Source organism: Homo sapiens, chromosome 1, assembly GCF_000001405.40.
Source record: "Homo sapiens chromosome 1, GRCh38.p14 Primary Assembly".
In the NCBI taxonomy this organism is placed as follows: Eukaryota; Metazoa; Chordata; class Mammalia; order Primates; family Hominidae; genus Homo; species Homo sapiens.
In genome coordinates, this window is record NC_000001.11 from 163,562,270 (window position 1) to 163,706,448 (window position 144,179).

At 37.8% G+C, this 144,179-nt stretch overlaps 2 annotated features.

Annotated features, from left to right (window-relative positions):
- Positions 82,907–83,486: an enhancer, noted in NCBI's record as "NANOG-H3K27ac-H3K4me1 hESC enhancer chr1:163614907-163615486 (GRCh37/hg19 assembly coordinates)". NCBI's record gives its function as "activates a minimal SCP1, AML or CMV promoter by ChIP-STARR-seq in naive H9 embryonic stem cells {active_cell/tissue: H9 hESC(naive)}" and the evidence as "EXISTENCE:reporter gene assay evidence [ECO:0000049][PMID:30033119]".
- Positions 83,487–84,066: an enhancer, noted in NCBI's record as "NANOG-H3K27ac-H3K4me1 hESC enhancer chr1:163615487-163616066 (GRCh37/hg19 assembly coordinates)". NCBI's record gives its function as "activates a minimal SCP1, AML or CMV promoter by ChIP-STARR-seq in naive H9 embryonic stem cells {active_cell/tissue: H9 hESC(naive)}" and the evidence as "EXISTENCE:reporter gene assay evidence [ECO:0000049][PMID:30033119]".

Genomic DNA, 144,179 nt, shown 5'->3' on the forward strand with positions numbered 1-144,179 from the left:
TCATTCATGAGAAGTAGCTTCAGTCAGGAATCTGCCCTCCCTCCATCCACCGTACGTATGCACACATTTAGAAAGTCTTAGTATAAATATCAGTAAGTCTTAAACTCATAGAACATTGGAGCAGAAAGGGTCACGGGATCACTTAATTTGTTCATTTTCCAGATGGGGGCACTAAGCCAGGCAGAGACCACAGACTTTGCCCCAACCTTAGTTTTAGGTGAAATGGGCTTTCAAGACCATGAGCACTTTGAACCCGGTGATAGCAGCTCTCCTCCCACAATGCTTTTCTTTCTTAGCCCAAAGAGTTTCAAACCAACCATCACATGCATGGGATGCATCCCATGCCTGTGTTGGATCTATTTCTTTTGACTGCTGCTTAGTCTACAAGTGAGATAGGAGACAATGCTCATGACCAGGTGGCTAGTTACTGGGATGTGCTTTGTTGACCCTTCTTAATCTGTCTACATAGTATGCATTCTAAAGGGGCAGATTCAGCACATGTTCCCAGGAAGTAATAGTTCTTTTTTTTTTTTTTTTTTTAACTTTTAAGTTCAGGGGTACAAATGAAGGCTTGCTACATAGGTAAACTTGTGTCATGGGGATTTGTTGTACAGATTATTTCATCACCCAGGTATTAAGCCAAGTACCCATTAGTTATTTTTTCTGATCCTCTCCGTCCTCCCACCCTCACCCTCTGATAGGCCCCAGTGTGTGGTCTCATCATTTAGTTTCTACTTATAAATGAGAACATGTGGTATTTGGTTTTCTGTTTCTGTGTTAGTTTGCAAAGGATAATGGTCTCCAGCTCCATCTATGCCCCTGGAAAGGACATGATCTCATTCTTTTTTATGGCTGCGTAGTATTCCATGGTGTATATATACCACATTTTCTATATCCAGTCTATCATCGTTGGGCATTTAGGTTGATTTCATGTCTTTGCATATTTCAACCACCACAGCCTCAGAGTCTTTGTTCCACTAACCTCCTATGGCCAAAATACGGATATCAGTGGTTTGTAAATACCAGGCTCTGCATCTACTGTAATAGAATCACTTGGAAGGAAACTTTTTCAAATCAATATTAATGAGTCCGACTCTCAGATATTCTGACACTGTAGAACTGAGTTGGAGTAGAGCTCAGGGCTTTGTATTTTTTCAAAATTTCCATAGGTAATACTTCTTTTTTTCTACAATTAATTAAAATAAAAATTAAGGTTTATTGTCTGTTTACTTAGTGTCAAATACGCTATGTATATTATCTCATTTAATCACTCCTAATAGTCTCAAGAGGAAGATGCCATCATCTTTTGACACAAACATTTCCCAAGGTCACACAGTTATTGAGTGGCAGGACTAGGCTGGGATCCTTTTGCTATTAATATCACCGTGTGACCTTCAGCAAATTAGCTAATCTCTTTAAGTTCATTTGTTTCCTCTGGAAAGTAAAGATAGAAACAATTTCCATTTTATGGGTCTTTTGTACACAGTGAGTAAGTGTTTAGGACCTTAACATACAGAAAGCATTCATTCATTCTTGTGTAGTGGTATTGTTTTGGGTGGGATGGGAAAAATCATCATTGCATGGAATTTTTTTTTTAAAAGGAAGCTTATGGTGTAATTGAACTATTATACAATGTATGTTGTCTAGATTCAAAAGAAGCTCTCTATCACGAACATTTTACTGTTTACAGTTAATAAAGCATTTTCACTTTAAATTTCTCATTGGCTTTCAGGATATTAGGAAGTGTTACTTTTTTTCTCCATTTGGAAAAATAAATAAAAACAAAAATTGTAGAACTTAACTGCCCTGAGTTTTTTATTAGGTCCATTCTGATTTATCAGAGGTTCTAACCTTATAAGTCTGTGAATTTTTTGTTTTTATCAAAAATCCAAGATGTTATTTATTTTTGTTTAAAGCAAAAAATCTATCCCCTGTCTTGCCCCTCTGTCCTGTCACCCCTTCCCCAGCCTCCTCGAGAAAATACGTAGGAATTAGTCAAGGTGCATTAGTCAAGAAGCCTCCCTTGGGAGAGGAGTTCTTGTTGGACTGTGTGAGTAAGTTTGGAATTTTCATTTTATCCTAAGGTCAATTTGCCCACCCCAGGAATGACATTACTTTGATGAAATGTCCTGGTATAAGATAGATAGGTGGTGTGGTTTGACAGGAATGAGACATTAAAGATGGAAGATACGGTACAAAACAGATCATTTCATTCACCCAGCCCTAACAGTGGACACCCAGAATGATCTGTCTCCTCCGGGCCACTTCTTTCCTTTCCTTGGGAAAGCCCCTGTATCATTGTAGATTTCTCTCTATCTGTCGTTTCACTGATGTTCAGTCTAAGAGGTTCCTTTCTGTATTTCATCCCAGTTTTCTCAATACTTTGCTCCATTTCTCTTTTCCCAGACTAATTTAAGGACATTACATTTCATATTTTGCAGTCTCTCATTAATCTTCCATAAATGCTGATATATTTCTCCTTTAATTCCTCCTAAACTTTATATATCTTTCAGAAATGTGGCCCATTTAGCTTTTAGTGCCTCAGTGGTAAAACATTCTCTTTAGCAAAATGTATTTTAGAATTTTGCATTTGACAGTAAGAAATGTTTTCTTGATGGCAAAGCCTAAAAGCCAGATCAGTGTAGGTCGAACTGCATTGCTAAAGCCACTGACTCAGGTCTTTGTTCTTTAGGCTGCTTGGTTCCAGGGGCTTCATGCAGAGAAACACAGGTAGACTTCTTTGAGAATGGGAGAATGAGGGGAAGGAAGGAGAGTATGGGAAGCCTCACGTGCTCTTTGTCCAAAGCACAGGGAACATTCTGTTTCCCTGTACCTTGAGCTCTTCTCAGCTATAAGAACCTATCTAACCAATAAATTAGTATTAAAAGAATCAGAACCATGACACCGTTTTAATAAAGCTTAATTTATATGGATGTCTGGTTTAATTTAGTCAATGCCTTTCCACTCATGGTCTGTGTCTCTGCACCTCCCCCATGCCTTCCTTTGTCTTCTTAGTCATTTGGTTGATTTCCACCAGCTGTGGGTTAACCCACTCCCCTGGACTTCTAATTGCCAGCTGCTACTTTCTCCCAGACCAGGCCTCCCAGGGTTCTCGTTCTAGGGCAAGTGCTGAATGCCCTGCCTGAGTCCTGTGGAGGAGTTCACAGTTGTGTTCACAGAGTCCACAGACAGATCCATGAACGTTTTCACCCTTGTGGTTTCATTGTGCAAAAGAATCTCATTCAAATGTAAATTTGTGTTTCCACTCTGAAACCAATATATATTTTTGTGTCTTTTTTTAATGTGAAGATTTAAGCTACTCTAAAATTGCATTTCATTTCTGTGCCTGGTTGCCCAGCCTGTGTAACAGGGTTCTTCGGTATAAGTTGTATTTTCTGCACATTGCCTCTGAGTTCATTTCTTACACTGAATTACTGTGCCTTGATAGGCAATCACCAGGGTTTTTCTTTTGAGACTCATAAGATATTTCGACATGGGATTTTCATGATATTAAAAATTTTTTATGATGAAATATATCATCCACAAAGAAGAAAGTATATAACATATATTTAGAATTTAAAGAAAAATATCGAAATGAACTTATGTACCAGTAAGACTGCATACAAAATAGAATACCAGGAACTCTTAGCATTCTACATGCCCTTTGCAAATCACACTCCCTCTCACCCTGCTTGGGTTAACCACAGTCTGAATTTTGTGTTAATAACTCTTCTTGTCATTGCTTTTACACATGTATGTCTCCCTAAACAATAAATTATTTACTTTTTTCTGTTTTTGATTCTTATGTAAATAAAATCATGCTTATATATTTTGCAGTTTCAATATTTTGCTTGATATTATGTTTTTGAGATTCATTAAAACTATTACAAGTAGCTATATTCACTCATTTTTACTGTATACTATTGCCTGGTTTTTATATACCAGAATTAATTAATTAATTTTTTATTACAAACATTGCTTTTCTGAACATTCTTGTAGGTGTCTCCTGGAGTAGAATTGCTAGGTTCTAGGGTCTACACATCCTCAACTTTTCTAGATTATTTTCCTAAGTAATTGTGCCAATTTATCCTCCAATCAACAGAGTATAAAACTTCTCATTACACATTCTTTCCAGGTTTTGTATTGTCATTTTAATTTGTGCTAATCTATTGGTTATATAGTTGTATCTCACTGGGATTTTAATTTACATTTTCCTGATAACTAATGAGATTAGTATCTTCTCATATGTTTATTGACCATTGACAGTCTCTCCTCTTGAAAATGCTCGGTCATGACGGTTTGCCAATTTTCCTATTAGTATTTTATTTCTTTTCGTATTTTAGTTTTTTGTTTTTGTTTTTTTCTCCTGAACGTAAATCCATTATTATGATATGTGTTGCAAACATTATTTTCCTACTTTGTGGCTTGCCTCTTTCACTTTCTTTATGGTATCATTTGTTGAAGGCAAACTTTAATTTTAATATAGTTGAATCTATTCATTTTTTAAAATAAATTTTGCTTTTTGAGTCTAGTTTAACAAATCTTTTCCATTCTAAAGCCACAAAGTCTTCTATATTTAAAAAGTTTTAAATTTTGCCTTTTTCATTAAGGTCATAATCTTAGCACAACTGATATTTGCAAATAGGAAATATGTATCCAATTTCATATTTTTACATATGGGCCACTAATTTTTTCCATATTACTTATTGAACAGAGTCTATTTTATTCACTGATTTTCAAAGCTAGATCTGTCATTTATCAAGTTTCTAAATACATGAGATCTTCATTTGATTGCATTAGTGTATTTACCTGTTTCTATCCCAAAACTACACTGTCTTATCAGACTTTACAATAATAATTATTGATTACAGCCAGATCCACAACTTTGTCATTCTTCTGCATTAATGTACTGGCTATTTTTAAAGTTTTATTCTTAGATACAAATAGTAGAATCCGCTTGAAAAATACCTGTAGATAACAGCTTGCTAGGAGAAAACAAACAAAAAACCTGTAGAATTGTATTTGAAATTGAATTGAATGTGAAGAAAGATGAATAATTTGGAGAGAATTAGCATCCATAAGTCAGTAAGATGTACCTTTCCATTTATTTATGGTTTCTTTAATGCATTTCAACATTTTATAATTTTATCCATAAGGTTTTGTCTTGTACAACTTTTAATGTATTTATTCTTTGTATTTGTTATCATAATAAAAGTATATATATATATATGTAATGTGTTATAATGTTTTCTTACTCTCTATAGCCATGCAATAGAGTTCTGTAAATTTATCTTATTACTGGAAGCATCGTTAAATTATCTTAATAATTCTAGTAATTAATCTCAATTTTTGGGGGGTTTCTATGTAGACAATCATATTATCTAAAAATAATAACAATGTAGTTTCCTTTTTCACTATCTTTGTATCTGTTATGTTTTTTGTAGTCAAATTTAGCTGTCTGTGTTCCAGTACTATGTTGACTAGACATGTTGACAGTAGACTTTTTAAAATCTTGTTTTTAATTTGAAAAAAATTGCTTCTAATATTTTACCATGAAATATGGAGTTTGCTATAGTTTTTGGCATATATTTTTTACCAGATGAAGGAAATCACATCTTTTCCAAATTTTCTATGATTCTATTTTTAAAAATCATGGATATCAGCTAAATTTTACCAAGCTAGTTTTCTGCATCTATTGAGAATATCTTTGCTTTTATTCTCTTAAAATGGTAAATCATATCAATGAGTTTTCTAATACTGAAGCTATATCGCATTCCTGGAATAAATCTAATTTGTTAATAATGTAATCATCTCTAACATGTATTTCTGAATTTGGTTTGCTAATATTATGTTCACAAATTTTTTATCTAAATTTGTGAATAAAGTTGTCATGTAATTTTCATGTCTTCATAATTTGTGTGTCTCATTGTGAGTTTGTGGCTAGATTAGTCCTGTAGAATGAAATAGGCAATGTTGTCTCTTTTTATAGTCTAAAGAAATATGAAAAATTGCATGAATTTACCAATTTCTTCGATGTTTGGTAGAACGCATTTGTAAAATCTTCTGGAGCTGCTGTGTTTTTGATGGGTAGATTGTTAATTAAAAATTCATTTTAATTAATGGCTATACGCAAGAGTGACAGAAGTTATTGCTGGTGAACTGGATCTGATACTGGACCAGTCAGGAGGGATACCAACCAGTAGCCCTAAAAGAGGATCTGAAAGTCCCCCTCTGTGCCCAGAATTAACCTTAAGTTGATGGATTATAGAGAGGTTTAAGGAGTGGTCCTGGAGGAGGGGCAAACGTGGCCCGGGAGACACTTAGGGACCAAGGTAGAGGCTCTTAAAAGTCATGTGTAGGCCAGGCACAGTGGCTCAAGCCTGTAATCCTAGCACTTTGGGAGGCTGAGGTGGGCGGATCACCTGTGGTTGGGAGTTTGAGACCAGCCTGGCCAACATGGTGAAACTCTGTCTCTACTAAAAATACAAAAAATTAGCTGGGCGTGGTGGCAGGTGCCTGTAATCCCAGCTACTAGGGAGGCTGAGGCAGGAGAATTGCTTGAACCCGGGAGATGGAGGTTGCAGTGAGCTGAGATTGCACCATTGCACTCCGGCATGGGTGAAAAAGTGACTCAAAAAACAAACAAACAAAAGTCATGCGTAGATGTTTCACTATTTTACAACCTGTATGATCTGCATTATATTGTAGGAGTGTGTGTGTGCTGAGTCAGTATAAGACTTTTCTAAAGTGACTTTTTTAGGGGGGATATTTTCTATTTTTCCAATATAATTTCTAATAATTTTATCAATTTATTGGTATAAAATTGTCATAATATCTATTTATTATTTATTTAGACTTTGATACATCTGTAGTCATGTTCCCCATTTATTTCTAATACTGTGATACTGTGTTTTGGGACCTTCTTTTTCTGTCCCTGGCTTTCTCATGTTTTTTTTTCTGTAACTAGTTTTGCAAATGGTTTGTCAATTTTATTAGACTTTACAAGAAACCAGATTTTTGGTTTTTGATCCTTCCTGTTGTATGTTTGCTTTCTATTTCATTAGTTCAGCTATTACTTTTTTTCTTATCTTTCTTCTTTTGAGTGTTTATATTATTTATTTTTCTAACTTTATTTTTTTGAGATGAGGTCTCTCTCTGTCACTCAGGCTGGAATACAATGGCATAATCATAGCTCACCGCAGCCTTGAACTTCTGAGCTCAGGTGATCCTCCTGCCTCAGCCTCCCAAATAGCTGGGACTACAGGTGTGTGCCACCACACCCCCCCAGCTAACTTATTTATTTTTTATAGCAATGGGGTCTTGCTATGTTGCCCAAGCTAGACACGTAGCTTGTGAATTTTCAGCCTGTCTTCTTTTTTTTTTTAATTATAAACATTATTTTAAATTTCCCCCAAAGTCCTGCTTTCCCAGAATCTCAAAAATTTGACATGTAGTGTTGACACTGGGTTTCAGTCCAAAAGTGTGCTGAACTGAGAGGACATATCTAGCTGTTTAGTCTGCCACATTCCTGGAATTCAAGCCATCATTGGTCCTTTTAAACATCCCTGTAAAGACCAAGAGAAAAGTGATTATTTAATCTCCTAATTAGAAATTATTTTAAAATAATATTTAAATCAGAAAATCTTTTCTCATTATATTTACCAAAATTCTAAAAATAAAATAATTGAATAAGGGCACGGCTTCTTTTGACTCTGTTTAAAAGGAAAAGGAAGATACCACTTGAAGAAGTCAGGTTTCATCTTATCTCTTCCTTCTAACTCTTCCCTCTGCTGAAGTACACTACAAAGAGAAATAAGTACAAGAGATGCAAAGAACTTCTTTGACATCACACAATGACGGTTTTTAAATATGGTGCTAAATGTTTAAAGAACCCACTTCTTAAGTTTTTTTTCTAGATGTTGGCATTGGACACCCACGATTCAAATCAGCGCAACATCTGGAAGTGAAAGTTATGTAGACACCCTGGAGACCTGGATTAATCGCCTTCCCTGCTGCCCCTACAATGAATCAGCAGCAACTTCAGGCAATAAAACAGCCCTGCACTGGTGATTTCTCAAGGGTTTAATAATAGTGTGGTACTCAAAAAAAAAAAAAAAAAAAAAAAAGAAAAAGAAAAGAAAAGTAAAGGAAAGAAAGAAAAATAGTTTAAAAACTACATGTTGAAAAGCACATTCTGTCATCACTTCACTGTGCTATAAGAAAATTAAAATAAAATAAAAGGAATTATATACTTCCAGCCTATAAGGAACTTGTAATTTAATAATGAAGATTAAATAAATAGGTTAATTAATATATGGAAGAACAACAATCTACTAAATTGTAGATTTATTCCAACCAACCAAACACACACACATATTTAAGGAGAAAGAATTTATCTAAAAATAAGAGATAAAGAGATTTGTATTCTCTCTCTCACACACACACACATACACAAGAGCCAAGCCTAAATGTTCCTCTTGGTGTACCATCGGTATAACACCTTCCCTAACTTTTTAAAGAAACGTTTCATCTGAGGACATCTGCATTTGCCTGAAACATATTTTCTGAGCATTTATTTTGCTTATGAAAGTATATAATACAGACTACAAAATAAGTTCTATGAGTACAGGAATTTTCCTTTGTTTCGTTCACTGTAAGATCCTCAGAGTCTAGAATAGAACCTATATGTACTATATAGTACATACATATAGTACCTATATGTATGTAATAGGCCTCAATTCCTTGTTGAATAAATCTAAATGGGATTTTTGAGTCAGACAAAGTTATCTTTTACTATTTACCAGTTGCGTGGTTTGGGCAAGTTACTTATCTAGCCTCAGTCTTATCGCCTGTAAAATGGGAATGAGAACAGCACCATTCTTACAAGTAAGAGGACTAAATAGGGTAACGTGTACCAAACAATTAGTACAGCACATGAACAGCAGCAAACAGTTAATAAATGGCATATATCATTCTTATTTACTATTGTTTATTAACACATCTTCTACTTTAAAACATTTAGTAGCTTGGTAGATGTCATTATAGGACTTCAAGATTTAAAATACTATATTTCAGAAGTATTTTATAATTCCAATTATTATTTGTTAATGGGGCCCTTTCCTCAAACAAGAAAATTTGTGAATTTGAGTAGTATTGTAAGAGATAAGATACATTGATTGCATAAAACCTATAGTTCTCATTTCACTTATAAAACTGAACTAAATGACATTATTGTTTATAATCATATCAGCAATTATATCTTTATACTAACAAAATAAGTGTAATTGTCCCCCAAATTTCTCAGGTGTGATTCTGCATGGCTCTAAGAAGTCAGATTCTGAAAGTGTGGGCGCAAGAACTAACTTAAACCTTCCAGGGAACAGAAGTGACCAATATTGCCAGTCATGTCCAATTGCACTGTTGGCATAGAAACACAGAGAGTGATGATGCTGAAAAAAAAGTCAGCACATTTTCAATTCAGATTGACACAATTCAAGAGATAGACATAACTGGCATTTGTTCGATAATGTTCAAGTATGTCAAAGAATCTGTGAAAAAAAGTTTGATATCTCCAGTCAGCTTAAAGTCAAGCACTACCCTGGGAAAATATGTTTCAGGCAAATGCAGATGTCCTCAGACGAAACGTTTCTTTAAAAAGTTAGGGAAGGTGTTATACTGATGGTACACCAAGAGGATCATTTAGGCTTGGCTCTTGTGTGTGTGTATGAGAGAGAGAGAGAATACAAATCTCTTTATCTCTTATTTTTAGATAAATTCTTTCTCCTTAAATATGTGTGTGTGTTTGGTTGGTTGGAATTTGGTCATAGGCAGTGTAGGCAATGTAATTACGGAAGTGAGAGCTCTAGTGATATAGTTGAGATGCTAAAAATAGTGAGTCTAACCTTTTCTGGCTGTATTGGTCATTTACTACCATGCATATACTTTATCTATAGTCATCTAGGATCTCTGATTGCTTTCTGGGCGCCTCCTTGCTTTTTCTTCTGTGTGCCATCTCTCAAGACGGTCCTACCACGTAGAACATTCTCTAACTGTCTTTTTGGTTGTTAACATCCTACTTATTCATTGAAATTCATCTCAAATAACATCTTTTTTAGAGCCTTTTCTCATTCTACAGCCAAATATAGTTTTTTTCTTATATGAAATACTCTCATATTCACTACTAGATTGTAAGATCCTACATGAGAAATCTCTTCCCATTTACATTTGTATTTTCTATAGAAACTGACTCAAGACTTTTCATATAAGGTACTCACATTTATGGCTACAATTATTCTTCTCCTCAATTATCCATATCTTTTGCTATGTAACTTGGCAGTGACCTCTTGCTATGGGCAGGAAATAATTCTCCACCTCTTGGCTTGGCCATGTGGTGTGCTATGGCCAAAGGCATATTAGTAGATGTGACAGGAGAAGAGACTTGGAAAGTGCTTGTGTGACTGGCATCCTTGCTTTTGCACTTCTGACATTACTATGAGAGAGTTATTCTCAGGAAGAGGATGAAGAGGAGAGACATATTGAACAGAGCTGCTCCAGCTAAGATGTTCCAGCCAAGATTTACAGAGTCCCTAGGCCATCCACAGAGATATAAGGAAGCTCGGCAAAGATCTGTTGAGCTGCAAAGACAGACATATGAGAAATACATTTTTATTTTTTCAGGCTGGTAAGTTTTTGTAGTTCTTTGTTGCACAGCAATTTTGTAACAATAGCCAATGGATGCAGTACTTAATAAATGTATTTAAGTAAATTGAATTAAAACTATTTTCTAGATTCTAGAATTAAGTATTAAAGGACTAATTTATATACACTAAAAATGGGAAGCAGTGAGCCGTAGGAGACACATGGATTTATTAAATGCATATTATAATGAGACTAACCACATAGAATAAGAGGGTGTTATAGTTCTAGAAAATGTGAATTTCAGAGAAGATGACCTCGTAGACAATGTGGAGAGATAGGAATGAAATAGTACTTGCTTAGCTGGATTTAGAACTGGTAAATGGACATATTCTCAAAGCAGTGGAATGGCAAATGTACGTATGGAAGGAGATTTTTACGTGGCATGTCAGAGTCTCCATCATCTGATTGATTTGCAGTTGTTCAATATTCTTCCTGAAGTATGAAGCCCAGAGATAAACCCTGTTTGTGAAGGACTCTTTACAGTTTGTGAACTGTAAGCACTAGAGAAATACAAGGTGATGTTGGTGATGATGACAGTGATGATGATGGTGATGACTAAGGTTCTTTCCAACTCTGGCTTTCTCAGATTTTATTTCACTACATTGAATTTGAACTTTAAAATTCCTGTTCTGCCTTTTTATGAGAGTCATATTAAGGTTGGAATTTTTGACATGAATACCATAAGAATAAAATAAAATGACTATAAATGTCAGACAAGAGAACAGACCATTTCTCTTTACTCTGAAAGCTAAAACTCTGTTCTCCCTGAAGCTCTACCAATGACCTTATATTTATGAAAAGTATGTTCACCATTGACATCTCATTTAATCCCCAACCCAGGCTTGTTAGGTAAATAAGGGTACATATTAGCATTCTCCCTCCCTCTCCCCCAATTCAACAGATGGTACAGTTGTAACACAGACCAGACAGATTAAGTGATTTTCACCAAGGTCATGCAAGTAGTGAGTAGTAGAGCCAGGATAAGAATTCAGGTCAGCTGCCCTGTGGCATATACTACTAGACCATATTGCCTCCTCAGAAATACAGCCATCAGTCTTGTTCCAAAAATGTAATACAGACTGCAAAAAACCCTTCTAGTCACCATGCTTACCATAACTTTCCTGCAAGCCGTCATAGGTAGCAGGGTGCCAAGAATCAGGATGCCCGGACTTGGCCCACGGGTAAGATTCAAGTGGTGAAAGGCTTTGACTGCTGAGCTCAGGTGTCTCTGGGTTGTGAGGCTGCATCTCCTGGACAGAAATGGAGGCAGAACGAAGTGTGCATCTGAATTACTGTCACTTGTTATTGATTTACTGATGGCTTCTAAAAATGTCGCATTTGAACTGTCAGTGAATTTGCCGACTGTTGGCACGAGTGATGAAAGCAAGTGTGAACCATAATTGATTAGGCCTCATTTGCTTATCCATATTATGCTAATTAGATCTGCAATCTTTCCCTTTGTACCATCACCCAGTGACAGAGTAAATCAGGGTGATTGGGATGCAGATAGGATTAGAGGAAAGAATATAAGATTGAACAGGCCCCATCTTTTCAGAGAGAAAGTTTATTACTTTAGTATACTTCTTTTTAGAAATAAATCTTTATATGATTCCTTTTTTGGCATTTTCTCTGGGATGGTTTTATTGCAATGAATTTTAGCTTTCTCAGCCCAGAAGTTGAATTCTCTTTATGTAGCCCCATCCTCTGGCTAGTGACGGTGGTATGGAATAGGATCAGACTGAGGAATTATTTGACAAGAAACTAGAACTGCAATATGGATGTTCTGGGAAGATTACGGATAGAACAGGGGAGCCTAAGTTTATTCTCTCTGACCTCCCACCTGCCCCTAGAAAGTGAAGAGTTTCTCTCATTTCTGAAGATGTTAACTGCATTCCAAAGGCTGAATTATACTGGAGCATGGAACTTTAAATAAATTTTTCAGTGCCAACACATGTAGCTTCACCAAAGCACACAGACTCAAGGAGAACTTGATGCCAGGTTAGGAGAATCCATTAATCACCAAACATTTGTTGAGCACCAGCTAAGTGCCAAATACTGGAATATCTCAAAGTATGGTCATTGTTTGTCAGAAATACGTTACCCTATCACCTTCTGAATCAATCTCTGGCACTGGCATTTGAGTATCCACATTTTTAACAAGTTCTCCATGTGATTCTAATTTACATAAAAGTGCAAAAACTACTGTATTAATATCATCCTTTGAGGCAAAGGGAGTGTAGGATGAAGACTCTAGCTAAAATTAACTTAAAATCTAGCTGGCATAATGATAGTAACAACAAACTGGGCGAGGTGGCTCACCCCTGTAATCTCAGCACTTTGGGAGGCCGAGGCGGGTGGATCACGAGGTCAGGAGATCGAGACCATCCTGGCTAAAACGGTGAAACCCCGTCTCTACTAAAAATACAAAAAAAATTAGCCGGGCGTGGTGGTGGGCGCCTGTAGTCCCAGCTACTTGGGAGGCTGAGGCAGGAGAATGGCGTGAACCCGGGAAGCCGAGCTTGCAGTGAGCCAAGATGGCGCCACTGCACCCCAGCCTGGGCAACTCAGCAAGACTCTGTCTCAAAAAAAAAAAAAAATAATAATAATAATAGTAACAACAAAATTAACAAACAAGATTATTTAGCATCAGAAAATCTCAGGGAAGGAATACTGAAAAGCATTTAGTCTAACAGTTCTCAAGCAATTTTTACAAATCAAATTTTACAAAGAACTAAATAGATAAATGGTTCTGGTTAAAATGGGTAGAGGTACCCACAGCCCTGCCATCTTCGGCATTCTGTTTCTTCGTGGTAGCCTCCAGGAACCTGAGAGACCTTATGTTTACCCTGGAGGACATCTGGAAAAACAATAAATATGAAGAACAAGTCTAAGCATCAGTAAGCACTGGAAAAAATGCTCAAGTTCACTAGCAATCATGGAAATGCAAATTAAAATAACAACTTTATACCCTTCACATTGGAGAAAATGTAAATGAGTTGGCTAGATTGTAATGTACAGAGTACTCTTAAATATTGCTTGTGGACATATAAATTATTACAGCATTTTTGGAAAGTTCTGACAATATATATTAAAAGTAAAAATATGCTTATTTTTTGATCTAGCAATCCTACTTCTGGGAATTTATCTCACAGAAATAAAAGCACTACAACATACAAGGATGTTTATTGCAGAGTGCTGTCAATTGCTAAAACTGAAATAAACACTCATAAACAGAGAAATGAAATTGTAGTCTATCCATACAATGATGTGTAGGCAGTAATCAAACAGGTTAAGGTAGATCATATTTCAAATAGCTTCAATGTATCAGAAAGTATTTTTAAGTGAGAACAAGTCAATTTTAGTATAAAATTGTATAATTTATACAAATCTTCAATATAGGTATATTTTATTGTGTATGTATATTGTTACATGAGCATAATAAAAGTTGAAGTGTTGATAATGTTGTTTATTTTGGGAGATGAAACAGGAAGAAAAAGGAGAGCTAAAAAAAAGCTATTTTAAAAATAAAGTCTACAACAGAAACATGTGACACGACCCCATCAATGTAAACCATGTGTCTCTCCAGAGTACGAGCAAAGAGTTACACAGAAAGATCCAAAATGATTACTAGTGGTGGGGTTTCAGTGAGCTTTACTCCTTTAATTATGCTTTAATGTTTATTTTTTTAAAAACCATAGTAAAGAACAAAACCAAGGTAATTTTTATCAAGGTTATCATTTTACAAATAAATAATCTAAAGATCTGAAAAATCTGGTTTGCCTCTGGTTAAATAGAAAGTGAATGACAAAGCCTGGAGCAGAACTTTGTTTTCCACAAGTACTACCGATCAGCATTATTTGCTGCTGCACTAATTTGTTGAATCATTTCCTGGATTAAGATCCTAGGGGCAAGCACCATGTCTTGTATTCCAGTCCGTATTGCCTTTCATATAGTAGGCAGACCCTTTTAAGTGTTTGGTTGAAAATGAGTGAAGCTAATACAGAAAATGATAGCCCATAAGCATGATTTCAGAAGGTATATTTAAAGAAAAGGTAAAATGAATTTATATCCATTTTGAGTATATTTGTATGGATACTCATTCATAAACCTTCTCATTGGTTTAAAACTGAAATAACAAACTTTACTATATCTGTTCAGTTAGCCAAACGTTGTTTCCATGAGATTCAAGAAACTGAGATCTGAGATTATCGTGGAGTCCATTAACCAAACCACTCAAATACTAAGATGAGTAGAGGTTTTGAGTGTCAGTCTAACTTAATATCTTATTTTTCCATAAAGTTCTAAATTTGATAGTTGTTTACCATATTATATTGTTTCATAAGATTAGAGTTACAAAAGCCACAAAATCTATTTTGTATACTGAGAATATTTGAGAATGGAGCCAATCTTTCTTATTTTAGGAGTCAATTTTACAGAACGAAGCAACTATTTGAAGTTCTCAAAACAATATTGTCAATTATATTCAAGCTATTGCTTTATCATTGTTTGTTGTTTTTTATCACTGTTATTATTAACAAATTAATTAATCAGATAATTAAAATATGTACCTTTCAATTATTTGATTATGATTAGTATAATAAGAGTATACAGCATAGTCAGAATTTAAACCCTGGGCAGGTAGACTCCAAAACTCCTACTCCTGACTATTCTACTATGTGATAACCTTCTACTATTAATGTCTACGAGTTCAAACCTTAATAAATATAAAAGTGAATCAACTATGTGGTGATCCAATTGACTTGCCTTGTTATTCTAATCCATGTGGCATTTATATAGGTTCTTGAGTCAGATATTTTGTCATGATTAATTTTATGTATCAACTTGATAGGGTTATGGGGTGCCCAGATATTATTATTTATTACTTATTATTTCTGGGTGTGTTTGTCAGGATGTTTCCAGGTGAGGTTAGTATTATTGTATTGTATTGTATTGTATTGTATTGTATTGTATTGTATTGTATTATATTTTACTTGTGACAGGGCCTCATTCTGTCACCCAGGCTCACTACAGCCTTGACCACCTGGGTTTAAGCTATCCTCCCACCTCAGCCTCCTGAGAAGCTAGGACCACAGGAATGTACCATCATGCCTGGCCAGTTTTTGTTTAAAAATTATTTGTAGAGACAAGGTCTCATGTTGCCCAGACTGGCTCAAACTCCTGGGCTCAAGTAATCCTCCAGACTTGGCCACCAAAATTGCTGGGATTACAGGCATGAACTCTGGGCTAAGATTAGCATTTTAATAGGTGGGCTCAGTAAAGCAGATTGGCCTCCCCAATATGGATGAACATCATTCAACTTTTTGAGGGCCTGAATAGAACAAAAGGTGGAGGAAGGAAGAATTCACTACTTCTTGTGCCTGATAAGTGAGCTGGAACATTGGTCTCCTTCTGCTCTTGGACTGGGATTTATACCATTGGCTTTTCTGGTTCTTAGGCCTTTTGACACAGACTTAATTGCACCACTGGATTTCTACAGCTTCTGCTTGCAAATAGCAGATCATTGGATTTGTCAAGTTCCATAATTGCATGAGCCAAATCCTCATTTAAAAAGCCCTTTCTGTATGCGTATTATTGGTCTGCTTTTCGGAATATGCTAATACACAACCATTGATGGAACACTTCCTAGTTCTATGAACCTTCAATCAGTTAATTACCCAAGTCTCAACTTCCTCATTTTTAAAATGGGGATAATAATATGACCTCATGGAGTTATTGTGAAGATAAAATCAGATAATAATTGTGAAGTGTTTTGAATGGTATTTGGCACATATTAAGTGCTTAATAAATGTTAACTCTTCTTATTAAACACAAAACTTAGATGCTACCCATAATTGTGGCTAATGGGTTTTCTTATGGACAAAGTCCATGCTGTCAGTTAACAATAAGAATAACAAATACCACCACCCATGACAGCATCAAGAAATGTCAGCTAGGCCGGGCACAGTGGCTCATGCCTGTAATCCCAGCACTTTGGGAGGTTGAGGCGGGAAGATCACATGTGGTCGGCGCATTCGAGACCAGCTGACCAACATGGAGAAACCCCATCTCTACTAAAAATACAAAATTAGCCGGGCATGGTGGCGCATGCCTGTAATCCCAGCTACTTGGGAGGCTGAGGCAGGAGAATCGCTTGAACCCGGGAGGCGGAGGTTGCAGTGAGCAGAGATTGTGCCATTGCACTCCAGCCTGAGCAACAAGAGCGAAACTCTGTCTAAAGAAAAAACAAAAAGAAAGAAAGAAATGTCAACTGTCACAGGCAAAATAGAGCTAAGCTTTATTGCCCTCAGTTGAAGGTACTAGGGGGCCTTAGTTTTGCTGTGATTCACTGTAGCCTATGCAGCAGGCCCACTAACCCATATGGCCTTTAGATGAATTAGAAATGGGCACTCCTTCTTTTGCCATGGCGTACTGATTTTGTTGGAATAGGAAGCATCACTGACATCTTCCAGAAAGCTGTCATAGTAAATATGCTGCTCTGTGATGTCTAGGATGTGGATCATTCCTCCTGAGATGTGGTGTTGTATGTGGAGGCTCTGCCTATCAGCATGGCTTATACAAGCATCAGTTTTTATAGATTGTGAAACAATCTTTAGAAACCAGTGCATAACATATCCATGAAGTCTTGTTAGAGTATCATGTCAACCTATTTTGCCCAGCAAGACTTTATAACAGGACACATGTTGGGAGAACAACAAGAGCACCTATGCTGTAGTCTTTTTACTTAATCATGAAGAAAAATGCTTTAACTAAATTATATTATTTAGTGCCTAATTTACCAAGTATAACCAAATCTATAATAAAGTGATAGTCTCATTGAAAAGGATACTGTTATGTTTATTGTTTATTTAACATTTTCCCTTTAGTAAGTATTAAAGGTAACACTGGCTATTTACAATTTTTAAGCTTTGTAAAAAGTTTGTCCATACAAAGAGTTAATGAATACAACCTGCTAAAACTGCCCAGCCCATAAATATATTTTAAAGTCACTTTTCCTGTCCCTGCTTCTGATCCAGGCAGTTATGCACCAGGCCTATGCTGGTGCGTAGGCCTAACCTGGTTTAGCTGTAGATTCTTGCAGTTCACAGAATCAGTACTGTGTGGAGCACTTCTATCTGCCCCAATACCTTACCAGTTCTGCTTTCAAACCTCAAAGACACTGATCTCATTCAATGCTGTTTACTTCAGTTCCTTATTTGCCTTGTTCTTTGAATTTGGCATGTGCTGCTTTCTACAACAAGGATATTAACTCCTCTAGACAACCAGCCTGATTTTTATTTTCAGAATCACTATCAGGGATCATTTAAGTAATCAGTTCCTTATTTGAATTGAGCCTCCAAGGATCTTTCTAACTCAGCTCTCTTCTATTAGATTTTAAGTTATTTGAGGACATGGGTTGTGTCACATTCACATCCAGAGCTTATCATGTTCAACAATAAAGATGTCTTGAATGTTGTTGGATTAAATTAGTGTGACTTAGAAGGCTCTCACAATATTCCAATAGGGCAAAAGTATAAAATATGAAGTAGCTCAGTATCTATAGAGTATACAAAGGTGACATGCAAACAACAATAGAGGATTGGGTGACAAAATGGAGGTTCCAGTCTAAGTGACTGAGAATAGTGGTAGAATGAAAACGACTTTGAGAAATGTTGAAAAAGATGACACGTTTTCAGCTCACTCAGTTATACATATGAGGCAGTCATGTTGGGGTGTAGACCTCACAAACTCACTACCTAAGAGCAACAAACTATGAGGAAGTTTAGAAATGGAAGTCATGTACTCCTAAGTATTAATATATACTGCACAAAAGAAAGTAAAATCTTGGCATTCTTTCTTGACCTGAGGGTTGTAAACACATAAATCAAGAAATTCAGAGAGAGAAGTCAGCAGAAAAATCTACTGGGGTTTGGGGCACAGAGTTTAGTGCTTTGCCTCATGTCAACTCCTCTGAGTCCCTGGTAAGTCTTTCATAGGTACTCAAGGCAAGTTTCTGTCCTCAGAGCGGGGTGGAATCAATGGAGATGATCCTATCACATTATGGAAATGAATGGCTTCACTTAATGTATGGGGTGTCCTCACAATTTACTCATCTGAACTAGAGCAACATCAAGCATTATTTTTCAATCCCTTTTATTAAATGTGCTAGGTCTGACTCAGCAAACTGCAGGACTTGCTGGCCTCTGGACCTGACTGATGAGGATAACGTCATTTATTAAGTTGATAGGCACAATGGACCGTGTCTCCATCCCAACCCCCATTTGTTTTTAATCTTATCTAGTCACTGCAAGTACATGATTTAAAATCTGGTTACTTAAGAAACAAATTGGAGGAGGTGGTGATTTTAAAGCAGTTCTGAAAATAAAAGCCTTATCAATTTTCTAGTTTTTTTTCCCACTCTTGTCATTTCCTTCCTTATAAAAGACAGGGTAAATTATTTGGTATGGGAGAAGTTCAATAATGTAGAACAAACTCAAGGTCTGAAGTCAAATGATCTGTGTTTAAGTCTCAGTACCAACATAAGGCATTACGTAAAAATCATCTATTTAACCAACCTTAACCAACTTATTGAGCTGTCTTAACCCAGTGCTGGTTACTACTATCAAGCTCCCACTATTATAGTTTTTTATACTTTATAAAAACTGTAAACTGCTTATGGTTTTTAAGTTTTACACCATTATCTTGGGAGGATCTTATTGGTTTTTTAAAAAAAATCTTTTTAGAATTTTTAAAGCTTTTGTCTACTCAATTTAAAAACTTGTATTTCATTAGGCATGCTGGTGGAAACCTATAATCCCAGTGTTTTGGGAGGCCAAAAAAGGAGGATCACTTGAGGCCAGGAGTTTAAGACCAGCCTGGGCAACATACCAAGACCATGCTTCAGTTAAAAAAAAAAAAATAGCTGAGAGTGGTGGCGTGCACCTGTAATCCCAGATACTCTGGAAGCTTAGGTGGGAGGATTGATTGAGCCCAGGAATTTAAGGCTGCAGTTGAGTTATGATCAGGCCACTGCCCTCCAGCCTGGGCAACAGAGCAAGACCCTGACTCTAAAAAAATAAAAATAAAAACTTAGATTTCATAGTAATTTAAATCCCATCTCCTTCCTTCTGCAGCCTCTTAGAATCAGCCAGGTTTGAGCTTGAGGGGCTGAAGTAGGAAGGGAATGCGGTCTTCTCTAACTTTTTTATGTTCTTCCAGGCTTTGGAGCATGTCTTGTCTGGAAACCTTGCTCTTCCTTTGCAGGGCTTCACTTCTCTGGTATAAGGACCCAGAAGAAGAACAGTGTGGAAAGGGCAAACGTTGTGTTTTTGAACCCCTTTGTTGGTTGTCAGTGATCCCCGGGCTGATATTGTCAGATATGGAGTCCTACTGGGGGGAGTACAAGCACATGTGTGAGTTATTGGTTGGGGCTCATGGAAGAGGAGGCTCCCGCTGCAGAGTTCCCTGAGGTGAGAAAACTGTCTTTGGCCTGATAATCCCAATACTTCAGTTCTTATGCACAATGACACACTTCACAGCTTCTGGGTTCCCCTCAACTGATGGTGATCAGCCTGCTTGAGCAGGGTGCTGGCAACATTCAGGCAGGCTTCTTTCCCTGGGATCCATTTGGTCCAAGGGAGAGCCAAAGGGGGCTGCTTTCTGATGTTTTCTTCCCTTTCCCTCTTTTAAGTAGGAGCAAGTCACACCTAACAAGCCAGCCTTTGAGACATTGAAATGTCTGATCATCTTTCATATAGACATGGCTAATATTTGGAACTTGCTTCATTTGGCTTTTGATAGGGTAAAGAACCCCTTTTTTTTTCCTTTCTTGGAGAGCAGACAGGGCAAAAGAAAGCCATGTATCTTTTCACCAAGCTGACAGCTTTTGACTCTGCGTTGATCGTTGGTTCTTAAGAAGCCTTGAGAGTGGTGTTTGTCCCAGTTGTTGGCAGGCTTCTTTGAATATGGGTTATTTGGCATCTCTTAGCTCAATAGTTTGGATCTTATTTGCAAATTCCAGAGGAATAGAAAATATCCTCCTTAATGTTCTTTTACATTTAACCTCCATAAGCTAAAGGGAAAAAATGTAAATCTCTGGAAAAATGTGTTTTCTTTGAGCGCTGAGAATTATAATTAAATGCATTTAAACATAATTCCTGCTCATGGGACCACCTCCCTGGACATCCCTTTGGGGCAGATGCAAGGTGTCTTGTAGATAGCCTCTGCCCTTTGGCATGACTTCTTCATCCTCTTGGCACTCGAGCTGGACTCTGATCTTTAAAGATCGCCACGTAGGTCCAGAATCCTAAATCTATCATTGGCTTTTTTTGTGCCTCAGTTTCTCGTTATGTATAATTATATCTTTCTACCCAGGGGTGTCACTGATACTTACTGTTAGTAAAGTAATTGGTGCTTATTGGCAGGTACAAGATCAAGAAAAGTTACTAGTCTATTTTCTTTGTTTATTGTTTTTTTCACACTATGGTACTAGTACTAAGACTAGCTTTACTGTAACATTTGAAACATTAGAGATTTAAGACCATATATAGAAAGAAGATCATCTATAGATATAAAGCATTCTTTTTGGTGATTATTAGTAATTAGGGCACATGGTCAATCATAAACAGTCAATGTGAAATAATAGACTTTATTTTTACCATGGTCATTTTAAGCATCTGCATTCTTACTGAATCTTAAAGGCATATGGCCTAGTCTAGGCTATTTATTATCTTCACGGGAGAATTCCTTTCCATGGGATGAGAATGCAATAGTGACTGCCACCAATGCTAATTTTAGCTCAACTCTGAATAACTTGAGTTCATACACCATAGTTGGAAAGGGTAATTAATGAACCATCAAGAAACAAAGGTTATATAGCTTCCTTTTCCTTTTTCACACGTCAGAACAATTTTTCTTGAAGTCAGATTCCAGAGCTGGGTACAGACATAGGATTAACCGAGTTTGTAAGAGGTGGATGTTTTTATCTTTACTGTTGTTTGCTGTACTGAACTTCCTGGGTTTTGTATATTGACTCAGCAACTCTGATTTCCTCGTTAGTGCTACTCCACATCTGCTCTAAAATTGTATTCTCTGTTTTCAGGGCTGAATTAAACTCTAAGAAGGCCTTTTCCCATTGGAGAATAAAGAGGGATTGATTAATTCTTAGACATCTTTATTGTCACCTTAGGGCTTCAGAGCCTCCTCCCACTTCAGTAATTGCTCTAGGGTTTGCCCACAGAAAAAGTAAATTAAAACAAGCGTCACTTCTTGTTTTCTACCTGTGAGGTTTTGTTTGTGATGACGGGAAAAGGCAGAATGAGCAAATGGAAAATATATGCATATAAATAAAGGTGCAATAGCTGGACTTAATCCTGGTTTGTCAAAGGGGTCCTGCTCTGGAGGTATTTCAAAATCTGGTAGAAGTTGCCATGCAGAGATCTGAGAGTAAACATGGATAACATTTCAGGAAGAGGACTACTATAAAATTTGGTGGAAACAAAACACAGAAACACAATGTATGAACTTCAGATAATATTGCTTCTTCCTGGGTTGAAGATTTCCCTCTCTTTTTCGAAGTGGAAGTAATTCTGCTTCTTTAAGATTATGAAAGTAATGCATAGCCATTGTGAAAATATTAGAAAATACAGAAAAAATAAAAAGAAGAAAAATAGAAAACATACTTTCTTCATTTGTTTTATGCTGCTATAACAGAATACCACTGACTAGGTAAATTATAATCACCCAAAATTTATTGGCTTACTGGGAAGCCAGTTCTGGACTGTGAAGTTTAAGGTTTGAGGGGCCTGCATCTGGCAAGGTCTCTACTGCTGTGTCACACATGGCAGAAGGCATCATATGGCCTAAAGTCAAAAGAGAAAGAGAGAGAGAGACAGAGACAGAGATACAAAGAGAGAGAGAAAGAGAGAGAATGCGTGCATAAGAGAAGGCTGAATGAATTCAGTCTTGTATAAGAAATCCACTCCAGTGATAACAGCATTAATCTATTCATGAGAGCAGAGCTCTCATAACCTAATCACCTCTCATTAGGTCCCACTTCCCAACACTGTTGCACTGGGGATTAAGTTTCCAAATACATGCTTACTGGGGACACATTCAAATCATATCCCCTACTAGCCATGTTTGAATGAATATCTGCTTTAAAGAGAAATTATTATTATTACTGAGACAAGATCTCGCCCAGGCTGGAATGTAGTGGTGCAATCATAGCTCACTGAAGCATCATTGAACTCCTGGGCTCAAGGGGTTCTACTATGTTGCCCAGGCTGGTCTCCAACTCCTGGCTTCAAGTGATCCTCTCACCTCAGCCTCCCAAGCCTCTGGGATTAGAGGCACCCAGCTATAGCTACTTTTTTTCAACTTTCTTCTTTTGAATTATCTTCTTAGATGTGCCACTGCTCTCCTCAACTAAATAGAAAGTCCCAGACCTGGAGGGCCAGGGCCATGATGCATTTCTTTATGGATTTGTTAGTAATCATAGCTGACTTTATTGAGCATTTGCTATTTGACAGGCCTTATTCTGGGCATTTAACAAGCATGAGCTCATTTAATTCTGCCAACAACACTAAGGGGTGAACATTAATATTATATCTGTATATAGATGAGGAAACTGAGGCTCAAAGAAATCAAGTAAGTTATTCTGTGACTGACAGTTCTTAAGTGACAGGGTAACAATTCACACAGCCTGACTTAAGAGCCTGTGAGCTTAACCGTTACACTACTGCCCTCTGTGTTAAGGCTACAATAAAAAGCATTAATTACGATCTGATTTTATAAATACATGAAGGCAGATGAACAAGGATCAAAACTTAAGTCTTATTTTCCCATAGGACTATGTAGAGCACAGGAGTCTTAATTTTTATTTATTTGGTCTAAGCTCTACTAAGATTCCTTTCCTTCTCCAGGTTAAAAGGCCACTGCATCAACAGTAAAGGTATGATTTAAGTCACAGCTTCCCTGGTTATGCGGAGGACACAGGATTTAGCCTTGTACGTTGGTAATGTTTGCAAACAGTACAATATTGATTTTGGCTACAGCAATGAGAACACGAACAGTTACACATTATGTGCCCTTTCTGCTCAAATGAGAGCAAAGCCTTAATCAGGTCCAGACATTTAGAATCTTATATTAAAGAGAGATATATAGATATGAATCCAATAGATGCTTGCTTCTGTCATTTTACTTTAATTGTAATTTTGCAACCTCAACAACAGAAGATCCATTAGGCTTTCCCCCTCAATCAATACACAATATATTATCAGTCTAGACGACCAAAAATGACTTGTATAAAATATCAGCACGTTGCATTTTCATTATGTAAATGGAACTCTGCAGGAGAATTAATTGATTATTCAGTTACTATGGATCTGTCTCAGATGTCTTAGTGAGATAAGAGAGAAACTTATCAAGCCTCTCCAGTGGCTATAACTTAAAAAAGAACAAGGGGAAAAAAAAGAGAGAGAGAGAGAGAGTGAGAGAAGCAAACACAGAGTACATTTCACTTTCATTGGCAGCCTGAGCAAAACCTAGGAAATGCTGAGAGAGAGAAGAAATCCATTACCAAGTTTATTAGTGATGGAATGTCGAGAGTTATTAGGCTGGTTACTGTTTGGGGATCAACATTTTAAAAAACCACACAAACAAAACTGGGATATAGGCAGTGAGAGTCCTCTAGTTTTCTCCCCAGACTCTCAGTGCCCGAAGTAATTCATACCTAGGCCATATATAATTACAGCAGATTGTTTAAGTAATATACAGATCTATTTCTTTTTTCTTGCATGGGTGGAGGCTGGGGAATGAGGGAGAGATTTTATTTTTATCTTCATGACAGAATGAAGAAGAGGTATGCGAGGAGAAGACAAGTGGTTTCTACTGTCTCCCTCCCTTTTTAAGCATTAAAAAAAAAAAGCAAATGTTTCCATTGCTACTGCAAAAGTGTATTTCAGTTTGATGTAAATTGATGCCTTTGTTGTTTCATTTTTAAGAAACATTCAACAACCATATACATTAGGATCTCCCTTTGGTAGCATCGAGTCTGTACTGTCCTTATTCAGTGACACTGCTCTTGCCCAGAAGAGTTTTGGGATCTCTTTGGGGAAATTCCCTACAGAACATTTTGAGCACATTGTTTAGAGTTGTTTCCGTGGTCTTAAACATCAATCTGTTGAGGGGTATATTTAATTTTTTCAAATAGTCAAAATTCTTAACACACTGAGGTGAAAAGAGGATTGTTAAGATAGGGTAATATTTCTCTGGCTCAAAATGAGGTTTTGAAAAGCAACAAAAATGCCTGGTAATAAAATAATACCATTTTTTTGTGTGTGTTCAAAACTGAAGGCAAGTTTCAAAATATTGGAAACAATGACAGCATTGAGGAAGAATATATAATGATTCCTAAAGGTATCATTCTGGAAAACAGTCATCCTGGTTGTATTAAATATGACATTTAATACCAACCAAGCCAAATCAAGCCAAACAGCCTTAATACTTTATACTTTGTGTGTAAGCCAGGTTTTGCTGGTAAGAGCCTGGATGCTTAGCCTGGGAACAAAACATGGTGTATAACTGACTTTTGCAAGGGATTTCAATGTTGTGCTAGTTTTTCATTGCTGTTGTGACAGATTACCACAAACTTAGTGGCATAAAACAACACAAATGCTTTATCTTACTGATCTGTAAGTCTGATCAGAAGTCTGACAAGGTTGTGCTGAAATCACAGTGTTGGTGGAAGTATTCCTTCTGGAGGCTCTAGGGGACAATCCATTTTTTTCTTATTTCCAGCCTCTGAAGGCTGCCTACATCCCTTGACTGTGGCCCCTTCCAACTTTAAAGCCAAAGTCAGTGGTGGCCCGTTGAGTTTTTTTCACACTGGATGCAGTGGACTCTAACATTGACTCTTATGACACGTTCCCATTTTAAGGATCATTGTGTTGACCTTGTGTTCACACAAATAACCTAGGAGAATCTCCCTGTCTTAAAATCAGTGGCTTAGCAACCTTAATCCTCATTTGCGATACAATATATTCACAGGTTCTGGGTATTAGGATGTGGACATCTTGGAGGGCCATTATTTAGCCTGTCACAGATGTGGAACGAGCATTATTCTTATTCCTTTGAGATAACGTCTATTAAGTGCTTAGCTGCTTTTGGACCTATGGTGAGTATTAAACAAGGAGTACTTGACATGTTGATGTTCTGACTATTAGTATTAGTATTAGTATTAGTATTAGTATTAGTCATTCTTCCCCTTATTTCTTATTAAAATCAGAGTAAAATTCCAATGAGTAAGGAGTTTTTCAGCTACATATGAAGAAACATTAGTCATGAGAACTGTCCAAAGCTATCAATAGCTACCACATAAGATGTCCCTGTCACTGAGATGAGATTATGTCCTCCCAGGCTGGATAATGGCTTGGGGAGACACTGTAGAGAGAATGCTCACATCTGAGCTGATGGTCCTTCTACTCCTGAGGTTCCATCCTTTGTTGCCTCTGCAGAACTCCACAAAAACCGTAAGGTCCAACAACCTTTCTATTTTCTCCTAAGTTTTCCTTCTACTTTTCTCAGGAGTAGTCCTCACCCCTGACCAACACTGATATGCACCTTCATATGACATGTTGAAGGCAAAAATGACAAGCAGGTTTACCTTTGCTTTGGAAATGAATTTGCCTATTGTGCATGTTGGGCGTCAGCAACAAGAATTGCTGGGAATGGTAAGGAGAAAGTGCCAGGATCCGATGTTATGGATGTCAAATGCACTTCCCTGTGCTCCCCTCCCACCAGGATTCAATCTTACATTGGAACAAAAACCCAGAAAAATCCAGATGGTAGGTGGCATTTAAATCAGTTAGATGGATTGAGCTTTGTCTTTCTAATGAATGAGAATCATGAGACAGAATTTGCCATTTCTCACTGCTATCCACTTACCCAACCCCTTCCCAAGCTTCGGGGGCAGGGGACTTTCAAGTGCTATGGATACTCTTACAGACCAGATTAGGAGTCTAAGGCTTATTACTGGACTTAACTTCTGATGAAACATCATAAGTCAAACTGTAATAGAAGCTGTCCTGCATTGATGCAACAGGGGCCGGGGATTGTTTATAGTGGAGACCCCCACAGATATCCAGAATGATTCCCATCACAGTGGATAATAGGATTACTGACAGCATTATCTAAGTCCAATTACTCCTGAAAGGTGGATATGTGGAAATATCCTATCTCCGAGAAATTTTCCTTCAGCCTTTAAAGGTGATCAAATCCTTCCCATCTAATAATATAAAAACTGAGCAATATCTCTTTTGATTTGGCTACTCTATCCAAGCATAGTCTATTTTCTTCTTTTTTTCCCAAACAAAATGAAACTTAAGAAAAAAGTTTCCAAAACATTGTCTACATTCTCTGTGTTCATATTCTCTCCTCCTACTCACTTCTCTACCCAATCCAAATGAGTTTCTTTCCTATCTCTTTACTAAAATGACTCTTGATTTACTTCTGATCTTTGTTTCAAGATCTCTCTTAGAGAAGCCATGTAATCTCCAGATTTAGTCATCTGTGTATACGGAAAACTTTGCATATATACACTATCGTGATTAATTACTCTTAACATATTGGGTTAATTTTGCCCATAGAAAGTACTCAATAAGTACCAGATTAATAAATGTATGTATATTTGTTGCCAGCTAAAATCCTTCCCACTGTTCATCCACTGCTATGGCTATACATAAAGCTGTTGCCTGAAGAGTTTAATTTTTGTTGAGTTTCAGAAGGCAAAAAATAATGATGATGAAGTAATCTAGGGGAGTAGAGCTGGCTATATATTGAAATCTTAACTGAAGGTATGGACTTATATAATTGACTGTATATCATCCTGACTGACATCTTCTTGGACCAATTGAGACAATTCTATGCCTTGTGAAATTGGCTGAGGCAGTCAGCTTGATTGATCCAGTATAGTCAGGAGCTTTACTGGAAGCAACAACCCACTGTAGTGCTGGTGCAGCGTAATTGTATAGCTACAGTTTTTCTGTTGGTATAGAGCAGTGTTTCCTTCCTTCCTTCCTTCCTTCCTTCCTTCCTTCCTTCCTTCCTTCCTTCCTTCCTTCCTTCATTCCGTCCTTCCTGTCACACTAAGAAATACAATTTCTATTACAATGCACACATTTATACACATATAACTGAAGATAGAGTGCCATAAAACAAAATTTATCCTTATTACATTAGACACATTCTGATATTTGCTATTGCATTCTATGTCACTTTTTTAAATACTCATTGTGATCAACTGATTTGATTTTATGAACTATTGATGAGTTTTGACCTGTACTTTGCAAAAGACTGACTTAGACAAAGTCCACTTATTCCAGCCCCTGGGTTTATTGAGGTATAATTGGTAGAAAAAATTGTAAAAATTTAAGGTGTATAGTATGATAATTTGATATACATACATTGTGAAGTGACTGGCACTCAAGTTAATTAACACATCCACCACCTCATATAGTTAGTATTTGTGTGTGTGTATGTATGTATGTATGACAGCATTTAATATCTATTTTCTTATTAAATTTCAAGTATACGAAAGTATTAACCATAGTCACTATACTGTATATTACAATCCCATAACTTATTCATTTTAACTAAATGTTTGTACATTTTGACCAACATCTCTCGATTCCCCCACCCAGCTGCTCAGTCACCATTCCACCTTCTGCTTCTGTAAATTTGACTTTTTTAGATCCATATAAAAATGAGATCAGATAGTATTTGTCTTTTTTGTCTGATTTATTTTGCTTAGTATAATGCTGTCAAGGTTCAAACATGTTGTTGCAAGTGGCAGGATTTCCATCTTTTTAAGGATAAATAATATTTCATTGTATATACATACTACATTTTTAAATGAATTCATCTGTCAGTGGACACTTCGTTGTTTCCATGGCTTGGCTATGTAAAGCTGTAACAAACATGGGAGAAAAGATATCTAAGATCTTGATTTTGTTTCCTTTAGGTATATAACCAGACATGGGATTGTTTGGTCATTAGGTAGCTCACTTTTTTTGTTTGTTTTTGAGGGAGCTCCATACTGTTTTCCATGATTATTGTACCAACTTACATCCCCACCAACAGTTCACAAAAGGTCCCTTTTCTCTACATCCTCACAAACACTTAATCTCTTCTCTTTTTGATAATAGCCATCCTAATAGGTGTCATGTAGTATCCCATTGTGGCTTTAATTTGTGTTTCTCTGATGATTACTGATGTTAAGCACCTTTTAATGTACCTATTGTCCATTTGTATGCCTTCCCTGGAAAAATGTCTACTCAGGTCCTTTGTGTCAGGCCCCCGAGCCCATGCTAAGCCATCATATCCCCTGCGACCTGCAGGTATACATCCAGGTGGCCTGAAGTAATTGAAGAATCACAAAAGAAGTGAAAATGGCCTGTTCCTGCCTTAACTGATGACATTACCTTGTGAAATTCCTTCTCCTGGCTCATCCTGGCTCAAAAGCTCCCCCACTGAGCACCTTGTGTCCCCTGCCCCTGCCAGCCAGAGAACAACCCCCTTTGACTATAATTTTCCACTACCTACCCAAATCCTATAAAACGGCCCCACCCCTATATCCCTTCACTGACTCTCTTTTCGGACTCAGCCCACCTGCACCCAGGTGATTAAAAAGCTTTATTGCTCACACAAAGCCTGTTGGTGGTCTCTTCACACAGACATGTGTGAAATTTGGTGCCGTGACTCAGATCGGGGGACCTCCCTTGAGAGATCAATCCCCTGTCCTCCTGCTCTTTGCTCTGTGAGAAAGATCCACCTACAACCTCTGGTCCTCAGACCAATCAGCCCAAGAAACATCTCACCAATTTTAAATTGGGTAAGCGGCCGCTTTTTACTGTCTTCTCCAAGCTCTCACTATCCCTCAACCTCTTTCTCCTTTCAACCTTGGCGCCACACTTCAATCTCTCCCTTCTCTTAATTTCAGTTCCTTTCCTTTTCTGGTAGAGACAAAGGAGACACATTTTATCCGTGGACTCAAAACTCTGGTGCTGGTCACGGACTCATGAAGACAGTCTTCCCTTGGTGTTTAATTATTGCGGGGACGCCTGCTTTGGCTGCTCACCCATATTGCAGCGCAGGGCTGCTCACCCAACCCCTTCTCTCTGTGTCTCTACCCCTTTTCCACTTTCCCGGGGGGCAAGCACCTCCCACCCCTTCTCCACTTTCCTGGGGGGCAAGCACCCCTCACCCCTTCTCTCCATATCTCTACCCTCTCTTTTCTCTGGACTGGCCTCCTTCTCTACAGGCAACCTTCCACCTTCTTCTCCCTTAGCCTGTGTTCTCAAGAACTGAAAACCTCTTCAACTCACACTTGACCTAAAACCTAAATGCCTTATTTTCTTCTGCAATGCTGCTTAACCCCAATACAAACTCGACAATGGTTCCAAATAGCCAGAAAACAGCACTTTCGATTTTTCCATCCTACAAGATCTAGATAATTCTTGTCATAAAATGGGCAAATGGTCTGAGGTGCCTGATGTCCAGGCATTCTTTTACACATCAGTCCCTCCCTAGTCTCTGTTCCCAATGCAACTCATCCCAAATCTTCCTTCTTTCCCTCCCACCTGTCCCCTCAGTCCCAACCCCAAGTGTTGCTGAGTCTTTCCAATCTTCCTTTTTCACAGACCCATCTGACCTCTCCCCTCCTCCCCAGGCTGCTCCTCACCAGGCCAAGCCAGGTCCCAATTCTTCCTCAGCCTCCGCTCCCCCACCCTATAATCCTTTTATCACCTCCCCTCCTCACACCCAGTCTGGCTTACAGTTTTTTCTGTGACTACCCTCCCCCACCTGCCCAGCAATTTCCTCTTAAAAACGTGGCTGGAGCTAAAGGCATAGTCAAGGTTAATGCTCCTTTTTCTTTATCCGACCTCTCTCAAATCAGTTAGTGTTTAGGCTCTTTTTCATCAAATATAAAAACTCAACCCAGCTCATGGCTCATTTGGCAGCAACCCTGAGATGCTTTACAGCCCTAGACCCTAAAAGATCAAAAGGCCCTCTTATTCTCAATATACGTTTTATTACCCAATCCACTCCTGACATTAAATAAAACTCCAAAAATTAAATTCTGGCCCTCAAACCCTGCAACAGGACTTAATTAACCTCGCCTTCAAGGTGTACAGTAATAGAGAAGAGTTGCAATTACTTGCCTCCACTGTGAGAGAAACCCCAGCCACATCTCCAGCACACAAGAATTTCAAAACGCCTACGCCACAGTGATCAGGTGTTCCTTCAGGACTTCCTCCCCCAGGATCTTGCTTCAAGTGCTGGAAATCTGGCCACTGGGCCAAGGCATGCCTGCAGCCTGGGATTCCTTCTAAGCCTTGTCCCATCTGTGCGGGACCCCACTGGAAATCGGACTGTTCAAGTCACCTGGCAGCCTCTCCCAGAGCCCCTGGAACTCTCGCCCAAGGCTCTCTGACTGACTCCTTCCCAGATCTTCTTGGCTTAGAGGCCGAAGACTGACACTGCCCAATCACCTCGGAGGCTTCCTAGACCATCACAGATGCTTTGGGTAACTCTTACAGTGGAGGGTAAGTTCAACCTCTTCTTAATACAGAGGCTACCCACTCCACATTACCTTCTTTTCAAGGGCCTGTTTCCCTTGCCTCCATAACTGTTGTGGGTATTGACGGCCAGGCTTCTAAACCTCTTAAAACTCCCCAACTCTGGTGCCAACTTGGACAACATTCTTTTATGCACTCCTTTTTAGTTATCCCCACCTGCCCAGTTCCCTTATTAAGCCAAGACATTTTAACTAAATTATCTGCTTACCTGACTATTCCTAGGCTGCAGCCACACCTCATTGCCACCCTTTTCCCCAGTTCAAAGCCTTCTTCACATCCTCCCCTTGTATCTCTCCACCTTAATCCACAAGTATAGGACACCTCTACTCCCTCCTTGGCAATGGATGATGCACCCCTTACCATCCCATTAAAACCTAATCACCCTTACCCCACTCAACGCCAATATCCCATCCCACAGCACACTTTAAAAGGATTAAAGCCTGTTATACCTTGCCTGTTACAGCATGGCCTTTTAAAGCATATAAACTCTCCTTACAATTCCCCTATTTTACCTGTCCAAAAACCAGACAAGCCTTACAGGTTAGTTCAGGACCTGCACCTTATCAATCAAATTGTCTTGCCTATCTACCCCATGGTGCCAAACCCATATACTCTCCTATCCTCAATACCTCCCTCCGCAACCCATTATTCTGTTCTAGGAAACCTAGCTGACCCCATAGATCCTAAATCCTTTCCCCACTCCTCTTTCTGTTCCTTGAAGACAGCTTTAGAGACTGCTCCCACACTAGCTCTCCCTGACTCATCCCAACCCTTTTTTCATTACACACAACCAAAGTGCAGGGTTGTGTGGTTGAAATTCTTACACAAGAGCTGAGACCACGCCCAGCAGCCTTTTTATCCAAACAAGTTGACCTTACTGTTTTAGCCTAGCCCTCATGTCTGTGTGTGGCAGCTGCTGCTGCCTTAATACTTTTAGAAGCCCTCAGAATCACAAACTATGCTCATCTCACTCTCTACAGTTCTCATAACTTCCAAAATCTATTTTCTTCATCACACCTGATGCATATACTTTCTGCCCCCCTCCACTACCTCTCAGCAAGCCGAACTCATTGCCTTAACTCGAGCCGTCAGTCCTGCAAAAGGACTACATGTCAATATTTATACTGACTCTAAATATGCCTTCCATATCCTGCACCACCATGCTGTTACATGGGCAAAAACAGGTTTCCTCACTATGCAATTGTCCTCCATCATTAATTCCTCTTTAATAAAAACTCTTCTCAAAGCCGCTTTACTTCCAAAGGAAGCTGGAGTCATTCACTGCAAGGGCCATCAAAAGTGTCAGATCCCATTGCTCAGGGCAACACTTATGCTGATAAGGTAGCTGAAAAAGCAGCTAGGGTTCCAACTTCCGTCCCTCACTACGAGTTTTTCTCCTTCTCCTTGGTCACTCCCACCTACTCCCCCACTGAAACTGCCGCCTATCAATCTCTTCCCACACAAGGCAAATGGTTCTTAGACCAAGGAAAATATCTCCTTCCAGCCTCACAGGCCCATTCTATTCTGTCATCATTTCATATCCTCTTCCATGTAGGTTACAAGCCACTAGCCCGCCTCTTAGAATCTCTCATTTCCTTTCCATTGTGGAAATCTATCCTTAGGGAAATCACTTCTCAGTGTTCCATCTGCTATTCTACTACTCCTCAGGGATTGTTCAGGTCCCCTCACCTTCCCTACACATCAAGCTTGGGGATTTGCCCCTGCCCAGGACAGGTAAATTGACTTTACTCACATGCCTCGAGTCAGGACACTAAAATACCTCTTGGTCTGGGTAGACACTTTCACTGGATGGGTAGAGGCCTTTCCTACAGGGTCTGAGAAGGCCATCACAGTCATTTCTTCCCTTTTGTCAGACATAATTCCTCGGTTTGGCCTTCCTACCTTTATACAGTCTGATAACGGACCGGCCTTTATTAGTCAAATCACCCAAGCAGTTTCTCAGGCTCTTGGTATTCAGTGGAACCTTTGTACCCCTCACCATCCTCAATCTTCAGGAAAGGTAAAATGGACTAATGGTCTTTTAAAGACATACCTCACCAAGCTCAGCCTCCAACTTAAAAAAAAAAAAGGAGTCTGTCAAGAATAGAGCCCAAAAACTCACCAACCAAACAAGTAATTATGCTGAACCCCCTTGGATACTCTCTAATTGGATGTCCTGGGTCCTCCCAATTCTTAGTCCTTTAATACCAGTTTTTCTCCTTCTCTTATTCAGACCTTGTGTCTTCCGTTTAGTTTCTCAATTCATACAAAACCGCGTCCAGGCCATCACCAATCATTCTATATGACAAATGCTCCTTTTAACAACCCCACAATATCGCCCCTTACCACAAAATCTTCCTTCAGCTTAATCTCTCCCACTCTAGGTTCCCATACCACCCCTAATCCTGCTCAAAGCAGCCCTGAGAAACATCGCCCATTATCTCTTCATACCACCCCACCAAAATTTTCACTGCCTCAACACTTCAACACTATTTTATGTTATTTTTCTTATTAATATAAGAAGACAGGAATGTCAGGCCTCTGAGCCCAAGCTAAGCCATCATATCCCTTGTGACCTACAGGTATACATCCAGATGGCCTGAAGTAACTGATGAATCACAAAAGAAGTGAAAATGGCCTGTTCCTGCCTTAACTGATAATATTACCTTGTGAAATTCCTTCTCCTGGCTCATCCTGGCTCAAAAGCTCCCCCACTGAGCACTTTGTGTCCCCCGCCCCTGCCAGCCAGAGAACAACCCCCTTTGACTGTAATTTTCCGCTACCTACCCAAATCCTATAAAATGGCCCCACCCCTATCTCCCTTCACTGACTCTCTTTTCGAACTCAGCCCACCTGCACCCAGGTGATTAAAAAGCTTTATTGCTCACACAAAGCCTGTTTGGTGGTCTCTTCACATGGATGCGAGTGAAACTTTGCTTATTTTAAAATCTAGTTCTGAGTCCTCTCTGAGGCCCCACATGTTTGGGCACCAAATTATTGCCAATGAAAAGAGTTAAACTCTGTAAAATATTTAAAGAGATTCATTCTGAGCAAAATATGAGTGACCATGACCTATGACACAGACCTCAGGAGGTCCTGAGAACATGTTCCTAAGGTGGTTGGGGTGCAGCTTGGTTTTATACATTTTAGGGAGACATGAGACTTTGATCAAATACATTTAAGAAATACATTGGGTCGGTGCAGAAAGACGGGACAACTCAAAGTTGGGGCTTCCAGGTTATAGGTAGATTTAAAATTTTCTAGTTGACAATTGGTTGAGTTTATCTAAAGACCTGGGATCCATAGAAATGAAATGACTGGGTTGTGATAAAGGTTGTGGAAACCAAAGTTTTATCATGCAGATGAAGCCTCCAGGTAGCAGGCTTCAGAGAGAATAGGTTGTAAATGTAAGGTCTGTGCTGATGTTAAAATACCAGAGAAGTGTAATGAGGCATGTCCAACCCTTACTTCCTGTCATGGCCTAAACTGGTCTTTCAAGTTAAATTTTTAAGAGTGCCCTGGCTGGGGAGGAAGTCCATTTGGATGGTTGAAAGGGCTTATAATTTTATTTTTGGCTTGCAGCGTCATACCCCAAAATAACGTTGCTAAAACCAATGTTAATGAGCGTTATTTTTTTTCCTGGGAGTGTTAGGGTTTTAGTCTTACATTCATGGTCTTTAATACATTTCAAATTATTTTTTGTGAGTGGTATAAGATAAAGATCCACTTTAATTCTTTTAGTTGTGGTTATCTAGTTTCCTCAACACCATTTAGCAAAGAGACTATCTTTTCCCCATCGTGTGTTCTTGTCACCCTTGTCAGATATTAGTGAATTTTATATGTGTGGATTTATTTCTGGGCTCTCTATTCTGTTCTATTGGCAAATGTATCAGTTTTTATGCTAGTATTCTGCTGTTTTGATTACTACTATAGCTGTGTAATATAATTTAAAATTAGGTAATGTGATGCCTCTAGTTTTGTTCTTCTTTCTCAAGATTGCTTTGGCTATTTGGGGTCTTTGTGGTTTTATATGAATTTTATAATTTTGTTTTCTATCTATGAAAAATGCCATTAAAATTTTGATAGTGTTTGCATTGAATCTGTAGACTGCTTTGTTTAGCATGAATATTTTAACAATATTAATTCTGATTCATGATCACAGATATGTTTTTATTTTTTTGTGTCTTCTTAATTTCTTTCATCAGTGTCTTATAGTTTTAAATGTACAGATCTTTTACCTCATTGGTTAAATTTATTCCTAAGTATTTAATTGTTCTTGATGCTATTGCAAATGGGATTGTTTTCTTCATTTATTTTACAGGTTGTATTAAGTCCATTTAAAATATTTGCTTATAGTCATTCATGAAGCTTTGAAAAATAAACAAGGATGATATGATGGTTAATTTTATATGTCAACTCTACTGAGCCATGGGATCCCCAGAGAGTTAGTTAAATATCAATAGAAATTTTGGTACTATAAGGGGTTCTAGAGGAAAAGAGTTTTTATTTTATTTTATTTTATTTTTTAATTGACATGTAATAGTTGTACATATTTATGAGATACATAGTGATGTTTCAATAATGCATAACAATCAGATCAGGGAAATTAGTATATTTGTCATCTCAAATATTTATCATTTACTTGTGTTGGTAACATTCAATATCAGAGAAATAGAATTTTAAGGATGAGTTTTCTGAACTGGTTTTAGGATTTTTGGAATTGGCTTTATAATCTGAATGATTCAGTTTCCAGTAGTAAAGAGAGCATTGATAGTCCATGGTGTGATTTAGAAAGAGAGATATGAAAAGTACCTCCATTCGATACTGTTAATGACTGATAAAAAGCAAGTAGCTGTGTGGTTGTGTTTATGATCCAATAGTTCCCCTTGATTCATGGGGGATATGTTCCAAGACGCCCTAGTAGATGCCTGAAATTAAGTATAGTGCTGAACCCAATTGCCATCAGTCAGAACATGTTTCTAATTTTGTCTCCCATCCACAAATTTAATGTTATTTCCATCTTAACCAAGCCCTTATCATGCACTATGGCTGTAACTTTGCAATTTGAGGTTCAAAAGCAAAACTATCACAAATTTCTTTTTTCTATTTCCCAATTTCATGGATAGAAGATTCATTCTTAGTGTATATCTTAGCAACCTCAGCATATATTTATTTTCTTTCTTTATCAATTCAATAAATTTTACATTGTCACTTAATGGAAGCACTTTACAGCTTCTATTTGGCATCTCCAAATTGCCAACATCACTACTGTTCTACTTTGGAGCCATTATTAAGTAAAATAAGAGTTACTTGGTGATACCATGACAGCCAATCTAATACCATGGATGGCTACTCAGTGACTAATGGGCATGTAGTATATACAGTATAGATACTCTGGACAAACAGATCATTTCTGTCCTCTGTGAGACAGAGCAGAATGGCATGATATTTCATCATGGTATTAAGAATGGTATGCAATTGAAGACCTATAAATGATTTATTTCTGAATTTTTAATATTTTTGGGTGACAGCTGACCCTGGGTAACTGAAACTGTGGAAAATGAAGCCACAGAAAAGTGGGGACTACTGTACTTTCAAACAATTTTTAAAAAACTAATGAATGTAATGAGGTTAGTTGGTTGCTCCTAATGCCACTGGACAAACTGGATGAACAACAGCAACAAAAAATGGATGAGCTCAGGGATTTGAATTCCCAGCTGAAGCACCACATGAATGACCAGAACACTTCTATGTTTGTCCTGAAAGAGATTTTCATCTCTTATAGCTTCAAAGTTGAAATTGCTGAAAATCAAACACACAATATCATCTTGTGACTGGATGAATTATGACAACTTGACCTCCCAGCCTTTCAAGGTGCCTACTGTTATAGTGAGAAGATTGATGAGGAAAGAGTGGAATCCTGTAAGTTAGAAAAAGGATATATGGGAAGACTCTCATGAAGCTGGAAATATTGAGCCCTTAAATTCTGATGAGCCTTCTTTGCCAATAGAAGAGGTATCCCCTCCTGCAGTGGAGTCAGCCTCCCCATTTCCAGTGGTATCAGCCCTTACAACACAGTGGTAGTGGCCTGTCTATCCATGTCTGAGGAGATTAACTCCACATTGCCTGAAGGAACTGTAGTGGCCTCCCCTGAGGCAGTTGTCATGCAAGACAATGTTGATTCTCTGTAGAACGCACTCTCACAACATGGCTTTTGTCCTATATCTGTAATTGGACTCACATTTAAGCAGACCCCTAAAGGTGAGGTACAAAGTGTTACTAATGAGGAAATGTGCTATCCTTCAAAAGAACTATAGAGTTTTTAAATTTATACAGACAGAAATCAAGGAAACTTGTGTGGGAATGGAGTCTAAGGGTATTGGATAATAGAATGAATGTAAAGTTGGATCAGGTCGAAGTTACTGACATAGGCCCACTAAGCAGAGATTCTGAATTTAATATTGCAGCTTGGAGAGATAAAAAGGGCTATAGCAGTTTGGGTGGTTGGCTGAAATGTGGACCAAAAGATGGCCCATAGAAAGCAAATTGGAATTATCCAACCTGCCTTGGTTTAATGCAGTGGAAGGGATTTAAAAGCTTAGGGAGATTAGAATGTTGGTGTGGATTTTTAAATTTAATACCTACTCGCCCACTAATAGTTTAATGTTAAACTATTAACATCACAGTTTAATACCAACACTGTGAGAAATAAATTTGTCTGGGGAGCCCCAGTATTCTTGAAGAGCTCTGTAATTGGTCTTCTCTGGAGGCCACACCCTACAGGGAGAACTGCAGTCACTGAATTGGGAAACCTAAATGTAGTGGGAGCATTTGGATCCCACTGTGACAGGGGCCAAGTAGCAGTTGAGTACCAAAGACAAGGCAGGCATCGTTACTATAATGGCCCAGTAGAGTCAACACAATAGTCAGATAGTCTTATGCAGAGCTATGGCATTAGCTGGTTGATTTTGGTATTGCTAGAAGTGAAATGGATAGGAAACCTACTACATTCTTACCTGAAATGTATAAGCAGAAATGTTCTAGGTCAAGTGAAGAAAAGTCTAACCTGAATCATAAAAACAGAGAGTCATGGTCCTTTAGTCAATTCTCAGACTTGAGAACTCTTTGCATCAAGGGATTATTGAGATTTTGGTCATATGCAAGATAGTTACATCATGTTAGGTGGAATTATGACCTTTTCAGTGTCTTTATTTGGAGATTAACTATGGTTCAAGGATATGTGTATGAGTACCAAGTGAACAAGAAGTGAAATTGGGATGGTTAATTTTATATGTCAACTTCATTGGGCTGTGGAATGGCCAGATAGCTGGTTTCATTGGAATTATTTTCAATAATTCTGGATGTGTCTGTAAGGGTATTTCTGGAAGAGCCTAGCATTTGTATTGGTGGATTAAGTAAAGCAGATGGCCTTCTCTAGTGTGGGTGGGTATTGTCAAATCTGTTAAGGGCCTGAATAAGACAAAAAGGCAGAGAAAGTCTGAATTAACTCTGTCTGACTTCTTGAGCTGGAACTTTGGTCTCCTGTCTGCTGTGCTTCTGGTTCTCAATGCTTCAAATCCATACTGGAATCTACACCATCAGCCCTCTGGTTCTCAGGCCCTTGGACTATGCCATCAGCTTTCCTAACTATCTAGCTTGCAGATAGCAAGCAAATTGTGGGACTTCTCAGGCTCCATAATTGCATGAGCCCAATAATTTATAGTAAGCCTCTTCATAAATATCTCCTACTAGATCCTATCTATTCTATTATTCTAGTGAACCTTGACTAATCCTAGAACGATTGATGTTTTTACCCCTAGGATCTACTATACCAGCAAGAAAGTCTTCCTAACTCTGTTAGTAAGCTTCTGACTTAAATTATGGCCTTCCTGATATTTCCATTTTTATTATTTTTCACATATTCTTGTCCATTCACTAATTCTTGATATAAGAATTAGTCCATTCACTAATTCTTGATCTAAGAAAAAAACGAAGGAATTCTGGATTCTAGTCCTGACTCTGTCACCTATGAGCTTCTTAATTCATAAAGTGGAGGTAGATAAAATAAGATTATAAATGTAAAAGAAAAACTTTATATGCTATAAAAATATATTAGTTGTCAGAAGTGAGCATATAATAGACTCAGATATGGGCATCTGATGGGCTCAAGGCAGACAAGCATCAGAATATGAATGTCGGGGACTGAGGCAGCATAGTGAAATGAAAAGAATAAGGGCTGTGGATGCGCCCATTTTCAGACCCAGCTCTGTCACTTATTACTACTTTGGATATAATAAGTTACACTTATTAAGTGTAACTCTGTGGTTTGGGAAAAATTATGCAAATATTTTGAGCCTCTTTCTGACTGGTGGAAGAAGGATAATAACATCTACTTTACACACAGTCGAAAAGTTTACACAAAATAGTGTATTCAGAGTGTTCAGCATGTTGAATAATGTAAACTAAAAAGAAGATTCAGAAATCCAGAGAAACTTTGCCTACAGCAGTGCTGTCCATTGGAAATATAAGGTGAGCCATATATGTTATTCTAAATTTTCTAGAGTAACCATGTAAATAAATTAAAAGAAACAAGTATAATTTCTTTTATACAATTAATTTCAATCATATTTTATTTAATCCAACATATTAAAAATATTATCATTTAACATGTAATACAAGTAATTATTGAGATAGTCTACTTTTTTATAAAAAGTTTTTAAAATTCTGTATGTTACAGCTACAGAACATCCAAGATTAGATGCTAAATTTTTATTAGAAATCCTTCATGTCTATTTAGATTTCATAAAATTTGCGGGTAAAAAAGTATTCACATACCCTAATTCTTACAAACATACTTGAATATTTTGCAATAACTAAATGAGCCATTGGTTTTTACTGTAAATTAATTTAAATTTAGATTTCATTTACCCAGTCCCACTAACCACGTTTTCAGTGCTCTGTAGCCACCTGTGGATACTGGCCACCATATTGGACAACAGAAGTCCAAAGGACACTCCTCCTCTGAACTCCACAGAGACAGGTTCTGGGAGACTCCCCTCATAGTTCTGTGAGGCATGAAAACAGAGAATTTGTGCTTTAGAGAACAGCAAGATTGAGAAAGGCAGAGTTTATAAAAGAAGATTCAGAAACATTACAACTCTCCTTGGAGACCCTGGGAACAGAAGGCAGGGATCGACAGCAGTTCACGTTTCCTCTCTTCCACTGGCCAACAAGCTGTCTTCTCCTAGTCAAAAAAGAAATAAGGGAGATGGGAGTAGGGAGGGTATTACATTCTAGTCCAAACTTCAGTGACTCCTCTCTTGAATAGGGATGCAAAGGACAGCCATGAAAAATGCATAAGGACCTGGCTGATTCGGGGAGCTGACAGGAAATGAGTAGTCTAGAGAACATGGCTGGAGAAAGCTGAAGAGGGAGCAACATTTTAATTGCCTACAGGGATCATCAAGGAAGGGAAGGAAATGTGCAGAGGGGTCCAAGAGATCATGAGGAAGAGTTAAATGTAGGAAAAGAAAACATAAATTAAACACAGTGTAGGACAAATGCCATCAATTTGAGAAACAGACTCTCCAGGGAAGAGGTGGGAAAGTCTACACTTAAAACATTAAAAGTCAGTCAGTTATAACAATAGCGGTAAGAAATTGTTCTATTCTTGCTCTGAAAGATAAGGTAGACTAATCATTTAAAAAAATGGAATATATAATTTTACATTTGGGAAGGAGCTAGCAAGTTCTCTCTAGACCAGGGACCTCATTTTATAAATGAGAAAACTGAATTATATTATACTTCTAAATAATGCTGGGGCCAGGAGTAGAACTTATGACCCCTAGTTGTCAGGCTAATGCTCAAATAGAGCATAGATTTGTTGTTCTTATTTTCAAAATATTTTACTGACATTTTTTAGTAAATCTGTAAACCATCAATAGAGTCTTTTATCCTTCCCTGAGAAAAGAGAAAATTGAACTCTTAGGTCAGACTAGGAGTCCTACATGTGGCTATCTAGAGCTGCACTGTTCAACAAAATGAGGAGTAGCCAACACTTGAAACTTGGCTAGTCTGAATTGAACTTTGATGTAAGTATGAAATATTCACCAGATTAATTAGACTTAGTACAAAAAAGTAAACTAATTTCATTATATCGATGTACATTAAAATATATATTTGTATTGACTACATGTTAAAATAAATATAGCTCTGATATATTGAGTTAAAGCATATTATTAAATTAACTTCATCTTTAAAAATATTTTAATGTGGCTGCTAGAAAACATAAAATTACATACATGCCTCTATTATTTCTGTTATATTTTTGTCGGCTTGAGCTAATACAGAAGATACCATGAATAAAAAAAGAAACTGAGGTTTTGTTTCCAGCCTGCTTCCTAAAGCACAAATTAAATTTTTTGCCCTTCATAGGGTTTGAGCATGCCTTTAAGGTTTCCAATTCAGGTTAATAAATACCTCATGAAAATTAGCATCTATTCAAAAACCATTAAAGAGGAGAAAATTAAACCTGTCCATTGCATTGTTCTTTCTTGTCATGACTGCTTAGTGAATTAAAATGCCTGAAAACCCCAGTGTGCTTAGCTGCAGCCATCCTCTGTTTCTTCTCTACAACAGCACTGTGCTGTAATGAAGACCATGAAAAAGCATTTCAGAAAATAGCCTCCAATATAGAGTAGCAATCAATATGCATAGTATATACGATCAAGTTAGAGCAATGTGTAGGAGAGGCCCAAATATGTTTGGCCTGCTTAAACACATGCTTTCTGCTTGCCAGCCAACAAATCGCTTCTGTATATTACATAAGACTAAATTAATACCTACACGAAGACAGTTTATTGCGGATGATGGATCATGGGTTTGTTACTCATACATCCAGAGCAGGGCCCTGGAAATCACATCATCATTGCATTCCCAGGGAAAGAAATGATTGTCACATCCAGACATGTTTATCATGGAGAGAGAGGTTGATCCGGGCCCATCCACTTGCTGAGGGAATACTGCCACCTCACATGATGAGTGCTCAGAGGAAAGACCCAGTGTTGACTGGCAGATGCCAGCAAGAATAGTATTTTTCACGATAGTCCTTCTGAGGCAATAAGGAATGAACTGGCTATATCTTATGGTCTATATTGTTAGATTCTTGGGGGGCCCAAATGTGAATGTCATTTAACTTCAACAAAGGCAACCTAAATAGCATTTACTCTACCTTGGAGAGAGCAACAACAACCCAAGAAATGAAGCTCTTGCACATAATGCAGTCAACAGTATAATGCAGATGGACCCAAAACCCAAAGGTACAAGTCCTAGTATAAACGTAGGAGGTGAATGAAGGACAGATTAAACTAAAGGGATGGGCCTCTTTGGCCTATCTCCTGACAAACTGTCTGGCTGCATCAGCAAAAGTCGAGAGTAATCGATACTTATGAAACAACAGCACAGCCACAATCAGAGGCAGAGCAGGTTTGGAGTGCTATTACCATAAGTGGCTGAGTCATTGATGTGAATGTGTGTGTCATTTTGCATATCATTTGCATGTTATTTGGTGCAGGCTTGCCAATAAATAAAAACAATTTATCAACTTGCACAACCTACCCTGACCTTTGTAAGAACATATGGAGGAAAATAAACTAGACCTGCAATGAATTACTGTTTGTTTAGCATGAAAATATGAATAGTTCAGGTCCAAAGTGTAAGTTACTAACTTTAATGCTGTCACCTAGGTAGAAGGCTCCCTGTGGGCAAGTCTGTGTTTTAGACATTTTTGTTTCTAGTCCTGCTTAATAGCTTCACATGACAGTCACTTTCAGTGTGTTTGTTAATGCTGACCTCACTAAGAAATATGTGTATATGTATTTGTATACATTTATCTTTTTGACTTTCAGTCATATTTATTAAGTGCATCTCATATACCTGGGTAGACTAGTAAGTGCTTTACATATACTCTAATTTAATCCTTAAGAAAAAATGGTGTAATTATACAGTTGATGGAACAAGGCTGTGAATATTTGGGCAAACTCAAGTTTATCTGACTTCAGAGCATGAGTTCCCAGTTGCTTAACAATTGTAGTAACCCTAAGAATACCCAATCACTTGATGAAAGTTGCACTGCATAGTTTTTATACCAGAAGATCTGTGTGAGCCCATTTCCCTTTCCCCATGGGTGGATACGAGTTTTATGGAGCCTGAGACTTACAAAATTTAGGGGGCCCAGTAGAAGAAAAAAGATGCAAAATTATCAACACAAACTTCGATGTCAGAGTATTCATTTAGAATGAGAAAAGAAATTATAACAAATTAAAATACCACAAACAAAACAAAATGAAGATATAAAATATTTTTATTCAAGAATGGATGGATACATCTCTATGGTATATTTTTCTTAAATATTTTGGTTGCAAACTCACTGATCATCTTTTCATATGAAAGCAATTTTAATAATATTTTTTATCTAGAAAATAAAAAGACTATTTATAACTTCCTCCAACATGGTTGATTAAAATTTCATTTTTATTATTGCTGGTAAAACATAGGACCTTACCCATGGACATATACACTGTAGTTTTGCTACAGGTCTGTGTCTCACAAAAACATAAGTTCTATGGTGGTTCTATAATGGTACGCTTTATGTAAAAAATCAAGTCTGTTTCTGACAAGAGTGTATTTCCATCTTAACCACGTGTTGTTGGTGATGACTGAATCTTCTGCTTACAATTTTAGATATGTAATTTTTGGAAGACTTTTACATTGACTAACTTCTGACACTGTACATTTCAAACCTTGTCTCTCTTCTATTGCCCACCAACTCCTGGTTACAGAGGACCACAAAAACCATTTATTTCATCTTCATTTCATTAACAAGTAGGTCAGCACAGAAAACTGTAAGGACATTTCTGGAAGCCATTTTTACACTGTGATGGTTAACAATACACTAACTAGATGTGGAAGTGGCTGCAAACCACATAAATCTACCCTCACTAAATCTAAGTTAAATACATTCCCAGCTTAATTTCCTGAAACCCCCAAATGACCACAGCCACTTTAATATCCCATGATAGGAAGAAAAGTGTGTCTGAGAAGAAGGTAGATTGGACTTAATATTAAAATATTTTACTTTTGCAAATTTTACAAAATCTTATTAACAGGTGACTGTATTATTCGAGCCCCTCCCAGGTCTTTGACCACAGGCATGAGCCATATGAGCCACAAGCAACCCCCAGTGCTACTCCCCATCGCCCATTCTGTAATGGCACATAACATCATCTTTTTTGTGGTTCATTTCCTTTTGCTAGCTCCACTCCATTCAAGCCCAATCTCATGTCTGTAGATCAACTCTACATCAATGGTTCTAAACTTTTCGAGTATGATGACTTATTTACAGACCCAACGGATGTGCTCATCCTTACTAGTAAGTGTGCATTTGGGCCTATTGCCAGAGTAGATACAAAGGAGAAAAAAATTGCTTTGTGTCCAATGCTTTTGTGTTTTTATATGCTTAGTGTAACTAATAAATGATTACATTGTTATATGTATTTACGTTAAATTCATTATATGTTATATTCATTGTATTGTTATATTACAATTATTCATTGTTATATTTATATTTCAATGTTTTATGTTGTTTTATTATATTATATATTTACTCTTAATATATTTGTTATTTAATGTATTATTTGTATATTATATTCATTTATTGTTATAATAGCACCTAAATACATTTGAATGTGAAATATATGTGTGAGGAACCTTTTTATTTTCTACAAACAATATTTGGGCATATATCTAGACTCTTTGAAATGATTCCCTAGCTGTTAGGAATTCTATAACCTGCATTTTGGAAAATACTGCTCTAAGCCTTATACTAGCTAAAAACACTGCTGGTTGAATTTTTCCAAGCACCTTCAGTTTTAAGTACAGCAAAGCAACCAATTCATTGCAGTGGTTACTTATGTGTAAGGAAGATTTTTCAGTATACGGAGTCCTCTAAACTGAATGATTTGTAATAGCTCCATGAAAAAAGTGGACTTTCCTCTGAGTTGGGACAGTTGGTTGAGAGGAAGGCACTAACCAATACGAATTTAAGTTTGTGCTCAGGCTTTGAAAAAAATGGGTTTGCACTCTCATGGGGAGAAAATGTGTGGTCATCTTTCTTCTCCTGGCTGGCACTCCAAGCAGGCTTCATTTTAAAAATAGTGCTAGGGAGGGAGGAAAAAATATAATGTATTCTTAAAATGTTTATATGTCAGCAAAATCCTGAAAACCATTCAATAGATTAATCCTCCTGCTGACTTAAAAAGGATGGATTTCCAGCTATAACTGAGATTGGGAAAAATTGATTTCCGTGTACCTTATGACTGAATAAGATAAAAGCCACTGCCCTGACAAGCTTCTCCCAGCCTGGATCCAGACACTGGGAGGGTTGGCTAATTGAAAAGTCACTCCAAATACTAGCCCAGACCCTTTGAGGAGATCTGGAAAAAGAATCAAAGACAGATTGTTCATTTTTCAAGAACAATTTCCAGAATGTTGTTTATTTCCGCCATCACTGAGCAACTATAGTCAAAGGTGAAATTGCTTTCTCTCCCTTTTCTTCAAACTCATCTTCATTTCTCCTTTACCTTCTCCTCTTTCTCGCTCCATTTCTCAACTTTCTCCTTTTTTCATGATGTCTTCTTTTATGTGAAAATATTTGCAAAGTGAAAACACCACCTGGATTAAGCTTTCTTGTTAAAGCTCCAAGCAATGGTGAGCTAATTCTTTTCTATGGTCTTAGTTTACCCAATTAAAAGTAAGACATTGCACCTGTCCATAAATTTATGCTTAACAAAGTGTTTCAGCTACCTTTTTCCATGTAATTCTCACATGAATCCTGTGAGGGGCTAATTATTATTATCAAGGCTACAAAAACAGTCTCAGATGCCTTGTAAATGTTTCAGAGCCAGTGTTTGCCCAAGCTGGGACAAGGTCCCATATCTGATTCTACATCCCCTGGCTTCAACTGAGTCACAACTGATTCCCACATGATTAATACTACGTTTCTCCACAAGCATGTTACATGAGAGGGTTCATTCACTCGCTTACTCATTTATTCTTTCATTTCATAACTATGTATTGAGCACCTGCTAGGTGTTAGGCACTAAGCAAAATGAGAAAACAGCTGTAAACTAGGCAAGATCTCTGCTCACAAGTACCTGATCTTCTAGGAATACAGCTGGTTTGAATATAAAGTCGAAGTACTATGGTGAATTTTAAATTCTTCAGGATATAAAATAATTCAAACTACCTGACATTCACACAACATTCCAATGGCAAATCAGTTTTAATGGAAAATATGGTAAACTAAGTTTTAAAGAAAAGAGCCTAATGTTGCTAAAACAGTATTATAGATTATATGAACCTATTTAGAGATATTAGTGTTTTCCTGACTTTGTTTTTACTTTTTTCTTTTGCTGCCATCTCTTTCATGTCTTCTCCTTGTAATTTTAAATATTTTCTCCTTATTGTTCCCTACTCTATCATCTCTTCTGTATTTCAGGCCATTTCTACATAGAAGCAATCGGTTACGTCATTTTGAATCAATCATATGATATCACTTTCTTGAGCAAACAGGACAGTTGCTGAGCCATTTATTTGTTTTTCCTAAGGAATTCCATGAAGTTCTTAAATAAATTTCCATCCAGTTCTCTGGATATTCATGTACCTATCTACATAGTATAAGAAATTCTCAATCAGTAGGCTTAATCCCCTGAACCTTGGTATACAAACAACAGCAATAGCAAATATTATTAAATAGGTCTTTATTTGTGCTAGACAGTCTTGTGGGTGTTTTACGTATATTTGTAAATTGTACCCTCATGACAACACTTTGAGGTAGTTACTATTTAAATTCCCACTTTACAAATGAGAGAACTGAGACACAGAGAGAAGTGACTTGCTCAGAGATATAAACAAGTGAATGGAAGGGCCTGAATTAAAACCCAAATTGCCTATCTGCAAAGTTTACTCTCCTTGCCATGTACTGCATGGCTCTCATAAAATCAGACACTACTCACTCAATTGACAATATTGCAAATGGCACTTAAATTCTCAAGCCAGCTTTTCTAATCACCTAGAACTGAGGTCAGCAGGTATTTGATTCTATCACCTGATCAGTGATTACATCTTCCCTGACTTTATTAGGCTCTTTTCACTTTAACTTACAAATTGCAGGGAAAGGGGGTAGGAACGTGCATCCCTAGCAATTTTCGTTGTGGGTGAATCCGTCAGTGGAAGACTGTTATCTACATGTGCATTTTATATGTGTGTGGTGGGAAAAAAAAGTGCTGAAGAGTATTGCATATGGAGAGGTGGAAATGGGATGGAGTGGAACTTAGGGCAGTGGTTATTTGTGAGTGGGTAGTTCTGATGACAAGGTTTACTTTTATGGCTTCTTGGTGGGTGTAATCAGTGGGGAGATGTTCCCATAATGATAGGGGTGTGGTGTGTGCTGAGGTGTCTGTGGGTGGGCAAGGCGAGGATAAGCATGTGACAGAAAGAAAAACCCTAACAGCTCATTTTATTCCTCCTCCCTTCTTTACCACCCCCCCTTCCGTCTTCCATCCCTAAATATCTATGATGTTGCAATACAAATTGAAATGGCTAAAGTTGTGAGGAGGAATTTTTTTTCTTTTGAAACACAGTACAAAACCACACTCATAACAACCAGGTTCCCTATATAAATCTATTTTTAAGATGATTACAGGGTTTCCATAGCCATTCTAGCATCAACTGCTGGTTTTGTTTCCTCGTCGTCAGTAAACTGTTGGCAGGATACTGCACCAGAGGTATACTTTTTAAAGGGTATAATTGCATGGCACAGAAATTATCACTTTCTCGACGATGATTTTCATTGGTCTTTCCCTTTGAGAATCCGGTTTGGAAGCTGGGCTTGTCAGTCCCTCCAAGCACACACTGCATTGTGTGCGTTGGTCTCATGGCCTATCATGCTGGCAACCACTAGGCAGAGGGTAGCAATTAAACCACACAATAGGCATCAAGGGATGAGAAGAAGACACTGTGTTTGAAATAAATGAACACAAGCAGCACAGCCAGCTTCCCTAGGAAGGCTATCTGAGCAGTGTGGCTAGCCAAGATTGGACAGACTTTGCAAAGCAAGCTGGAAAACTCCCCATGGTGCCAAGCCATTAGACAGCAGCTGAGGCTACATCCCCTAGGATCTATCATAGGCCCCTTCTCCCAGGCTAACCTTCTCTAGGGTATAGAAATATAGGAAGGAGGCTTCATAGAACTACGCTTTTTTCACTGCCTGAGCCCAGAGGCTATGCAAATTTTGATTGATCTGGCAGCTATTTTTAAAATGCATTGTCTAATAGGGGCAGGCATAGGAGCTTTAGTTCACCCTCAGAAATAAGGGCCAGATAAGGCAGAAGTCAGCCTCTGAAATGGAAGCTAATAAACATCAACATGTAATAGGTAAAATTATCTACTAACAGAAGTCACTAACTCTCAAGAGGTAATGATGATGTGGTAATTATGAAACTAAGATACTCTCCAATCTTTATCTAAGGGAACCAGAAAACTCTATCCAGATAAAAGACCAGTGTTTCTCATTCTAATGAAGATGATCAGCATGGTGCCTCAGTGCTGAAATGCAACTGGTGTCAAAAAATGAAAGCTCATAAAATAATAACCATGAAAATGACCTAACTAAGATACTTATGTATAGAGACTAGAACAAAGAAACTGTAGAGCAAGAATGGATGGTAGTTTAAGTAGCATTATCTGGGAAAAAGGCATTGAGATGCTAACAGAAATATTCATAGAGGAGAGAAGAGCATTTCAACTGGTTACTCTAACTTGATAAAAATGGAAACTACAAACATCAAGCAACTCTCAGCCCAAATCTGTTCTCACCAAGCAATGTCCTAATCTGTAACTTGAGTCCTGAGTAGTCTGATCTACCAGAAGAGAGAGTCCTGAGAACGTTTGTTCATTCACCAATTCAATAAACATATTTAAGTGCCTCAATTCGTAAGTGTTGCAGGCACTCTAGCACTAAGGGATAAAATGGGTGGTTCACATTCTCAAGGGGCTTGCAGGCTAGTTAGGCGAACAGGTAAGTAAACATAATTTTAATGTGAAGAGATAGGATCCATTATAGAGACATGCATGGCATGGACTGGGAGTACAGAGAGAAACTACTTTACCCAGTCTATGGTAGGAAAGCGTCAATAAGACCACATTGAATGAAAAGAGACCAAAATTTGTTCTTGAAATATAAAGATTAGAAGCAGCAATAGAGGATTAGGATGGTAAATCAGGGTTGGCATTGTGTTTAAAAGAGGCAGAGAAGTCTATTCAAAGCAGATGTTGAAAGCACAGACAGTATAAAGGCTCTGGAGAATGTGATGTGCTTGGGAGAAATTGGAGCATTAATATAATTGAGTGTGAGGAGAGGTATGGAAGGAAATAAGGTAGAAAGAGGTTATGTCAGGAACTGCCTTATTAGCAACCTGGGTTTTATCCTGTAGGCAGAAATGAGCAATTGAAAATGTTAAGCAGGGGAGTAATATGGTTGAATTTGCAATTTAGATGATATTTCCATACATATCTCCCACTCCAGATGAACTGATATTCTGACGTGTGGATTTGGTAAATGCAGATTTTTTACTTTGATTGAGTCCAAGAGCTTGATGACCTTATGGTGGGCTGGTAAAACTGAGTTTTCAGACTTGAAACTTGAGGGCTGAACCCTGGACCTGTGAAAACATCCCATCAAGTTTTCACTTGTGAGAGAGGCCCAACTGGAAGTTGTCATCTGATCTCTATTTGACATCTCTCCATCTGCAGAATCCTGGGTGCAAAATGGAAAATATTCAGTTAATCTGTGAAAATCATCCAGGGGAAAGGAAGAGTCTTACCAAGTCATTTTTTTCTATGTGAAATCCTTTCTATCTTCTGAGGTTTAAAATGGTTTCTCCTGGAATACCATATTAGGCTACAATTAATAAAATGTCATTCCCTTAAAAAGAATGCTGCTGATGGTCAAGGCTATTTCACTATAAACCTTTGTCAAGGTCTTTTAGCAAATGAATTTATTCCCAGTTTTGAAATGGTCTGCCATATTTTTAAAAATAAATTTACAAATTGTCCTTCTATTCAAGGTGAAAAACATGTGATACAAAATCAAAGTGAACTTTCTGGAGAGATGATAAAGGTGACAAACAAGATTAAACACACAAATTGGGGATAATTTCAAGTAGATACTAAAATTCATCAATTCAATTAAAATGGAATTTGTGGATACTAAATGCTCAGAAAATAAAAAAAAAAAACTGTAAGACATCACATGGGAACTAAAAACTTCTAGATAAAACAAATCCAGATAACAGTAGAACATATCCTAAAGTGTGATAGATACTCTAGAAGTACAGGGAAGAGTTACAGCAGGGGAGATGAAGTGCAGACTATGGGAAATAAATGGAAATTAGATTAAAAAGATGTAAGTTTCCAAATGTGGTGAGCAATATGAGCCAAGAGCCAACAGAAATAACATTTTCTGAGAATTTGGACATTGTCATGAGGACACCAGCATAGGGAGAGTGGGCTTCATGATGCAGAGCCCACCACAGCCATTGGTACGCCGCTTTATAGAGCAGACATGGCAGCAGGTAGTTGTCACTGAATAACGCAGTCAATACTGTGGAGTGTGTTTTTCAGTCCTTAAACACCATCTCCTCAAGTCTGTCTACAAATTGTCACCTTGGCAGGGCTCTGAGCCCTGCTTCTGAGCTGTGCGTGTGTGTGTGTGTGTGTGTGTGTGTGTGTGTGTATACATATATAAATACAGAAGCAATGAAGCTCACGCAATGGGAGGGATTCTAAGCAGAGGTCACTATGCCTAGTCTCTGACCAGCACTTTGGGAGATAAAGCTGATAATTAGTAAAGAGCTTCAAACCCACTAAGTGCTCAACTCAACTAACCTATGTCAGAGTCAGTGTCCTGCATGATGGAGTGACAGGGTGGAAATATAGAACTACATAGAACTTTAGAGCCAGCAGGGACCTTAGAGGCCATTAAGTCCAATCCTCTCATTTTACCAATGAGGAAACAAAGGCCCCAAAGAAGGTCAGTAATGTGCTTGAAGCCAACCAGATAGTGAATGACAGAACTGGAACGAATCACTTCTCTTAACTCTCAGTTCAGTGCTCGTTTCATTATATCACACTGTCATCTTTTTTTTTTTTTTTTCAAGAAAAGCTTTGTAAATATTCAAGACATGATCTTTTTTTCCCATCTTTGAAACCACTATTGGGTGTCTTTGTCTACCTTAAATTTAGGTACTTTTCCTATGATATTCACTTAATTATCACAGTTTTAGGCCTGTGTAGAGCACATATGGCCCTCATTAGATTTTTTATTTGGGACAAGTGATATAATCCTTTTACATGTGTATGGTGTTGCCCCTTTCAGACATTTCTGTGTACCTTTCTCCACTAGATTTCATAAGAATTCTATCCAGTAAGCTGGACAGCCATTGCTGTCTTCATTTGGTTGTTGAAGGAAACGAGGCACAGAGAGATATAGTAACTTCCTTTTAGACACACATTGAGGCAAAGGTGAAGTTGAAACTAAAAACCTATAATTCCTTAAACTAACAGAAGAACCAATGAGGTGTGAGCTGAGAGATTCTGGTCGCATGGAAATTTTCCCATTTTGTCAAGCTTTGTTTTTGTATGTAAAAACTTTTCCCAAGTTTCAAGGACAGGGAGATATCTGAAAGCCACAGAATTCATAGCTGAATTCCCAGATCATGCTGCTCAACCTTATACTATGCCCAAGAAGGAAAGTTCCAAGGCTGATGGAAAAGGACAGGATCCGTCAGTGAGTTGATGTGACTGGGCTGAAAAAGATTCAAAGAGACACAATCTGTCTCTGGAGACAATTAGAAAACAGAGTAGGGGGCCATTTGCTACATCTCTCTCTTTGTTTCAAATGTGGCTGTTTAAATTTGAATTGAATGTGTTTGGGGATTTTCTACAAAGGGAGTCACTTGGAAGGCTGCCGTTTCTTGTTATCAGTCATGTTTTATTATTGAGAGGAGGAACACCCAGAGGAGCTTCAGAGCCAGGCACAGGCAAAAAAAAAAAAAAAAAAAAAAAAAGTGAGGGATTGGTGCACAACAATACCTCAGTCCTATGGTATCCAAACTCATAGATATTGTCCTCAGGGATAGTTAAAGATTCAGTACAAAAGAAGATGATTCCAAAGTATTTTAAGTGGTATTATCTTAAAGGTGAAATGAGAGTATCAATAAAGGTCATTAATCTACTCAATCATTAGGCACTCACCATTGACACTGCATGAGTTAGACATTAGAAGAATCAGAGCTTATGGTACCCCCTATAAGTATGCAAGTAAGTTGTACTGAGACATAATTATATCGACTAGCAAGCAAATGTATTACTTAGGTCTATAAATTGATAAACAAGTGGTACAGATCAGTGTTGTGAAATGTGGAGGAGAAGATACTTAAGCCCTTCATTAAGTTAGAAAGAAACAGTCAGTTTCAGCTTGTAAAGGAATGGAGAACCATAGTGCTAGGGGGAAGTAGCAGCCAACAAGAAGGGAAGTAGAGGATTATAGAAGAGGGAAAGACAATTTAAGTTGGTTAGGGGCATCGCTGTTTCCTTATTGTCCTACTTATTGTCTTTCCAAAGCAAAATCTCTACCTGGTCTCCTTTTGCCTTTCCAGTACCTAAGTCAGCTCTGACTAGAATAGTCATTCACTTAAGCTCTCCATGCCTGACATTTCTCATCTGTTATAAAGGGCATAAAGTATACTTCTTGTATATATGCTAAGGTTTCTGGAAGCTTAGAAGCAATGATATGTAGTGAAAGTTCTTTGAAATGTACTAAGTGCTATAAAACTGTGAGGCACTAATACTTACTTTCTCTGTGTAACTCTGTAAGAGGTATCCAAGCTATCTGGTTAGGATTGGGATTTGTAGTTTTAATTCGACTTGACCACTGCAGTGAGAGACAGACTTTATCATTTCTTTATCAGAGTAAGTGTTTTTTTGCCAAGAGGAACACAGATTGGGCAAGGTTTAGCCAAATCTAACGATAGGTGTTAACCCTTGGAATGTGATTTTAATAGCAAATAGGTATTTATAATTAATGTGCAATAACTCAATTATGCACATCTCTTTAAATTTAATAGGCCCTGTTAAGGTAAGATCATTAAGCACCCAATTGAATGTTAAACACATATATTTGGGGTTTAACGACTGTGCAGCAGATGCAGGATGGATTATGGGATTGTTAAAGGGTATTAAGAAAGTTGTTACTGTTGTGGGGGTATTTAATTAATGTTTTAAGCAATCTCAACTTTGAAATCTGCCCAAAATTCTAGATGAAATCTGCTTGGGGAGCAGGAGCATAATTGGCAGCGTTACTGGTTAAACCGAACCACGCTGAAGGAGAACACAACGAAACAGCCCTCTAATTAGTGTGAGAAATGACAACAACACAACAAAAACCACCAAGTGTCTCCAATGACAGGTGCAGCAAATAACAAGGCTGATGAAAGATTTTGCAATTAAAGATGCTGCTATGAAGATTAATGGAGTATTATCTTAAATTAATGTAAGGCGGTTGATCAGAGATGAGTTTCTGCCTTACAAGCAGCCCACCTTTTCTACTTTTCTTCCCTTAATTTGTTTCTAGGAGTCAAGTCCTCTTTACCATCCCCCAATATTCAAATGACTTTTGATTTTATAGTTTCTCTATTCTTCTTTTTCTGAATGTACGTGGTCTACTTTTTGTTCTTTTGGTCTCTTTCTGTCTCTCTCTCTTTTTCTTGATAAAAATAAAATGGTTTCAACTTAGTGTCAGTGTTCTGTCTCCTATACCCAACATCTCACTAGGTATTTTTTTACTTTCCATCAAAGGAGTTGTTTAAATTACAAATTGCTGTTCTATTGCACAGTAGGGTGATGCTGGTTAACAGTAAGGTATAGAATATTACAAAATAGCTAGAAGAGAGGCTTTTGAACATTTTCACCACAAAGAAATGATAAATGCATGAGGTGTTGGATATACTAAACACCTGGACTTGATCATCATTATAAGACATATATATATATATGTATTGAAACATTAAATTGTATCCCATAATATGACCAATTACAATGTGGCAATAAAAATATATAAAATCACATTATAGAAAGATAAAATAAACACACACAAATTACAGATTAGTCTACTCAAAGCTCAAGGATTACACAAATATTCTAATAATAAAGAGGGAGATTAAACAAGGAAGGCACCTTGTTTAAATCTTTAAAATTATTAGAATATTTATTTTTGTCATCATGACCTCACCATTCATTCTTTCAATAAATATTGATTGAGTGTCGACTATGTACCAAGCATATTCTAGGCCTCGGAGGTACAAGCAGTAAATAAACAGGTACATTCTCTGTATTTAAAAGTTTACTTTCTAGTTGAAGGAACAGAAAATAAATACAAAGCAAGAACATGGCATATGGTGATTGATTCAATAGGAGAAAATGCAGCAGACAAGCAACAAAGGGAATGCCAGGGGTAGGAGTTGTTATTTTGGGTGATCTCACTAATAGTGGCATGTAAACAGATACGTGAAAGACGTGAAGTGAGGAACAGTAAGGAAGTCTGTTTATCTGGAACTGAGTGAGAGAGGTAGGAGATAAAATCAGAGGGGTGGGCAAGGGGTAAATTTATATAGGTGCTTATTGGGAATCTTAGGACTTTGGCTTTTACTGTAGGTGATATGGAAAGCCACTAGAGAGTTTGACCACAGGAAAGACATAAGCAAATTAAGTTTTAAAATAATCATACTAGCTCCTATGAAGTTGGCCACTGTGGCCTGGAGAGGAAGATGGAATAGATAATAAAAGAGAGAATTAATAGTGGTTTGACTTGGATGGTTGTAGTCTAAGGGATGAGAAGTAGTCAGATTCTAGATGTACTCTAGAGATATCTAGAGCCAATAGCATTTGATGACAAACTGGATTACTTTAAGCTTTTGGGACTGAACAATTAGAAGACTGAAATTACCATTTACTGAGGATGAAAGTTTAGTGGGGAAAATCAAGAGTTTCTTTGAGGGCATATTAAGTGGAACTGTAAAGTGGGTATTGGATATAGAACTGTGGATTTCAGAGGGAATTTCCAGGATGAATATATAAATTTGGCAGTTATTTATATAGGATAATATTGGAAGCCATAAAACTCAATGAAATCATGTTGGGAGCAAATATAGATAGAAAAGAAGGGGAGGTCTGAGAACTGAGACCTGTGGTATTCCAACATCTATGGGTTGAAGAGTGAGGAGAACACAGCCAAGAAGATAGAGAAAAAGCAGCCAGGCAGAGAGGAAAGACCAAGAAGAGCATGAAGAAGTGTTTCAAGTTGGAGAAAATGATCAGTTGTGTCAAATGCTGCTGGTAGGATGAGAACTGAGAAATGTGTATTGGTTCAGCAACATCATTGGTGACCTTGTCAGGAGCTATTTCAGTGAAGTCCTGGGTTAAAAGACTAATTGCCATGCATTAAATCAAGACCAGAAAAGAAGAACTGGAGCTAGTGAGAATATAAATCTCTTTGGAGGGATGTTGCTGTAAAAATAAAGTGAATAAATGGAGTTGTAGCTGGAGAGGGATGTGAGATCAAGAGAAAAATATCTTTTTATTTATTTATTTTTAATCTGCCCACAACCTCCTAGAAAAATATCTTTTCAAATGCAAAAGACATTATAACATATTCCTGTGCTGTTAGGAATGATCCAGATTAGAGGAAAACTTTATGATGCAGACCAAGCACGGGCATTGCTAGAGTATAGTCCTTAAGTAGGCAAGGGAGGAAGGGACCTGCTGCACAGATCATGGGATTGAGTTCAAATGTGACCATAATCAATTCATTCATGTAACAGGAGGAAAGACAGCATATATGGGTATAGGAATGTAGGCTGGTAGATGTAATGGTGGAAGACTGTGCATGCTCTCTTCTAGTTGCTTTTCCTTTATATGTAGATACTTAAATAGGAAGAAAGGCTATCAGCTAATAATAAGAATAAAGAATAAGGTGTTGGAGGTTTGAAAGCAAAGTAGAAGGCAAAAAACAGTTATGAGCAGAGGGAAACACTAGGATTGCAGAGTGACCATAATAGACCATTTAAAGTCACTGGCCACAAATTTTATTTTATTTTATTTTTATTTCCATAGGTTTTTGGGGAACAGATGGTGTTTGGTTACATGAATAAGTTCTTTAGTGGTGATTTCTGAGATTCTGGTGCAACCATCACCCTAACAGTGTTCACTGTACTCAATGTGTACTCCTTTATCCTGCACCCCCCTCCCACCCTTCCCCCCACAAGTCCCCAAAGTTCATTGTATCATTCTTATGCCTTTGAGTCCTCATAGCTTAGCTCCCACTTATGAGTGAGAACATACAATGTTTAGTTTTCCATCCCTGAGTTACTTCACTTAAAATAATGGTCTCTGGTTCTATCCAGGTTGCTGCAAATGCCATTATTTCATTCCTTTTTATACCTGAGTAGTATTCCATTTTATCTATCTACTCATTGATTGATGGGCGTTTGGGTTGGTTCCATCCTTTTGCAATTGCAAATTGTGCTGCTATTAACATGTGTGTTCAAGTATCTTTTGTATAATGACTTCTTTTCCTCTGGGTAGATACCCAAGAGTGGGATTGCTGGATCAAATGGTAGACCTACTTTTAGTTCTTTAAGGCACCTCCACACTATTTTCCATAGTGGTTGTACTGGTTTACATTCCCAGCAACAGTGTAAAAGTATTCCCTTTTCACCACATCCATGCCAATATCTTTTTATTTTTTTAAATTTTTTGATTGTGGCCATTTTTGCAGGAGTTAGGTGGTATTGCATTGTGGTTTTGATTTGCATTTCCCTGAAAATTAGTGATGTTGAGCATTTTTTTATATCTTTGTTGGCCATCTGTATATCTTCTTTTGAGAATTGCCTATTCATGTCCTTAGCCCACTTTTTGATGGGGTTGTTTGTTTTTTTATTGCTGATTTGTTTGAGTTCCTTGTAGATTCTGAATATTAGTCCTTTGTTGAATGTATAGCTTGCAAAGATTTTCTCCCACTCTGTGCATTGTCTGTTTACTCTGCTGATTATTTCTTTTTCTATAAAGAAGCTTTTTAGTTTAATCAAGTCCCATCTATTTGTCTTTGTTTTTGTTGTGTTTTCTTTTGGGTTCTTGGTCATGAAGTTTTTGCCCAAGCTGATGTTTAGAAGGGTTTTCTCAATGTTATCTTCTAAAATTTTTATAGTTTCAGGTCTTTGATTTAAGTCTTTGCTCCATCTTGAGTTGATTTTTGCATGGGGTGAGAGACGAGAATCCAGTTTCATGCTTCTAAATGTGGCTTGTCAATTAGCCCAGCACCATTTGTTTAATGGGGTGTCCTTATGCCACTTTATGTTATTGTTTGCTTTGCTGAAGATCAGTTGGCTGTAAGTATTTGGCTTTATTTCTAAGTTCTCTATTCTCGTCCTTGATCTATATGCCTGTTTTTTATACGAGTACCATGCTGTTCTGGTGACCATGACCTAATAGTATAGTTTGAAGTTGTGTAATGTAATGCCTCTAGATTTGTTCTTTTTGCTTAGTTATTGCTTTGGCTATGTGGGCTCTTTTTTGGTTCCATATAAATTTTAGGATTGCTTTTTCTAAAGTTCTGTGAAGAATGATGGTGGTATTTTGAAGGGAATTGTATTGAATTTATAGATTGCTTTTGGCAGTATGGTCATTTTCACAGTATTGATTGTACCCATCCATGAGCATGAGATATGTTTCCATTTGTTTTTGTCATCTATTATGTCTTTCAGCAATGGTTTGTAATTTTCCTTGTAGAGGTCTTTCATCTCCTTGGTTAAGTATATTCCTACATATTTTATTTTGTTTGCCACTATTGTAAAAGGGGTTGAGTTCTTGATTTGATTCTCAGCTTGATCACTGTTGGTATATAGCAGGGCTACTGATTTGTGTACAGTAATTTTGTATCCTGAAACTTTGCTGAATTCATTGATCAGTTCTAGGAGATTTTTAGAGGAGTTTCTAGGGTTTTCTAGGTATACAGTCATGTCATCAGCAAATAGCAACAGTTTAACTTCCTCTTTACTGATTTGGAGGCCCCTTATTTCTTTCTCTTGTCTGATTGCTCTGGCTAGGACTGCCAGTACTATGTTGAATAGAAGTGGTGAAAGTGGGCATCCTTGTCTTGTTCCAGTTCTCAGGGGGAATGCTTTCAACTTTGCCCTGTTCAGTACAATGTTGGCTGAGGGTTTGTCATAGTTGGCTTTTATTACCTTAAGGTATGTCTCTTCTATGGCAATTTTGCTGAGGATTTTAATCATAAAGGGATGATGGATTTTTTCAAATGATATTTCTGTATCTATTGAGATGATCATGTGACTTTTGTTTTAAATTTTGTTTATGGCCAGGTGCAGTGGCTCACGCCTGTAATCCCAACACTCTGGGAGGCTGAGGTGGGCAGATCACAAGGTCAGGGAGTTCAAGACCAGCTTGGCAAATATGGTGAAACATCATCTCTACTAAAAATACAAAAATTATCCAGCCATGGTGGCAGGCACCTGTAGTCCCAGCTACTTGGGAGGCTGAGGCAGGAGAATTGCTTGAATCCAGAAGGTGGAGGTTGCAGTGAGCTGAGATCATGCCATTGCACTCCAGCCTGGGTGACAGAGTGAGACTCTGTCTCAAAAAAAAAATTGTTTATGTTATGCATGACATTTATTGACTTGCATATGTTAAACCATCCTTGCATCCCTGGTATGAAAACTACTTGATCATGGTGGATTATCTTTTTGATATGCTGTTGGAGTTGGTTAGCTAGTAGTTTGTTGAGAATTTTTGCATCTATGTTCATCAGGAATATTGGTCTGCAGTTTTCTTTTTTTGTTACGTCCTTTCCTGGTTTTGGTATTAGGGTGATACTGGCTTCATAGAAAGATTTAGGGAGGATTCCCTCTTTTTCTATCTTTTGGAATAGTGTCAATAGAATTGGTACCAATTGTTCTTTGAATGTCTGAATTCAGCTGTGACTCTGTCTGGTCCTGGACTTTTTTTTATTGGTAACTTTTAAATTATCATTTCAACCTCACTGCTTGTTATTGGTTTGTTCAGAGTTTCTATTTCTTCCTGGTTTAATCTAGGAGGCTGCATATTTCCAGGAATGTATTCATCTCCTCTAGGTTTTCTAGTTTATGCACATAAACGTGTTCATAGTAGTTTTGAATGATCTTTTTTATTTCTGTGGTATTGGTTGAAATATCTCCTGTTTCATTTCTAATTGAGCTTATTTGAATCTTCTCTCTTCTTGGTTAATCTTGCTAATGGTCTATCAATTTTATTTATCTTTCCAAAGAACCAGGTTCATGTTTCATTTAACTTTTGTATTTTTGTTTGTTTCAATTTCATTTAGTTCTGCTCTGATCTTGGTTATATCTTTTCCTCCTCTGGGTTTGGGTTTGGTTTGTTCTTGTTTCTCTAGATCCTTGAAGTGTGACCTTAGATTGTCTATTTGTGCTCTTTCAGACTTTTTGATATGGGCTTCTAAGGCTATGAACTTTCCTTTTAGCACCACCTTTGCTGTATACAAGAGATTTTGATATGTTGTGTCACTATTATTCAGTTTAAAGAATTTTTAAATGTCCATATTGATTTTATTGTTGACTCAATCATTCAGCAGCAGGTTATTTAATTTCCATGTATTTGCATTGTTTTGAAGGTTCCCTTTGGAGTTGATTTCCAATTTTATTTCACTGTGGTTTGAGAGAGTACTTGATATAATTTCAATTTTCTTAAATTTTTGAGACTTGTTTTGCAGCCTATTATATGGTCTATCTTGGAGAAATTTCCATGTGCTGATGAATAGAATGTATATTCTGCAGTTGTTGTGTAGAATGTTATGTAAATATCTGTTAAGTCCATTTGTTCTAGGGTATTGTTTAAGTCAATTGTTTCTTAGTTGACTTTCTGTCTTGATGACCTGTCTAGTGCTGTCAGTGGAGTACTGAAATCCCCCACTATTATTGTGCTACTGTCTGTCTCATTTCTTAGGTCCTGTAGTAATGGTTTTATAAATTTGGGAGCTCCAGTGTTAAGTGCATATATATTTAGAATTGTGATATTTTCCTGTTGGACTAGTGCTTTTATCATTGTATAATGTCCCTCTTTGTCTTTTTTAACTGCTGTTGTTTTAAGGTTTGTTTGTCTGATACAAGAATAGCTACTCCTGCTCGCTTTTGATGTCCATTTTCATGGAATATCCTTTTCAACCCCTTTACCTTAGGTTTATATGAGTCTTTACGTGTCAGGTGAGTCTCTTGAGGACAGCAGATACCTGGTTGGTACATTCTTATCCATTCTGCCATTCTGTATCCTTTAAGTGGAGCATTTAGGCCATTTACATTCAATGTTAGTATTGAGATGTGAGGTACTATTATATTCATCCTGCTATTTGTTGCCTGAATACCTTGTTATTTTCTTTTCAATGGGCTATTGTTTTATAGGTCCTGTGAGATTTATGCTTTAAGGAGATTCTATTTTTTTTTGTTTGAGGATTTGTTTCAAGACTTAGAGCTCTTTTTAGCAGTTCTTGTAGTGCTGGCTTGGTAGTGGCGAATTCTCTCAGCATTTGTTTGTCTGAAAAAGTCAGTATCTTTCCTTCATTTATGAAGCTTAGTTTCACCGGATACAAAATTTTTGGCTGATAATTGTTTTGTTTAAGGAGGCTAAAGATAGGACCCCAATTTCTTCTAGCTTGTAGAGTTTCTGCTGAGAAATCTGCTGTTAATTTGATTTGTTTTCCTTTATAGGCTACCCAATGCCTTTTTCTCACTGATCTTAAGATTCTTTCCTTTGTCTTGATTTTAGATAATCTGATAAATATATGCCTAGGCAATGATCTTTTTGTGATGAATTTCCCAGATGTTCTTTGAGCTTCTTGTATTTGGATGGTGAGATCTCTAGTAAGGCTGCAGAAGTTTTCCTCAATTATTCCCTCAAATGTATTTTCTAAACTTTATGATTTCTCTTCTTCCTCAGGAACAACAATTATTTTTAGGCTTGGTCATTTAACACAATCCTAAACTTCTTGGTGGCTGTGTTCGTGTTTTTTATTCTTTTTTTCTGTCTTTGTTAGATTGGGTTAATTCTAAAGCCTCGTCTTCAAGCTCTGAAGTTCTTTCTTTACCTGTGCAATTCTATTGCTGAGATTTCCAGTGCCTTTTGCAATTCTCTGTGTCCTTCATTTCCAGAAGTTGTGATTGCTTTTTATTTCTGCTATCTATTTCACTGGAGTTTTTTCCACTCATATCCTGTATTTTTTTTTTTTTTTTAATTTCATTAAGTTGAACTTCACCTTTCTCTTCTGCCTCCTCGATTGGCTTAATAGTCAACCTTCTGAATTCTTTTTCTGGCAATTCAGAGATTTCATCTTGGTTTGGATCCATTGCTGGTGAGCTACTGTGATCTTTTGGGAGTGTTAAAAAACCTTTTTTTTGTCATATTGCCAGAAATTTTTTTTTCCTCTCATTTGGGTAGACTATGTTAGAGGGAAGATCTTGGACTCAAGGGCTGCTGTTCAGATTCTTTTGTCCCACAGGTGCTCCCTTGAAGTCGTGCTCTCCCCTTTCCCCTAGGGATGGGGCTTCCTGAGAGCTGAACAGCAGTGATTGCGATTTCTCTTCTGAATCTAGCCACCCAGTGGAGCTACCAGGCTCTGAGCTGGTACTAGGGAGTGTCTGCAAAGACTTCCATGATATGTTCTCTCTTCAATTCTCTCAACCATGGATATCAGCATCTGCTCTGGTGGAAGTAGCAGGGGAATGAAGTGGACTCTGTGAGGGTCCTTGGTTGTATTTTTATTAAGTGCACTGGTTTTATGTTGGTTAGCCTCCAGCCAGGAGGTGGCACTTCCAAGAGCATATCAGCTGTGGTAGTATAGGGAGCACTGGGTGATGGGCAGGGCCATAGAGCTCCTAAGAGATTACATCCTTTGTCTTCAGCTACCAGGGCTGGTAGAGAAAGACCATCAGGTAGGGGCAGGGTTAGGCGTGTCTGAGCTTAGACTCTACTTGGGTAGGCCTTGCTGCAGCTGTTGTGAGGGATGGGGTATGGTTCCCAGGCCAATGGAGTTATGTTCCCAGGGAGATTATGGCTGCCTCTGCTGCATTATACAGGTCACCAGGGACATGGGGGAAAACTGGCAGCCATAGGCTTCACCCAGCTCCCATGCAGCTCACAGCTTGAAAGCCTGGTCTCACTTCCACCATGCCCCAACAACAGCACCGAATTTGTTTCCAGGCAGCCAGTGGGCAGGGCTGAGAACTTGCCTCAGGTTACAAGCCTCCCAGCTGAGAAAGCAAGCTGACTCAGAGTTCCTCACCTGCCCCATGGAGCCTACCAAAGCAATCCATCTCCTTCAAAGGGTCTGTGGATTCGCTCAGATTTCCTGGTATATGCCTGTGGTAGTTCTTGGAGCAAAAGTTCCAATGTGGGTCTCCACATGCTGCTCTGTCTGTCTGAGTGGGAGCTGCAAGTTAGTCCTGCCTCCTATCTGCCATTTTTCCTCTACCTCCCATCGCAAGTTTTAAATTGAGACCAAAGTGCATTTCTCTGAGCATTTTTTTCTGGGTAAATGTGGGTGCAGAGTAGATAGAGAGTTGCATTTAACTAGGTTCAGAATTTTTGCAGAGTGAGCATAATAAAAAAGAGAGATAATGGAGATGAGGGTATATGCAATGAAATGATTAAAAAATAATGGGTGATATAATTTAAGCTGGGTATGGTAGGGTGACAAGAGAATATAAAGGGAGTAAAGGAAGAGGGGAATACAGTCTGTTTTATGAACTGCTCTGGTCATTAAGTCTATTTTTCCCTCTTTAGTTGCTGTTGTAGCCCTTTTATTGCCCAGATACCACAATGGCAACATTGGCTCCTACTGAACAATTGTGATCAGGGCCATTAGAATATCTTCAAAAAGAAATGTGAGCCACCCAGGACCCAGCAGTCATGGTAATGAAATAGCATAGTGCCTTGAAGTCAAATGCCATTGCAATATGGTTGGCATCCAACCCTACTTGTGTCCAGGGTTGCACCTAACCCTACTTGTTTCCAATTTGGTGTGATTTGGAGAGAGAGAGAGCGAGAAAGGAAAATATCTACCTATCTATATATACACACACATGTGTATGTATATATTCATTCCTCATGAGAGAACAATCACTACAAACTATGTATTGAGAGTAATTCTGTGAATAGGCATATGTAACTTATGTTTCACCTCTGTGAGTGTAAGAGTGTATATCACTGTGAACTGGCATGTATCAAATGTCTAGCTCTTCTCATAGGGCAGGACAGTTCTGTGATTTGTGCTTTCTTTCTGCCTTTTCCAAGATACCCACAGCTGGCCACCAGAAGAGAGGTCAAAGTCCCTGTTTGCCCTTTAGCCTGAGTCAAACTGTCTCCACCAACCTGTCATATTCATTCATCTTCAGACTTCCCATACTGTACTGCATTCACCCCCATCCAGATTGCTAAAATGGCAGTATAGCATGGCCATAGAGTCCCATTACTTTACCAGCAACACAGGGAACATTGTTTTTCCTGATCAAATGAGATTCAGTTACATGTCAGGGAAAATCAGCATCAGCAGCTTGTGTCATTTAATAAAACCTAAAGTTACAAGTGTCCCGAATAGTTCCCTTAGAAGCTATTTTAAGTGGACAGCCCTTCCCCAGAAAGCCCCGTGAGTAAAGAATAACAGAAGTTAATTTTAGCAAGCACTTTTTAACCTACATTTGGGGACAAAAATGCCAGGAAACCTATTATATAATTGAAGTAAAAAGAAACCCTCTGGGTGTGACAAAAAGTTGTCTGTCTCAAGTTACTGCAAATGGAAAAATGATATACCGAGGAGCTTGGTATTTGAGAAGTCCAATAGCGAGAAACTTTATTTGCTGAGATGGCAAATGAGGGCACCTGGATGTTAAAGAACACTTGACACTTTGGGCTGCAAGGCTGCTGGAATGTTCCCATGGGGCATTCATGTTCCCAAGTGGAATGGAGCCTCCCATTGGAAATAATAATTCCACACCAAAATATGAAGATCAGAAACCGTATTTGTTCATCTGGCAGAACTCCTAAGAATCCCGGATGTGCTTTAAACCTAAGCTCTTTACAAACTAGAGTTTCCAGAATAAGGTAGTCAAAGTATTACTGTACCTTCCTTACCTCATTCAGTATTCAGGACTATTCAAGCTGATTATCTTCCTAGATATCTGATCTGCCACTCTCCTGCATTTCTACCCTATGTGACCTGTCCATTGTTCCTGGCCCCTGCCTCTTCTCAGCTTCAAGTGGCTTCTTCAGCATGGCTGCAGAGTGCCAGTTTGTCCACTCACTAGTTGGATAGCCTTAGCCAGGTCACAGGATCTCTCTAAAACTGTTTCTCACCTGCAAAGTGAGTGATTTGAAAATATCTACTTCCCTTTGTTGTTGAGTAAAGTAAAGGAGAAAAAGGTAAAGACTTTTAACAAATTATAATCGTTTAAAAATATAAATTAATTCTTTGTGAATATGATCTTCTGACTTCCTTGAAAATAAAACTGGCAACCAGGTTTTGACCTTGGTCTACTTTCTGCTTGAATTTAGTAACCAGTTTCTTTCCTGATGGAAGGAAATTTCCCTAGCAGATGTTGGTTCTCTTACCCCACTCTCTAGAGTTTTATTAGGCACAGCTTCCATTCCTCTGCTGTCTTAGCTTCCATGATTAGTTCACCTACAGTTCCCTGAAATGCTCTGTAAAGGGCACTAACCTTGTGTGTCCTTCTAAAGATTGCACAGTACCAGCAACCACTGTTATGTAGAAAAGGCATGATTAAAAAGTCATACAAAGATGTTCAGCAGTTTATCTTATGATCTTTTTTTTCATGTTATTTCATTGGTGATCCACTACAACTTTTGACAGAGGAAAAATGATTCCAGGTCTTCGGATTGAAAACCCCCAAGACTTGTAGAAATTAAAGGTATTGTTTATGGGCTTTCTTCTCATTACATTGTTGCTTATGTCCGAAAATCCAGGGTTTAGCCACCAGGTTTTAGTAGATCTCAGATGGCACACACAAGCTGGGTCATTGAAGACAGCTTAATAGATTATTTACAAAGCAGTGGGCAGGGCTCAGGAAGTCAACATGGGATGGTATAGTACCTCTGGGCTACTAACAAAGAGGATTTGCTACCACTTCAGACGTGAAGGGCAAAAGAGAAAGTTATTACAGGAATCTAGAAAAAGGGTTATATGGAAAGATGTCAACTCAATATAATCCAGCAGGAAAATTTACTCCAGGGAGTTAATTCTCCAGTTTCATTCTGTTATGCTGCCTCTGTCCTTGATTTCTTCCTATCATCTTCATTGCCAGAATGCAACTGGAAGCCAGAAGCCAAATATGCAGAAGAGTAGAGATAAATACAGAGTGGATCTATAGGGACAAATAAGATGTAAATAGGAAAAAAATGATTTTATTTGCTATGGAACCCAGATTCATTCTCTCTCTCCCTCCCCCTCCCCCCTCCTCCTCCCCTCCTCCCCCTCCCCCTCCTCCTCCCCCTCCCTCCTCCTCCTCCCCCTCCATCCTCTTCCCCATCCCCCCTCCTCCCCCTTCCCCTCCTTCTCCTCCCACCCCTCCTCTTTTCTACCCACCTCCTCCTCCTCTTCTACTTCTCCTCCTCCTTTCCCCCCTCCTGTTCTTCTCCTCTTCCTCCTCCTCTTCTCCTTTTCCCTCCTTCTCCTTCCTCTTCCTCTCCTTCTCCTTCTCCTTGTTCTTCTTCTTCTTCTCCTCCTCCTCTTCCTTCTTCTTCCTCTTCCTCTTCCTCCTCCTCCTCTTCCTCCTCTTCTCCTTCTCCTCCTCCTCCTTCTTCTTCCTCTTCTCATTTTTCATCTCTTTCTTCTTCTTCTTCTTCCCCTCCTCCTCCTTCTTCTCCTTATTTTCATCTTGTTATTCTGCATCTTACTCTCTTTCTCTGTCCCAATTTTTTATTCTAGAATAGTTTTACATTTACAAAAAAATACAGAGAGTACAGAGAGTTTCCATATACCATACATCCAGGTTCCCCACTATTATTAGCATTTTACTTTAGTATGGTGCATTTGTAACAACTAATGAGCCAGTATTGGAACATTATTATTAACTAAAGTTCATAGTTTATCTAAAGTGTCTTAGTTGTTATCTAATGTCCTTTTTCTGGTTCACTGTCCCATCCAGGCTATAGAATTACATTTAGTAAAGTCTCCTTAGGCTCCTCTTGGCCATAATCATTTCTCAAACTTTGCTTATTTTTGATAGCCTTGACAGTTTAGAGGAGTGCTGATCAGGTATATTGTAGAATATTCTTTCATTGACATTTTTCTGATAGTTCTCTCATGATTAGATTCTCTCATGATTATGGGTTTTTGAGAAGAGAATCACAGCAATAAAATGCCATTCATCACATCATATCGAGGGTACATAATATCAATAGGACTTATCACTGTTTGTCTGTCTTTGTTATTTATGGTTATCACTGATGATGTTGATCACCGAAATGGAATAGTTTGTGAGGTTTCTCCACTATGACGTGACTCTCATTTTTCTCTTTCCATACTGTACCCTTTGTAAGGAAATCACTATGTGCAGCACAAACCTAGGAAACAGAGAGTTATGCTTCACCTCTTTAAAGGTGGAGTAGCTATATAAATTATTTGGAATTCTTTCTCATGGGAAATTTGTCTATTTTGCCTTATTTATTTATTTGTCCAATAATTTCTTTATATTCAATAAAAGCCCTCATTTCTTTCATCAGAGGATAGTATTAGAAACCAAGATCTGGGCTCCAGGTGTACTTGTTGATACTGTGGTGTTGTTTCTAGGCTATTTTAGCAAACAGTCAAGGAAATATCAATGTGCACACTAACCAATGTATATACACATACTGTAAATGTTTCTCTAAGTAACTATCTGTACCTACATTAAGATAAGCCTGAATTCATACTGATTCCTCCAACTCTAATTTGTTACTACATGGATCATTCTAGCCTTCTCCTATTGCTTATCTGTAACCCCCCAGTCTAGCAATGAGAAATCTGTCAGTCACCATCCACCATCTATTTACTTAATTGTTTAATTCTAGTACACACGTATACTGGTTTCAGAATTTTATTCTTTACCTCCATGGGGAGCTTATAAACTACAGTACAGTGCTTTTGTAAAATTCCTTTCCTTTAGTCTTATAAAAGCCTCATTTTCAAAATCATCTAGGTCAGCACCTTTTTCTTCCATTGTATTTTGTGAGGTTGTTTCATACATTTGCAATACAGTCAAATTGCCACATTCAGCATCCCATTTTGGGATCCCCTAACTTTGTAAGAAAATTATTGCATACCTTAAAGTTCACTGTTCATGGTATGAAATTGTATGAGTTTTGACAAATGCTTAGTGTCATGTATCTATTACTGCAGCATCATACAGAGAAGTTTCACTGTTCTAAGTATCCCCTGTGCTTCACATATTCAACCTCTCTATCTTCAACTCTTTGAAAATACTGATCTGTTTATCATGTCCCTAGTTTTATGTTTTTCAGAATATCATGTATGTAATCAGAAATTTATTCATTTATTCTAGGTTTTCTAGTTTTTGAGTGTATAGTTGTTGATAATAGTCTCCAATGATCTTTTGTATTTCTGTGACATCAGTTGTAATCTCTTCGTTTCCATTTATAATTTTGGATATTCTCTCTTCTTTTCCTGGTTAGTTTAGCTAGTGGTTCATAAATTTTGTTAATCTTTTTGTTTGTTTGTTTGTTTTTGAGACAGAGTCTCGCTCTGTTGCCCAGGCTGGAGTGCAGTGTCATGATCTCGGCTCACTGCAACCTCCACCTCTCAGGTTCAAGCAATTCTGCCTCAGCCTCCCGAGTAGCTGGGACTACAGGTGCATGCTGCCATGCCCGGCTAACTTTTCGTATTTGGTAGAGATGGGGTTTCACCATGTTGCCCAGGCTGGTCTCTAACTCCTGAGCTCAGGCAATTCGCCTGTCTGGCCTCCCGAAGTGCTAGGATTACAGGCTTGAGCCACCGCACCCAGTGCAATTTTGTTTATCTTTTCAAATAACAAGCGTTTCATTTCATTTTTTTTTTTTTTTTGTCTCTCATATTTTTCTGTGATTGTTGATACTTCTTTTCTTCTGCTAACTTTGTGTGAGGTTTATTCTTGTTTTCCTAGTTCCTGGAGGTGCAGCATTAGGTCGTTTATTTCTGATCTTTCTACTTTTTTGATGTAGACATTTAATGCTACAAAATTCCTTCTTAGCACTGCTTTTGCTGTACCCTAGAGGTTTCTTTCCACATTACATTTCCTTTTTCACTCATTTCAAAAAAAATTTTTTTTTGAGATGGAGTTTCACTCTTGTTGCCCAGGCTGGAGTGCAATGGCATGATCTAGGCTCACCGCAACCTCCGCCTCCCAGGTTCAAGTGATTCTCCTGCCTCAGCCTCCCTAGTAGCTGGGATTACAGGCATGTACCACCATGCCCAGCTAATTTTGTATTTTTAGTAGAGACAAGGTTTCTCCATGTTGATCAGGCTGGTCTCAAACTCCCGACCTCAGGTGATCCGCCCACCTCTGCCTCCCAAAGTGCTGGGATTACAGGCATGAGCCACCATGCCTGACTCAAAAAATTTTTAAATTTGCGTCTTAATTTCTTCATTGACCCAAAGATGATTCAGAAGCATGTTGTTTAATTCCCATGCATGAATATAGTTTCTGAAGTTCCTCTTGATATTAATTTATTGTTTTATTCTGTAGTTATCTGGGCAGATATTTGATATGATTTCAACTTTTTAAAATTTATTGACTTGTTTTGTGCCTTAACATATGATCTATCTTGGAGAATGTCCCATATGCTGATGAGAAGAATGTATTATACAGTTTTGGGGTAGAAAGTTCTAAAAATGTCTGTTGGGCCCATTGGGTCTAAAGTTCAACTTATGTTAAGTGTTCCTTTATTGATTTTCTGTCTTGCTGATCTGTGTAGTGCTTTTAGTGGGGTGTTAAAAGTCTTGAATATTATTATATTGTTGTCTGTCTCTTTCTTTAGGTTTATTAATATTTGTTTTATTAATTTAGTTGCTCCATTATTGGGTGTATATACCTTTACCATTATATACTTTTCTACTTTGTCTTTTTTTGTTGTTTTGCTTTGTTTTGTTATTGATTTATCTGATACAAGTATAACTACTCCTGCTTGACTTTGGTTTCTGTTTGTGTTGAATATCTTTTTCCAGCCCTTTATTTCCAGTTAAATGTATCTTTACTGGTAAGGTGAATCTCTTGTTAGCATATAGTTGAATCATGGTTTTTAAATTCATCCCACAAATCTAAGTCTTTCATATGGAGCATTTAATTTATTTATATTCCAGATTAATATTGATAGGTGAGATTTCTGTCATATCGTTAATTGTTACCTAGTTGTTTTTCAATTCTTTGTTTCTTTCTTTTTCTCAAACTGTCTTTGTGGTTTGGTGGAATTCTGTCATGTTGTCACTCGATTCCCTTATTTTCTTCCATTGTGTGATTGTTTTATAAGACCTGTGAGTTTTATACTTTCATGTATTTTTACAATGGTAAATATTGACTTTTCATTTCCATACTTAGGACTCTTTGGAACATTTTTGTACAGCCTGTCTAGTGGTGACAACTCCCTTAGTGTTTGCTTATCTGGGAAATACTTTCTTTCCTCTTCATCTGTTAATCTTAATGTAGCTGGATATAAAATTTTGACTGGAGGTTGTTTTACTTTTAGCACTTTGAAAATGCTATCTCATTTAATTTTAACTCGTAAGTTTTCTGCTGAGAAGTCTGCTGTTAGTCTGATGGAGTTTCCTTTATAGATGACGAGATGCCTTTGTCATGCCAATTTTAAAATTCTCTTCATGTTGACTTTAGGTAGTCTGATTACACTATGTTGTGGTGAATTTCTTTTTGCAATGAATTTTTCTGGAGATCCTTGGGCCATACCTGGATGTCTAAGTCTCTTGTTAGACTTGGGAAATTTTTACCATTAAAAAAATAGACCCTCAATATAATAATATAAATAAATATATAAATATATATATATAAATAAATATATATAAAATTCAGGGCTTTTCAATTTTTCTTCCCTCTTGGGAATATTGGTAATTTGTAAGTCTCATGGATATATGTATTCCCATATGTCTCAAAGGCTTTGCTTATTTTTAATTCTTTTATTTTTTAATTTTTGTCTGACTGCATTATTTCAAAAGACCTATCTTCAAGTTGTGAGAGTCTTTCTTCTGCCTGGTCTAGTCTGTTTTTAAATGTTTCTAATGCATTTTATAATTCCTTCAATAAATTTTTCAATTCCAGAATTTCTGTTTGGTTTTTCTTAAGATATTTATATCTTTGATAAATTTCCCATTTATATCCTGAATTGATTTTCTAATTTCTCTGTATTAATTTTCATATGTCTTTTGCATCTCATTGAGCTTTAAAATCATTATTTTAAATTCTTTATCTGGCATTCCAAGAATTTTTTTTTCTTTTTGGTTAGAATCTATGGCTGAGAATTATTGTGATCCTGCGAGGGTGTCATAATACCTTGCTTTTTCATGCTTCCTGTATATTTATTCATTTCAGCACATCTGCAGTAGCAATAACTTCTTATTTTTGAATTTACTTTTGTTGGGGGAGACAGGCTTATGGCTGTCTGAGCAGCTGCTGTAGTGTAAGCAGTGAGGTTAGCAGTGGTTGTGAGATTTTCTCATTCCTGAGCACCATGCTGTTGTGTCAGCAGTTGTAATGGACTGTGTGGGCATACTTCCAGTAGGTGATGCTTGCAAGTAAGAACCAGCTGCAGTGGTAGCAGTAGGGTTTGTACCCAACCCCTATTAGCCAAAAAAAAAAAAAAAAAAAAAAACTACTTGGTTGTCTCAGGTGGTGAGTCGGGCCATGGATCATCCAGGACCCTGGGTCCCATCCTCTGTTTGGAGGTGGTACAAAGCTAGACAGAACTGGACCAGAGAAGCCTGCACTCAGGTCTCTCAATGGCAGGTACAAGCACTAGCCCTGACAGGTGCAGTGAGGCACTCCTCAGGTCTGTGGCAAAATGCCTAGGTGAGAGGCAACTGCTGCTGCACCAGGGTCTCGGCAAGGAGTGGTCCTAGTACCACAGCCTTTGCCAGTGGGAGTGAAATCTACTTTCCTCTCATGCCCCAGACCTAATGGGGCTCCCTTCTCTATTTCAGCTGTGGCAGGTAGTAAGGATATTCAGTTAGTTACATCAGTTTCTAGTCTGCAATGCAGTCCCAGATCTTAGGTGTCACCACCAGTGTCAATAGCATGACTCCCTGGCCACTCTTTCTGCTCCAGGCCCAGGGATATTGGAGAGCCTAGTTCCAGCACCAGCAGCTGGAGCCCACACTGCCCTCAAATTTCAGTTCTGGCTGTGAAAGCCCCTCCCCTGCTAGACCCTCAGTTCTCCATGCCCAAGCCCAAGTGTCTCTAGTGCCAAAAATTGTCACTGCTACTAGTTCCCAGGACCCTGCACAGCTTGCTAAAAGCTAGGATAAAATATAGTATTCTCCTGTAGGTGCTCAGGTCTGGGGGAATGCATGAAACACTTCCCAGAGTAGTTTCTTCTCACAGTCTCCTGGCTACTTCCCAAGTTATATCCAGGGCTAGGGAGGGTCAAGGTGCGCTCCTATGGCCTGGATTGCACAACTCCCCTGTAGGAAAGTGAACCATAGAGACACACTCACCTGCTCCCATTTTGAGGATTCACACCCTGTTTTCAGCTGGTCCTGGCCACATGGGCTGCCTGTTCTTTTATTCCTCCCTAAATTCTAGTGTTTCCTTTTGCTTTTCTGTTTAACTCTTGTGTTCCTTCTTGGATAAACTTTCAAAAAGTGAAATTATTTCGTTTTTTTTAAGCCGATGAGGCATGCTGGAAAGGCCTCTAGTCAGCCATCTTAAAAAAGAAACAAACATCTCTCTTCTTTCCCAATACAGATATTTAAAGCTATGAATTTTCCTCTAACCACTGTTTTTGCCTCATTCTACAAATTTTGATAAGTTGTGTATTTATTTTAATTTCATTCAAAATGTTTTAACTTTCTCTTGAGACTTCTTTGACATATGGGTTATTTATAATTGTGTCATTTTATTTCCAAATACTTTCCAGTTAACTTTTTGTTACTGATTTCTGATTTAATTCCTGTTCTAGGAACATGTTTCATGTAAGTTCTATTCTTTAAAAGTTGTTAAAGTTTGTTTTATGATCCAAAATGAGGTATATCTTACTAAATACTCCATGTGAGCTTGAGAATATGTATTCTGCTGTTGTTGAAAAAAAATTCTATAAATGTCAATTAAATCAAATTAATTGACAGTAATTCAGGTCATCTATATCCTTACTGCTTTTCTGCTTTCTTGATTTATTAACAAAAGTGTTGAAATCTCAAACTATTATGGTGGATTTTTCTATTTTTCCTTTCAGTTCTGTCAAATTTTGCCTCATGTATTTTGACACTTTGTAGTAAGTACATGTTTAGAATTATATGTTTTCTTGGATAATCAGCCTCTTTATCATTATGTAATGCACCTCTCGATTGCTGATAATCTTCCTTGTCTGAAGTCAGCTTTGTCTGAAATTAATATAGCTACTTCAGCTTTTTACTTTTTATGTGGATGAATATATATATATATATATTACTAATTTAAGTGTACAGTTCTGTGGCAGTAAGTACATTTACATTGTTGTGCAACCATCACTACCATCTGTTTCCGAAACTTTTTATTATTTCCCAACTGAAACCTTGTAGCCATTAAATATAAACTTTTCATTCTTCACTTTCCCACGCCTGGTATACCACTATTCTACTTTCTGTCTATGAATTAGACTATTCTAGGTACTTTGTGTAAATAAGTTTGTACAATATTTATCCTTTTGTGACTGAATTGTTTTACTTGGCATAATGTCAAGGTTAATCCATGTTGTAGCATGTGTCTAAATTTTCTTCTTCCTTAAGGCTTAATGATATTCCACAGTATGTGTGTGTGTGTGCGTGTGTATATATATATATATATATATATATATATATATATATATATATATATATATACATTTTGTTTATCCATCCATTCATCAATTGATGGGCACTTGGGTTGCTCCATCTCATTTTTAACCTACCTGAATCTTTATATTTAAAGTCAGTTTCTTACTAACAGCATATAGCAGGTCTTCTTTTTAAATCCACTTTGGCAATCTCTGTCTTCTTATTGGTGTTTTTAAACCATTAACATTTAAAATGATTATTAATATACTTGGATTAATACATATCATGTTTGTAACTGTTTCCTATGCATTGCATTTGTTGTTTCTTTTTTTCTGCCTATTGTGGTTTTAACTGAATATTTGATATAATTCTATTTTATCTCCTCTCTAGCATACAAATTATACATCTTTAAAACATTTGTGGTTGCCCTAGAGTTTATAAAATGTATTTGTGATAATCTAAGTTCACCTTAAAATAACATTAAGCTACTGTATATGTTGTGTGATACCTTGTAACACAGTATTTCCAATTCTGCCTCCCATTCCTTGTGACATTGCTATAATCACCCAGTACGTCACTACTATCATTGTTTCAAATACATAGTACTTGATATAAATTTTATTTCAGTTTTAAAAAGTGCCTTTACTTCAACTCCTATATCCTATCAGCTTTGTGATATAACACCTCACAAATTTTACATCTTGGTCACCATAGGTTAGTGGACCATATCCCATTCTAAACTGAAACCATGCAATTCTCCACTAAAAACAAAAATGACTGATAAAATAATTTGTTTGCCAATATTATTTTTTGAGGCAACTGAATTGGTTGAGTTTCCACAACTGTCCAGAGTGACCATTTGGAGGTCAATGTGTAAGATCTATTGATTCAATTTCTTCAATACTAATCAGACATTACGTTGACTGAAATAAATTGACCATGTCTGGATAGTTTAGTAGTTATGACAAGCATTTCAAATTGACCATTCAGCAACAAATCCTTTGCCATGTAGGCAGCTCTCCACTTAGAAATGGGTATGGTTCTGAAAGTTCATTCTAAATTAGTTGTTTAAAACTCAGAATATATAACTTCTAAGCTAATACTTTACTGAGGACTCAAAAACATAAACCAAGTTCCCAATCAGGCTGTCACACACACATAAACTTGACAATGTTTTGTGCCTCTAGTATTGGAAAAAAAATACATTTTGAGTTATAAACTGATAATTGAGAATACATACATTCTTCCATTGATTAAAGTATTGCTAGCTGCCATAAAAGACAAACACTAAAATATATAATTACTCATATATGTTACAAATTTATTAATTCTTGACAAAGTCTAAAACAGATATTTCTGACTGGCCTTAATCTAAGCAGTAATAGAATCCCAGGTTCCTTCCTTTATGTAATTCTTTAATTTTAACAGTTGAATTTCAAGATCACTAAGTTAGTGATATGGTTTGGCTCTGTGTCCCCACCCAAATCGCATCTCGAATTGTAATCCCCATAATCCCTACATGTCGAGGGAGGGACCTGGTGAAAGGTGATTGGATCATGGAGGCGTTTCCCCCGTGCTGTTTTCATGATGGTGAGTGAGTTCTCACAAGATCTGATGGTTTTATGAGTGTTTGACAGTTCCTTCTTCGAGTACCCTCTCTTGCCATCTCTTTCTGCTGCCGCCTCGTGGAGAAAGTGCCTGCTTTCCCTTCTGCCTTGATTGTAAGTTTTCTGAAGCCCCCCAAGCCATGCAGAACTGTGAGTCAATTAAACTCTTTCCTTTACAAATTACCCAGTCTAGGGGAAGTTATAGCAGTGTGAAAATGGACTAACACAATTAATCCATCTGAGGCTGTGGGAGTGGGGGAAGTACATGCTAATGGGGTCCAGTCTTGGGAAAGAGGACAAAGGGATGCTGAGTGAAAAGGGTGGCACTTAACTCTAGTCCCAGTAAGCAGCTGAGATGAAAGCAAATAATCAAAATAACTTGATTTTAATCCTATTTAATCTGCCAGCAACATTCAATTCTTGATCTCTCTGTCATTATTGAAATATCTTCTTGGTGTCCACAACACAAGGCTTCTAGTTTTCTTTTGCTTTCCCACCCCTTTTTTTTTTTCTTCATGTGTAGTTTCTCCTTATGGCTGGCTTAGGCTCTCTTCACTGCCTACTCTGTATTTTTCATTTGTTATTGCATACACATCTAAATCTTTAGTTTCACCTGTATGCAGTTGATTCACAAGTTTGTATCTCCAGCCCAGAACTTTTTCTGTATAAACTCTGTTTATCCAGCTCTATATCCCCTAGTTGGCATCTCCTATTAGAAATATCGGAGACCCAGCCAGGCTTGGTGGCTTATGTCTGTAATTCCAGCACTTTGGGAGGCTGAGGAGGGTGGATCACGAGGTGAGGAGTTTGAGACCAGCCTGGCCAACAGAGTGAAACCTCGACTCTACTAAAAATACAAAAATTAGCTAGGCATGGTGGCATGTGCCTATAGTCCCAGCTACTCGGGAGGCTGAGGCAGGAGAAACACTTGAACCTGGGAGGTGGAGGCTGTGGTGAGTTGAGATTGTGCCACTGCACTCCAGCCTGGGCAACAGAGTGAGACTCCATCAAAAAAAAAAAAAAAAAAAAAAGAAATATTGGCAACCCTTTAAAGTCAAAATTCCCACAGAAACCTTACTGTTCCCCACTTATGCTGTATCACCAAGATTCCACTAAAAATTTTAAATTTTAATTAAGTGTAGCTTCTCAATTCTTTCTTTCATGGACCGTGAATCTGGTGTTGTATCTCAAATGTTATTGCCAAACCCTAGATCATCTAGATTTTATCCAATGTTATCTTCTTGCAGTTTTATAGTTTTGAAAACCTTGCTATCTGAAGTGTGGTTTGAGGAACAGTAGTTGCCCTTGCTCATTAGAGGCTCATTAGAATAATAGGGTCTGAGAGCCCACTGCAGACTTAGTAAATCAGAATCTACATTTTGACAAAATTTTTAGGTCACTCATTTGCACATTAAAGTATGAGAAGCACTGCACTAAAAGGCCAAGTTATCCATTTGTCTTCTTTCTTACTTCCAGCCCCTTAGTTACCACTGCCTCTCACATGAACTACTGCAAACTTCCTACGTTGATCACTTTCATATTTTTTAAATAGAGTTTATTTTTCAGAGCAATTTTACGTTGATAGCAAAATTGAATAAGAAGTACAAAGATTCCCTTATACCTTCATCTCCACACATCCATAGCTTGCCTTATTATCAACATCCCCCACCAGAGTGGTGCATTTGTTACAAATGATGAACTGACACTGACACATTATTATCACCTGGAGTCCATAGTTTGCATTAGGGTTGACTCTTGGTATTGTATATTTTATGTGTTTAGACAAACTAATAATGAAATGTATCCATCATTATAGTATCATACAGAGTAGTTTCACTGCCCTACAAATCCTCCATGGTCTGGCTACTCATCTCTCCCTCACTTCCTGCTAATCCCGGGCAACCACTGACACTTTTACTCATTCTGTGGTTTTACCTTTTCCAGAATGTCACATAGTTGAAGTCATACAGAAGTAGTCTTTACAGATTGGCTTCTTTCACTTAATAATATGTATTTAAGTTTCCTCTATACCTCTTCATGGCTTCATAGCGCATTTCTTTTTATGACTGAATAATATTCCATTGTCTGGATATGTGCAGTTTATTAATCCATTCACTTACTGAAGCTTGCCTTAGTTGCTTTAAAGTTTTGGCAATTATGAATAAAGCTGATAAAAACATCCATGTGCAGGTTTTTGTGTGGACATAAGTTCTCAACTCCTTTGGGTAAATACCAAGAAATGTGATTGCTGGATTGTAGGTAAGAGTATATTTAGTTTTGTAAGGAGCTGCCAAACTTTTCCAAATTGATTGTACCATTTTGCCTTCCAGCCAGCAATACACAAGAGTTCCTGGTGCTCCACATCTTTGTTAGCATTTGATGTTGTGAGTGTTTTGGATTTTGACAACTCCAATAGGTATAGAGTAGTACCCCATGGTTGTTTTAATTTGCATTTTTATGATGACATATGCTGTGGAATATCTTTTTATATGCTTATTTACCATTCAAATATCTTCTCTGGTGAGGTGTCTATTAAGATATTTGGCCGATTTTTATTTTATTTATTTATTTATTTATTTATTTATTTTATTATACTTTAAGTTTTAGGGTACATGTGCACATTGTGCAGGTTAGTTACATATGTATACATGTGCCGTGCTGGTGCGCTGCACCCACTAACTCGTCATCTAGCATTAGGTATATCTCCCAATGCTATCCCTCCCCCCTCCCCCCACCCCACCACAGTCCCCAGAGTGTGATATTCCCCTTCCTGTGTCCATGTGATCTCATTGTTCAATTCCCACCTATGAGTGAGAATATGCGGTGTTTGGTTTTTTGTTCTTGCGATAGATTACTGAGAATGATGGTTTCCAATTTCATCCATGTCCCTACAAAGGACATGAACTCATCATTTTTTATGGCTGCATACTATTCCATGGTGTATATGTGCCACATTTTCTTAATCCAGTCTATCATTGTTGGACATTTGGGTTGGTTCCAAGTCTTTGCTATTGTGAATAATGCCACAATAAACATACGTGTGCATGTCTCTTTATAGCAGCATGATTTATAGTCCTTTGGGCATATACCCAGTAATGGGATGTCTGGGTCAAATGGTATTTCTAGTTCTAGATCCCTGAGGAATCGCCACACTGACTTCCACAATGGTTGAACTAGTTTACAGTCCCACCAACAGTGTAAAAGTGTTCCTATTTCTCCACATCCTCTCCAGCACCTGTTGTTTCCTGACTTTTTAATGATTGCCATTCTAACTGGTGTGAGATGATATCTCATGGTGGTTTTGATTTGCATTTCTCTGATGGCCAGTGATGATGAGCATTTTTTAATGTGTTTTTTGGCTGCATAAATGTCTTCTTTTGAGAAGTGTCTGTTCATGTCCTTCGCCCACTTTTTGATGGGGTTGTTTGTTTTTTTCTTGTAAATTTGTTTGAGTTCATTGTAGATTCTGGATATTAGCCCTTTGTCAGATGAGTAGGTTGCGAAAATTTTCTCCCATGTTGTAGGTTGCCTGTTCACTCTGATGGTAGTTTCTTTTGCTGTGCAGAAGCTCTTTAGTTTAATTAGATCCCATTTGTCAATTTTGTCTTTTGTTGCCATTGCTTTTGGTGTTTTGGACATGAAGTCCTTGCCCACGCCTATGTCCTGAATGGTAATGCCTAGGTTTTCTTCTAGGGTTTTTATGGTTTTAGGTCTAACGTTTAAATCTTTAATCCATCTTGAATTGATTTTTGTATAAGGTGTAAGGAAGGGATCCAGTTTCAGCTTTCTACATATGGCTAGCCAGTTTTCCCAGCACCATTTATTAAATAGGGAATCCTTTCCCCATTGCTTGTTTTTCTCAGGTTTGTCAAAGATCAGATAGTTGTAGGTATGCGGCATTATTTCTGAGGGCTCTATTCTGTTCCATTGATCTATATCTCTGTTTTGGTAACAGTACCATGCTGTTTTGGTTACTGTAGCCTTGTAGTATAGTTTGAAGTCAGGTAGTGTGATGCCTCCAGCTTTGTTCTTTTGGCTTAGGATTGACTTGGCGATGCGGGCTCTTTTTTGGTTCCATATGAACTTTAGTTTTTTCCAATTCTGTGAAGAAAGTCATTGGTAGCTTGATGGGGATGGCATTGAATCTGTAAATTACCTTGGGCAGTATGGCCATTTTCACGATATTGATTCTTCCTACCCATGAGCATGGAATGTTCTTCCATTTGTTTGTATCCTCTTTTATTTCCTTGAGCAGTGGTTTGTAGTTCTCCTTGAAGAGGTCCTTCACATCCCTTGTAAGTTGGATTCCTAGGTATTTTATTCTCTTTGAAGCAATTGTGAATGGGAGTTCACTCATGATTTGGCTCTCTGTTTGTCTGTTGTTGGTGTATAAGAATGCTTGTGATTTTTGTACATTGATTTTGTATCCTGAGACTTTGCTGAAGTTGCTTATCAGCTTAAGAAGATTTTGGGCTGAGACGATGGGGTTTTCTAGATAAACAATCATGTCGTCTGCAAACAGGGACAATTTGACTTCCTCTTTTCCTAATTGAATACCCTTGATTTCCTTCTCCTGCCTGATTGCCCTGGCCAGAACTTCCAACACTATGTTGAATGGGAGTGGTGAGAGAGGGCATCCCTGTCTTGTGCCAGTTTTCAAAGGGAATGCTTCCAGTTTTTGCCCATTCAGTATGATATTGGCTGCGGGTTTGTCATAGATAGCTCTTATTACTTTGAAATACATCCCATCAATACCTAATTTATTGAGAGTTTTTAGCATGAAGGGTTGTTGAATTTTGCAAAGGCTTTTTCTGCATCTATTGAGATAATCATGTGGTTTTTGTCTTTGGCTCTGTTTATATGCTGGATTACATTTATTGATTTGCGTATATTGAACCAGCCTTGCATCCCAGGGATGAAGCCCACTTGATCATGGTGGATAAGCTTTTTGATGTGCTGCTGGATTCGGTTTGCCAGTATTTTATTGAGGATTTTGCATCAATGTTCATCAAGGATATTGGTCTAAAATTCTCTTTTTTGGTTGTGTCTCTGCCCGGCTTTGGTATCAGGATGATGCTGGCCTCATAAAATGAGTTAGGGAGGATTCCCTCTTTTTCTATTGATTGGAATAGTTTCAGAAGGAATGGTACCAGTTCCTCCTTGTACCTCTGGTAGAATTCAGCTGTGAATCCATCTGGTCCTGGACTCTTTTTGGTTGGTAAACTATTGATTATTGCCACAATTTCAGAGCCTGTTATTGGTCTATTCAGAGATTCAACTTCTTCCTGGTTTAGTCTTGGGAGAGTGTATGTGTCGAGGAATGTATCCATTTCTTCTAGATTTTCTAGTTTATTTGCGTAGAGGTGTTTGTAGTATTCTCTGATGGTAGTTTGTATTTCTGTGGGATCGGTTGTGATATCCCCTTTATCATTTTTTATTGTGTCTATTTGATTCTTCTCTCTTTTTTTCTTTATTAGTCTTGCTAGCGGTCTATTAATTTTGTTGATCCTTTCAAAAAACCAGCTCCTGGATTCATTGATTTTTTGAAGGGTTTTTTGTGTCTCTATTTCCTTCAGTTCTGCTCTGATTTTAGTTATTTCTTGCCTTCTGCTAGCTTTTGAATGTGTTTGCTCTTGCTTTTCTAGTTCTTTTAATTGTGATGTTAGGGTGTCAATTTTGGATCTTTCCTGCTTTCTCTTGTGGGCATTTAGTGCTATAAATTTCCCTCTACACACTGCTTTGAATGCATCCCAGAGATTCTGGTATGTTGTGTCTTTGTTCTCGTTGGTTTCAAAGAACATCTTTATTTCTGCCTTCATTTTGTTATGTACCCAGTAGTCATTCAGGAGCAGGTTGTTCAGTTTCCATGTAGTTGACCGGCTTTGAGTGAGATTCTTAATCCTGAGTTCTAGTTTGATTGCAATGTGGTCTGAGAGATAGTTTGTTATAATTTCTGTTCTTTTACATTTGCTGAGGAGAGCTTTACTTCCCAGTATGTGGTCAATTTTGGAATAGGTGTGGTGTGGTGCTGAAAAAAATGTATATTCTGTTGATTTGGGGTGGAGAGTTCTGTAGATGTCTATTAGGTCCGCTTGGTGCAGAGCTGAGTTCAATTCCTGGGTATCCTTGTTGACTTTCTGTCTTGTTGATCTGTCTAATGTTGACAGTGGGGTGTTAAAGTCTCCCATTATTAATGTGTGGGAGTCTAAGTCTCTTTGTAGGTCACTCAGGACTTGCTTTATGAATCTGGGTGCTCCTGTACTGGGTGCATATATATTTAGGATAGTTAGCTCCTCTTGTTGAATTGATCCCTTTACCATTATGTAATGGCCTTCTTTGTCTCTTTTGATCTTTGTTGGTTTAAAGTCTGTTTTATCAGAGACTAGGATTGCAACCCCTGCCTTTTTTTGTTTTCCATTTGCTTGGTAGATCTTCCTCCATCCTTTTATTTTGAGCCTATGTGTGTCTCTGCACGTGAGATGGGTTTCCTGAATACAGCACACTGATGGGTCTTGACTCTTTATCCAATTTGCCAGTCTGTGTCTTTTAATTGGAGAATTTAGTCCATTTACATTTAAAGTTAATATTGTTATGTGTGAATTTGATCCTGTCATTATGATGTTAGCTGGTGATTTTGCTCGTTAGTTGATGCAGTTTCTTCCTAGTCTCGATGGTCTTTACATTTTGGCATGATTTTGCAGCGGCTGGTACTGGTTGTTCCTTTCCATGTTTAGCGCTTCCTTCAGGAGCTCTTTTAGGGCAGGCCTGGTGGTGACAAAATCTCTCAGCATTTGCTTGTCTATAAAGTATTTTATTTCTCCTTCACTTATGAAGCTTAGTTTGGCTGGATATGAAATTCTGGGTTGAAAATTCGTTTCTTTAAGAATGTTGAATATTGGCCCCCACTCTCTTCTGGCTTGTAGGGTTTCTGCCGAGAGATCAGCTGTTAGTCTGATGGGCTTCCCTTTGTGGGTAACCCGACCTTTCTCTCTGGCTGCCCTTAACATTTTTTCCTTCATTTCAACTTTGGTGAATCCGACAATTATGTGTCTTGGAGTTGCTCTTCTTGAGGAGTATCTTTGTGGCGTTCTCTGTATTTCCTGAATCTGAACGTTGGCCTGCCTTGCTAGATTGGGGAAGTTCTCCTGGATAATATCCTGCAGAGTGTTTTCCAACTTGGTTCCATTCTCCACATCACTTTCAGGTACACCAGTCAGACGTAGATTTGGTCTTTTCACGTAGTCCCATATTTCTTGGAGGCTTTGCTCATTTCTTTTTTTTCTTTTTTCTCTAAACTTCCCTTCTAGCTTCATTTCATTCATTTCATCTTCCATTGCTGATACCCTTTCTTCCAGTTGATCGCATCGGCTCCTGAGGCTTCTGCATTCTTCACGTAGTTCTCGAGCATTGGTTTTCAGCTCCATCAGCTCCTTTAAGCACTTCTCTGTATTGGTTATTCTAGTTATACATTCTTCTAAAATTTTTTCAAAGTTTTCAACTTCTTTGCCTTTGGTTTGAATGTCCTCCCATAGCTCAGAGTAATTTGATCGTCTGAAGCCTTCTTCTCTCAGCTCGTCGAAATCATTCTCCATCCAGCTTTGTTCCGTTGCTGGTGAGGAACTGCGTTCCTTTGGAGGAGGAGAGGCGCTCTGCGTTTTAGAGTTTCCAGTTTTTCTGTTCTGTTTTTTCCCCATCTTTGTGGTTTTATCTACTTTTGGTCTTTGATGATGGTGATGTACAGATGGGTTTTCGGTGTGTATGTCCTTTCTGTTTGTTAGTTTCCCTTCTAACAGACAGGACCCTCAGCTGCAGGTCTGTTGGAATACCCTGCCGTGTGAGGTGTCAGTGTGCCCCTGCTGGGGGGTGCCTCCCAGTTAGGCTGCTCGGGGGTCAGGGATCAGGGACCCACTTGAGGAGGCAGTCTGCCCATTCTCAGATCTCCAGCTGCGTGCTGGGAGAACCACTGCTCTCTTCAAAGCTGTCAGACAGGGACATTTAAGTCTGCAGAGGTTACTGCTGTCTTTTTGTTTGTCTGTGCCCTGCCCCCAGAGGTGGAGCCTACAGAGGCAGGCAGGCCTCCTTGAGCTGTGGTGGGCTCCACCCAGTTCGAGCTTCCCGGCTGCTTTGTTTACCTAAGCAAGCCTGGGCAATGGCGGGCGCCCCTCCCCCAGCCTCGCTGCCGCCTTGCTGTTTGATCTCAGACTGCTGTGCTAGCAATCAGCGAGACTCCGTGGGCGTAGGACCCTCCGAGCCAGGTGTGGGATATAGTCTCGTTGTGCGCCGTTTTTTAAGCCGGTCTGAAAAGCGCAATATTCGGGTGGGAGTGACCCGATTTTCCAGGTGTGTCCGTCACCCCTTTCTTTGACTGGGAAAGGGAACTCCCTGACCCCTTGCGCTTCCCAGGTGAGGCAATGCCTCGCCCTGCTTTGGCTCGCGCACAGTGCGCGCACCCACTGGCCTGCGCCCACTGTCTGGCACTCCCTAGTGAGATGATCCCGGTACCTCAGATGGAAATGCAGAAATCACCCGTCTTCTGCGTCGCTCACGCTGGGAGCTGTAGACCGGAGCTGTTCCTATTCGGCCATCTTGGCTCCTCCCGATTTTTTAAGCAGAATTTTTCTTTTCTTATTGTTGAGTTTTAAGTATTCTTTGTATATTTTGGAGAACAGTCTTTTAACAGGTTTGTATTTTGAAAATATTCTTTCTCAGTTTGAGGCTTCTCTTTTTATCTTAAGTTTCACAGAGAAGAAATTCTTAATTTTAATAAAATCCTCCTTCTCAATTTTTTCTTTTATGTATCATGCCTTTGGTGTTGTATCTAAAATGTTATTGCCAAACCCTAGATCATCTAGATTTTATCCAATGTTTTCTTCTTGGAGTTTATATGGTTTTTAATTTTACACTTAGGTTTATTTTCCATTTTGAGTTAATTTATGTAAAGTGTAAGGCCTGTGTCTAGATTTATTGTTTTGCATGTAGATGTTCAATTGTTCCAGAACCATTTGTTGAAAAGACTATCTCTGTTACATTGCATTGTCTTTAATTCCTTGTCAAAGATCAGTTGATTATCTTTATGTAGGTCCTTCAACTTTGTTCTTCTCCTTCAATATTGTGTTGGCTATTCTGGGTCTTTTGCCTCTCCATATTAACTTTAGAATAAGTAGGTTTGCTGTTGCCCACAAAATAACTTTCTGGGATTTTGATTGGGGTTGCATTGAATCTATAAATCATATTTGGAAGTACTGGCATGATGACAATATTGAATCTTCTTAACCATGAAATAAAATGAAATAAGTGAAATACCTGTTCATTTACTTAGTACTTCTCTGATTTCTTTCATTAGAGTTTTGTAGCTTTTCTTGTACAGATAATGTGCGTCCTTCATATATTTTTGATCTTTTATATTAGTTTTCTATTCAAAAACCAAAATGTTCATTTACAAAACATAAGTATGGTCATATTACACCTTATGTAAAATGTTACATCTTATGATAAAGAGGATAATCCCCAGTTGACTTACCAGGAACTCCAAAACCTGAACCCTAGCAACTAATCCATCTTCATTTCATAACACTCAGATGCCCCATGTTTCTTTCCTTCATAGGCTATTTACACATGATGCTATCTCTAGTTTCCTTCCTCCCTTTCACATAATTAGCTCAAACTTATTCTTCAGGTCTCAGTTTAGCATTCCCTGACAGCCCAGGTTAGGTCAGGTTCCTTTATTACATGTACTGATATACTTTTTCTTCTTAGTAATTTCTCCTTCAACCATGTTTCTTATTTTACCTTTATATTTTTGCTTGTAATAATTATGCTTATATAACATTTTACAGTTTCATATTGTATATTTATTTGTGAATTATTTGGTCCATAAACATCTTACCACATCTTGTCTCCACACCTACTGTTAGCACCCTTCAATATAATGTGAACTCTTTGAAAACAGAAAAAATAACTATGTCCAGAGCCAGAAACATTGTTTGTGCTTAATAGCTACTTACTTAAGGAATGAAATAAATATGAATATAGTGGGCTTAGATAGAAAGCTTACAGCTCCATGCTGTAACCATAGAGATGCAAATTCTTTGGGTATTTCAGAATCCAAGCTGACTTCTTATTACTGCTAAAGCCAGACAAAAATAGATGGCTCTTCAGTGCTTCCACCTGGACAGGTAGGGAGTCTACACTGAGAGAGGGACATAGCTTCTAAAAAGGAGGCGATATTGATATAACAATGACGCTGCTGAGGCAAGTGGATTGGAGACAAAGAATTCTAAAGTACAAACATGAGAAAATTGAAGGGGAAAAGTGCCCATCAAAACTGAGTGTCCCACTGAGATTTTGAAGTAGATTATTGCTATGATCTGAGTATTCATGTCCCCCTGAAGTTAATATGTTGGAACTTATTCTCCAATCAGACAGTATTAAGAGGTAGGGCCATTAAGAGATTACTAAGTCATGAGGGTCTTGGACTTCCCAGCCACCTCTAGAATTGTAAGAAATACATTTTTATCAATCTAAGGTATTTTGTTATAGCAGCCAGAAAAAATTGCAACAGTTACCCTGCGTTGAAGGGACGACTGGACTCTGAATGACCCTTCCAGCTCTAAGACTTTTTTCTTAATTCAGTTAATCAATACATAATTATGGGTCCTCATGTAATAAATATTAGTGAGAAAATCAAGAATGTGATAGATTGTTTTTATTTTCCCTTAAAAAAGCCTAGTCTGTTGCCTAATTATGAATATATATACAGGCTCAAAGAGTGTTTTCCCTGGTATAACAGCTGATGATTTAAAAACAATTGACCAATACCAATGGTTGAAATACAATATTTGGGTTAACACAGATCAAATGCATGACAACAATTTATCTGAAAAAAGTTCAGACTATAAACCCATACTAATGAAAAACAGATGGTTTTTTTTTTACGCCAGTCAACCAAATTAGCTGTTTACATGGATTAAATGAGTTAACTAATTGCCTTCTCAGTTATCAAATGTTTATTGAACATTTACTACAGAACAGGAGCTATGCCAAGTGCTGGGAATACAGAGTGCCTAAGAAAGGTACAATTCCTTCCTTCATAGACCTTATGGTATAATGGGAGAGACAGACATTGAACAAGTAACATGAAGTTAGTAGCTATTATTCTGGTACTTGCTTGGTGCTAGTTGCTAGGGCTGCCATAACCGTGTATCCCAGATTGGGTGGCTTAAATTAGGTATCCCTAAGCCCCAGACCAGGGACTGGTACCGGTCCATGGCCCGTTAGGAACCAGGCCACACAGCAGGAGGTGAGAGGTGGGTAAATAAAGCTTCATCTATATTTACAGACACTCCCTATTGCTCAAATTACTGCCTGAGTTCCACCTCCTGTCGACTCAGTGGTGGTGTTAGATTCTCACAGGAACGTGATCCCTCTTGTGAACTGCGCATGTGTGGGATCCAGGTTGTGTGCTCCTTATGAGAGCCTAATGCCTGATGATCTATCACTGTTTTCCTTCACCCCTAGATGGGACTGTCCAGTTGCAGGAAAACAAGCTCAGGGCTCCTACTGATTCTACATTATGGTGAGTTGTAAAATTATTTCATTATATATTACTCTGTAATAATAATAGAAATAAAGTGCACCATAAATGTAATGTGCTTGAATCATCCCCAAATCATCCCCGTCCCCCTTTCTGGTCTGTGGAAAAATTGTCTTCCACAAAACCAGTCCCTGGTGCTGAAAAGGTTGGGGACCCCTGGCTTAAACATCAGAAATTTATTTTCTTACAGCTCTGAAGGCTAGAGGTCCAAGATCAAGGTGTTGGTAGGGTTCTTTCTTTTGAGTCTTCTTTCCTTGGATTATACATGGTTGTCTTCCCAATGTGTCTTCATATGGCCTTCCCTCCATGTGTGCCTGTGACCTAATTTCTTCTTTTTTAAGGAGGGACACCAGTCGTGGTGGATTTGGAGCCCACTTATACAACCTCATTTTAACATAGTTTTTTTAAAGACTCTATATTTAACCTAAAGAAGTAATTAGGTTACTTCTTTAAGGTCTATCTCCAAATACAGTCACCTTGTGAGGTATTAGTGGGTAGGACTTCAACATATGAATGCAGGGAGCATAAGTCAGCCCATAATAGTACCTCATAGTTATCTAGAAAAAATTATCCTGTGAAAATATGTGAGCCACATTTATAATTTCAAAATTTGCAGAAGCCACATTTAAAAATACCAGATGAAGTTATTTTGAATAATATATTTTGTTTAACCCAATATATCCAGAATAGTATTTCAATGTTTAATCAATATAGACAATCATTTGTGATATGTTTAACTTTTTTTGTACTATCTTTCAAATACTGTGTATATTTTACACTTATAGCACATTTGATCCAGACACTAACTTTTTATCAGAAATACTTGGCTTATATTTAGAATTAGTGAAATTTACAGTTGAAAAAATAATTTTCATACCCAGGTTGTTCCAATTATGCTATAAACTTTTCCAACAACTGAATTGAGTATCCGTTTTAAATATAAATTACTTTTTATTAAATAAGATTAAAAAGTTAGTTCCTCAGTCACATAAGCCACATTTCAAATGCTCAAATAGTCACATGTGATTAGAAGCTGTCTTAGACTGTTCAGGCTGCTATAACAAAATACCTCAGATTAGGTAATTTAATGAACAACATAAATTTATTGCTTATAATTCTAGAGGGTGTGAAGTCCCAGATCAAGGCACCAGCAGATTTGGTGTCTGGTGAAGTCATCTCTGCTTCATAGATGGCACCTTCTTTCTGCGTTTTTACATGGTGGAGGTACAAACAGCCTCCCTCAAGCTTGAGGGCACACTAATCGTCAGCTTCCCTGGTGGTCTAGTGGCTAGGATATAAGAACACTAATCCCATTCATGAGATTGGTGCTTTCATGACCTAATTACCTCCAAGGGTCCCCAAGTCTTAATACAGGTCCCTTGGGGGGTAGTTTTCCACATATGGATTTGAGGTGGGGACACGATCACTCAGATCACAGCAGTGGCTATTGAATGGGACAGCACAGTCTAGAAGATACATGTCCCTGTCCTGTGAAACAGCAATGCTGTGAATGTCTCAATTACTCTCAATGATTTCATGCTATAATACTAACCACACTTCTTGTAGTAAAGCCCCATGAACAGAAAATTCTCCTCTTGATAAAACAATTGAATTTTGAAAAAATAATGTTTAACACTCTCTAACCGCTTCTGATTTGAAGTAGTCACACTACATTTTACATCGCAATTAACTTTCCCAACCCATCCCAGGAGTTTTATTAAAGACCATCTCAAGGGACTTCTTAGGCTGGGCTCTAAGCCAAGTCTTCCATGTGCCTGTCGCCACACCCACCCCACTGGGTGCTAATGAGAATTGGCACAGCTGGAGATCTCACATCATCACAGCAGGAGGCAAAGGCTTCTTCTCCTCTTCTCAATCCCTCAATCCCACTGTAGGAAGAATCTTGAGAAGGATATTTTTGTCACAGATCAGACTATGGTCCAGGGTCGAAAGCTTTTTGGTGTGACACTGAATTTCTTGGACCCACTAGACTGCAAATTTGCTTTCTGAAGCTGGGTCTAAATCCACAGGGAGCCATTTCTGGAATGTGAAGACAGTTATTCTGATATTTTCTAAGTTTAGTGGTCCATCTAAGGCAGGAGGTCATCTGAAGTCACACCAAGGGGAAAGGGACAATATTGTGGCTCTCTGTATAAATGTCGTTTCTTCCCCACATTGTACTAGCATGCTTGGGGAAAAAACAAACTCTCAAGAAAGAAGTTTTTGTCTTAATGAATGAGGTCACTTCTCTCTTTAGACACTCAGAGGAGTGAGGCTTCCAAAGTCAGATTATGGCTTTCAAAGCCAAGGAAATAAGAAATGCTAAATTCAATCTTTGGCTCTACTGGCCAACCAAGCCAGCTTTCAAATGATATCATTTTGCTTTGGGCCATCTAGTGAAAAAAAGCCAGGCACTGTTTTCCTTGCTTGACATATATCATGGATGAAACTGACAAAAATCCCATCCTCATGATGCCTACATTCCAGTGGAGGGCACAGAGAATAAACAAATAATAAAAGATATATTAAGAGTAAAAAATTACTGTAAAAATAAACAAAAGGACATAGCAAATGCAAGGAGATAGGGCATGGCTCTTCATTTCTTTCTGAAACATATTTATGTAGTACCGACTATCTGCTAGGCCCTGTGTTACGTTAGGAACTGTGAAAGGATAAAATGATGAATTAGACATAGCTCCTACCCTCAAGGATTTTTTGCCTAACATCGCCATTTATATTTTTTGTATATTTTCCATATTTTAAAGAATTTTTTGAAAGCTGAGAATCCCATCTTGCATTTTCTTATTCTCTAAGAATATTTAGGATGTATTATATGGTGTTGTTTAGTCAAATTTTATGTTGAAAAAATAAATGAATAAATGAATGATGTGGATGTAGGCGTAAGGAGGGTGTTGCTATGAGCCTAATCATACCATTTCTTGGCATAATAGAAAAAAAGCAACAAATTAAAAACTATGGAATCTGGGTTCTCTATCCCCTGTAGCTTACTATGCGACCTCAGACATATCGTTAATGTCTTTGAACTTAAGTTTCTCCATCTGTAAAATGGGACTTATATTCGTTGCTAAATACAGAGGTTATGAAGAGCAAATGTGAAAGTGCTTTGTAAATGCTAATGCTCTACGCAAAGTTAAGAGATTATTATGTGTGCTAATGCATCCCTTCATTGGTGTGGCTAATTGAATATCAACTCTGCTAAAGGAAATTAAAATTAAACAGGATGTATTGGACAATCCAATGCAGAAACTCAGCATGGCAGGAGTTTGCATTAAGCCAAACATAGCAAGAGAGAGACCCCGTCGGAGAAAAGCAGTTAGATTTTGCTGCTAATTAGTACTTTTCCTTCAGGAGGTGGAATCTTCTCTTTCTTTTACAGATCAAATTACTCATGTACCCCTATAAAAAGCATGTCAAAGTCAAAAGTGCAAGCAGTCCCAGTGCAATTTGCAGTGGGAATAGCTGCAGTGAACAGTTAGCACACCATTAATTCTCAATTAAGTGTCAATTTGCACATTGCTGGGAAACAATTGCAAATTCTTTGTTTCTCCCCTTAAAGATGTCATTTGAATCTAGGAGAGCCAAAATCTAGTGGGGAGGGATAGATAAAGACAACTAGAGATGAAATCAGGTTGTGCCAAATACCAAAAAGGAATCTCTCACATTACCAACTAGCTGAGTCCCTTCCTGTCAGCAAATAAGACATAGTGGTATGGTAGATGTTTATCATAATCTGAATTGGCAAGAGAAAAACTCAATTCTAATTACAAGTTTGTAGTTGAGAAATTCTCTGATCAACCCGAAGCAAGAAATTGAGAATTTCTACTGCAGAGAGGAATGTATTCTTTTCTGGCATGACCAATTTTCTATATAAACCTTAGTGCTTCAGCTGCCCAAGAGTTCAGTTTTAGAAACTGTCTAAAGTTACAGAAAATTATTTGCTTTTTGGGGCAAAGAATCCAGTAGCAGCAATATCTCCATTTATTTTGCTAATAAGACCTGTGTTTCTAAATAGATTCAAAAAAAGCTTAACATGATGGATGCAACCAGGTCCCCAAATCAGTGAAACTCTCATTCCAAATGCATTCAGCATTTATCAAGAATTTTCATGCACCCATAATTTATTGCATCTCTGCTTTGTGCGTAGAATTGAAGGGTGGAAGAGAAATATAGGTCTGACTTTGAGGGGCTGAGCCAAGAGGACTGAAGACAGGAATTCAAGACCAGCCTGGGCAGTATAGTGAGACTTCGTCTCTACAAAAAGTTGTTTTAAAATGCTACTTGGTAAGGCTGATGTAGGAGGATCGCTTGAGTCCAGAAGGTTGAGGCTGCAGTGAGCCATGATTCTGCCATTACACCCCAGCCTGGGCAACAGAGCGAGACCTCATCTCTAAAAAAGAGAAATCTAAGTCTACTTTCCAATAGCTTAAAATTTCAATTGGACAGGAAATACACAGGTGCATGATGAACTTGGGTCCCTGGCAAGGGGATATATCACTTAGTTAGGTGTTGGATGGTGCCCGTAAAATGCCAGCAGCAAAAGCAGTAGGTGTGTGCTAAGCCTAATACAAATATCCCTGAGTTAGAGGGAAGTCGAGCAGAATTGCCAAATGCTTAGGACTGCTTTTTGCCATCTTCAGTCACCTCACTGGTTTTCCTAGGCACTTCTCCTTGATATAGTTTTGTCAGATATGTGTTTGGGACCTCCTAGCTTCTGCTCTCATCATCTTCTAATTAACTTCTGATACCAGATCTTTGCTTTTTCTCATGCTGCTTGCTATTCACTTGCCTCATGGATTGAATCTTATAATACCTGCCAATTCTGTTTCCTCATACTGTGAATGCCTAGATTTCATTTTGCATAGAGCTGGACACCACATTCTGGAAGCATTTTCATTTCATAAAAATTTAGGTTTATGACATAGCAGGGAGAGCCCAATATTAGGGTAAGGTGGCCCCTCAAGGTCATTCTGGACATTGTAAGTCGGCCCTTCCTTGTGTTATTCCAGGGTGTAAACGGGATGGCATCCATTTGATTTTCATTATTCTGGGACAAAGTTGCTTCCGCCTTCCTTTAATTAGGAAGTCCTGCAAAGAATATCATGAGTCGCTCTCAATCCCAACCAGCTGGGTATTTTAAACACCAAGCACATTACTCTTCCTCTGGGACAGGTAAGCATTTCTAACCTGCCTTTAAACAAACATAATAGTAAAAAGATAGATACCGTGGAGCAATGAACAGACTTGAGAATTTATGCTCAGCTATTTATCTTAGTTTTACTGAAGCTATGGGGCCTGAGACAACTCAGGAAACATATGTACAAGATAAAAACACACATCAAATAACTCCGTAACTAGTGGATAATTGATTAAAATAAAGCCACCTGCATAAATCAATAGGTCCTAATCACGATATTTGTTTTTACAGATTTCTTTGTAGTCAATTAGGACTGCCCATTAAAGTGGCAGAATAAGCACAGTGCCTGCTGCTATGATGTGATGGGCCGTGGGAAACACTTTTCGCCTAAAATCACCTCCTGCAATGGCCTACTTAAGGCATTTGATTCACCTATGTTAACAAGTGAGTATTACTTTAAGTCTATATCATAGATTGTCCCTTTTGATTTTCACAGCCAGCAGAATAAGTAGGTATTTTTATAATTCCTAACTTTACAGATTAATATTGAGCATCAGAAATATTAAGTTAGTAACTCAAGATCACTTGGCAAATGCCAAAGCCTGCTTTGAGAACTCATGTTGTCTGACTCCAAATCTCACATTTTATCCACTCACCACTCCTCAGTCATGAGAGAGCCATTTCTTCAGTCCTTGTTAAAAGGGTACTCTTCAGGAAATTATGAAAATGTACATATCCTTGTACACTTAACCTGTCTTGTATCTTGACTGTTTAGTTTCTTGCTACTCAAAGTGTGGTTTATGACAAGCAGCATTGAAATACCTGGAGCCTCATTAGAAATGCAGACTCTCAGACTCCACCCTAGATTTACTGAGAAAGAAAAGGACACAGTGGGAAATAGGGACAGCTGGAAAGAAACAAAATTTTCAGAAATGCCAAAGTCAAACTGTAACAAGTTTATAATTTATTTTAATAGAGTGATCTATGATCCTTGCACAAATTTCTTGAAAGCAGAAATATTCTCTTATAGTTTCTCAGATGTCAGAAAACTGAGGGAAGCTTATATAGCTTTGGGCCCAGCCTCTAATCCAGAGTTTTGTTATCTAATGTTTTAAGGAAGCTGAAGCAAATTTGATGGAATTGGTGTGTGTCTTGCCCTCTTTTCCTGTTTTGATTGTGTACCACTTGGTGTCATATTTGCAGCAATGGTGTAGTATTGACGAAGAAGCATTTAGACTTTCTTACACTCACCTTTCACAGAGGTCAGTGGTGTCTGTAAGGCAGTGAGACAAAGGGTAATGGTAGAGGAGTAAGGGTTAAAGCTTCAGGATAAGAAAAATTATATATATACAAGGAAAGTTATTCTCCATCCGGAATTTGTTAAGAAAGACATGGAGAAGATAGTAAAGATGGACTAGTTAATATTGTAAAAAGCATCAGTAACATGGGTACCATTTCTCCAATATCAAATATTTTGTCCTATTGTTAGACCAATATGTCTGTTTGGTGTTCAGAAAATGTGGTTGCCATATGTGTGTTTGATAATGACCATATTCATCCACTGCCAGGATGAAACTGCTCTGGGAAGTTTCACAAGCAGTGGCCATGGTTTAGATGAACAGTGCATCACTCTTGTCCAGTTTTCTTGAAGCCAAATAGTCTTTGCAAAAATGTTGGCTGCTGTTGGAGGAAATAAATTATTAGAAATGAGCATTATTTGCAACTCTACAAATTAAAAGGCCTGGGGTGGTTGCTAATTAGAAACTTGTAAGTTGTGTGCTTAGAAAGGGGTTAGAGCAATTTTTCCCTTAAATCAGTGCAGCCTTGAGTGGGGTGAGAGTCCCAGTCTGGATTGTAGCTTCCCCTGGTTTTATCTATGTAGCCAAGAAGTATGAGCCCTGCCCCACATAGGAAAACGTGGCTGATGAAGGAGACAAGAAGCAAAGAAAATCTTCCACTTACCTTTGAGCTCTGAAGCTCTCAAGTTGTCATACCCAGGTGGAAACCTGAGGCTGGACTAAAGAGTCCAGATGTCAGGCTGCCTGGCTCATTACACTTATGACCCACTTCTAGCCACTGGAGGGCATTTCCAGCAGGGATTGGCAACTGTACACACAACTGAGCCCTCTCTGATTGCTCACTGCTTTCTTCCTGCCCCTTCTTTTTTTTTTTTTTTGCTCATCCATTTTTTTGTTTTTCTTTGTGCTGTCTGCCCCTCCCTAACTGGTAGATTTTTATTTTCTTTTTTCCTATTTAGAGGCCTCCCTAGCACAATTTCTGCTGTGACAGCAGTTCACATCACTCACTACCCTGGTGCCGCCTCATCTTTGCTCTCTGGGGTTGATAAATATGTAGTTCTAGCATGAAAGAGACTGGGTGTAATCACTGGAGACTTTTCAGAGTGAAAACATCAGCGCTCTTTGCAGACACTGCCTAACTGAGAACAGCTTGAGAAAATAAGTTCTATGAAAAGGCGAAGGGAGGGGAAAGCCACTAGAAAAGTGGGAGGAAGAAGATAAATATCAGGAAAAATCTATTTTATGGAAAGTGGGTCAAACTCACCAATACTAGTTGTTTAAGAATATCCTCTTGGGACAGAAAAACTTTTTTCCATACTAAGAATTCTAATTAAGAAGTAGGATTATCCTGAATACTAACTTGGTAGAGGTTTGCTTTTTTTTTTTTTTTTTTTGTCAGGGTAACTTTACAAAATTGAAGATGTGAAGAAGATTATCTGGGCTTTAACAGCCTATTTAGGAGACCAGTTCTTATTATTAAGAAAGACATAGTGCTTAGTTCATAGTGCTACTTAATTATGATTGTACCTTGTCTATAAATTATAAAATTTAAGAAATAATGTATTTTCAGAGACAAAACATCCCAACATTCTGTTGGTAAATCACCCTAACAGTGCATTCATTCAAGTGTAATAAAATTTTATTTTCCACAAATATGCTATTAATTAGAGTCTTCTTTAATTTATCTTTCCTTAGAGTTGGTTTGACTAAGCAATCTTTAATTTTGTCAGAAATGGAGTGATAGCTCAGGCTATTACAGTAAAAGTTATTGAAACCCTTGAAGGCCAGAGGGTAGAGGCTGGTATAACACCTAATCCACAGGGTTTTGGATAATCACTCTCACTATCTTCCAGCAAAAAATTTCCGAGTAGTGATTTGATATCATTGTCAGTGTTCAACTCCTGTGTTCTTCCCCTTCACCTACAATTCTCTCATCCCTTCACCCTCACGATTAAGCCTGACTTTGTCATATAGTACCCATACACTTATAAGGCAGAGTACTCTCAGGTCACGTGGTCGCATTTTATTTTCAGCACTGATTGACCAATAGGCTTAGAATCAAAACGGAAATTAACAAACAATTGAAAAAAATTTGAATTGAAAAAATAATTGAAAAAAATTCAATAAATAAACAAACCGTTTGAAAAGAGCATTTAAAGCTTATGATTATGCTAGGCTGCTTGATTTTCCATCAGCTTCCAAGTTTCTTCCTCTTGAATACTCTAATGAAGTACTGATCAAAGGTTTTCTCACTTCCACATCTCCATACAAGTTGGCATCTTTTCTGTTCCTCTTTTTGGCTGAAAGATTTATGCTTTGTAATTCTTTTTGTTCCAGGGATCTCTGCTTGTTCTATGGAAGAACATTTAGCTATGTAGCCCTAGGAGGCAGGAATTCATGGCCAGCAGAAAGAAGCAACCACTATTCACACATACGCATCAGTAGACACATTGGCACTTAATCTTGCAAGTAAGATGTAGATTCTTGACGTTCTATTCAGGAGGTCTAGTAGGCATTTGTGTAGACAGACAGAGAGGGAAGAATGATAATGTACTGGCCGAATAAGGGGGACCCAACTTTTTTTTGCTAACAATTGGAGCTTTTGGAAAAGGCCTTAGTTACCTTAGGAATTTGAGTTCATCATTGGAGATGTTCACCAAGAACTTGTATAATATCTTCTTAGGGCTTTATACTACATACGTGCCTTTGTATATGACTGATTTATGACTCTGTGTTGAGTTCTATGAATCCGGGGAAAAAGTAAGTAGGCTTATTTGAAGTTTTAGTTTGTAAGATAAGGTATCAATTGTGTTGAAACCTTCTTAGTCTCCCCAGTTCCCACCCTAGATATTGATCATTTGTTTTGTTTTGTTTTGTTTGATTTTTTGCTAGTTCTAATTCTTTCAAATTTAAGGTAGTCCATATATTTGAGCATCTATTTGGTGCTGTGTACTGTACTAGCTTCTGTAATTATTTTCATAAGGACTTTTTTTTGGTAGTTAGCTTCATTGTAAATAAGATTTTGTTGGCAAAGTGGCAAATTTTCAACATAAAGCTGAGAAGGTAAAATATGACCCAATTGACAACAGGGACAAATTTGAAAGTCTTCAATAGCGGGATGCTATTCTTCACAGTAATTACAGTGAGAGTGGTTTTATATAAGGGGTTTTACAGTCAGGCAGACTTCAGTTTGAATCCACATCTGCAGCTAATACTGCGATTTTAACCACTTAATATTCTTCAAACTCAATGGTCTCATCAATACATTTGAGACAATACCATTATCCACAACACAAAGGTTAAATAAAAATAACAAATTTAGATTATCTAGTGCCTAGATTATATAACCTTCCAGAAATATACATGAATCATCTTTCCTTTAGGAAGCCAGGTCTTAACTTAGAAAAATGAAATTTTTTCATCCTGGTGAGTGCACCAACACTGTTATCTGCTTTGTTAGTTTCTTGAGTGACCATAGGATGAGAAGGCCTTCAAACACCTAAGTCTTCTTGGGGTGAAAATGACAATACGCTGGTGCCTCCACTTAGGTAACATGGTTGTACTGCTAATATTATTGCTGTACTGCTTTCAGCACCACAGCCCCCACTTGATCCTTTCTCAACTAACTCCTCTAGCACAATGCTGGAGCCAGAGCAAGATTAGTGCTCTAACTCCAGTGCAGAAGAATAATTTTGAATACAGAGCTAGAACTCTGCCCTGGGGCACTTTTCTGTGAGTCCCAAGCACCAAGCCCAGGCCCTGAGTAACTCAGGGCACAGTGACTCCCAGGAGAGAGAGAGAAGTGGAGTTTCCCACCCAGAACTCTGCCTGACTTTTTGAACACAATTCTGTTCCACCCTCAGTTTTTTTGTTTGTGGTTTGTACAGTCCATACTATCCAAAATTCTGGTACTAGATTTGGAACAATAGCTTCTTTCTGGATAGACTCATTAAGCTTTAAGTCAATGGCTTTTCTTTAAGACTTATGTCCTGGAACAACAAATAGAGAGTAATCCTAGGCTCCACTTTGTTATCTTGGGTAAAATTCAATTGTAGAAGTAATGTTTTAGAGAGAAAGGAGCCACTAAGTCTACTAAAACACTTAGAAATACCTTAGAAAGTGCTTAAAACAGCATTTTTGTATGCATTCAGGTTAAAAGAAGTACAATCAGCCCTTTGTATCCACAGGTTTCACATCTGTAGCTTAAACAGTAGATTGAAAATGTCAAAGAAACAATACAAATAATACAAATTTTAAAATACAGTACAAAAACTATTTATATAGCATTTAAATTTTAAAAATTCTTTTAATTTTTAATTTTTGTGGATACATATTAGGTATACATATTTATGGGGTACATGAGATGTTTTGATACTGGTATGTAATGTGAAATAAGCACATCATGGAGAATGAGGTCTGCATCCCCTCAAGCATTTATCCCTTGAGTTACAAACAATCTGATTACACTCTTTTAGTTATATTAAAATGTACAATGTAGTTATTATTGACTATAGTCACCCTGCTGTGCTATCAAATAGTAGGTCTCATTCATTCTTTCTACTTTTCTTTGTACCCGTTAACCATCCCCACCTCCCCTACCACACTCTCACTACCCTTCCCAGCCTCTGGTAACCATCCTTCTACTCTCTATCTCCATGAGTTTGTCTTGATTTTTATACCCCACAAATAAGTGAGAACATGTGATGTTTGTCTTTCTGTGCCTGGCTTATTTCACTTAGCACAATGATCTCTAGTTCCAACCATGTTTTTGCAAATGACTGGATCTCATTCTTTTTTTGTGGCTGAATAACACTCCATTGTGTTCATGTACCACATTTTCTTTATTTATCCATTGATGGACACTTAGGTAACATTTACATTGCATTAAGTATTCCAAGTAACCTAGAGATAATTTAAAGTATATTTTAAAGTATATGGGAGGATGTGTAGGTTATATGCAAACACTATATATACCACTTTATGTAAGGGACTTGTTCATCTGCAGATTTTGGTATCTTCAGGGAGTCCTGGAACCAATCCCTTCAGATACCCAAGGACCAGGGACAACTGTATTAGCTATAGCTTACTGTAAACCAGCCACTGTAGTACGTACTACATATATACTCTCATTTTATCCTCACAATAATCTTCCAAGTATTGCCAAATCTATGACACATGAGGAAACAAATGTGAATGAGTAAAATAACATGTTCAGAAGTCACACATCCAGGAACTTACAGAGACAGGATTTGAACCTATGATTGTCTGGTTTCATAGCTGTCTCTGTTTTGCTATGACTAGCTACTTCGATCAAATTGCTACAACAAGCAAATTTATAAATCACATGTAGCATATTGAATAACAACCAAATAATGAATTATTAAGGCATGTGTTCACTTCTTCTCCTGGCCACAAGCACTGTTAGGTTTCCATGTTACTTGTTTGCTGGGTGGGCTTTGATCTTTTTGTGTATGACACATTCCTAGGTGTTTTGAGACTGTGAAGAGCCACATTGATTTTTAGTTGATGAGGCTCTTACCCCCTACTTGTCCTGATAATATGCCCCAGTGTAGCCTCTGAAAGGTTTGTGAGGAAAAGGGAGGGGTCATAGCATTGGTTTGCTCAGTTAGGAGATAAAATCATAGGAGCACCTTTCTCTGAAGTCAGGAGAATTGGTCCTATGTCCTGATGGAAGTTGTAATCAGAGTCCATGGTATTTCCTTGTATTTCCCCAGTGATCTCAGTTGAATGCCACAATCTATTTCGATTTCCATCTTAGAAGGTCTGGAATAGCCTTTGCAGGGATCATCTGATACAGAGATAGAACATTTCAAGAAATAGTGCAATGGAATTCTTGTGGCCTTGCAATGTAAGTGCTGAGCATAGATTATTATTTAGAATATATATATTTATACTAATAAAAATTAAGAGTCATGTGCTGGAGTCTTTTTTTCTCAACCCAGATATTGACAGGTGGTGAGCAGGTGGAGCCAGGCAGTGCTTGTCACGGATGTGTCAGAGTGGTAGGCGGGGGAGGGGTGAAGATATGAGTGAATGATATCGGCTCAGTCGCTCCTTTCCTGTTGTTGTTGAGTGACACTTGGATATATCACTAAACATATAAAAATAGAAGCTCTGTGTCAGCCTTCTCCTTGTACAGGGTGCTGTGCTGCAGCGTTTAAATCTGGATGTCAGTATGCCACTATCGTTATTTATAGAGGAGACCCGTATTAACATTTTGAGAGCGACAGAGGAAGAGGGAGAAAGAGAAAAGCACATTTCAGATGGAAGGCACTCTGAATTTTGTCTTGCATTAATTGAACATTTATGTTTATCTCCTTTAAAATAATCACTCCTATCTGTATAGGAATGTACATGTTGCAAGGCACTTTCACATACACCACCACCCTGGAGTCCCATAGAGACTCTTTGAGATACAAAATAGAATTTCTCTTCCTGCAGAAGCTCAGGGAAATTAAGCGACTCCCTAGCATGTTGCTCAGCTGGTGGTGCTAGAACTGGCTCTCAGTTTTGCATTTTCAAAATGCAGTTGTTCCTTCCTCCTATGGGTCATGTAAGGTATTCATGTCCCCATATAACAGATGAGGAAATTGAGCAAGGAGTCATAAACCCAGGCATGGTATGAGATGTTCATCTAGGCACTGAGGACACAGCAGTGAAAAAAATGGGTAAAAAATTCTTGCCTTGGCCAGGTGCGGTGGCTCATGCCTGTAATCCCAGCACTTTGGGAGGCCAAGGCAGGCGGATCATGAGGTCAGGGGATCGAGACCATCCTGGCTAGCACGGTGAAACCGCATCTCTACTAAAAATACAAAAAATTAGCCAGGTGTGGTGGCGGGTGCCTGTAGTCTCAGCTACTAGGGAGGCTGAGGCAGGAGAATGGTGTGAACCTGGGAGGCGGAGCTTGCAGTGAGCCAAGATCGTGCCACTGCACACTTTAGCCTGGGCGACAGAGCAAGACTCTGTCTCAAAAAAAAAAAAAAAAAGAAAAAGAAAAAATTCCCACCTTGTAAAATGTCATGTAAAGCTAACATCCTGGTGGTTGTGTTAGATTATCTTTACAGTTCTGAAACTCCCTAGTGTAAGTTATGATGCAGAGCTATTTTATCCCTAAAATTTTAATCGTCATTTGGAAATGATAAACTGGCTTAAAAGTCATAAAACAATAAAATATTTAATACTTTAAAATATTCAGCTAATTTTGGGGAACTTTTGGTTTTCTCTCATATTTTGACTCATATTTTGACTGTTGTGTTGATTCTGTAGTGGTATGATGACATATTTTCATATTCTGTTCAAGTCAACATAAGTCATAAAGCAGTTCTCTGTGTGTCCAGTGAGACCAAACTGGACCTGCAGGATCCCTGTGGACCAGAAAGGAAATCTCTCAGTAGACCCCTGCTAACGTGGCTCACATGAACTGATAGCTAGGACGGTTATCCCCAAACATCTCTACACTTCAGAATCACCCAGGGAGATTCAAAAAGTATTGATTCCTGTGTCCTACTCCAGTGATTGTAATATAATTGACTTAGCATATGAGCAGAATGTTTAAAAGGTGATTCAGGAACCACTGAACTAGAATATAACTAATGGGATGATAACAGACAATTGTTTGCCTACCCAATAGCTGCTGTCAGTCACTTTCTAACTTGCAAGCAGAACCTCAGCTTTGGTCAGAGTATTAAATCATGATTCAGGGGGTGAATCATGATTGTTTTAAGCCAGTCATTATAATTTCACTCTCTCTGCCAATGATTAGTTTGGGGGTAATTATGTGAACCAGAACCAACCAATGAAACAGAAAATAATACCTACTGGAAACAATATGAGAAAGGTTTCTTTGCTATTGACAAAAGAGACTTCTTTAAGGAAGTAGTCCTTTCCTTTGCCACCTCTGGTTATGACGATGTTGAAAAGGTATAATAGCATTTAGAGACCATGGGGGAAACTAGGCAAAATACCAGAGCAACAACTGACAATGCTGAATGAAAGATGGAAAGAAACTGAGTCTTGCTGAGATTGTTGGGTTAACAGGATAATGAACTCTAATACCAACATATCTCCTGACTTTCTGTTATTTATCATTCATTTTACTTTAGTTGGTTTTTCTGAAATTTATAGCTAAAGTATACTAAATGATACATGAAATCCTAATTTTGAATGAAGTCTCGTAAGGAGCATAGTATATGCTATCCTAGGACAAAATAATGTTTTATCCAAACTTGCATATTGTCCACACTTGCATATTGTCTCTGAACAGAAACCAATCGATAATTCTTTTTAGAAAATGTTAGTTTTCTTACATGGCTACAACTCAAAAGATTTATTTCAAAATTATTTTTATTAACTTCTCAATCTATCAAAAAGCTTTACTAAAATTCTTCTTGAACCTCCTTATATTTTCTTCTGTGCCATTTAAAATGTTGGTGAGAAGAACTACAATTAAAAATACTTATATATTAGTTAGATTACCACTGACACAAAGACTTCATGAAATGAACTTCTCAAGAGGGGCTGTGGGATATTTTTGCTATCAGGTTGTGGGATAGGGCTATTAAGGGGCAAGTGACTAATTGTCCCTTACTCAGCTTCCTAACAACTAGAAAGAAGAAAGATCAAGAGAAAGGTAAATGCAGATTAACTGGGGCCTCAATCAAATTTTAGGGATGATGGTTCACAAGGTGACTGACAATTCAAATTTTGCTTTCCATTGAGGATTCTGTAGTTTTCAGTTTGTCCATAGGATATTTTATGAAGTTGTAAATAATTATAAATAACATTCATTGGGTGCTTACCATGTGCCATCCATCATGGCAAGCTTTTTACATGCATCATCTCAAATAGTTCTCCCAATCGACCTAGAAGGACTGTGTGTCTTAGGGGATTTAAATGACTTGTGAAAGGTTGCACAGTTACTGAAGGGCTGGGATGGAAGCTAAGCCTGTGCTTTTATCAACAGCCCAGTGTTGTCTTCTATCCACAGTGGAAAGAACACAAACTGTAATCCAGTTCCATCAGTTACTACCAACGTGACCTTGGGCCTTCTTCACCCACTCCCTGTGAAAACTGAATAACGATCTTTTAAACTGGGAGCCCTGTCCAAATGTAACAGATTATTCCAATACTTTTGAGATTTGTTCTATAAGCATTGACAGAGTCAGTCCTTACTGTGTGCTAGATCCTATGCCAACTTCTGGGAGAACAGTAGTGTGTGAGACACAACAGTAGTTTTCCTGTCACTGCTGGACTCTGACGGTGAGCTGGAGGCCATGCTTCGCTTTCCAGACAGGCCTGGGGCTGCCCCAGCTCTGGCTTTGTGTCGCGGAGCCATGCTACTAAAAGCTTGTCGAGAATGGATGCCAACAGCTCCCCAGCTGCCTCATGTTAATGTAATCAGCAAGAAGCCTGCAAACCTGATGGTAGTGCAGAATATGAGGTGAATGATTAAAGTTTAAAAGGTCATATACCATTGTAATACTGAAAAGAAACTTTATGATTCATCATTCCTGATGTAATGTCATCTGTTTAATAAAGGAGTATTTCACCCACAGCTCATTTTTAATGGGCCTATTTAAGCAATGGCATTAGGGTTGGATTTTTTCCTTTCCCTCCCAAGCTAAGAGTGGTTTGTATGTAGTATACTTGAAAAAACCACAGCAGTTTAGAACTTGGATATTTACAGTATCTTTCAGGCTCCAGCTGACTATGTATTATTTATGCCAAACCACTGTACTCGGACTGAAATATCAGAGAAAGGCAATCAAGCAGCTGGATATGCTAATACACAAACCATGTCTTACTTAATTGTATGGATGGGAATTTATATGGTGGGCAAATATTGTTATCTGTAGGCTGGTGTAATGAGCCATGGTCAGAGGGTATGCTGCCCAGGGTGGTGTTTCACTCAAGCAGGAAAATGGAACTGGTAGGCTTGCTTCTCTCAGATCAGTGGTTCTCCAGTAGAGACAATTTTGTCCCCTAGGGGACCTTTGGCAATGTTTGGAGATGTTTTTTAGTTGTTACAACAGGAGGAGGTTGGGGGTGTTGTTCTTGGAATCTGGCGGGAAGAGGTTAGGGATGCTGTCAAACAGTTTGCATTGTGCAGGACACTTCCTGCTTCAACATATGGGGTAGAACTCAAAAGGCAAGTGGACTCTGAGGGAGTAAGGGAAAAGTTTTATAACCTTCTGTGGTAGGCAGAGTGAATTTTATCTCACTTTCTTGGTTCTATTTTTTTCTGATGCTATTACTATCTTTCTAAATGAATGTCTTGAAACAGTTCCTCTTCATCTATTAACACACACTTCATGGGAGAGGCGCATGGCATAAGGTGAGAAATGATACAGTGGGAGTGGCCATAATCTAGAATTTATTAAATGTTGGAAGGTGGGAGCATTGTAAAAAGCTATCTAGTTTATACCTTATCTTTAACAGAGAAGGAAACTGAAGCTCCAAAAAGGAAATAACTTTCTGAATGTGACCGGCTAATCATGACAAGCCACAATTTTACACTATTTGTTATCTTTGCTCTGAATTTGAGAACAACAGACTAACCCACACATAACTCTACTTTCCAAAGACAGCATGCAACTTAACATCTTCCCTAAGCCTCTTTTGGTTCTTCTTTTCCCATCTCTAAATTCACCCCCCTCAAGATCTCTTTTTGAATATCGCATGACCAAAACCAAATTGCTCCCTGCTATTTCTTACTAACTTTTCAATAGATTTAACTTTTGGCTTTTCATTGGTAGAGGCAGTGATATTTCTGCTCTGTGGCTTTTTCTCTGTATTCTTAACGTTTTTGTTTGGTTTTGTTTTGTTTTATCTTGGGCATAATACTTGCTCCCTAATGTTGGTTACCATGGCATAAAACTTCAACTTCTGATGACCACTTAGGTCCTAGGATGGAGAACTCCAGAAGGTTCTCAGAAAGATCAGATATAAGGAAGAGTGATGTGTGCAATGCTCCGACTCACTGAATTGGTATAAACTGAACTCTCGATTCCCACCCCCTCAGCTTCTCTTCTCCCAATTCTCTCCATCTGAGTAAAATGTCAACTTGCACTATCTTGATGTTTAAGCCAAAAAACCTTAAAGGCATCTGTGATTCATTTTATTCTCTTTCTTTCCACATCCAAACACGTGATAAATCCTATTGAATATAACTTCGAAATATATCCATAATCCATCCATTTTTGGTCACCTTCACTATTTGCATCCACCAAAGTCTAAGCTGCTATCAGCTTTCACTTAAAATATTGTACTATCCTCTCAAACTGCCTTCCTCCTTCTACCTGGCTGCCTTGTCTCTTCTCCATACAGCAACCAGAGTGATCATTTTAAGGTGTTAGTTTCTGTCTTAAAGTGGCTCTTCATCTCAATAAAAATAAAATATGAATTGATTTTACCTTACCAAATTTTATCTTACCAAAACCCACAAGATAATATTTACCTTTGCACCTGTCTGCCTCTCTGATCTCAGCTCCCAGGACCTTTCCTTTTGTTCTCCATACTCTTTTAGTGTGTTCTCCAAATATCAAATGTGCTCTCATTTTGGGACCTTTGCACTTTGTTTCCTTTGTCTCGATCATCCTTTCTTTACTCAAATTCCATTTCATCGAGAGAGCTTCCCTCATCCTTCCATCAAATGTAGTACAGGCTGTCCCCCACTCCTCTGTCATTGTATATCATCCTGCTTTATTTTACTTCCTAGTACTTAGTATCTCCCAAAAAACCGTGTGTGTGTGTGTGTGTGTGTGTGTGTGTGTGAGAGAGAGAGAGAGAGAGAGAGAGAGAGAGAGAAGAAAGCACTCCATAAGGGCAGGATCTATGCTTGTTTTGTACTTAAAGTAAAGCGGTGACAGGCACATGACAGGCACCCAGTTTTGAGTGAGTGAGTGAATGAATGAATACACAAATGAATGAATTGGTTATTTTTCCTTTATTATTTAACAACCAATATGCCATGCTGCTTAGAAATCTTTATCTTCATAATTTGAATAGGGATAGGCTGTACCAAAACTGTTCGTGTCTAGTAGTAGTAAACCTAACTTCCAATTCAATATTTTGGGTGTTCAGTCACTTCTGGGTCTCAAATTTGGAAGAGCTGCTTCAAGGGTAAGACACTGGCTTATTATTTATCTGCACAGATTTTTTGGCTGGGTCCATGTCTATATATTTACTTTTATTTAATTCTTTTTTTCTTCTTTGACTGACCTTCCTTGAGATGTTATATTTGAATATCACCCACAAATTTGATGATCATGACTTTAGTGTGCCCTATTCAAGGTTAATGGTAATATTGCTTAGTAACCTCAGAGGTGCCACATCCATGCCCAAACTCCTTGGGTTGCCAATTATTATCACTCTCTCTTCAGTATAGGTGGAAGCATTGAAGACCGTTTCAATTGGCAAAGGCTGATATAAAATAGCTTTGCCACTAACATTTTGTGAGAGATCCTGTCGCAAGTGTTTTACAAAAAGGCAGAGATATAAGATCCCTTGCCTTCCTTTCATCTGCTAATTTGAAATTACGTTGTAAAAGGCTATGAAGTTTGTCGGGTGTGATTTGTTCTTTAAATGCCCTTGCTGCTTAATCTTCATGAAATCCTTATTAAGATGCTGAATGATCCTTAAACAGGATTTTTTTTTTAAAGGCACAAAAAGAGAATGTATAACAACAGCATGTCTGATGAGCAGATTGACAGTTATCTTGGATAAATGGATGCATGGGCCATGGAGGACTCTGGTGAACTAATGTAGTTCATCTCTAATTTTTGACCTTGGTTAAAGTTTAGTTTAGGACTAGTAGATTTAGAAGAGTATCCTGATATTTATTATAGCAGCAATACAAATAATAGAAATATATCAGGTTCAGTAACTTCTTTTATTTCCAGGACCCCAAGTATTTATATACGTTGCTTTTTTTTAAATTTTCATGTTATTTTTGTGTCTTCTGGTGTGGTTCAAGACCTTAATTCTAGTCCTGGCTTTGTTACCAGTTGACTATGTGATTTTAGATCAGAGGTCAGCAAACTTTCTGTAAAGGATCAGATCACAAATATTTTAGGCTTTCAGGGTCATATGGTCCCTGTTGCAGCTACTACACTCTGCTCTTGTGAAATGAAAGCAGCCAGATATAATATGTAAATGAATGAGTATGGCTGTTTTTCAATGAAACCTTGTTTACAAAAAGAGGCCATGAGCCAGATTTGGTTTGTGAGTCATAGTTTGCCAACTCCTAGTTTAGGTAATCGATTTAGTTTCTCTGGGCCTTATTTTCTCCATTCATCAAATATGGTGGCTGAGCTGGAAAGTGTTCAAGTTATAGAGTTATTTGCTCCTACATTCGGGACTCATCTACTAGAAGTTTTTCTAGTGCTTGAAATTATGGTATGCTGTACATTCAAAGGTCATCACTAGGACTGGTATGTCTCATTTTGGTCCAAACACCAACCAGGGAGCAAACATTGAGGTGGGAGCTTCCTTTAAAATTCAAAGACATAGTGGACTCAGTCCCTAGATGAGTGCCGAAAGATTTTAAACTAAACATACTACTTCCACCATAAGATGAAGAGTTTCAGGATTCCTCAGGGATTGGGGCAAAGGGATAATGCAAGAAGAGCCCCAGTATTATTTTTCCTACCTTACATCTCATCCTGACATGATCGTGTCCCAATCCCCACACCATCACTTGTCCAAGCCTCATCATTCTCCAATCAAACCGTAATGCTTAAACCAAGTCTCCACATGCTCAAAGAAGAAATCCTTTGGAGACTTCTCTAAAGGTTGGATTATGAGCACAAAACTGTCACTCAAAATTTTCCCTTTGTGGAGAATGTGGGAGAGTATGGCAGGGGGTTTTCTCACCTGTCATTCACTTGGAACATATCTTTGAAAATCAAAAGCACATAATGAGTTCAGACCTCAAAAAATTATGCATCCTTTATTCTTCTTTAATATGTTGTTTGAGTTAGGGGACCAACGGGGATAACAGTTCTATTGGAGAACTTTAAGGAAATCTATTTATTTGTCAGGTTCATGTTAAGCAACCAAATGCTACTTCCATTCAAATTATGTCATATTTTTTAGTTTTCCAGACTCTCAACTAGAAAAAAAATGTGTTTCTAAAAACCTTTTTAAAAATAAAGCAGTTAGATCCTCTAGAGTAAACCTGTGTTTTGGTCACAAAAGTTAGGTAGGAAAGGAGGGAAAGGGTTAGCGAAGATACCTGACTATGTAATATAAATATTACTTTAGCATATGTGCCAGGGGCATTGCACACACTCTCATTTAATCTTATGCTAATGAAGTAGCTATTGTTTTCTCATTTTACATATTGGGAAACTAAGCTTTAATAATTTTCTAAGGTCACAAAAATTTTAAATGACAGAACAAGTTTTTAATCCCAAATCTCTCTATAAACAATGTTCCAAAACAATTTTTAAAATAATTCTAATGGGGGCTAATCCAGTTAATAAGAATCTGATTACCCAATGGATACTTACTGCATAATGGACAGCATTTTTAATGGGAAGGGTCTCAGTTACAGAAAATATCAATTTACTAAGTATAGGCGGTGACTTTAATCTTCAAATAAATAGTATCCTAGTGTGGGCCTACTGCACTATTTGGAGAGAATTTTAAAAATTTGAATGGCATTAAAATTTTAAATTGAATTAGATGAGCAATCTTTAGTTTGTAATAGTGCCCACTAATGAGTAAACTCAAAATCAGTTAAGAAGCCAGCCCAGGTTGATCTGCCAATATGGGATAGAACCAGGACTGGACCCATATCATTCAAAGTCCCAGCATTCTTTCTACCAAAATCAAAAAATGCATACCATTAGCATAAGAGATAGTAAGAAAGAATGTTAGGAAAGCAGGGAAACTGTGATAGGATAATGCAACTTTCTAAAGGTTGGAAGAGAAAGCAACCTGGAATGGAAGCCCAGCTGTGTGGACTGTGTGGCAGGAGGTGCAACAATAATGCAGACTTACCTTCAACTGGCTCTGTAAATTGTATCTCTCAGTGCCTCTATTATTTGTTTTTAATTTGTAAGATTCAAGGGTTAGATTATTAGAGATTAAAAAATGGTGACCTGGAAAACAAATTAAACTCAGGAGTGAGTTTTGTTTATACTGTACAATGTTTTACTTTAAAACAATGAGTTTAGATGTGAAATGAACTCCCCAGTCCTTATCACTCCCATTTGTCTTGCACCCCACTGGCCTCTTCACACTTTATGTGATCTGCCTGGCCACTAGCAATTCTTTGCCTTTGCAGACCCTGCAAACAAACAATCAAGTTCCGGAAGAGCTATTATGGTCTCTCATTCTCTAATTTACCTGGTTAGTGAGAAAAGGTTTGGGGCTACGTTCTAAAAATAAGTTACCCGGAAATTGGTTTAACAAGAAAAATATCTTCATATCAAAGCGGAGGAAAATCTACTCAGCACACACAAAAATGTAGTGAGATCTCTCCTAGCCATGGCAATTTCCAGGTGGATGACAGGAGGGAAGGACAATGTTCCCAGTGAAGCCGAAGCTGGAATCATGAAAAACTAAATAGAATTACCTAAACTGGAATTTGGCCAAGGTTTAGGGCTACCACCTGTGCAAGCTGGGGTGACCTGATCAAGGAAGTTGTAGTTTTCCTGCGATAAATGGGCCTCCTGAAAGTTCAGCAATCTGGAACACAGGCTGGGTGGATTTGACAGAATACTTCCCTTTGAGCAGTGCCGCTTGGCAAATATCCTCTTCAGAGAAGTTTTAGCTTCACGAGTCAGGTCTGTTTACTTCAAGGCAGTGGATGATTTTAATTTTCATTAGCCTTCTGTCAGTGACCCCAATTCTGCTGAAAAGGCCAGTGTCCCTCCAAATTCTTGGGATACAAGGGCTTGCATATCTCACTTCTTGTATTGTGTAGCTTTTAGATACATAATCTCATTCCATCCTCACCACAAACTAATAATGTAGGCAGGCAGGGAAGGAGTGCTTATCTCTAGCATAGAGGTGAGTAAACTGGGACTCAGGGTTTCTGAGCCAGACCTCAATCTAGGTTCACACATTTGCTGCCTGTGATGTTTCCTTTGTACTGTGGCACAAGTAAATGGAGTTCTTCCAGGGTTAATGGCAACAAGGTAAGTTGTATCCATTCATAGACAAGGCAATTGTAATAACCTGAGCAAACACAGTTAAATTGATTATTGAGATTAACAAACACAGCCATGACATTAGAGCCTCTATCGTGACCTCCTTTCTTTCTTTCCTTTTCCCTGTATTGGTGAACCATGCCCTTAGAGGCTCAGTCACCAATGCCAGAAGGAGGTTATCTCCAACTTCTCCTTTTCCTTCTGGTTCTTTATCCTGGTGAAACAGTTCCCTTGACTAGGGTACATACCCTGGCTCTTGGTCTTGGTGTAGAAGGAATTCAGGACACAGACACACATGAGGAGTGGGTTTTGGAGCAGAAAATTCAACAGAAAAAGTAGAAAAGAGAGAGAAAAAGAAGGAAAGAGAGAAAAAAGCTGAGAAAGCCCAAAAGAAGATCTCCTAGCAGAGAAAAGGAGTGGTTGGTGCGAATGCGCCATTTTATAATACAGTTTGGGGAGGCAGTGTCTGACTTACATACGGCTCATAGATTGGTTTGATTAGTTATGACATCTACGTAGTGTGTGGGGAAGGCTGGTCCCCCACGCTAATCTTATCATGCAAATGGGCATTCCAGTTGATCAGCGCCATCTTATCTGCTTCTTACTGCACACATGGCTGACAAAGAGAAGGGAAGATGGAGCCGCCATCTTGAACTTGATTGGCACAACTGCCGGTATCTAGGTCTGCAGCTGGATTTTACAGGCTGCTCTTTGTTAGAAAGGAAAATAATTTGGGGCTGCTTTTCATTAAAAAGAAAAGCCTTACGGAGGACTCCCATACCCTTGCTATCTGCCTAAGTAATTTCTTCTTAACTCCTGTATCACTGGTGGCCACTGAGTTCTGAAGAACCACCTTCCTTTTATCTCTTAATGCATCTTCTCTCATCCCCACTGATAGTGCTAGTATATCAGATCCCACTACTTCTCTCAAAGGCTGTTGAGGTAGCATTTCCACTGGTCTGTGTAGCTTCTGGCTTGTACCTCTACAATCACTTTATGTCTTTCCTAATCCACCTTTCCCCTCCCCAGTAGAATGGCCCTGTCTTTAATGATTCCCTCCATGGAGCCCTGTACATCCAGGGAAGCATCTGTAGCATGTTATTATCAATGTTATCTTTGTATGTCTGTCTCCCTGGCTGGACTAGAAGCAACTTAAGAAAAGGGACCCTAACTTATCCCTCATTGTATCCCCATTGACTAACTATCTGGCAATAGTAGGTGCTTAAGCCCTGTTTGATAAAAAGAACAAGCAAATATTTAAAAGGTCCCATTATATTCCAGGCACTTTGAGAGATGTGAAGGATAAAGTCCCCCTGTGGAGTTCATAGTCTAGTGCTGACATCTAAGCAGATAACCATGATAAAGTTTGATAAGTGCTTTAACAGAAGAGGAGCATTCTGTGGGAGCAAGGGGTGAGCACCAGAGCTGTTCTCTCTTTCCACCACTTGTCCAGAGGGAAGAAACCTGAAGGAGCATCTTCCTGGCAGTCCTTTGGCTCCCTTTTCCTCCTCACTCCCCAGCACTATCAAGCATGACCTGGCACATATTGCTAACAAGTTAAGCAGAAGCATTTCTCTGGAACATCGGCATCCACTTTGTTGAAATCCATTAATTCTAAGCTTTAACACCCTTGGCCGGAAATAGCTCAGAAACTTATGGGGGAATAAGAAAAACAGATTGCCTGGTCACAGTCACGGGGAAGATATTAATATTTCCTTTCGTGGGTAGCTCTTTCTCTACATCCTTTCTCCATCTGCCTGTACCTCAACCCCCACCACCAAAATAAATGTTTTCCAAGAATCTACGAGACGATATTTGAAAGTAAATCAAAACGTAGACAGAGGGTCAACGAAAAAGGATAAAGCTGCCACGTATATGTGTCTAAGGCAGTAAATGGGGTAACTTGTTATATTATTTACAGTCTCCATAAAGACAGGGCCCTTGTTGCTCAGACAAAGCCCTGAGCTTATTAATTGCCAGCAAGGTCTTTCTACTCCTAGGTTTTTCTGCTGTTGATGGGGGTGGCAGGGAGAGGGTTAACTCTCTTTCCCTGTCTTTCTTTCTCTCTTTCTTTTTGTCCAAGTAAGCTTTAGGGTCTAGGGGAAGGGTTTGTTAAGCCTCCAGATTTCTCTGCATTATGTCCAGGTGGCATGACGTGTGAACAGACGAAAGATTAAAATCACCGAGGAAATCGCTCTGTCTGAGCCCAGATCACGACGCCTTTCAGTGACCCAGCGACCCAAATGCTATCTGTCAACTTGTCCTTCCAGCGACTTTTCACCCCATGCTCTGTGGCTGCTACTCCAGAAAAAAAGAAAAAAAAAATCAGGAGTTAGAAGGAGGAGGGAGGGATGGAGGAAACTAGGATAAAATACTGCCTTATTACTAAAGACTCTGCAATGCAGGTCAAATGTGGGGCAAGGGAGCCTTGTAACAAACCAAATACTTTTTCCAGATCTTCATTCCAGAATGTTTCCTCACTCTCTACTGAAACTCTTAGTTCCTTCAGGAAATATCACACAAAATCATAGGCTCTGCTTTCCCCAAACAAATACTAATTCCTAGCAAGCCCACTGAGGATGGAGATTTTCCTGAGTTTCAAAAAACTTCCTACAAAATCTGCTTTGTCTTTGCTCAGGTGCTTAATGAGTTAGAGAGGTAACCAAGCTTCCTTTGCCTCCCAGGCCTTGCCAGACTAGGTTGCTTTTTCTGGGGTAGGAGAGGTGAGATTAGGTGAGATGAGAGAAGGAGGTCAAAACATACACTGCGCAGATATTTTTACAAAGCTGACCACTCAAATTAAGAGCCTGCTTCTTAAAAGCCTGCAATAAAACTGGGTTGGCAGCAGAGCCAGATGGAGACTTCATATGCCCCAAACAACACAGACTACTCATTCCTCTAAGTCCTACATTGAACTATATGAAGTTATCTTCTGCAAATAAAAATAGTCAAGTTTTGGTAATTTCTTATGGTTCAAACTAATTCAAAATATAAATAGTACCAAATCATAAGTTAGAGAAATATCAAATATCTTCTTCTTTCAAATAAGTGGTTTTGATGCCCTGCTCTGTTCGTGTCTTAAGGCTGTGCTTTGTCTGCCTACGGGGTAACTCGGCACTGCTGGGTCCACTTCTACGTTAAAATAAAAGATAAAATAGAAGCCACTTAGCACAGTTTCTTAACAAACCTGCAATTTTTTTTAAAGACTTTGACAAGTAATACAGTAAAAATACATCATTTTAAGTAGTCATTGTATGTATTAAGGCCTTTGTTGAACTTTTTGATATTTAGGAGTTTGCATAAACCTAAATGTTAGTGTGCTCTTTTACTTGTTACCTTTTTCTGTCCTAGGATTTTATCCAGGATTCCATATTACATTTTGTCATCATGTTTCTTTAAGCTCCTCTTGACTAAGACATTTCTCAGGCTTTCCTTGTTTCGATGACCTTGAGAGTTTTGAGGAGTATTGGTTAGGTAGAATACTATATAGCATTTATATTGTAAAATCTATATAGCATTTAATATATGTTAACTTCATTTAATGTAATAAATATTTCTTTAAGTCATCACTTACTTTTTCAGAAGCATTATTTTAATGACTGCACAATATTCCACTGATAATTGTGAAATTTAGATGTTTTTCTAAAGAAAACAAAATGGCTTTTTTACTGCATGTTTTTTAACATTGTCTGCTGATTAACATGTAAGGGATAGCATTCATTGGGGAAAATATACATATATAATAAATATATCCTGGTGGTGATAATTTTTACATTCTTGTTTGACTTCTGTCCCAGTGCAGTATATAAATCTGGGCATACATATACTCCCAAAAAGAAATAATCTTGAGACATATTATCCTTAACCCAGAACTTAATGCCTGTCAGTCACTACTGCATGCATTTCCTTCCTGAGGCCAAGGTTACAGAGTGCCAGAGTTGCAAATGTAGATCATTAGAGTTTAAGTGGAAGATACCTTGTAGATTCTTCCCTGTAAGGTTTGTATTGTCCTAATTCTGTAGAAAAAAGTCACTCATTTATTTTTGTAGAATTGTTTACCCCTGGGACTTGGGGTCATTCAGTCATAGAAAGGCTGGTTCACTTTCATATTAAAGGCTTGGGAACAACTACTTTAAAAGAACCCCAGCCTATAAGGTTTACATCATCTTCATCCAACTAATTTCCTCATCTCACAATGGTCCTCAATGGTTTGCTTCTTCTCACCTTGCATTACCAAGTCTGTCCAATTTATCTCCTAAGTATATCTTCTGTCACTCACCTCATCAGTTTCTCCTTGGCTGCCTTCATTCTAACCACTCTCATCTCTCGACTGAAATATTATAGCAGACTTCTAACTGGTCTTCCTCCTTTACCTTGGTTCAGGCTTTATTTTCTCAAGTCCATACCTTCTTCTTGCATATGCATGTATGTTTCCATCACTCTATCTATATCATGAACACACACACACACACAGGTGGCTCTTCTACTACCCTATTTAAGAATGTCTTGTTTGATTCCCATTGCCTGTCACAGCTCAGCTGCTAAATCTGCTATCCATGTGACTTTGGGTAAGCAATCTAACTTTTCTGTGGCTCAGTTTTCTCATCTGTAAAATGATAACTGTAGTACCTGCTTGATGGTGTTAGTAGAGGAGTTAAATGTGACAATAAATATCAAATCTTAGAACATCACCTTGTCTGTGGAATACACCCAATGAACGCTACCTACTACTACAACTACTACAACCACCAAAGTCTAAACTTCTTATTATGACACCAAAATTTCAACCACAGAGACTACTGTCTTCCTAAGCCTTGTATTTCCTGTCTGTCATGACTTTGCCTCTGAACTTCTCTTTTCCTAAAATGTCCATTTTCTACTGCCTCAATTTCTGCCTTTCCCAATGCCTCAACCAGTCTTTGATTAACAGTTTAAAATATTTATTTTCTGCGATCTTCTGTAAATAGAGCTCCTTCCTCTTAGCTTTCTCTGTAAGGATTTTTTTTAGACTTTATTTATTAAAAAATAATCAAGGCTCAAGATAGCTAAGTGATTTTTCCCACAAACACACAGCTCAAAATAGGTAATGAAGGTAAGATTCAAATGCAGGTATCAGTGGCAATCTGTGCTTTTTTCTCTCTATCATCTACCTCCTATTTGGGCAATCCACAAAGAGCTGTCTTGAAAATAGGTATGGATTTTAATAGCTTTGGAGTCTGGTTTAATTCTATCACTGGGCCAAATGTTTAACATTTATTTGGAGAGGGTGGGTAGGAGTCAAGCAGGAAAAATTTTTCTTCCTCATCTATAAATGAAAATGCGAGTTATTTTCCTTTGAAATCTTTCTGCTCTAATAGTTTGTCACATTGTCATACACCTGAATACAAAGTGGGAACTTACTTGAGATTTGATTGGATTTTGAGCTGACCACTTTGTAGTTCTTTGGTTCTCTTCTGTTAGTCTTAAACTTAAATAAGGGGTCTAACTCAGAAATATCACCTATGGGAAATTGAGGATACACTTCTAGAGCCAGGGCCTGTCAATAATATCTCCTAATTCCATTAGAACCACTTGCCCTCCCCTGCTGCTCTGATACTTATAAACCTCTCTGTTCTCATAACAGATTCAACCTTAGGATTCCAAGACCACTTCCCATCCTGCTGGGGTTTGGCTGGCTCAGAAAACTGGTGCACAGATCTTCTTTGTTCCTCCAGCTGAACTCAAATACAAACCTTCATCCTGATGAGATAACGGGCAATCTGTGTTTTGTCCCACTCCATTGCTGTATATGCAATCAAGGTACCCTCTCAGGACCCAGTGATAATATTAATTACAATCTCTTATTTAAAAGGAGTTCCTGCCTGAAGGTCTCTATGCAAAGATAAAGTTTCTCTGTTTTTGAGGCAGAGTCTCACTCTGTCACCAGGCTGGAGTGCAATGGTGTGATCTCTGCTCACTGCAACCTCTGCCTCCCGGGTTCAAGTGATTCTCCTGCCTCAGCCTCCGGGGTAGCTGGGATTACAGGCATGCACCACCACGTCCAGCTAATTTTTGTATTTTTAGTAAAGCGGGGTTTCACCATGTTGGCCGGGATGGTCTTGATCTCTTGACCTCGTGATCTGCCCACCTCAGCCTTCCAAAGTGCTGGGATTACAGGCATGAGCCACCGGGCCCGGCCGAGAAGGTTTCTTTTTTTTTTTAAGAAGAAAGAGCCACTTCTGGTTAAGTCACAAAGCAAAGGGAATGCTAGTCATTCTTTTCTATAGCAGGTCCAGCCAGGCAACATGAGATACACAGGCATTAAGAACACAGGTACTGCCCTGAACTGGAGGGGAATTTGTCAAATCTAATATTTTCTGAAAAGTGTTCTCAGACCATTCTGACCATGAGTAACTTACTTCCTCCACCACTAAGCATCTAGAATAAACCTGTCATGGCCACTCCTCTTGCCTTTCTTCATCCTCTTAAGTTTTATTATAGTAGGTGAGATTTGAGTAAATAAGTTTTTGAATTAAGTCACTTCTCTATTGTTTTTAGTTATGCAACTTCCAACCATTCATTCAACCTCTCTGAATCTGAGTCTTGTTTTTTTTCCTCATGTTTACAATAGGATAAAAATTAAAAATTCTTGGGCTGTTGTAAACATAATGTTAGATTAATGCTTATTGTCTATATATATTTGAAACTTTACTGATGTCATTAGCTATATATTATAACATTATTCCTCAGGGGCCAAGTACAACATCTATTTCATAGAAAATGTTAAGTAAAGTGGATTCTTCAGCTTTGTCCAGTCTGGGACAAGCCTAAATAGAAATACAAGAGAACTAAATAGAATACAATTTCCTTCTTATTTTTCTTTGCATCAATCTTTCCTTCCCTTAGGTGTTTTCTGTTCCAGCTCCTTCCTTTCTTCCTTTCTTTAGGGAAGCCTACTGAGATGTCTCAGTCCCCTCAAGTTCCTCTACCTTTCTACCTATCAAGACAAAAGGTTTCTATATATCAGAACAAAAGGCATGATAGGAAGCTAAAGGGGTCACAATACATTATAGAAAAGAGTTAATATACAGTAATTAGAAAAATGTGTTGCCTCCAAATGCAAGAAAAGAAATCCCTAGAGTCTTTTCAGCAAAGAATAATAGTGGTCTTTACTTTCACAAAGATTAACTTATTTTCATGAAAATCTATGAGAAGTTTCCAGGTCCATAAGACAATGATAGCAGCCTAAGTTATAATCTCTGCACATATCCTCAAAAAAAGTTACAGATGAACAAGGAGAGCAAATAAAATCATGCCTATCATGACTTGCAATATAATGTAAAAACAAAGAACTTCACAAATCTTAATTTATAACTAATTGGGAAAATAAGCTACTTATGTTCATTGAGTTGGCTCCAAAACTTACTCCAGAGCAGAATAGAGGGTTAGGTGGGGAAAGCAGAGAAGAAAGGAGAATGAGGAAGGATAGAATCAGAAAACGTCACTTAAAGCTGTTAGGTAGAATATTCAAAATTAGATAAGAAAAAGAGAGACTCTAGTCATTATATAGAGGCTTTAGTAAAGGTAACAGCTGCGTCATGAATACAAACTGTTATGTAACAAAGGTAGCCAAAACAAAGCAAATAAACAAAAGCAATTTAAAGGTTTAAAAAATAAAAAAGAGAAAGGGAGATCATATGGTGCAAGTCACTGTACAGTGAAACTGTACAATGTACACAGTAAAATAACTGATAGAACTGAAATGAAACATATCAGTCATGGTCATGAATGTAAATGAGTATAACTCACATATTAAAAGGAAAATATTTTTAAATTGGCTCACAAAGCAAAATCAGCTCTGCACAGTGTACACTAGATGCACCTAAAACAAAGAAGTGAAGAAGGTCCGAAAATAAGAACTGAGAAAAATGTACCAGCAAATGCAAACAAAACGAAATTGGGGGTTATGATCTTGATGTCTAACAAGTTAGAACTCAGAACAGAAAAGGGATAAACAACACAAAGAAGAAACTTTATAAAGGCAAAGGCCACAATTCAAAGCAAAGACAAGATAGAAACTTTCCCCTCTCAGCCACCTTCCTAAAGCAGAAACTAGAAGAAATGCAGAGACAGAAGCACACAAACATCAGGTGACTTGACATGCCATGCTCAGCCTGAGAAAGATAATGTGGATAAAAAATAAATAAGGATAGAGAAGACACAAACAACAAGTAAATAAGATGGATTTATTTTCACTCTCTTAATAGAGAATATTCTCTCATGCATATTGGACATTTATAAAAATTTACCAATTCACCACATGTTAGTGGTGAATTATAAATAAATTATAAAAATGTATTCTTAAAAGTGCTAATAAAATATAAAATTCTGTGATTATTATGAAAAAACTGGACTCAAATGAGGAAATGCAAACCAATATCACAGATATTGTAAAAAACAATGATAAAAAACTGTGATTCAGAATCACATATCTTTAATCATGCAATTAAAGCAGTGATCAGAAAAAACTTATGGTAGTGATATAGAAGGGCTGGGCTCCCAGCTAAACCTGTGAGGAGTGGCCAGTGGCGGACTGAGTGAAATAAGTTACTCCAAAGGGGGTCAAGGGAACTATCCTATCTCAGTATTAAATATATATGTCAATAAAAATGGACAATGACAATAAATTTGGAAAACAAAATAAAGAGAACAAAGGAGAGAAATCAGAATACAAACAGAAACTAATGAAGTAGAAAAAGAAAAATAGCTATACCATAAATAAATATTGGTTTAAAAAATAAACAAAATAGACAATCACTAGCTAATCTAATCAAAAAGGTAAGATTGTATATGGGAAGGGGATAAGAGGAAAGAACACAAATATACAAGATAAAAAATGACAAAGAAAAATAACCATTGAAACAGAGAAGATTTAAGTAATGAAAAAGTGAATAATTTTGTAGAAAAACATAATTTGTCAAAACTGATTCCAATAAAGAAAACAGACCAAGTACTATAGAAGAAATAGAGAAAGTCAACTGTTACTTCTCACTCTCAAAAAAATCAGAAGGTCAAGATGATTTCACAGGGGAATTCTACAGAAACTTCCAAATCCATGTCATCCTATTTGTATAAGAACATAGAAAAATGATCTTCCAAACGTTTCTGACAAAAACAATGAACATTAACAACAAAACTTGATGTAAAAAATATTTTTTTCCTCAAACCTAAAGACTATTTTCACTTACAAATGTTGATGCAATAGTCTAAAATAAATATTAACACTGCCAAACAGCATATTAGCAAAATAATAATTCATTAGGACAAAAGAGAGTTTATATAAGAAAGGCAGGATAAATCAAGAATTAAAAATCTGCAAATATACTAGACCTGTGGAGAAAAGCTATATGTTCATGCATGCTGAAAAAACATTTGCAAAACTTAATTCACATTTCCAATGGAAACACATAATAAAAGTAACCAGTGGATATTTTTCAATATGATAAAAGATTTATATCTTACCCAAAAGTTGGTATATATTTAATGGAAAAATACTTAACTTATTCTTTCTGAAGTCTAGCCCCAGGCAAGAATGCCACTTCACTATCCTTCAATATAGAACTGGAGATTTTAGGACACAGATTCTGACAAAAGTACAAAATTAGAGACAGAAGAATTAGAAAAGTTATGTTAAAAATACTTCTATTTGAAGATAATATGATATGGCTGTATGTCTTGAAAACCCATGAACATCTATAGAAATATAACACAACTAATAAAATTTTAGTACAGTTGCAGAATATTAAAATAATGTATAAAAATCAATATTCTTCATTATATCACATTAACAGAATTAAGGACAACAATATATGATCATCTGAATTGATGCAGAGAAAACATTTGACAAAATTCGACACATTTTAAGATAAAAACAGTCAACAAAGTAGGAATTAAAGGAAACTATTTCAATGTTATAAAAGCCATATTGATAGTGACAGGAGACAGACAAATTCCTAGACAGACAGTGATGGGTCCTTAGTGAAACTCAACCTTCAAGCCAAGGAAACTCTGAAGCCTGAAAACCAACCTACCAGTTCTGATAGAATCCATGGACTGGAGTGAGAACTTCCATCCCCATTTTGCCACTCTCTCTCTATTGGCTCATTCTAAATGCTACCTTTTAACAAATCAAATGGTGCCTTTTCCAAGCCTACCCATAAACCAATCCACATGTGTTTCCCCATTCTAAGCCCATAAAACCCCCAAACTCAGCCTCACAGACAGCTACCCATTTTGGGGTCCCTCTTGCTGTTGAGAGCTTTTCTTTCACTCAATAAATTCTACTCTGCCTTACCCGCTTCTCTGGTGTCTGTGTACCTTATTCCTCTTGGTCATGAGACAATACCCAGAACTCATCAAACTGTGGGAGCAAAAGAGCTGTAATGCTCCTGCTTGCTGAACTGTGGGCTGTGGGAGAAAAAGAGCTGTAACACTCCTGCGTGATGAACCACAAGGGGTGAAAAAAGCTGCAATGATATATAAAAAGTCCACAACTAATATTATCCTCAATGGTGAAACACTGAAAGCTTTATACCTAAGATCAGGAGCAAGACAAGGATGCCCACTTTCACCATTTCTATTCAATATAATACCAAAAGTTCTAGGCAAAACAATTAGGCAAGAAAAATAAAAGCATTCAAATTGGAAAGGAAGAAGTAAAATTATCTCTACTCACACATAAAATGACCTTATATGTAGAAAACCCTAAAGATCCCACACTCAGAGAAAAACTATTAGAACAAAAGATGAATTCAGCATAGCTGTAGGATATAATCAACACATAAAGTAGTTGTCTTTTCATACAATAACTATGAACTATCATCTAAAAAAGAAATTAAGAAATAATTTACAACAGCCTCAAAAAATGCTTAAAATGCTTAGGAATAAACTTAACCAAGGATGTGAAAAACTTATACATTGAAAACCACAAAGCACTGCTGAAAGAAATTAAAGAAGACACAAATGGAAAGACATCCTATGTTTATGGACTGGAAGACTTAATATTGCTAAGAAATCAATACTAACTAAAACAATTTATAGATTCAACACAATCCACATCAAAATCTCAAGTGTCTTTTTTTTGCAGAAATAGCAAAAAATCATCCTATAATGAACATGGGATCTCAGGAAACCTTGAATAGCTAAAATAATCTTGAAAAAGTAAAACAAAGTTGAAGGATTTATGCTTCCTGATTTGAAAACATTACAAAGCTATTACAGTCAAAATAGTATGATACTCGTGTGAAGGCAGACATATAGATTAATGAAATAGAATAGAGTCCAGAAACAAACCTAAATGAGGGTGCCAAGATCAGTCAATGGGAAAGAGTCTCTTCAACAAATGGTATTCGGAAAACTGGATATGCACATGCAAAATAATGAATTTGGAGCCTTATTTTATACCATATACAAAAATTAACTCAAATATATTAAAGGCTTAAATGTAAAATCCAAAAATGTAAAACTCCCAGAAGACATATGAAAAAAATCTTCATGATATTAGATTTGCCCATGATTTTCATACATAACACCAAAAGCACAGGTAACAAAAGAAAAAATAGACAAAAGGGACTATGTCAAATTTAAAACTTTTGTTCATCAAAGGACACAATCAATTGAGTGAAAGGTGGCCTACAGAATAGGAGAAAATATTTGCAAATCATGTATCAGCTGAGGGGTTAATATCTAACATATATAAAGAACTACTATAACTCAACAACAACAAAAAATCAAATTACTCTAAAAATGAGTGAAGGACTTGAATATACATTTCTTCAAAGATGATATGCAAATGTCCAATAAGCATATGTGAAAATGCTAGATATCCCTAATCATCAGATAAATGCAAACCAAAACCACAATGAGATATCAGTTCACATCCATTTGGATGGCTACTATAAAAACAAAACAAAACAAAACAGAAAATAACAAGTGTTGGCAGGGATATGGAGAAGTTAGAATACCATGCAAAAAATGCTCAATGATGGGGGGCTATCCCTAACAAATACTACAACATATTCTAAACGCTCTAAAATAAACATAGCATGGCACATGGATAGACAGACTGAGCAATGAAACAATAAAGTACATAAATAGATTGTTGAAATTTGGCAAATGATAAAGGCAGCATATTTAATCATTGGGGAAACACGACCTATTAAGAAACAATGTTGAGAAAACTAGATAGCCATTTAGTAAAAGATAAAATTGACAAATATCACAATGTCAGAAAAAATTCCACATTAATCAGATATCTAAAATGGAAAAAAATTATAAAAAGTATCAGAAAATATGAGTAAATTTATTTATAGTTTGGAAATAGGAGAAGCCTTTCTGAATATATGGAAATTTTAGTAAAATGACCTGGAAACAATGACTTGATAGCAGTGAGTGCACTCAGGGCCCAAATTTTAGTTTTTGATATCATTCCTACTCAATGGAAGCTGGGATCCTGACGAGAGAGCTGATTCTGGGTCTGGATCAGGGAATTTATAAAGTGAACATTTTGTTTTGGGGTGCAGGGAAAGAGAAATGGCACTGAAAATGGCCCCTATCCAAAGTCACAACACTCCTTTTGGCACGTCCCCTCACTACTCCTCACCCTAGGCCATATTTAGGAAAATGTGAACATAAAAATGAAAGTGACTCTAATTGGCTCTGATTGTAAAAGAATAAACAAAAATCCAGGAGTCCATAGTGATTCTTTTTCCTGTGTCCAATATCCCCTTCTTTTGCCACACAAAAGCCAGAAAGATTGATCTAAATTAAGATGTCACTTTTCTTCCTAGAACCCTTCAATGATTTCCCTTGGCTTTTAAAATCTAAAATCTTTGCTATGACCGCTAAGGCCTTGAATGACCTGAGCCTTATTTCACTGCAACTTTATCTCCTATATTCTCTCTCTCGCTCAGTGCCTTCTTAAACACACTGGCTCCTTTTCTCTTTCTTGAACACATCAAGCCCCTTTGCTACTTGGGGATTCTGTACCACATTTATTTCCTCCGTGACATTTATAGCAATCTTCAATTATCCTGTTTCTTTCTTTCTTTATTTGTTACCTGTCTTTCCCAGGAGAATATGAATTCCAAAAGGGCAGAAAAGTCTGTCTCTTTACTGTCATATTACAGTCCCAAGTGTAGTGACTGCAAACAGTTGGCTCTCAGTGGCTATTTCTGAATAAATGTATGTTATATGAATGAATGATGAATAAATTAAAAAAATGGGCCTTCTGACTTCCAGTTCCAATCTCTCTTTGTGACAAGGCTCTCTTTTTTTTCTCCCTGTTTAGTTCATCTCTGTATGCACATGGACCATCCTGCATATGTTATGCAGCCTAAACGCTTACACATTACAGCTTTCCATGTAACTATCAATGAAATCATCTGATATTGTTACTGTTTTTCCTCTTAGAAGGATAATATTGGAAAGGTCCTTAGAAAATGCCTGTAATCCTCTTGTTTTACAGATAAGGAAACTGAGGCTTGTCATGTTGTATATATTGCCCAAGTCACAGCTAATTAGTGGTATATGTGAAATTACAACCTACATCTCCAAATTTTCTAGTTCAGTGGTCTTTTCAGTACCCTTTCTTTCTCCATACTGGTTTACCCCTTAATCTTCAGCTTCCTAACTCTCCCCAGCACACAATAGGAATAGGAAAAAGATTGTATAAGTGAAAATGAAGTCCTGAGAGTATCTTAGAATCATTTGGTGTCCCCAGGAGAGAGCATTTCACTGAGCTAGTACACATCATTGTGTTCCTATGCAGCATTTTTGAAATCACTAGTGTGCCCTCCGAGTGAGATTAGCCTCAGATGACATTACGTCTTAGGAGGCTAGATGCTAGCACATCCCCAGTGTGTGCATTTATGTAGTCTACTGTTCCCTAAGAACCACCTTGCCAATTGTAGGGATGGAAAAATTATAGCCGGAATTCCATAGCAATTATTTCTGTATTTCCCATGTTTGTTCAAATGATAAATGTAAAACCATCACCTATTTTTAAGTCATTTGAGCCTATTGACTCAAAAGAACAGGAAAGCCATGTCAGGACAATTTTGTTTTATGAAAAAGAAAGGGTGGGGGCTTCTGCTATTCTTTAAATAGTCTAAAAGTTTAAGGTTGTTTTTTACACAGAACTGTGCAGTTAATTGGAATTGAATAGCCTTGCCTTCCTCGTAAATGAAGCCCATTCCCAAGATTAAGATACTAAATCTTAATCATGGGATGTCCCTGAGGCAAGGATGTGCATTGAAGTGTAAGCAAAGGTTTAGCAAAAAACATACTATTCCAATGGGCACAGAGTCTGCAAAGGGAGCAAGGCCAACTCTTCCGGAAGAATGTTTACTTTGATATTCATGAAGTTTTCATTGTCTTACTCTGCAGTCTTTTCCTTAGCCTCCATGGCTTAGTAATTCATTTATCCATTGCCATGTAGTATCAGTTATTCATATGGCAGAACACTGTGGGTTAGGGACACAAAGATGGTACAACTCTCCCTCTTTCCTTAAGAAACAATTTAATAAAAGTTTAGCCTACTTATATTACGTACAATGTATATGTACCTCTATTTAAGCCATGTAATGGGGGAAATGAATAGAAATGACTTCAGAGTGTAGCAGGGTTTGAAAGAAGTTCTGAGGTCATCTTGGCCATTGCTACTCAAAGTGTAGTCCCTGGGCCAGAAGCATCAACACACCAGGAATCTTCTATGAAATGTAAAATCCTTGGCTTCCCCTCAGTTCTACGGAATCAGAATCTGTAATAAGGTCTTCAAGTGATTCCTGTAAACATTAAATGTGAAAAGTCTTGATCTAGTCTCTTTGGATTTGTTCTATGTTTACAGACACAGAGAACTGTAATTCTGTGATGAATATATATTCAAACCAACGTTTGTCCCTGTCTTCCACTCAATACCACACAATTGTATCCAACTTTGGCTACCCTTGCATAGGTACAGCCTCACCTACATTTCAGAAGAAAGGATGAATCATTTAGGGCAATAGCTGGGTACTTGGACACAGAAAACAAGAGAGTGAGAGAGGTAGAGAACAAGAGAAGGAAAGAGGTAGAGGGAAGAAGGGAGAGATGCTAACTATGATCTCTCCTGTATCAAAGGACAAATATCTTTCTAAAAAATATGAGAGGTGGTATGGCAAATTGTATTATTGTTCTCAATTATTTCTTCTCCTTCCCTATAGGGGGCTTGTACGTCTCTATCTTTTGCCATGGGACAAAGTGCCTTCCTGGAGAAGTTGTTTTTCTCCTATTGACACCAGGATTGGCCTAAGGACTTGTGTTGGTCAAGGAAATGTGAGTTTTAAAGTCATTAGAAAGTTCTAGCTTATCTTCTTGCCCTTTCCCTTGGCCTTGAGTTTGGAGAGGCTCCTCTCTAGATACTGGAATAAACAAGACACATGGAAGAGGAACAAAGCTGCCACCAAAATGTAACCTGCATTAGAAACAGGCCTTTGTTGTTGAAACTCACTGAAATTTGAGAATTGTTTGTTCCTGCATTTTAGCCTAGAGAAAGCTGAATAACACACATGGCAATCTGTGCTTCCTACAATCAAGGGTAATCCCAATATATTTAATTGAGAAAAATGATGTTAAATGTAAAACATTCTCTGCACTATTAACATTTACCATGTAGATACATTATGGAATAAACAAAGTATAAGTAATCCCATTTTGAGGGTCCAAAGAACCTAGTGAAGGATGAAAAGAGGTACCCACCTAACCCTGGACATCAAGGCAACTGATTTAAAATTTTAATGCACATATTTTCATGCCTGGAATGCATTTTAGGTATCTGAAATATTTTTCAGGTTATTAAATGCATCATAGTGCATTTTTGCCTTCCAAAAATTATTATGGTTTTACATTTAACATATTTATTCTCAATTAAATAGTTCGAAATTACACTGAAATAAAGTTAAAACTTTCCATTAACTTGGTACAAAAACATAATCAAAATATTGAGAGACAAGAACATTGTTTTAAAAAGTTGAATAAGCTATTTGTTATTCCTTTAACAACAATAAAAATGAATAGTGTCTGCTTTTATATTAGTTGGAATTTCTAAGGTTAACCTTATAAACAAATTAATTATTAATAGGATTCCAGATTCTAAGATCAATTTCCAGTGCTAATAGTGATAATGGCTCATATTTTATATACTTTTATTGAATTAATACACTTGAATATAAATAATATTTGATTTCTCTCAGCAGTCTTGAGATAGAAATAGGAGACTTAACAGCCTTCTTACCCAGAGGTTAGCTCAGACTCCATACTATACAATGGCATAACCATGGCCACACACTAATGGAGGAGCTTAGGCAGAATCATGGTTTCTGAGTTCATTCTGGCCTCTCCATGCGTAAGAGATTGCCGAAGCTACCTACCAATTTACTTCATGTGTTGAAACAGACTAGAAGGTTGAAGAAATTTTGTACCACTTGGAATCTGTCGATTTGTTTTTAGTTTTTCTCTACTCCTTCCATCTCTCCCTACTCCCGTATTTTATAATTCACAACTATCTAAAGGCTTTGGTACATTAAGTATTCTTATAAAATGAACTCTCTGGACAATTTAAGTAACCAATAGCAGAAAAGGTCCTTGGCACAGCCTTTATCTTAGCTGTACTATTCTCTTGGGTTTTGTCTTGACTACCAGAATCCTTCCTCACCCAAAGAAATTGCGAAGACAGACATCTGGAATTCATTGGCTGAGGCTCACCTTAAGACCTCACAAAGCCCAATTTGCAGACTGGTGATTTTCATTTTTCACATGAGCATACCCACTTAAATACAAAGAACACTGAGTTTTACTTTTTTATTTACAGAGTAAATAAATAAGTAAATGAATAAATAAATAAGTCAGTTGAATGAATGAATAGGATTATTGGTTGCTTGGACCTAGCATACTACCAGAGTGGACTCTATTTAAGTCTTCTGTTTTATGTCTATAATGTTGCCTCCAACCCTCTATTCTCTACCAGCCTCTATTAAACACAAGATATTCTGCTTAATAAAGACATCTTGTTAATTAAGAGGTGGTCGAACTGTTTGGAGTCCTAACTCCAGCAAATTTATGGTCCTTGAATATAGTTAGGCACAAACTTTAATCTTGCTTCTGCCTTCTTTGAGTTGGGGATGAAATGATAAAGATATAACATTTTTAGATGATAGAAGTGAGTTCTCTTTTCACAAACTTCCAAAGTGATTTGATAGCCATATAATATTGGCCCTTGATACTAGATATTTTACAAAAAAACAAAAAAAAAAACTGAAGGTCAGAAAATAAGTTCGTCTCAGAGTCCCAACTAAACCACAAATATCCTGATTCCTCATTTATTCTACTTAACTCCCTCCCTTCTGATTAAAGAGACAGTCTTGGTTTTAAATGAATTGCTTTCCTGGCCATTAACTTTTGGTTAGTTAAAAATAAATTCTGAGAGCCTACTCTCTACAAAACATGCTGTTAGATATTATGGTTACTTCAAGGATGTACAAAAGTGATCCCTTCCTTGCAGAAGCTTATCAGCAAGTTAGGGAAATCAGACCAGGCATGACAAGTAAGGTAACAGTGAACTCAGTAACACTTGAGCACTAACTGGTATACGGGCCACATGAGCCACAGGGAGTGCTGGGATGGCCAGGATAAATTCCAAAGAAAAGGTGGCCTTGGCCCTAATAAGAAAACAAACAACTCAATTTTTAAAAAAATAGTACATGATCTGAATAAACACTTCATCAAAGATGTACAGATAAAAAATGAGCAAATGGAGAAATGTTCAAGGTCATATGTCATTAGAGAAATGCAGATTGAAACAACGAGATACCTCTACACACAGGTTAGAATGATCAAATTCATAACATTAACAACACCAAATGCTGGTGAGGATGCAGAACAGCAGGACTCTCATTCTTTGATGGTGGGAATGCAAAATGGTATAGCCATTTTGGAAGACAGTTTGGCAGTTTCTTATGCAACGAAACTTATTCTTATCATACAATGCGGTAATCATGCTTCTTGGTATATACCTAAAGGAATTGAAAATTTATGTTCACATAAAACCCTGTACGTGAAGTTTTATAACACCTTTATTCATAATTGCCCAAATCAGTAAACAATTAATTAGCCCTTCAATAGGTGACTGGCTAAACAAACTGTGGTACAATGGAACATTGTCCAATGCTAAAAAGAAGTGAGCTGTTAAGCCATGAAAAGATAAGAAGAAAACATAAAAACATATTTCTAAGTGAAAGAAGCCAATCTGTCAAGATTACATACTGTATAAGTTCAACTACATGACAAAGGAAAAGGCAAAACTATTGAGACTAAAAGGATCAGTGGTTTCTGGGGGTTAAGGGGATAGGAGGGAGGGACAAACAGGTGAAGCTTGGGGTAATTTTAGGACAATGAATCTATTCTATGTGACACAGTAATGATGGGCGTATGTCATTTTACATTTGTCAAAACCTATGGAATGTACAATGCTATGGTATGTTGTATTGATTGAACACTATTGTAAACCATGTATTTTAGTTTCTAATAACGCATCAATGTTGATTCATCAATTTTAACAAATGTAGTACATTAATACAAGATATAAATAATAGGAAAAGGGTGCGAAGGGAATATGTACAAACTCTCTGTGTGTTCTGATGAGTTTTTTCTGTAAAGATAAACTGCTCTGAAAACTTGTAATTTTTTCTTTTTTTTTTTTTTTGAGACGGAGTCTCACTCTGTTGCCCAGGCTGGAGTGCAGTGGTGCGATCTTGGCTCACTGCAAGCTGCGCCTCCCAGGTTCACGCCATTCTCCTGCCTCAGCCTCCTGAGTAGCTGGGACTACAGGCACCCACCAACATGCCAGGATAATTTTTTGTATGTTTAGTGGAGATGGTGTTTAACCGCGTTAGCCAGGATGGTCTTGATCTCCTGACCTCGTGATCCACCCACTTCAGCCTCCCAAAGTGCTGGGATTACAGGCGTGAGCCACCGCGCCAGGCCATAAATTTTTTAAAAGTCATAATATTTTTTAAAAAGTGGTCTTGGACTAGTCAGGATTCATACAGGCCAAAAAGGTGAGGTAGGGGGTTCCAGGCAATGGATGCAGCAGAGCACAAAACCTAAAGGGAGGAGGCTATATCCACAATGAGGCAGAGAGAAGTAAGCATCACCAGACAATTGGGTCTGCTAGTCCTTGTCACTGCAGCTCTGGATTTAAAGCTTCAAATTAGTGTCAAAAAGGCTGCATTCGAATCCTGGTTCTACAACTTAAGGTTATATGAGCTTCTTTAAATCCCTTAAGCTTTCCGACCTGCAACGCTGGGTAAAATTAATATATACAAGATTGCATAAAGGTGCAAATGAGATAATGCATGTGAAATTTCTTTGTGAATTTTGAAGTGTTAAAGAAATAGTTGTTATTGTAAAAAGAGAAACCTTCTCACTGCTTTCATGGCTTTTATGGTGACCCTCTCTTGGCAACTAGCTACCATGTACCAGAGCAGATTTTCTTGTTGAAATGGAATTACTGAAGTTTACACCTGCTTTCTCTATCTTATACTGAAGTCTCTCTTAAACATTGTCTTTATGACTTATTTGTATATCTGGCTAGTCTTCTGCTGATACACCAAGTTTGGAATGGTATCAGACATTCCAAAAGCAACTTTAGTGGTATTAAGTGCCAGAAATCTGGGATGGCTGTGAACAGGATCTGAAGGAAATCAGGTCTGGGATAACAGTACTTGAACTTGGTGATTTTTTTTCCTTACCTCCCACTTCCTTCTCCTTTACATTGCTCTCTACCCCCATCTCCCCTTCAATGGTGATTTTGTAATGTCTTCTGCTCAAAATCTCTATGAAAGACAAAATCAAGTTAAAAGGCAGCTAGAGACGGCTCTGGGGACAGTTTTTTATAGGTAACCTTTTCTTACCATTGACGAGTATTGCATCAGGTGAAAGAGTTCAAAGCAACCCATACTTGATCTCAACAAATTCAGCATGCCTATTATGTAAAAAACAGAATAATGTTTAACCATTCTTAATGTGGGAATAAAGTTTAGAGCTTCTTTTTATAGATTATCTAATTTAATTTTCACAAACCTTTGGTGATGTGTGCTTTATTACCAACCAAATTTTACAAACGGTGAAACAGGTTCAGGGATTTTCAGTGCTTTGGCCTAAGTTCACACTCATTCCTCAAAAAGGCAGAACGCAACTCCATTTCTGCTGAGTTTAAGCCCAATTTCCTTTCCTCTTGAGTCTTTCTCTCCCACTTTCCTCCTAAATGACAGATATTATGATGTTTTGGTGTGACAGTCACTTAAGAATGAAAACTCAGCCAATTGAACAGGATGTGTTTGTGCCTATGGAGGCAACAATCCTCAGGTGGTTTCATTCAACAGACTATAAACATTTAATGAGATCTTGTGTGTTCGAAACTTGTTGTAGGCACTATCATTTTAATGACGAAGAAAATGTTCTTCCCACTACCAGGAAATTTTCAATCTCATGGGAGAGAAAAACGTACCTCTCATAAGGTACTGAGATGGGGATAGTTCCCTTGAATCCCCTTGCGGGCGGGAAATGGAGTGGCTCATTTCACTCAGCCCGCCAACTGGTCACTCCTCGCAGCAGGCAGCGAGTGTGGGAACCGGAGGCAACGAACATTGGAACCAGCAGTCACTCCTCTCTCGGGGGAGCAGGCTCTGTGCGGGCCCCACAGCAGCATTCAGGTGTGTTACAGCCATGTTCTTTCAAGCCCTGCTGTCTGGGGACGGCTAAGTGCCAACCAACCAGTTCAGTGGAGGGTCAGGGTGGCAAGCCCCTGCCCTGTCGGCACCCGGGTTCTTGTCCAGCATCCAGGAAGAATCAGGTCACACATGAAAGGTGATGAATGCAGAAGACTTTATTGAGCGGCGGGTGGCTCTCAGCTGAAAGGGAGGCTGGAAAGGGGATGGGAAGATGTTCTTTCCCTGAAGCCAGGCCGTCTCTGGCTGGGCCCCTCTCAGAAGCCACACCATCTGCAATTAGCCTCTTCTTTCTGTAGTCTCTGAAGCTCAGTTGCTTCTCTGCTTACCGTTCAGCCACTTGTATCCTTGATGCTCAGCTGCTTGTATTGCTCCGCCAGCTGGAGTCGTTTATGGGCACAGGGTAGGGGTAGAGCAGGCCAAAAAGGCAACACTTGGGTGGAAAAGCGGGGTAAGCTGTTTTCATTTAAGGCCGCAGTTCCAGGCTTAAGGGTGGGATTTAGCTGGGAGCCCAGCCCTTCTGTATCAGTACCTAAAGAGTACAGCTTTTATGATCGAGGTATCCAAAAACTATAGTGGGCAAGAATAAAACAGAGATGGACAGAAATAATTCCCTGTAGGAGGCAGGAGGAATGCGGGTAAGGAGACAAAGATAGAAAAGTCTGAGTATACGTTTATGTGGTTTTGACTTTTAAATTACGTGTTTTACATGTGACAAAATTGAATTGAATCAAGAAAAAAGACTACAGTGATGGCACATAGGAGTGAGACACTTGCGTCTTCTGGGGCATGGGAAGAGATCATAAAAGTCTTCATAGAGGAAGTAAATTTTGAAATGAATGCTTTTGTTTTGTGTCATGTTTAAAATTGTGGGTGTTTTAGCTTAGTCTGAAAAGGTGAGTGAGTGAATAATGCTTAAACTATTATCATCATTAACTTTTTTCCCCAATCACAGATAATGACACTTTCTGTACAACCCATTGAAATGGGGGACTGCTTGAGAAAGAGCAGGCATGCAGAGGATTGGGAAAACAAGTTGCTTTGGTGGTGATTAATAGTGCGACCACTGGGAAAACACTTTACCTTTCAACCTCATTTATAAATTGAGGAAGACTCCCTGGGTGGACTTCAAAATCAGTTTTCGTACAAGGATTCTACACAGAATTGCCAATAGCCTATTGCCTACACTGTGGGTATAATTTCTTGGGCTGTCATTTTAAAGAGTTGCTCTTAATGTCAACAAATGGTTATCCTTCACAATTAGTATGTAAACCTAGATTCTGGAGTGTATTAATTATTCTTCACTGTTGTGTTTATTTAACTATAAAATATTCATAACCTTTGTCTTGTAACCCCTGGCCTTTCTTTCTCATGGGAAGGAAAGAGAATCGCTCAGAAGGATAACCTTCCCACTTGGGTCAACAAGAGCTGCAACTGGTTCTAAGGAGGGTGTCTTATTGCTGTCAAATTGACCGGGGTTGTCACACATGAAGCCTGCTGTCACTGCATCTTGCCCAGAACCAGCCCCTTAGCTTGCTGAGTCAAGCTGTGCTGACTCCTGGTGATAGAATTTTAATGTGAGGAATGACAGAGGCCTTGGAGTTAATGTGTACGTGGAGGTGACAGTTTTGAATGTCAGCCAAAGCACAAAGGCCTGTCTGAAATTAATTTTGGGGGGTGGCAGAAAGTCATGGGAAGATGGAGAGAAATAGTATGATGGAGAATTGAGATAAGTTGAGTCAAATCTACCACCATCTGCTACAGATGAAAGCATCATTCTGTGTATAGACACAGAATATTTGAGCCTGGGAGGTTAAAAACAGAAGAGCATTGTCCTCATCAGATAATTCTGTAGCTTTAAGTTTTAGTCAACCTAGTGTGCAGCTTGCCACTTTTAGATCTCTATGACCCCAATTTCCTTTGTTAAAACAGAGTTGCAAAAAGTGGGCATGGATCTTCTGATGATATGAGTTAGAGCTTAATCATTTAAAGAGGCAATATTTAACTTTCTGGTAATAAAATAAGCTAAACTGCATTTTATGTACCTTAATTTTCCTTTTACATTGTCACTTATTTATACTTTTAAATATTTTCCTTGTTATTTAGAGGACAATATCACATCTTTAATCCACCTGTGGTAGGAAGAATAATGCCCAAATATGTCCACATCCTAATCCCTGGAATCTGTGGGTATGTTATATTACATGGCAAGGGAGAATTAAGGGAGCAGATAGAATTAAAGTTTTTAATTTTCCTATTTGAAAATTAAAAAATTAAATTTACTTTAATTAAATTAAAATTACAATTACTCAGGTAATCCCAGATTACCTGAGTGGGCCCAGTGTAATACAAAGGTCTTTAAAAGTGAAAGAGAATGGCAAAAGAAAAGTCAATCAGAGTTATGTAATATGGGACTCTACTGGTCATCACTGGCTTTAAAGATTTAAGGGGGCCATGAGCCAAGGAATGTGGGCAGTCTTTAGAAGATGGAAAGGCAAGGAAATAGATCTTGTTTAGAGATCCCAAAAGAAACACAACCTGCTAATACCTTTATTTTAGCCCATCCATATCAGACTTGTGACCTATAGAACAAGCCTGTGTTGTTTTCAGCTATTACATTTGTGGTCATTAGTTATAGTAGCAACAAGAAACAAATACACTGGCTTTTCAGGTCTTTCACGGTGTGAATCTGCTTTTGTCCTCAATTTTCCTAGATGTACCCTACCTCTGAATTCTGACACCGATTTCTAAACACACCTTATATATTACAAACTTGGTCATTCCATTTCCTGTGTCTGGACCCCACTGTAGGGCTAGCTAGCACTAGAGGAGAGCTATGGGTCCTAGGGGCTGATTGTGGTTAGACTTGCTACTTAATGTGGGTTAAGGGAAGCATGTGAGTCCATACCCTTGAAAAAGAGCAGAAGCCAAAAAGGAAAAACTAATCGCAAAAGCCAAGTTCAAAAACCATTTATAGAATTACAAACATGGGACAAGAGCAAGATTTTGAGGCCAGATGGCAATAGAAAAAAGCAGGGGATTAACGACATGTGTTCTGGGAAAATAGTGTTAGAGTTCTTGAGGGGCCTATGACTCATGTTTGTCATGGTCTAAAGTGACCTGTGGGATTGCTTTGTGTTGATCGAACGGTGGTACTTACGTGTGGCTGAGAGTTTTCTCCATTATCTTCAGCTACCCAAATTCTACCACCATTCGTAGCCTAGCTCCTCCACAATGCTTTCCTGAATATTCCAGCCCCAGTTATCTTCTCTTCCTTTGAAGTCTTAACGTTTACCTTTTCTATTCTTCATGTGGTAGTTGCAATTCCTGGCCCAATATTTTTATCTAAACAAAGGTATTGTATATACAATTGTAAAAATTTACATAATACAGTAAAACATAAAGAAGACTTCCAAATTATTCAGAATCTTAACCATTCAAAGATAATCACTGTCACATTTTGGCATTTATCTTCCTATACTGATACTGATACAATATTTTTTGTATGTGCACATACACGCGCACACATAGACACACACATAAATGTATTTCGTTCATATTCTCTGAAATAAAATATATTGAAGGAAATTGTATGTAATACAAATTAATTCAAGCTTATTACATATTAACTTAAACAAATTTGACATTAACAATATCTATATTATTATTCTGATATCTAAACTTTTCACCTGGACGTATCTTTCTAGCACAGACAAGTGATAAGTATCGTGAGGTAAGGTAGCAAGATTTTATGTATTTTTTTTTCTGTCCCCACAGATGATTAGCATACTACATTGCACATTTTAAAGGCTAAATACAGATAGATTAAAAAGTTGTGGCCAGAAACCTGTAAACACTTTCTACCTACAAATGTATAGTATTTGTTACTGATGTGGTTTCAGATTTTACCAAGTAATTCCAATAATTATTTCCATACAGAGAATTTTTTAAAAGTTGTGCCATACTACTGTTTTTACAGTGGTCAGGCTATTATAAATCCAGAGATTTGTCATTTAGCATCAGAATTACTTGTTAAAATGGGAAAGGAGATAAACAAAGATAGGGTCCTTGTTAACTCATTAATATTCCCTATAATGAAAAATGTTGCAGGAAAGAAATAGCCGCGGTAATACATGTAATCAATCTAGCCAGGGAAAAGTGATGTAATTTGTTATCTTTACAGAGTTGCTCTGTTTGCTAGTCAGCTAGTTGGCATATTTATCAAATGCCCAGTTGGTGCATAAGAGTATACTGTTTCTCTGGACTGCATGCTCCTTGAGCCTCATTCATTAATTCACTCACTTTTTCACTATTCTTTCTTTGGTTCCCATTTTTGGCGTGTCCATTATATGCACATTACTGTTATAAGTCCTGGAATAACAAAGGTGAGCAAGGCAGTTTTATTCTGAAGATAGACTCAGTGGAGGGGAAAGTCACAAAAACAGACAATTAAAACATGAAAGAATGTGGAGGTGAATTTTTTTACTTTTTTGAGGCTAGAGTCTCTTTCTGTCCCTCATGCTGGAGTGCAGTGGTGCAATCTGGACTCACTGCAACCTCCACCTCTTGGGCTCAATTGATTCTTGTGCCTCAGCCTCCCACATAGCTGGGATTACAGGCACACTCCACCACGCCTGGCTAATTTTTTGTATTTTTAGCAGAGATGGAATTTCCCCTTGTTGGCCAGGCTGACCTCGAACTCCTGGTCTTAAGTGATCTACCTGCCTTGGCATCCCAAAGTGCCAGGATTACACATGTGAGCCACCATCCCTGTCCCGGAAGTGAGTTTTAATGAGCTATGCAAAAGTATTATTTCTACCCTCAAAGAGTTTCAAGTTGAGTAACAGTGATGCTATTACAAAACAAAATATACTCTTTCATTCTGACTGCAATAGTATGCCCAGAAATGATCTGATTTGGGCAGAAGCAGAGTTCTTAAAGGGACTTAGTCCTTAGCAAGACTGAAAAGGAAGGTGCCACATTTTGTCTGTAATTCAGGAGATATCAGAGCATGCAGCAAGATATGTTGCAAGCATTCTTGCCTGAAAGGCACTGTACTAGCTTTCTAGGGCTTCCATAACAAAGCATCGTGGACTAGGTGGCTTAAATAGCAGAAACTGATTTTGTCAGAGTGCTGGAGACTAGCAGTCTAAGATCAAGGTGCCAGGAGGGTTGGATTTATCTGAGGCCTCCTTCCTTGGCTTAAAGATGGTCATCTGTTCCCTGTGTCTCCACATAGTCTTCCTTCTGTGTGTTTCTATATCCTAATCTCTTTGTTTTATAAGGATATCGGTCATAATTAATTAGGGCTTACCCATATGACCTCATCCTAACTTAATTAGCTCTTCAGAGAACCTATCTGTAAATACAGTCTGAGATACTGCGTTTTTGGAGGAGCCCAATTCAGCCCATAGCAGGTACCAAGAGTGGGTCTAACAGAGTCAGATATCCCAAATCCTAAAAAGAAAGAAATCGCTTGACCTTACCTTTTGAGGTTGCTTTAAACATTCCTTGATTCCTCTGGCCCACTGAAGACAACTATGTGTTCTAGGAATTTAAGAACTTGGGAAGGGGGCAAGAGAGGACATCTTAACCACAGTCCCTGCAATTGGCATGTGGTAGATTATTTAACTCATTCCCTACTCCAAGGAGTAATTCCCTCTGAAATTTTACAGTAGTCCTATAATAGGACTCTAAAGCATAGAACTGAGGGAATTGTAATATAATGGATGGTCCTTTAACTGCAGTAATAGGAAACCAAATGAAAAGTGTGTTAAACCAGTGTTTCCAAACTTCACTGATGTTGAGACTCACTGCTTAAAAATCACAGCTTTCCAGCCCCTTCCCTGTGATATTCTGATTTGGTGCCTGGGTAGGACCTAGAAATTTATACTTTAAAAAATGTTACCATATATATTTCTTATATTTACAGAAGTTTGGCAAGCAAATCAAGTCAACAATATCAGTTTGGGTCCAAGCTCTTTCTGTGTGCTCTGCTATCATTATTGTGTTTACCATCAGTGTGACTGTGACACTCAGGGCCACAAAATGATGCTGGTGTATTGCATTCACAGCAGAAGAGGAACAGTTTTTTCTGGCATGTTGCTGAGAGAAAGAAAGAAAGCGAGAAAGAGGGAGGAAAAAAGAAAGGAAGGACGAGGGAAGGAAGCAAAGACCCTAGTTCAGAAGTCCCTCAGATTATCTCTCCATTTGTCTCATTGCAGAACTGCAGGATATGCCCACCTTTAAACCACAGGGAAGGGAATAACCATGTTTGACCTAAACTATTCAGGATTTTCCATTGATCTTGTGATAGTTCAACTTTTTCTAGGTGTGTATCTTCACGAGATGGATGGACATCCAAATAATAAGGTGGAGTAATAAAGGATTGAATGGGCAAACCATGATGTCTCCTACAACTAAGTACAGTTAATACAACAATCTTACCAGTCAAAGTAAAATTAGAATTAGATAATGATGGTTGATAGTAAATAGCTAATATTTATTCAGTGTTTATTATGTGAATGACACTGCATTCTAAGGGCTTTATGTGAATTAAAATAATTAAGCCTACAAAATATGACGATGCAAGTGCTGTTATATTAATCCCACTTCACAAATGAAGAAACTGAAATGGTGATGTTAATTAGCTTATCTAAGATCATACATCTCTTAAGTGACTGAGCAAAGATTTGAGCCCTATCATGCCGGGCTGCTCCAGAACTACACTCTAAATCATATTCTATTCCACATGAACAGGTAACAAAGCAGTGCTTTACAAATACAAATAGTGCTTGTGTGACAATTAGTGAAATTGGTTTGGTGCCTAGTTGCATTGTTAATCTGTCCTCTATTTAACAAGCACAAATAAGCACCTTATATCAGCAAAGGACTATATCAGGGGCTACAAAATTTCAAGAATTAGTAAGAAGTGATGCAACTCTCCTGAAAGAATGTCCTCCAGTGGAGGATCTAGGCATTCAAACAATTATTTGTAATATAATATAAAATAAGGTAGAATGTAGCAAATAGTAAACAAAATACAAGGAACATGTTGTTGGATTGAAGATAAAACAGCAGTTAATTCCTACAGGGTAGATCAGAGAAGATTCACAAAGAAGAGTGTGTATGTGGAGAGAGAGGAGGATATTCCAGGCTGAGAAGAAGTGAGGAATCAGAATTGAATTATGTTATGTTGTATTCTGAGAGTAAATTGCTATGACTAGAATGTAAGAGACTTAGAGATATACTGACAACTGTGAAGATACTAACATTTAAAGGGGATGCCATGACACACATGAAATTTATACATGGAGAACCGCAATTATTAGATAGGGTTCTTATTAGGATGATGGGAGCTTTATTTTGACTCTTGATTTCTGTCTTTTGATAATACTGAAAGAAGGCTGTTTTTCTCCTTCCTCTACTTAAATAATTCATCCCCCACCTTTAGGGCCCATTTTAATTTTTTCCTTACAAATTTGGCCCTTATCAAAATATATCTTACACTCATTAAACTATTACTGAGTGATGGTTTTATCTTTTCAACTAGATTTCATATTTTCATCTAGAATTTCATAGAAGACAGGGATTATATTTTTAAATATTTTTGGAATTGACTTTAATGCCTGACCTAGTGTTGTTTATAGTGGATCCAATCAATAAGTGTTGAGTAATTGCCCACATTATTGTGATTCCCTGTAGGACTTCCCAGACCTTTAGTATATCACTTTCCCAGGTGGTTTGAGAGTACCTCTTAGTTTTTACTGGGAGAACTACATGTGAGGAAGCCTCACTTTATATGAAATAACTTCTCTGCCACTTTTTCCATTTTGCTGGAAAGTCAGGTAAGGAGATAGCCAGAAAGTTTTTCCAGCCTCTCATTAACAGTCCAGGGCATCGGTCAATGCTTTGGACAACTTATTTCCCAACTCTCTCAAGGGTTTACTTGATCTGCTACCTTTTTGACATCTCTTGCCTTAATAATTTTCCTCTGGGGAATCCATTCCATGGGCAAACCTGGCTGTGCATCTCTTCCCAGGGCAGTTACTTCTTTGTAGGTGTCCTGGGTTATTTTCATGCCAGGCAGCTTGAGCTCTCTAATCAAGACTTGTGTATTCAACTGACATTTTATCACCAACCCTGTGTTTAAGTTAATGAAGGATCGTTTCTCCCAGATACTTGTTACCATTACTTCTTATCTCATGCATTTGACTTGTTGTCAAAAATTTTTCAGAAAAACTGAGATGGCTGTTGCTGACCCACTGATCATGGGAAAGAGAAAGCTATTCCAGGACCTAAGGGCCTCCTCACTGGGTTCTCGTTGTCTGTTGGGACTTAGCCAACAAGGTATTCACAGACATTCAGGAAGTAAATGGCATTGCAAAGCTCCTGATGACCCCACAGAAATTTTCTGTATTTGTAGCGAACATTCTTGCTCATTTATTTCATACTTGAAAATTTATTTCAAATTAGCCCTATACTACAAGCTTCACTGGAGGTTATGGACATAAAAGCTTTCAAATGCAATCCTAGAAATATCTGATTATTAGAAATTCTCAGAGGTATGTTTATTTTCCTATATGTTTCAGGGCCTATTCCTCCACTATTTACTATTGTATTTCCAGTATCTAACAGTGATTGGAAACAGGTAGGTCAGAAATACAACAATTTAGAATGTAATCTATTTCTCCTTACTCCTGATTCTATGATATTTATTTCTAATCTGCTATAGCAGTCTTTTCTATAGAGTTCATGCTAGCCTCTCAACGTTGCCTCAGGAAGCTTCTGCAAGTTGGTTAGAGTTCGCATGCAACATGAAATCTACATATCATTCTCATAGTTAGCACCAAATACATATTTCTTAATGATTGAAATAATATTTTTCCCTGTGCATGACCCCTTCAGCATCTTCTCTGACGAATTACCATACTATGTCTACTTAAACATCTCTACATGAGAAAGAACACATCATTTCTTAAGACAGGTTCCCCCACTGTGATACAAATTAAACAGAAAGTTCTTTATATTTAGCAAAATCTTACCTTTATTAACTTATTAATCCACTTTTACATATACCAAGAACAATTTGTTGCAATTAGTTAATGCTTCCATAGGAATTAATTCCTATTCAGATACCATCCTACAATGGGTAACATTACCTGTTGTTTTCAGTTAGCTTTTCAATAGTGCTCATAATCAGTCCAACCAACTTGGTTTCCTCTCTTTAATTATGTCTGAATTAAAACTTTTTAATGACAACTACTAACACATACATTCATATACCCACGTGTGTGTACAATGTGTCCTATATGAAACAAAAACATTATGAAATACATAACCATTCAAAAATATTACACAGATACAAATGTCCTGATGTTCTATTGTTAAATATCCAAGATCTTCACACTATGTTTTAGCTAAGTATTCAGCCAAGGATGTATTGGTGCATGTCTCTGCACAGGTTGTAATCTTAATTTTCTTCTTTTATTACCTTGGTTGTTAGCGTCACCTAGTTGTCAATATTAGACAAACCACTTTCTATTTCAGAGATGCTAAGTATGATAAATATTCAATCTCTGCAATTGCTCCAAGTTCTGTTCTTATAGGCCATCTGCCCTGACTACATAGAATTCATCAACAACATTTTCATGGATCATGCATTCTTCACTTCTGTTTTGCATTTCTGTTGTACAGCTCTTCACAGCTCTCTTTAGGATGGGAAACTGCTGTTGTAATGAGAAGGATTTTGTAGAACCTCCCATGTGCATGTGGAGAAAAGAAATTCTTCTATGATAACAACTTCCCAGAGGACTCACATATTAATCAAAAGCTCTTCCCTCTTTGTTTTCTTTCTGTTAGTAAAAATAATCCTACTGACACTAACTGCCTGTCTTTGGAAATTAGGGTAATAAGAGCTGGAGCTTTAATATTTAAAACTGTTTCATGCTTATGTTAGGGGGTTATATGCTCTTCCTCTAATCAACGTACGTTCTCTGATGTTGTTTCTCTTTACCAATGTTACTTAGCTCATGGAGAAGGGTGGTGATTTTGCCTATTATTTGTCAAGAGGAGGCAGAGTCTTAAAATGATTTAACCTCTCTTCAGTGTTTGGTGAAAGAAAGACCCTAGGAACTCAAGCTTTCCATTTCATAGCCTATTGGTAACCCCTATTTTTACTTATTTTAATGAATAATTAGGTAAGACTTCTTCTTCCATCGACCTATAACCACTTCAGCTCCAGAGAATGAAAGTAGGTGCTCCATTGAGCCAACGATTATTACTGAGCCCTTTCAGAAGACAGCAAATGTAACAGGACACTTAATGAGTGATCATTACATGTGGCAGACACATTAAATGTTACAGGCAAGTAATAATTTAACATACAAGGAAATCAAGGTCAGATAAACTAACTGTGCTTGAAAGTCAACATTTGAACTCAGAACATTTGAATCTAGAGCATGCTTATATAACCATATCATCTAACTGTTTCCTAACACAGAGCATGCTTCTAACTCACATATGATAAGACTGTGTTGCTTCTTGTCTAAAACCAAGAATTATAGTTTATATCCATTTCTGATGTTTAAAACTGTAATAACAAAATAAACTCAACCTTATCTTTTCATAAGGAGGGGGAGTCTGGAAGAGGTGAAGTTGGAGGTAGGAAAGGGCGCACAAGAATGTATGTACCCAGACATTTGCCAGAAGTATTCCAATTGCACATTTCCCTACTGGGTAAATTATCATTCCCTGTCTCTCATTAGATTAGGCAGATATGGAATTATTGCTCATAGAATGTTATTTCTTAAAACTTTCTCTCTCAAAGGCATGCATTTTGGAAATAAGATCTTACTCCTCCAGGGAAGTCAGAATCTCAGTTGTTTTGCCATGAAACAAAGTGATGTCTGCATTAATGTGCTGCCTTCTAAATATCTCAGAGAACTTTCCTTGAATGAACTTATTTTTCCTCTCAACACCCTGGTGAGATGACAGGTGGCAAACACTATTAATCCCATTTTGCAGATGAAGAAATACTGCTAATCCTCGATTTCTATTTGAAGAACATGCTATGCCCTGGAGTATGTGTCAGTTTATACATCTGTTTGGTTCCACCAAACATCTGAGAAATATTATCTATGAGCTCTGAGTTCTTTTTTTTTCCTCTAAGTTTTAAATTTGTCATTTACATCTCTGAAATCCTAAGAATTGCTACATTTAGGTGCTGAATAATATGGTCTAGAAAGAAACACCTATTAGGAAGTTGAGACGCTTTTCCATTGTCTGAAACATTTAGCAATACAAGATGGGAATTCATATTAGAAAAACAAATCTGAAGGAAAGTTATATTTCTTTTAACTAACAGGGAACTCATGAAGGCACTGGTTAATGCTGAAGCAGTGAAAGCGGAAAAGTCATAACATGTACTCTTTACTCAAAGGGAGTAACACCTCATTCCTTTATACCTGTGTCAGAAATGAGCAATGGTGACTTAAATTGGGTTTAGATAGCATAGGTCAATCAGAATAACAGTGAACTGTAGTCATGCCCAAGTTCTCAGAAACCATCTGAATGGTTCTAGAATCAGAAGCATAAATTTGACATTTGGCATAGCTTATACATGACAGTAATAACTATTAAATGAATAACTACAGTGTTTGACATTGTGTTGTGTATCTTGCATTATCTTGTTATAGGAGGACAAAGGCAAGAGCTACAGCTGAATACTTGGCAAGGTCTGCTGAAGTCTTTTAAGCACCACGTTGTAGCCCATTCCCACACAGCTGTAGTAGAGCAGCATGGACAGAGGAAGCAATGATGAAATAGCTCTAGATAACTTCACTTAATGTCGGGGTGGATCGTATGTTGGAAATATTGTATGTTGGAAATATTGTCAGAAAACACATTTTGATTATCTTTATTCTAAATACCAAATAGATGCATGGAGAGTAATGTAGATGTACTTTGACTCCAAAACAAAAGGGAAACACTGTGTTGGATTCTAGGTGAACCATTAGAATGACAGGTATCATTTCTCAATTGGATTATTTTCATATCCTTCTTCCTGGCCTCTCAGGCTACACTATTTTCCCCCTCCATTCTATGCTCATCTGCTACAAATATGATTTTTGTAAAACAAAGATAGTGCTACTTTCTTCTGATTTTAAATATTGTCTTTATCAAATAAGGATCCATCACCTATTCGATAAATGCAGACTTCTTCCTTAGTGTCTAAGACAGCTTTCCACATTTTTCTACAGCTGGTCTCAACTGCGTTTGTAAACCTTTTCTTTAACATCAACCCTATACAACCTATGTTTCAGCCAAATTCAGCCAAACTAGAGTGTATTTGGAACTTTCACATCTTTTTTCCTTTAATATTCTCTCTTTCTCCCTTTCTGTCTCCCTTTCTTTTTTAAAATAGTCGTATATAGAGAGAGACAGTTCGCAAATCATAAAAGTCATTCATTTAAAGTGTACAATTCAGTGGTTTTTAGTGTACTTATAGAATTGTGTAATTTTTTACTACAGTATAATTTTACATTTTTGCTACATGCAAAAGAAACTACATACCCATTAGCAGTCATTCTCCAATCCCTTCCACTTCCCATCCCACTTCCAACTCCCAGTCCTGGGCAACCACTAATCTACTTTCTATCTGTACAGATTTTTCTATTCTTGACATTTCATATGCATGGAATTACACAATATATGGTCTCTAGAGACTAGCTTCTTTCATTTAGCATAATATTTTTATGGTTCATCTAATGTTGTGGATCTATCAGTACTGCATTCCTTTTTAATGTCAAATAATATTCCATTGTATAGATAGAGATGGTTTATTTATTTCATCAATTGATGGTTTATTTATTTCCTCAATTGATTCACATTTAAATTGTTCCCTCCTTTTGCCTATTTTAAATAAGATTGCTATGAACATTCACCTGCAAGATTTTTGCATGGACGTATGTTTTGATTTCTCTTCATTTCATCCTTGGAGGAGAATTGCTAAGTCACATGTTAATTCTGTTCAAACTTTCTGTAAAACTGCCAAATTGTTTTCCAAAGCATCTGCACCATTTCATGTTCCCACCAGCAATGTATGAGGACTCCAATTTCTTCATATCTTTGACAACACTTGTCATTGTCTGTCTTTGGTTTTAACATTTCTATTGAGTGTTAAGGGATATTTTACTGTAATTTTGATTTGCATTTTGGCTCGAATGGTTTTTCATGTGCTTATTGGCCATTTGTATGTCTTCTTTGAAGGAATATCTATTCATATCCTTTACCATTTTTAAATTGTGATACTTATCTTTTTGTTGAGCCGCAAGGATACTTTATATTAATATATTCTGCATGCAACACCCTTATCAGATATGTGATTGGAGATATTCTTCTATTTTCTGGGTTGTCTTTTCATTTTCTGATGATATCATCTGAAGCATGAATCTTTATTTTGATCAAATCCATTTAATTTTTAGTTTTGCTTCTTTCACTTTTGTTGTCCTATCTAAGAGGACTGCCCAACCAAAGTCATGGAGATTTCCTCGATTTTTGTTGTTTTTATTTTTGTTTTTCTTTTTTGAGATGGTGTCTCAGTCTGTCGTCCAGGCTGGAGTGCAGTGCCATCACGGGTCACTGCAGCCATGATTGCCCGGGGTCAGGTGACTGGATCCTTCTATCTCAGCCTCCTGAGTAGCTGGGACCACAGGTGTGTGCAACCCTGCCTGACTAATATTTTTATCATTTGTAGAGATGGGGCAGGCTTGTTATGTTGCCCAGACTGGTCTCAAACTCCTGGGTTTAAGTGATCCCCTGCCTTGCCCTCCCAAAGTGTCGGGATTACAGGCATGAGCTACTTACTGTGCCCAGCCAGATATTTATAATTTTAATTCTTACATTTGGTTCTGTGATCCATTTAAACATTGTTATTTAATTTTTTAATACATAATGTACACATTTTAGGGATACTCATGAT